At 47.7% G+C, this 144,179-nt stretch overlaps 2 long non-coding RNA genes and 1 pseudogene across 2 annotated transcripts; 1 reads left to right on the top strand and 2 right to left on the bottom strand.

Annotated features, from left to right (window-relative positions):
* Positions 1-7,392: 7,392 nt before the first annotated feature.
* LOC134913188 (5S ribosomal RNA) lies at positions 7,393-7,511 on the bottom strand (annotated as a pseudogene).
* A 21,579-nt stretch (positions 7,512-29,090) lies between these two features.
* LOC134911889 (uncharacterized) lies at positions 29,091-108,760 on the top strand. The gene is made up of 2 exons (XR_010176937.1): positions 29,091-29,297; positions 108,219-108,760. It is a non-coding gene; the product is annotated as an uncharacterized LOC134911889 (long non-coding RNA).
* On the bottom strand, positions 107,198-108,584 carry LOC134911888 (uncharacterized). The gene is made up of 3 exons (XR_010176935.1): positions 108,504-108,584; positions 108,216-108,428; positions 107,198-107,599 (listed from the first exon to the last, which is right to left on the bottom strand). It is a non-coding gene; the product is annotated as an uncharacterized LOC134911888 (long non-coding RNA).
* Positions 108,761-144,179: the final 35,419 nt, after the last annotated feature.

Genomic DNA, 144,179 nt, shown 5'->3' with positions numbered 1-144,179 from the left:
CGTGGCAGCACAGGGCAGGAGACCCTAACAGTAACATCTAAACATTACCATCATATTTGGAAAAAATATGTTTCTTGGTGTGAATCCAAGAAATTTCCTGCGGTGGAGTTTCAACTTGGACGTTTGCTCCTTTTCCTGCAAGCAGGTGTGGGTATGGGCCTGAGATTGGGCTCCATCAAGGTCCAGATCTCTGCTTTGTCCATCTTCTTCCAAAAAAACAATTGGCTGTCCTCCCTGAGGTTCAGACCTTTTTGAAAGGGGTTCTGCACATCCAGCCTCCCTTTGTGACGCCAACGGCTCCCTGGGATCTGGACGTTGTGCTGCAGTTCCTGCAATCTGCTTGGTTTGAGCCTCTGCTGGAGGCTGACATCAAGTTTCTCACGTGGAAGGTGGTCACTTTGTTGGCCTTAGCTTCTGCTCGACACGTGTCGGAATTGGGGGCTTTATCTTGTAAAAGTCACTATCTGATCTTTCATGAAGATAGGGCGGAACTTAGGACTCATCCACAATTCCTGTCTAAGGTTGTATCGGCTTTCCATATCAACCAGCCTATTGTGGTGCCAGTGGCTACTGACTCCTCAATTGCTTCAAAGGCCTTGGATGTTGTGAGGGCTTTGAAGATTTATGTGAAGAGGACAGCTCGTCATTGAAAGACTGACTCCCTGTTTGTCCTCTATGATCCCAAGAAATTGGGTGTCCTGCTTCTAAGCAGCCGATTTCACATTGGATCAGGTTCACCATCCAGCATGCATATTCTACGGCAGGATTGCCGTGTCTAAAATCTGTAAAGGCCCATTCTACTCGTAAAGTGGGCTCTTCCTGGGTGGCTGCCCGGGGTGTCTCGGCTGTACAACTTTGCCGAGCTGCTACTTGGTCTGGATTGAACACGTTTGCCAAGTTTTACAAGTTCGATACTTTGGCCTCTGATGACCTCAAGTTTGGTCAAGCAGTCTTGCAGGAGCCTCCGTGCTCTCCCTCCCGTACTGGGAGCTTTGGTGCATCCCCATGGTACTAATATGTACCCCAGCATCCTCTAGGACGTAAGAGAAAATAGGATTTTAATTACCTACCGGTAAATCCTTTTCTCGTAGTCCATAGAGGATGCTGGGCACCCGCCCAGCGCTTCGTTTTCCTGCATTGGTTTTTATAGTTCAGTACTGCCTGGTTCCTAGGCAAGTTCTGCGTTATTTACTGTTTCAGTACTGTTTCAGCTGTTGCTGAGTTGTAGCGGCAAGTTGGCCGGATTTGCCTGTTGTGTGAGCTGGTATGAATCTCGCCACTATCTGTGTACTTCCTTCTCGAAGTATGTCGTCTCCTCGGGCACAGTTTCTAGACTGAGTCTGGTAGGAGGGGCATACAGGTAGGAGCCAGCCCACACTATTAAACTCCTATATTCTCATACGTCCTAGAGGATGCTGGAGTTCCATTTAGTACCATGGGGTATAGACGGGTCCCTTGGGAGCCATGGGAACATTAAGTCCTTCTATGCCCCTCCTACCAGACTCAGTTTAGAAAATGTGCCTGGAGGAGCCGGTCACAGCTAGGGAAGCTCTTAGGAGTTTTTCCAGTTTTATTATTTTTCTGAGTTAAGTACGGGCAGACTGCTGGCAACAGCCTCCTTGCTTCGTGGGACTTAGGGGGGGAGTAGGAACCAACTCTAGAAGTTAATGGTTCTCTATCTCCGCTGACAGGACACTGAGCTCCTGAGGGTGCTGATCACAAACCCACGAGGCGACCGCTCACTTCCGCAGCACGGCCACCACCCCTTAACAGAGCCAGAAGAAAGAAGAGTGGTGAGTACAGCGCCGGCGTCCCAGGAAGCGGGTCGCAAGCCGGAATGGTGGCACAAGGGTGGGAGCACTGCTCTGACAGGCTGCGCTCCGGAAGGCTCAGCGGCACACTGTGTACGGCGCTGTGAGAGGCGTCCTGGGCCAGCGCAATCACCCTACACTGGTCACATAAGGCTAACAGGGGCTAATCCCGCTGTTAGCTGCAAATTACCTCAGGCCAGTATAAACAACTAAGTGCGGGAAGACACGCCATTACAGGGGGCGGGACTTCTCCTCAGAGCGGATCCAGCACTCACCAGCGCCATTTTCTCCCTGCAGATCATCAGAAGGAGACGCTGACAGGGAGCGCTGCCCTCCACATAACTCCAGCATACTTCTGCGGTACCAGGGTGTTCTAGACAGGGGGGGAGAGTGTATTTGACTACTGATTACCCTATTAAGGTTACTCAGTCAGCATCGGGCTTTTACTGTATTAACTGCCTACTGGGGCGCTGTATGGCTGGCTCCTTATACTATGTGACTCTCTGAAGTTACTCTGGGGGAAACTGTGTCTTACATTTTCATGTGTGTGTGTGTGTGTGTGTGTGTGTGTGTGTGTGTGTGTGTGTGTGTCTGTGTGTGTCTGTATATCTCACATTACCATGTCTAGGGACTCTGTGGCTTGTGCTGCAGAGTGTGTATCTACTCCTGAAGAGTCTATTCCATGTACTCAGGACTGCCGTGTACCTTCTCAGCCTTCTGAGTCTGAACCCCCATGGGTGGATTCTATAAGGGGAATGATATCAAAGATTTCATCGAGGATGCCATATAATGAGAAAGAAACGCAGGTTTTGAGGAATTCTCTTGAGGTATTGAAGTGTTCAACTCCGACTACCTCAACTGGGACCCCTACTACATATCGGAAAAAGCGTGATCTTGCCCAGATAATGCAAGCTGACACGGATACCGACTCTGATACAGGGGGCAGTGATGGGGATATGCAGGGGGGTGATACATCCCTTGCTAAGGGGGTGCAATTAATGACTGTGGCCATTAGGGGCATTTTACACATTACTGAGTAAGTACCTGAGCAGGTGGAGGAGGCTTACTTACAGACAATAAGAAATCCTCCCTTACCTTCCCTGCTTCTAAGGAGTTAAACTCCTTGTTTGAAAAATCCCGGGAGAACCCAGAGAAAAAATTCCAGATCCCAAAGACGGTTCTTATTGCTTTTCCTTTCCCCGAAGAGGACAGGAAAAAGTGGGAAAACCCACTGATAGTAGACACTTCTGTATCTCGGTTGTCTAAAAAGGTGGTTTTACTTGTCCCTGGTTGAACCGCGTTAAAAGAACCGGCTGACCGCAAGATTGAGACTACGCTGAAATCACTATACACCGCTACAGGCATAGCTTTAAGGCCCACTATTGCTTGTGCATGGATTTCTAAAGCCATAGTAAGGTGGTCAGGCACATTACTAGAGGAATTAGATACTATGGATAGGAGTGACATTGATTTGTTTTTACATCACATACAGGATTCTGCAGGTTTCACGGTGGAGGCCATGAAAGACCTTGGCCTGCTTAATGCAAGAGTTTCTTCCATGGCTGTCTCGGCACGCAGAGGACTCTGGCTGCGCCAATGGTCTGTGGATGCAGAATCCAAGAAAAGTGTGGAGAACCTACCCTTCACAGGTCAGCCTCTGTTTGGGGACGCATTGGATGCATGGATCTCTCTCCACGGCGACTGAGGGTAAGTCAACTTTCCTTCCCTCAGCCACACCACCGACTAGGAAATCTTATCCTACGTCTACAATGCAGTCCTTTCGGACCGCAAAACTTAAAAAGTCCAAACCCCCTTCCACTTTTTTTAGAGGAGGTAGGGGAGAAATCCAGAAAACCTGCACCAGCAGCTTCCCAAGAACAGAAACCAGGTTCTGCTTCCTCCAAGTCTTCAGCATGACAGTGGAACTCCCAGCCTGGTGATCGGGCAGGTGGGAGCGAGACTAAAAGATTTCAGTCACATCTGGGCGTCATCTTGCCTAGACCCCTGGGTAAAATATATTGTTGCCCTGGGGTGCAGTCTGGAGTTTCAGGAGCTTCCACCTCACCGATTCTTCAAATCAGGCTTACCAGCTTTGCTGCCAGAAAGTGCTATCCTACAGGAAGCCATTCAACAATTGGTTCAAACAAATGTTATTGTTCCAGTTCCACCTCACCAAATACACAAGGGTTATTACTCAAACCTGTTTGTGGTACCGAAACCGGACGGTTTGGCAAGGCCGATATTAAACCTAAACTCATTGAACCCATACTTGAGAGAATTCAAATTAAAGATGGAGTTTCTGAGAGCGGTGATCTCAGGTCTGGAAGAGGGGGAATTCCTAGTATCCCTGGATATCAAAGATGCGTACCTTCACATTCCGATCTGGCTGCCTCAGCAGGCTTATCTCAGATTTGCGCTGCTGGACTGTCACTATCGGTTCCAGGCACTGCCATTTGGCCACTCCTCCGCAGTTACAATTATAAACACACGCAGACGCACAATGCCAGATCTATTTAAAGATCTAACCACGTCTGCGTGTGGATATTAATTCAGGCGCAAGTGCAATATATTTAAATAAAAATTATTTTGCTTACATACAATGTCTAGTATACTTTACTGGTCACCAAAATATCATAAGAAATCATAAAAAAAAAGATGCAGCTCCCACTTAGTAGTCTGAAGTAATACCGAGTTCTGAACACAGATCACATATATAAGAGAGCGCATAAAAGTTTTAAACAATTTTATTATACCTTAAAAGACTATAAAATGTCTATTTTAACAAATACATGCATAATATCACCACAGAGTGGAGAAAAGGGTAAAGGAGTGCGCTTTAAACTAGCAGCAAATGTGTCAATATTCTGTCTTGGAGGGTACTCTCAACCTCCACCACATAGAAAATGAAAAAAGAAATGACAGAAGTGGACCAAAATGCGCTAAGAGGGTGTGATAAAAATAAAACTGTATACGTTCACCACTTTTTTTTTCTCCTCCACGTTTGCGTATGTGGATATATTCCTCATGTGCATGTAAGGAAAGTGAAGAGAAAAATATGCCATATGGTGAAGCACAGTTTAATACATTTTAAAAGATATCACAATTCCAACATCAACAATTTAAAAGTGCAAATAATGACAAATGAGTGGGGGATCCTTCGGAGGCTGCAAAATGAACAATTACCGGCTGGATGTAAGACTACTCACCAAGAACAATTCTGACAGCGCACGAGTCCATTGGATTGCCCGGGTTCAGCAGACCACACGTGTAGATGGCTCTCCTGTCGGTTCTCAGTCAGATCAGCCGCTTCCGTCTCCCCACACGTCGACCAACGCGTTTCAACCCGCCAAATCGGGTCTTTTTCAAGGCGCGTGTCCTTTTGTTCATTTTGCAGCCTACGAAGGATCCCCCGCTCATTTGTCATTATTTGCACTTGCACTTTTAAATTGTTGATGTTGGAATTGTGATATCTTTTAAAACGTATTAAACTGTGCTTCACCATATGGCATATTTTTCTCTTCAATTTCCTTACATGCACATGAGGAATATATCCACATACGCAAACGTGGAGGAGATAAAAAAAAAAGTGGTGAACGTATACAGTTTTATTTTTATCACACCCTCTTAGCGCATTTTGGTCCACTTCTGTTGTTTCTTTTTTCATTTTCACATGCATAATATCACTAAAGAGCCATTGAAACAATGTAATATGGTACTTACTAAAATACTGCTACAAAAAAGAGTATAATTTCATGCATAAACGTGTCAGTCCACAATATTGTATTTAACAGCTGCCACTTATCCAATTTAGCTTCAAGATTTCTTTTGTTTCCACTTGTGTGGCTAGAATAGAACCTAATGTCCCGCACCAATATATTCTAAACTCTTTATCCACACACAGCTGGTATTTAGTAGACCACTTGAATTTTATGGACTGTATCTTAAGTTCAGATAGAAATATTAGATACTGCAGCAATATTCTCCCTTTATCCGATTTTATTGGACAGACTGTGGACCCATTGTTGCAGACCTTTTACATTAGCAGACTTAAGTTGACGTGCAGAGAAATGTTCTCTCATCCACTGGCACATATGATGTAGCGTGTCTATCAAAAACGAAAAGTGATGTCAATTAGAGAACTGTGTCTCACCTCGCCACGGCCCGGGTAGTGTTATCCTCGCTGGTAGAGATCAGCCCGTAGCCGTGGCGGCCTGCCGCTGGATTTTCTCTGCTGCAGCCGTCCGATTTTCTCCTCACTGGGGCTGATGCAGACAGAGCGTAGTGTGGCATCCAGCTACAGCGGCGTGCTACTGAACTTCCCCTGCTGGAGCCGTCCGGCCTCTCCTTGCTGGAACCTGTGTATCCAAGGCGTGATGTACGGATGTAGTACAGCACCCAGCTATGGCGGCGTGCCGCTGGATTTCACCTACTGGAGCCATCCAACTTCTCCTCTCCGGAGCCCAAGCAGGCAGGACCTGGGCCTTACAGTGCATAACAGTGATGCTAAGTCACCAAGCCTGCGGCAATAGGGTCTGTCCCACAGTCCGATAATTGTTTCAAAGCACAATAGCAGGGTGCCCTTAACGCGTTTCTCCGCTGTAGTATTTTAATGGTTTTATCAGAAGGTAACCACCTGTGTTATGCACGCTTCTATTTAAGCAGAGTCTCCTCCAATCAATTGCTCTTATTCATGATAAGAGACAGGTGTGCTGCAGGTGTATATGCGTATATATTCTTTGTGGCTGGCTAAGTATACTCTCTATCAATGCATTACAGGGACCATGTCCCACATAATCATAATATATATTAAAATACCATATAATAAACATCATCACTAAATAAAAAAAAATATATAAACTGTATTTACAATTTTTAATCATGGCAACACGCGAGAGATGAAAGGTTATCACAATTATACCAATGTACGAGATAAGTGGATTCAAAAATAATGTTTATTGACGAAGCTGCTACAGTGCAGTGAAACGCGTGTAGGGCACAGCGTGTCCACGTGTGTCTATTTGATAATGTTATAACAGGAATGTACAATATTGCATTATTTAAGGGTTGTTTTGCAGAGAAGCAAAAGAAAGACTTTATTATGTCTCTCTGGGGCACACTTTATTTAAATTGACTGATTAGTAAAGTTATGAAACTTATAGAATGTATATGCAACAATAAAACTTAACTTTTAATATACTCTACAAACGAAAAAGATAATATAAAAATGTTGCTGTGTAAATCAGTATAATTGGTTAAAACAAGTATTAAATAACATGTATTAGGTAACGATATGGTGATATGTCACTCACTTGATTTGAAGTGGGTGGCAGAAAGTTTGTCTGTACAGCCACTGGATTTTAAGAGAGTATTAATATTAGACGTTTGTCAAGAGCGAAAGTATGAAAATTCTTGTTATCTCTATCAACTTATGATTTGATATACACCTGTGTATTCATAAGAGAGATTCAAGAAAACCGGCTTTTGTGAATCCGGACTCCTATTATAGTATTCAGCTGAGGTAAGTATTCTGCATAGTTTACTTGCAATGGAATTTGCTGATCGGCGGAAGGTATGTTCCTTAATACTACAGTACCCAGTATTCCCAGAGGGTCACCCTTTCTGGTACTGACCGGGCCCAATGCTGCTTTGCTTCCAAGATCAGACGAGATCGGGCAGGTCCAGCATGGTATGACTGTAGAGCAGAGGTTCTCAAACTCAATCCTCAAGGGCTCACACAGTGCATGTTTTGCAGGTCTCCTCACAGAATCACAAGTGAAATAATTAGCTCCACCTGTGGACCTTTTACAATGTGTCAGTGAGTAATTAATACACCTGTGCACCTGCTGAGTTACCTGCAAAACATGCACCGTGTGAGCCCTTGAGGACCGAGTTTGAGAACCTCTGCTGTAGAGAATAAAGTGGATACCTCTCAGCATGGGGGATAGCTACTACTTAAGCAAGTTGAGGCACGGAGGTACAGAGAAAGGTGTTATAAATAGGCAATTATTGCCCCAAGAAAAAAGTAGCAAATTATACTTACCGATAATTTCATTTCTTCAAGATACTCCATGGCAGCCATTACTCTGGGATTTATCCCTACTCCTAGATTTTAGACAGGAAGTTTTTTCTATTTTAGGCTCCGCCCCTTCTAGGAATATAGGTCCGTCCGCCTCTGGCTTCCCCAGTCTTTTGAGTGTCTCCTTGACGGAGCCTGAGAAAAAACAAAGATATACTGAGGTGGGAAAACTAGGCTGCCATGGAGTATCTTGAAGAAATGAAATTATCGGTAAGTATAATTTGCTACTTTCTTCTACACTACTCCATGGCAGCCATTACTCTGGGATATACCAAAGCATCCTAGTAGCGAGGGAAATAAACCACACAGAACCCAAATGATGCTTAAAGTAAATCTTTATGCAGTTGCTTCCTTCAGTACTGCTTCTCCAAAGTGACCACCAGAGACATCCAAGCCATAGTGTCTGGTGAATGTATGGATGGACGACCACGTCGCTGCTGCACATATCTCTTTAATTGACACCTGTGCTTTCCTTGCCCAGGATGTAGCCACAGCCCTCGTAGAGTGTGCCTTAATGTGGTCTGGAACTGGTCGGCCATTTTCTTGATAGGTGAATGCAATCAATTCCGTGATCCACCTAGAAATCGTGTTTTTAGAAGGTGATTCACCTTTTTTGACTCCAGAGTGTAGAACAAACAAATTCTTAACTTTCCGGAAGTCTTTCACTCTCTCCAAGTATATAGAGACTGCCCGCAAAACATCCAGCATATGCAGTCTTTCTTCGTAATCATCCGTTGGGTACGGAAAGAAAGATGGTAGAATGATTTCTTGACTCATATGGAAGTTTGATACTGCTTTTGGTAGAAATTCAGGATTATTCCTTAATATTATTCTGTCTGGAAGAATATTCAGGTAGGGCTCCTCAGCCCAGAGAGCCTGTAGATCTTCAACCCTTCTCGCTGAAGTTATTGCCGTGAGGAAAACTACCTTCCAGGTAAGCATTTTCAAAGAGATTTCCCGCAGAGGTTCGAAAGGTGAATCCATCAGCGTGTTCAGAACAAGGTTCAGATCCCAGGTTGGCATAACTGATCTAACTCTAGGACGTTCCCTCTTGATGGCTTGACAGAATCTCTGTACCAGGTTATCCTCCGACAACTTCCTATCCAGCAATATACTTAAGGCTGATATTTGTACCTTGATGGTTGATACCGCCAAACCCATCTGAAAACCTTCGCTTAAGAACTGCAGTACCTGAGGAACTTCAACCTTAGAGATTTCGGCATCATCTCCCAACCAATCTCCAAATTTTTTCCACACTCTATAGTAGGATTTTGAAGAGGTGCTCTTCCTTGCTTTCATAAGTAAGGTGACAACCTGTTCTGAAAGGCCTTTAGTTCCCAGGATTGACCTTTCAACTTCCCCGCCGTCAAATGAAGACTCTGTGGGTTTGGGTGAAAGACTGGTCCTTGACGTAGTAGCTCTGGTTCTACTGGTAAGATCCATGGACCCTGTATTGCCATTCTGAGTACCGTGGGAAACCACACTCTGTTTGGCCAGTGAGGTAGAATTATTATTACTACCGCCTTCTCCTCTCTGATTTTCCGTAGAACTCGAGGTATCATTGGTAGTGGAGGGAACACATAACTGAGACTGAAGTTCCACCTCTGGGAGAGAGCATCTGTCCCGTTGGAATTTGGAGACTGGTACCTTGAAAAGAAATGTTCCACTTTTGTATTCTAGGATGTGGCCATCAGGTCTATCTGAGGGTACCCAAACCTCTGTGCTATTAAGTGGAACACTTGAGGATTCAGCTCCCATTCTCCTGGTAATACCTCGTGTCTGCTCAGGTAATCCGCCACTAAATTGGATTCTCCTGGAACATGAAGGGCTGTTATGGACTTTAGATTTTGTACTGCCCAATCCAAAATCTTCGCTACTTCCACCCATAGATCTCGACTTCTGGTGCCTCCTTGTCGGTTTAAATATGCCACGACTGTGACATTGTCCGAGAACACTCTCAGATGAGACTGCACCAGCAACATCTGAAAACAACATATCAAATTCCACACTGCCCTCATTTCTCGTTTGTTGGAAGACATGAGTTTTTCTTGGGTGGACCATGACCCCTGGCATGTGTGACTTAACAGATGACCTCCCCAACCTGTGGCATTTGCATCTGTTGTTAAGACAGCGTACTTGGGTTGTGCTAAGGACACTGACCTCTGCCTTAAACTCTGGTCCATCCACCAATCCAGGGACTTCTTTGCTCCTTGAGTGAGGATTATCTTGTGGTCTAGGTCTCTGCCTATACGGACCACTCTGATTATGTCCCACTGGAACGTTCTCATTTTCCACCTGGCCCAGGGTACTACATCTATCGTAGAAGACAACATCCCCACAAGACGCAGGCCCAGACGGAGTGAAATGCTGTCCTCTACCTGAACCAGGGATGAAAGATCTTGAATCTTTTTGCATCGGTCTTCTGATAATGCTACCGTGTACTTTTTCGAATCTATCCAAACACCTAGGAACTGCAGACCTTGTGTTGGATCTAGCTTGCTCTTCTTCCAATTCACTAGCCAACCATGAGCTTGAAGAATCTGAAGAGTCTTCTGTACAGTTGTTATTAGAGTCGCTTTCGTACTCGCACAGATCAGCAAGTCGTCCAGGTACGGCCGTAATGCTATGCCCATCACTCTCATATGTGCCACTAGAGCTAGAAGCACTTTCGTGAAGACTCTCGGTGAGGAAGACAGGCCGAACGGCAGGCAGGTAAATTGAAGGTGTTTTCCAAGGACGTAAAACCTTAGAAACCTCTGGTCGTCCCTGTGAATTGGCACATGAAAGTAGGCGTCCTTCAGATCTATAGAGGCCATAAAGTCTTCCTGCTTTATCCCTAATAATATGGTCTTCAATGTTTCCATGTGAAACCTTTTCTTTATAAGAAATTTGTTTAAACTTCTTAAATCCAGAATGGCCCTGAATTCCCCTGATGGTTTCTGAATCAGGAACATCCTGGAATAAAAACCTCTTCTCTCCTCTGCCATCGGCACCTTTACAACCGCCTGTGTTTTGATGAGGTTTTCTATAATATCCTGAAAGGCTATTATCTGTTCTTTTGACGTTAAACTTTTTGACTTCACAAAATTCCGCCCTATCGGCTTCTTATGCGATAACCCTGGGAGATTACTTTTAATACCCAGGCTTCTTGAGTTGACTCCTGCCACTGATCCGCAAATTTCATTAATCTGCCTCCTACTGGCGCAGCACTCTGGGGCATCATATAGTCAGAATTTCCTATTTCCTCTTCTGCCAGACTGACGAAAGGACTGCCTGGTAGTTGTTGGAGTGTATCTACCATACTGCCTACCTGGCCTGTATGACCTGGCCTCTTTAAACTGCTGTTTAGGTGAAGAAGCCCTAAACCTTGTTTTCCTATCAAACGGCAGCTTTGCGGATTTACCGCCTGACATTACATTGATTATGGACTCCAGCTTACTTCCAAAGAGGCGAGATCCTTCATAAGGAAGAGCTACCAATCTATTTTTAGAGTGGACGTCTGCTGTCCAGGTACGCAGCCACAATGACCTTCTAGCCGCAACACCTGCCGCTAATGATTTTGCTGCATATTCTACTACCTCAAGAGAGGCCTCACACAGATACTCCACCGCCTTCATTATCACAGCCAGGTCTTTCTGCAGGTGATGTCTGGATACCTGATCCTCCAAATCATTATGCAGGTTGTTCCCCCATAGTCTCAGGGTTCTGGTTGTTGACGCCATCGCTACCCCAGCCTTCAGCGTCACTGCTGATGCTTTGTGGACTTTTTTCAAGGAACTCTCAACCTTCTTGTCCATCGCATCCTTAAGCACCGCACCGTCTTCTAACAGGATGGTGGTTTTGGAAACAACTTCTGCCACAGCAGCATCCACTTTAGGCAATTCACACCATTTAATGAATTCTACATCCTGTACCGGAAACATACGCTCCAACCTCTTCATATAATTGAGACGCTTGTCCGCAGTCTGCCACTGCACTGACATAATCTCCTTCAACACTTTATGCACCGGAAAACATCGGCTTTTCTTAATCCTATCTTCAAATAAAGGATCCTGAGCATCATCCTCCTGTGCTTCATCCTTAATATTTAAAGCTCTATACATATGCTTTAGTAAGCTATCCACTATATCCAAATTAAATGACCTATCTGGCTCCTGAGCCTCCTCAGACTCTGCCGGAGACGGACTATCAGCATAATCCAATACAACGAGACTATCTGAATCCTCAGCAGCATCTAGACTGGTCTGCGACCTGGATCTTTTAGCCCCCTGAAGCTCCTTTAATTCATCCTTTGTTACGAATGACTTTTTCATCCATTCCATCAGATCCTGAATCTGCTTAGATTGGCCCTGGGATGCTTCACAATCATCGCATAACTTGCTATGTTTATCTCTTGAAAAACTTTTCCTACATCCAGAACAAGCCAAATGATGCTTCTTTTTACATGTTCTTTTCCTAGGAACATCAGACACACTGCAACCAAAGCAAATGATATACTAAGCACCCTAACTACATAACATAATAAGTGCCCTAAATGAGACTGCTTACCATTCCTGGGCACATGTAGGCGTGGAGGGAGACATCTCTTTATCCATGCTGATAAAGTCTTCAGTAATCCTTTTCCAATTATTATATATTCCCTTATATCTGGGAACAGTATCCTCTGCACCCCTCTCACTCTCAGCGGTGGACCGCGCCATTTTTATCCCTCTGACTCTCAGCCTTCGGGCGGCGCATGCGCAGACCGATACACGGCAACTTCCGGTATTCGGCCGCACACTTCCGCCCGCCGCGTCCAGCGCTGCCCTCCAGGCTCAGCGCGACTTCCGCCCTCCAGTCTCCGGCGTCTTGGCGGTCGCTAGCGGCAACGGGAGCGGGGGCACTCACAGTAATCCAGCCAGCTGGTCGTCCCTGCACTTCAGTTCAGTATATTCCGTCTCCTCCAAGCAGGTACCATAAAACAAGCAGTGACTTCCCATATTTGTACTGCCACAGGCAGCAATTATTATGGTTTTCCTTCAGCTTTATACTGCCACAGGCAGTAATTACAATGCTGCCCATTGATCCTGGGTGCCAAACCCCTTCCAGCCGCGGCTCACAGAGGCGCATTAGGCCGGGAAAATCCTGGTAAGCCTCATATTTGAAATAAAATAACAAACGACTACACTGTCACTATCTAAGGAGACAGGAAAAAAGGCGGACGGACCTATATTCCCAGAAGGGGCGGATCCTAAAATAGAAAAAACTTCCTGTCTAAAATCTAGGAGTAGGGATAAATCCCAGAGTAATGGCTGCCATGGAGTAGTGTAGAAGAAACACAGTTTTCAGGGGAACCAAAATATTGGTGGGTAAAAAAGAAAGCCTCAAAGGAATGGACATATTGGCCCTCATTCCGAGTTGTTCGCTCGCAAGGCGAATGTAGCAGAGTTACACACGCTAAGCCGCCGCCTACTGGGAGTGAATCTTAGCTTCTTAAAATTGCGACCGACGTACGCGCAATATTGCGATTACAAACGAGTTAGCAGTTTCAGAGTAGCTCCAGACTTACTCTGCCTGTGCGATCATTTCAGTGCTTGTCGTTCCTGGTTGACGTCACAAACACACCCAGCGTTCGCCCAGGCACTCCCACCGTTTCCCCGGCCACTCCTGCGTTTTTTCCGGAAACGGTAGCGTTTTCAGCCACACGCCCCTGAAACGCCGTGTATCCGCCCAGTAACACCCATTTCCTGTCAATCACATTACGATCGCCGGAGCGAAGAAAAAGCCGTGAGTAAAAATACTTTCTTCATAGTAAAGTTACTTGGCGCAGTCGCAGTGCGAACATTGCGCATGCGTACTAAGCGGATTTTCACTGCGATGCGATGAAAAATACCGAGCGAACAACTCGGAATGAGGGCCATTATTTTCTCTCCCATGGGAATAGGGCCGTTTCTAGATATTTTCGCTCCCAGTGCGAGATTTCAAAATGCGCCCCCCCCCATATAGACATAAAGAGAAAAAGCATGCGCGCGCCTTCGGTGCGCGCGCTCCCGACAAAGGTGTGTGGCCTGATTAAAATGGGCGTGGTCTCGTTAAAGTGGGCGTGGCATCATCTGATATCATCACACCCACCACAGGGGAAAAATAAAAATAAAAAAGTCCCCTTTTTACACATTACAGCAGGCAAGTGTCCCCATTTTACACAGTGCGGCAGGCAGGTGCCCCCATTTTACACAGTACGGTAGGCAGATATCCCCATTTTACACAGTACGCAGGCAGGTATCCCCATTTTACAAAAAAAGTGCAGCAGGCAGGTATCCCCATTTTACACAGTGCGGCAGGCAGGTATCCCCATTTTACACAGTACGGTAGGCAGATATCCCCATTTTACACAGTACGCAGGCAGGTATCCCCATTTTACAAAAAAAGTGCAGCAGGCAGGTATCCTTATTTTACACAGTGCGGCAGGCAGGTGCCCCCATTTTACACAGTGCGGCAGGCAGATATCCCCATTTTACACAGTGCGGCAGGCAGATATCCCCATTTTACCCAGTGCGGCAGGCAGATATCCCCATTTTACACAGTGTGGCAGGCAGATATCCCCATTTTACACAGCGGGCAGGCACGTGCCCCCATTTTACACAGTACGCAGGCAGGTATCCCCATTTTACACAGTGCGGCAGGCAGATATCCCCATTTTACACAGTGCGGCAGGCAGGTATTCCCATTTTACAGAGTGCGGAAGGCAGGTATTCCCATTTTACAGAGTGCGGAAGGCAGATATCCCCATTTTACACAGTGCGGCAGGCAGATATCCCCATTTTACACAGTGGGGCAAGCAGGTGTCCCCATTTTACACAGCGCGACAGGCAGGTGTCCCCATTTTACACAGCGCGGCAGGCAGGTATCCCCATTTTACACAGTACGGTAGGCAGATACTGTATCCCCATTTTACACAGTACGCGGGCAGGTATCCCCATTTTACACAGTGCGGCAGGCAGGTGCCCCCATTTTACACAGTGCGGAAGGCAGATATCCCCCTTTTACACAGTGCGGCAGGCAGATATCCCCATTTTACACAGTGCGGCAGGCAGATATCCCCATTTTACACAGCGCGGCAGACACGTGACCCCATTTTACACAGTACGCAGGCAGGTATCCCCATTTTACACAGTGCGGCAGGCAGATATCTCCATTTTACACAGTGCGGCAGGCAGGTATCCCCATTTTACACAGTGCGGCAGGCAGGTATTCCCATTTTACACAGTGCGGCAGGCAGGTATCCCCATTTTACACAGTACGGTAGGCAGATATCCCCATTTTACAAAGTGCAACAGGCAGGTATCCCCATTTTACACAGCGCGGCAGGCAGGTGTCCCCATTTTACACAGTGCGGCAGGCAGGTGTCCCCATTTTACACAGTGCGGCAGGCAGGTAACCCCATTTTACACAGCGCAGCAGGCACGTGCCTCCATTTTACACAGTGCTGCAGGCAGGTATCCCCATTTTACCCAGCGCAGCAGGCACGTGCCCCCATTTTACACAGTGCGGCAGGCAGGTATCCCCATTTTACACAGCGCAGCAGGCAGATATCCCCATTTTACACAGTACACAGGCAGGTATCCCCATTTTACACAGTACGGCAGGCAGGTATCCCCATTTTACACAGTGCGGCAGGCAGGTATTCCCATTTTACACAGTACGGTAGGCAGATATCCCCATTTTACAAAGTGCGACAGGCAGGTATCCCCATTTTACACAGTACACAGGCAGGTATCCCCATTTTACACAGTGCGGCAGGCAGGTATCCCCATTTTACAAAGTGCGGCAGGCAGGTATCCCCATTTTACACAGTGCGGCAGGCAGGTATTCCCATTTTACACAGTGCGGCAGGCAGGTATCCCCATTTTACACAGTGCGGCAGGCAGGTATCCCCATTTTACACAGTACACAGGCAGGTATCCCCATTTTACACAGTGCGGCAGGCAGGTATCCCCATTTTACACAGTGCGGCAGGCAGGTATCCCCATTTTACACAGTGCGGCAGGCAGGTATCCCCATTTTACACAGTGCGGCAGGCAGGTATTCCCATTTTATACAGTGCGGCAGGCAGGTATCCCCATTTTACACAGTACGGTAGGCAGATATCCCCATTTTACAAAGTGCGACAGGCAGGTATCCCCATTTTACACAGTACACAGGCAGGTATCCCCATTTTACACAGTGCGGCAGGCAGGTATCCCCATTTTACAGTGCAGCAGGCAGGTGCCCCCATTTTACACAGTGCGGAAGGCAGGTATCCCCATTTTACACAGTACGCAGACAGGTATCCCCATTTTACACAGTACGCAGGCAGGTGTCCCCATTTTACACAGTGCGGCAGGCAGGTGCCCCCATTTTACATAGTGCGGCAGGCAGATATCCCCATTTTACACAGTATGCAGGCAGGTGTCCCTATTTTACACAGTACAGCAGGCAGGTATCCCCATTTTACACAGTACAGCAGGCAGATATCCCCATTTTACACAGTGCGGCAGGCAGATATCCCCATTTTACACAGTACCCAGGCAGGTGCCCCCATTTTACACAGTGCGGCAGGCAGGTATCCCCATTTTACACAGTACAGCAGGCAGGTGCCCCCATTTTACACAGTACAGCAGGCAGGTGCCCCCATTTTACACAGTGCGGCAGGCAGGGTTCCCCATTTTACACAGTACAGCAGGCAGGTATCCCCATTTTACACAGTGCGGCAGGCAGATATCCCCATTTTACAAAGTGCGGCAGGCAGGAATCCCCATTTTACACAGTACAGAAGGCAGGTATCCCCATTTTACACAGCGCGGCAGGCAGATATCCCCATTTTACACAGTGCGGCAGGCAGGTATCCCCATTTTACACAGTACGGTAGGCAGATATCCCCATTTTACACAGTATGCAGGCAGGTGCCCCCATTTTACACAGCGCGGCAGGCAGGTATCCCCATAGGCAGGTGTCCCCATTTTACAAAGTGCGGCAGGCAGGTTTCCCCCATAGGCAGGTGTCCCCATTTTACACAGTGTGGCAGGCAGGTTTCAAGTGGGGGGAAGGAAGGGGGAGGGAGAGAGAGAAAATACTTACGTCTTCCCGCTCTTCGGTCCCACCGACTCTCGTCCCTCGCGCCGGCGGCCGCCTCCTACTTCCATGCATTCTCCTTATCGCCTCTCCCCGAGCGCTCCTGCTCGGGGTTGGAGCTTCGCGGAATGACGCGAAACTCCGCCCACGAGCAGGAGCACTCGGGGAGAGGCGATAACGAGTAACAAAGTGCCGCGGCGGGCACCCCGTGCGGTTGCACGGCTCGCCCGCCGCTAGAAACGGCACTGCATGGGAAATCCCCCACACAAGAATTGTGGTAAAAACACATACAAGATTTACCACGAACAAATTGTGGTGAAACAATTATGAGAGTGGTATGTCCTAATTTATGAGGTATGAATGTAGCAGAAATATGTTGAATCATACATAAAGATTGACATAGATTCCAGCACAAAGGCTGCCTGAGCAGCTATCAGTCTTATTACAGAAAGATACAATTGTATTTAAATAATGGCCACAATAATGAGTTGCTGAATATATTGTGAGAATACTGATTCATATAGCAACATGACAATACACTTAGAATACACCACATGGGCTGCAAAGGCAGCTGTCTGTCTATTGCTGAAAGATACAGTTAAGACAGAGGGTGGAACGGGCAGAAAGCCGGGACGTCGACCCCGAAAAGAGGGGTTGGGACGACAAGGATTGTTCCAAGGAAAAAAACCCTTGGAGGAAAAGGGAATCGGAGACTGCTGGACGTCGGGGAGGGGAGGTGTGCCCGCGAGGACCCCGCGAGTTGGTGTGTTGGGAATGTGAGGAGCCTGGACATTTCGCTCGGGATTGCCCGGGCCGCCGCCCCGGAAGGGAGGGACGTAGGAGACCTTTAAACTAAGGTCCCTCGCGGTAGCGGGACAATCCGCGGGGGAAGACGGCGCGCGAGTAGATGTCGTCAACTGATCCGACTTGTTCGGTGAGTGTCCCACGGTAGTGGCAAAGTTAGGAGGGAGGGATCAACGTTGCCTTTTGGATACCGGGTCGCAAGTGTCCACCATGTCCGAGAAACGGTTTAGGGAAGACTATGCCCATCTCACGACCACCAGTGTCGGGAATTGGGTGATACTGGTGGCTGCAAACAACCTCCCCATTCCCGTAAAAGGGGTCGTGTGGATCGAAGTGGAGGTGTATGGACAATCCCTTGGAAAAAAAGGGTTCGTAGTAGTGAGCGGCGAGGAGTTTCACCATGGGCCGGTGATTCTGGGGAACATCCTGCGGAGTCTGGATCAAGTACTCGTACACGATAAGGGCCCCCAATACTGGAAGTATTTGGGTGTGCAGAAGCCGGTGCAACAAGCTTTCCAGAGGGTCGTCCAGCGGAAAGAGGAGACCGCCTCCGTGGAAGCCTTGCGGCCCCTAGGCCTGATCAAGACGCGGCATAACCAAAAGGTGAAGATCCCAGCAAGACAGGAGGTGGTCCTAGAAGTACCCGTCCGTGCACAGCAGCGGCTGGATGGAAGGGAGGTTGTGATAGAACCTTGTTGGTTCAGACAAGTGGAGGCCGGTTTGCTGTTGGCCAGAACCGTAGCGGTCGTACGGGATGGTACCGTACCCCTACGGGTGTGCAACCTGGGGAACTCGCCAATTAAGATCCCGGCCAGGTCGGTGCTAGCCCATCTAGAGGCTATCCCTGAGGGTGGTATCGAGCCAGGCCCTAGGGTTACCTTAAAGCCGGATGCATGCGAGCCTTGGACGTTGGCCGTCGCCCTCGAGGAGAAACAAGAACCCACCGCGGAGTGGAACGGGGACGTGATTCTGAAACAGATGGATGTATCACTGGAGGGCTGTAGTACGGCAGAGGTAGGCGGGGTAAGGCAAATGCTGTGGGCATGACAGAAGTCGTTCTCCCGCAGCGAGGAAGACTTTGGCCACACGACCGAGATAGAACATGAGATCAACACCGGTGACAGTCTACCTGCTCGGGAGCGCTATCGGCAGATTCCCCCGAAGCTGTACCAGGAGGTCAAGACCATGATCCAACAAATGCTGGCCAACGGCGTCATCAAGGAAAGTAAGAGCCCATGGGCTGCCCCCATTGTGCTGGTAAAGAAGAAAGACGGGACTACAGGAGCTTTAACAGCTGCACCGTCCGGGACGCTTATCCATTGCCCCGCATTGAGGAGTCACTGGCGGCTCTGGGGAAATCGCGCTTCTTTTCCACGCTGGATGTGGCCAGTGGGTACTGGCAGGTGCCCGTGGTGGAGAAAGACCAGGCAAAGACGGCATTCATTACGCCCATGGGGCTTTTTGATTTCTGTCGAATGCCCTTCGGGCTCTCCACTGCATCGGCCACATTCCAGCGCCTTATGGAGCGCTGTCTCGGGGACTTGAACTTTGAAGCAATCCTCATCTATTTGGACGACATTATAGTGTTTGCCCCCACCCTGGAGGAACACTTGCATAGGTTGGAACAAGTGCTTCAATGACTGGAACAATACGGCCTCAAATTAAAACCCAGGAAGTGCCACCTCTTGAAGTCCAGCTTGGAATACCTGGGCCATGTGGTCTCAGAGGAAGGGGTGCGGCCCACCCCCGACAAAATTGCCGCAGTCCAAGAATGGAGGACCCCGGGCAACGTGACGGAGTTGAGGGCATTTCTTGGATTGGTGGGCTACTATCGGCGGTTTATTCGAGACTTTGCCAAGATCGCAGGCCCCCTACATGGACTGTTGCGAGGTGTTGCCACGGATGTGCGGAATCGGGCAGTGGCGTGGGACCAAGCGCAGGAGGTTGCCTTCACGGGTCTGAAACAAGCCCTCACCCAGGCCCCCGTACTGGCTTATGCTGACTTTGACAAGCCATTCATATTGTACACAGACGGGAGCCACCAAGGGGCTGTACTCTCCCAGCTGCAGGAAGGCCAGGAACGAGTTATTGCTTATGGGAGTCGGAGTCTCCGGGAGTCGGAGCGGAATCCCGACAACTACAGCTCGTTCAAGCTAGAATTGCTGGCAGTCGTCTGGGCGGTCACCGAGAAGTTTGCGGAGTACCTGATCGCCGCCGACTTCGAAGTGGTCACGGATAACAACCCCCTGTCGCACCTGCATACAGCTAAGTTGGGCGCTCTGGAGCAGCGTTGGGTGGCACGCTTGGCCAAGTTCTCCTTTAAAATTCGATATCGCCCGGGTAAGGCGAATACGAATGCGGATGCCTTATCCCGCTATCCGGTGGGGCTACCTACGGGGCCCACGGATGAAGAGAGGGAGGGTCAGGAGATCCCTGACCTTATTAGAATGATTCCCAGCTCACCCGGGCCCAAGGTGACGTGCGGGATTCTGCTGCAGAAGACCTTGCCGGACTGGGCCATAGCACAAGGGCAGGATCAAGAGGTGCAGTGTGTGCGTGGGTGGAAGGAGCGGGAGCACTGGCCGTCCTCGGCGGAGAGGCTGCAGCTTAGCCCGTGGGGCAAAAAGCTGGTACATCAGTGGGAACGATTGACTGTACGAGGAGGGGTATTGTGCCGCCAGGCATATCTCGAGCACGAGCTCCGGAAGGTGTGGCAGGTTGTTCTCCCCAGAGATTTAGCCCGTGGTCTGGTGACTGAAGCACACGAAGAAGGCGCCCATTTTGGGACAGAAAAGACCCTGCAATGGATCAGTCGGCAGTATTTCTTCCCAGGTTTGCAGGCCCTGGTGGAGGGTGTGTGTCAGACCTGTAGGAGGTGTGCTGTTACCAAAAGTGGCGAACAACGGGCACCAGTGCAGACCATCAGGACCACCAGACCCCTTGAGCTCCTCTAGGTGGACTATGTCTTGATAGGAGAATCTGTGCGTGGGTACCAGTACGCTATCGTGATGACCGACCACTTTACCAAATTTACAGTGGTTGTCCCTACCATGGATCAGACTGCCGACACGGCGGCTAAGGCTATTGTCGAGCATTTTATCCGAAGGTACGGCTGCCCGGAGCGCGTCCATTACGATCAGGGTGCGTGCTTCCAAGGTCGGGTGATGGAACGGCTGTGTCGCACCTATGGCATGAACAAATCAAGGACCACCCCGTACCACCCACAGGGAAATGGAGCCTGCGAGCGATTCAACAGGACGCTGCTACAAATGCTGAGGGTCCTGGAGGCTGACAAGAAGCGGCGTTGGCCCGACTTTGTCCCGGAATTGGTGTGGGTATATAACAACAGAGTGCACCGGACCACGGGGTTCTCGCCGTATTTTCTGTTGTTTGGCCGACCGGAGAAGGACCTGCAGGATCTCGACCTGTCCCTACCAGTGGAGGAGGAGCAGTGGACGCACAGTGGATGGATTGAGGAGCAGAAACGCCGCCTGACGTTCGCCCGGGAAGTGGCGGCGGGGAACATTGGATCCAACTTACACCCTAGTCCCGGGAGGTCGTTAGGAGGACCATTCGCGGAGGGGCAAAGAGTGTTAGTCCAAGAGAAACGTCCTGGGAACAAGTTGAGCGAGCGATGGGAGGTGATGCCATACATTGTGCAGCGGCGAGTGTCTCCTGACAACCCCGTTTATGAAGTAAAGGCGGAAGACAGGAGTGGACGTGCCCGCACTTTGCATAGGAACATGCTGCGTCCTTGCCTCTTTGAGGATCTGCTCCCCATTGAAACAGTTCCAGAGGCTACCCCTGAATTGGAGGAGGATGATTGGTGGGATCCGCCGCCCGAAGGGGCACTGGACCCCCGCCATCGGGAGAGTCAGCCACGGCCCACATCTTTGTAGGGACTACAAAGGAAACGGGAGGGGGAAATGTGAGAGGACAGCGGGTTGGGGGGACGGGGGAGGTCGCTTACCTCCGTTCCCCCCGGGCGGACAGCGGCGCACAAGCGGCATTGCGGCGGGTCTCCGGCGTGGAGGGGCTTGCATCCGGTGGGATTCAAGCCCCTCCAATCACGGCGCGGCGAGGCAAGGATGGCGCCGGGCGGGAGCCAATCAGGGCTTGCGCCTGGTCAGCCAATGGGAGCATGCCGCGACGAGCCAATTAACAGACACAGCGGAGCGGGAGCAGTCAGTCGGCGCCGGACCCGGAGCAGTGAAGAGCTCCCGAAGAAAAGAAGAAGAAGCGGCGGTCGAGGGGAAGAAGTGGCGGCGGCGGCCGAGAAGCAGAAGAGGCGCCAGAGGAAGCCGGAAGAGGCCCCCGTGGAGAGTGACAGGCGACGCCCAAGGAGAAGACGTCGAGATGGCAGGAGGTCCGGTGGAGAGTGCCGCGGTGTGTGGGAAGCAAAAGAGCTAACGAAGCTTCCCACTGCGGCCTTTCCCTACGGTCTGGTAAGCGGCCTCGAGCCGAGTCTCCTACCCTCCCTAGACCACCGGGTGTTCGGGCATTAGGCCCGTGGGCACAGTCAGGCCCTCTCGGCCTGTGGGCATATAGTCGGGCCCACCCGGCCCGTGGGCACCAGTGAGTCGCCGTGTCTGGGCCCGGGGCCACGCGCAGTCGAGGATCCACTCGGCCCATGGCCTGTAGGCCCAGACCCGACCTCTCACCCACCTGGGGGTTCGGGCGTTAGGTCCGAGCCACCCTCAGCCACACCATAGGCGGGCACTAGGCCCGAGGAACAGAAACAGGCTTTAGGCCTGGGGTATAGCTAGGGGGCGCTAGGCCCTAGTATACTTTGGGCAGTAGGTACATATAAGGTGACCCTGGGCACAAGGCCAGGTCATCCAGCGGGCACTGACTCAGGTGGGCACTAGGCCTGAGGCTGCAATCGGGCTCTAGGCCCGTGTCACGGCCAGGAGAAGGCCCGGGGGCGAATCAAGGTCCTTAGGCAGGGAGAGACGATCCTAGTTCAGGCGGAGCTCCGTCCTTTGGGTACTCCAGTGGGTGAGCTGTGTGACAGCTCGCGCGGGGTCCATTGCAGGCTGGGCACGGGGGGTCGGCTGGCCTTGCGTCCTGTATACGCCTTTGGGGTGGGGAGGGGCCGCGGAGAGACTGTCTCAACCGGGGCGAGGTAGTGGAACCTGCATCGGACCGGATGGTGAAGGTAATCCTCATTCGTATTATATTCACACTGTGACCTGTAGTTGCTTGACCTGTTGACGGAGATTAGGTGAAGTAGCCAACCATGTTGAACCGTTTGTAGTTTATAGTAGTTAGGCTCAGTTCTGTTGTAGCCCTTGTTTAGTTGTAGGGAGGCTGCTGTCATTCTCTCCCCAGGAGCGGAAGTTCTCGTCAAGCAAGCTGTTGAGTATTCTCTGTGAGTGTGTGTCCTTGTCCGTGTTGAGTGCCGGTCGCGAGACCCCGCTAGGCCTAGCGGGCTCGCTCCCACCTTGGTGCGCAAGTGCCAAATAGGTGACGATTTGGGTGGCTGAGGCCCACGGGCCGATGATGACATTCACCTAACCGGTGAACGTCGCGGCCACTCAGGTGTGCCACTTATTCCCTTACGAGGAAGGAGTGGGCACACAGTGAGAATATTCCTTGTCTCCTCTAGCCGCCGGCTTCCAGACTGACCCCCGGGCAGAGGCCCCGAAGAAAAGTTATTCGTAGCCTTGGCGGAGCGGGACGGAGGGTGCGGCGCAATCTGAGGTAAGCAGTGGTACGCTTTTACGGTCGCAGGTATTACACCATCTGGGTACCCTTACACAAAAACCCCCACCCAATATTGCATTATGTCAGCTGTCTGCCCCCATTGATAGGGACAATAAGCGGAGGTGTGATAGATATTGCTGAGGGAACACCAAGTGATACATCTCCTATATAATAGCCCTGTGATTCTGTGCCTGGCCCTCTAACGCTGGGCGGATTCACAGGCACAGATCTGAGTGGCTGGATGCAGGCCAGGAACAGTCCCCTACCTCGGTCCCCCCATCCCCACCCCGTCTCCACCTAGTCCCCTCTTTCCCTCCTCCCTGTACACTCACTGCACCCTGGTGACACAGCAGTCGGTGAGTCTTGCGGCTGCCGCACACTCCGGCGGAGAATGCCGTGGATGACCTCTGCCTGTCCCACCCGCTGCACCCACAGCCTTCACAACATCCGCCCCCACCTGCGGCACACGCCTCCCTCCTCCCCGCGGCACCCCCACTCACGGCACTCCCGCCCCCTCCCCCATCCATAGCACCCACATCTGCGGCACCCCCCACCCACGGTACTCCAGCCCCTCCCACAGCAGACGCCCCTCCCCTACCTGCGGCACTCCCGCCCCCTCCCCCATCTGTTGAACCCACACATGCAGCACCCACCACCCCTCCCCCACCTGCAGCACTCCAGCCCCCTCCCCCACCTATTGCACCCACATCTGTAGCACCCCCCACCCCTCCCCCACCTGCAGTACTCCCACCCCTCCCCTACCCCGGCATATGCCCCTCCTCCACCCGCAGCACTCCTGCCCCCTTCCCCACCCGTTGCACCCACACCTGCAGTACTAACCGTCCCTCCCCCACCCGCAGCACTCCCGCCCCTCCCAAACCCACTGCACACACCCCTCCCCCACCCACAACACCCCCCCCCCCCCTCCCCCACCTTCAGCACCCCCCGCACCCTCCCCTACCCGCGGCACTCCCGCCCCCTCCCCCACCTGCGGCACCCACCACATCTGTCCCCCACCCGTAGCACCCACAAACCGTGGCGCACCCCACCACTCCCCCACCTGCGACACCCCTGCCCCTCCCCCACCCCCATACCCACCTCTCCCCTGCACCCTGCACCCCACCTGCAGCACCCACAGTATCCACCACATACACTGCCCACCCATAGCACCCACACCCGCAGCACCCCCCACCCCTCCCTCACCCATGGAACTCCCGCCCCTCCCCCACCCACAGCACCCACCACATCCATTCCCCACCCTGCCACACACTCCTCCCCTACCCGCTGCACTCCCACCCCCTCCCCCACCCATATCACCCACAACCCGCAAAACCCCCACCCCTCCCCCCACCTGCAGCACCCCCGCACCTACCCCACCTCCATATCCACCTCTCCCCCCTACACCCCACCCGCTCTGCCCCACCCCCACCCGCGGCACCCCTGCACCTCCCCCCTCCCATACCCACTCCCCCCCACCTTCCACCCCACCCACACCTCCCCCACCCACGGCACCCACAGCACCCACCACATCTGCACCCCACTCGCGGCACACACCCCTCCCCCGCCCGCTGCACTCCCTCTCCCACCCGCAGCACCAACAGCATCCACCACATCCACCCCCCACCCGCGGCACATGCCCACCCTCCCACCCACAGCATCCACCACATCCCCCTCCCACGCGCTGCACTCCCGGCTCCTGCCCCACCTGTAGCACCCACACCCGCAGCACCCCTGCCCACTCCCCTGCCCGCAGCGCATCCAGACCCCCACCACACCCCCACAGCCGCTCCCCCAACCACGGCACCTCCGGCCCCCTCCCCCACACCAATCATCTATAGACACCTTCCCCCATTCGTGGACCTACCACACCTCCTCCACCCGCAGCATCTCTGGACCACCTCCCACAGCACCTCCCGACCCCATCCACGGCTCCCCTGCAGCCACCTCTCCTCCACCCACAGCACTTCTAGCACCTAACACCCAACCTCACGTCCGTGCAACCCCACCTCCCCAAATACCCCCGCACTACATTGCCCCACCCCCACGCACACCACCTCCAGACCCCCTCCTTCATCCACAGCCCCCCACACCCACCCCTCCCCCACCAACAGCATCTACACTCCCCTTCCCTTGTGGCCATTGTGTGTATAAGCACCACTGCTACCTGTGGCCTTTGTGTGTAAGTGGTGCTGCTACCTGTGGCCATTGTGTGTATAAGCGGCTCAGCTACCTGTGGCCACTGTGTGTATAAGCGCCTCTGTTACCTATGGGAATTGTGTGTAGAAGTGGCACTGCTAACGGGGGCCATTGTGTGTATAAGCACCACTGCTGCCTGTGGTCATTGTGTGTATAAACTGATTTGCTACCTGTGGGCACTTTGTGTATAAACGTCTCTGCTACCTGTGGGCACTGTATGTATAAGCGGCTCTGCTACCTGTGGGCACTGTGTGTATAAGCGGCTCTGCTACCTGTGGGCGCTGTGTGTATAAGTGGCTCTGCTACCTGTGTGGATACGTGGCTCCGTTACCTGTGGCCATTGTGTGTATAAGCGGCTCAGCTACCTGTGTCCATTGTGTGTATACGCGGCTCTGATACCTGTGACGACTGTGTGTGTAAGCTGCGCTGCATACACTAGCAGTATATACTACACTATGTTATTCATTGTGCCCTGCGACCTCTCTTTACGCCCTCACAAAGGGCTATGCCCCCTTGACAATCGCACGCCCTTCCCCCTTGCAATATTTACCCACTAGCATAAACTTTTTTGCAGGTAATACTCCATATAATAACAATTATAGCACAGCTGAAGCCTGTGCAGGGGTTAACGGGTCGTAGCCTCTTGCAACGGTATTTTCTGTCTAACACCTTCTCTCTCTTTATCCTTTCCCTATCACCCTGCCTTTCCCTATCCTTTACCGATCGCACAGCTTTTCTGTACATTCCCTTTCTCCCCTTTTATGCCTCTCTATTTTTTCTCAACCAGACCCCATTTCTGTATGCCCTCTATACTGCCCTGTGTTTCTGATTCTGTTATCTACCGGCCTGCGTATGTCCAAAGGTGTGCAGGGGTTAACGGGGCGTAGTTTTATATAACAATCTTCCAAAGGTGCATGTCTACAGTATGTGCTGAGAACTGTCAGCACTCACTGAGAGAGACTACAGTGAATCTTATAAATATGCATGTATTAGAGTTTGGACATAAAAACTGAGACCCATTGTCAGTCATTCTAGACACTAACTAAAATGCTGTTGGTATAATATTGTCCTCATATTGGGGGTAATTCCAAGTTGATTGCAGCAGGATTTTTGATAGCAATTGGGCAAAACCATGTGCACTGCAGGGGAGGCAGATGTAACATGTGCAGAGAAAGTTAGATTTGGGTGGGTTATTTTGTTTCTGTGCAGGGTAAATACTGGCTGCTTTATTTTTACACTGCAAATTAGATTGCAGATTGAACACAGTCCACCCAAATCTAACTCTCTCTGCACATGTTATATCTGCCTCCCCTGCAGTGCACATGGTTTTGCCCAATTGCTTACAAAAATCCTGCTGCGATCAATTTGGAATTACCCCCATAGTATGGACATACTGCGATATTTCTAGTTCACTAAGTGGCTGTAGCAGCATTAATTATACTGCCACATATCAGTTGTTTCTGGGAAGTGAGTAATGGAGAGGCATGTTCTGACAGGATACTAAATTGAACACACTGTGGGGGTCATTCCGAGTTGTTCGCTCGCTAGCAGATTTTAGCAGCATTGCACACCCTAGGCCACTGCCCTTTGGGAGTTTATCTTAGCTTAGCAGAATTGCGAATAGAAAATTCTTAGCAGTTTCTGAGTAGCTCGAGATTTACTCCTACACTGCGATCAGCTCAGCCCGTTTTGTTCCTGGTTTGACGTCACAAACATGCCCTGCGTTCAGCCAGCCACTCCCCCGTTTCTCCAGACACTCCCGCGTTTTATCCTGGCACACCTGTGTTTTTCCGCACACTCCCAGAAAACGGCCAGTTTCCGCCTAGAAACACCCACTTCCTGTCAATCGCACTCCGATCACTTCAACAATGAAAATTCTTTGTTCGGACGTGAGTAAATCTACTAAGTTTTGAGCTAAAATACTTAGCGCATGCACATTTTTGCCTTAATCGCTCCATTGCGAAAATCGGCAACGAGCAAACAACTCGGAATGACCCCCAGCAACAATTAAACTGGCAACATTTATGAGCCAGCAAACAGCTGAGTGTTTCCAATAGATTATTGTAACAATTATCAGTGAAACAGTACATTCAAGCATACCTGCCATAAAACAACAGCATAATATTAGTGTTTGGGATACCCTGAATCTACAAGCATAGATGTTGATATCCCACCGCCACAACACTATCAGTAGGGAATATAATATGCAAATAGGTTGTTTGACTTGATGGGTCATATTATTACAATATTTATGGCAGACCTGAAGCCACATATGAATGACTGACAACTAGACGGGCACCGATCTAACTGATGTGTACTGATTATTTACAGACACACATTTATTTTGGCTGTATCCCCCTTTGGATTTCTAAGAAGGTGACATAGACTCCTGCTGAATCAGAAATTTCCTATATATCCCTCCCTTTTTATTAAATTAAGACCTGTAAGGATCATTATACATGTAAAAAGTATGATTACCACATCTATGTTAACAATACAATTACACTGTAAAATAATAAGGATTACTCCTTTAACGGTGTGATTAGCTAGTCTGGCATGGTCTAACATATGGAGGCACAGATTTCTGTTGAGATTTGGTTTGAAACCATATAGGCCCTCATTCCGAGTCGTTCGCTCGGTAAATTTCTTCGCATCGCAGCGTTTTTCTGCTTAGTACGCATGCGCAATGTCCGCACTGCGACTGCGCCAAGTAATTTTGCTATGAAGATAGGATTTTTGCTCACGGCTTTTTCATCGCTCCGGAGATCGTAGTGTGATTGACAGGAAATGGGTGTTACTGGGCGGAAACACAGCGTTTTATGGGCGTGTGGATAAAAACGCTACCGTTTCCGGAAAAAACGCAGGAGTGGCTGGAGAAACGGGGGAGTGTCTGGGCGAACGCTGGGTGTGTTTGTGACGTCAAACCAGGAACGACAAGCACTGAACTGATCGCAGATGCCGAGTAAGTCTGAAGCTACTCTGAAACTGCTAAGTAGTTTGTAATCGCAATATTGCATTGGTCGCAATTTTAAGATGCTAAGATTCACTCCCAGTAGGCGGCGGCTTAGCGTGTGCAACTCTGCTAAAATCGCCTTGCGAGCGAAAAACTCGGAATGAGGGCCATAGATAGGAACCAAGCCGTACTCATAGATAGTCTGCTCTCTGGTAAAATTGTAGTTGCTATACTCCTAATGGGAGCAATACCACCTATATTTCTGCTGCGGGGTACACTGGGCTCCACAAGTCTGGACAATGAGGGTATAGAGTAGGATCTTGATCCGAGGCACCAACAGACTCAAAGCTTTGACTGTTCCCAGAATGCCTAGCGCTGCCTACTCTATAACTCCGCCTCCCAGCACAGGAGCTCAGTTTGTCAGTTGGTGCGGCAGTAAGCAGGCACAGGGCCGGTGCTAGGTTTCTAGGTGCTCTAGGCAAAGTTTCACTCTATTGCCCCTGCTTACCCAAGTCCATGTTCTGTAGTTATACGCAGTGCCGTTTCTAGCGGTGGGCGAGCCGTGCAGGAGCGCTCGGGGAGAGGGAGGAGAGGTGATAAGGAAGGAGGAGGCGGCCGGCGTGAGGGACGTGAGTTGGCGGTACCCGAAGAGCGGGAAGTTGTAAGTATTCTCTCCCTCTCCCCCTTCCTTCCCCCCCACTTGAAACCTGCCTGCCGCACTGTGTAAAATGGGGATACCTGCCTGCCGCACTTTGTAAAATGGGGACACCTGCCTATGGGGATACCTGCCTGCCGCACTGTGTAAAATAAGAATTTACTTACCGATAATTCTATTTCTCGTAGTCCGTAGTGGATGCTGGGACTTCCGTAAAGACCATGGGGAATAGCGGCTCCGCAGGAGACTGGGCACAAAAGTAAAAGCTTTAGACTAGCTGGTGTGCACTGGCTCCTCCCCCTATGACCCTCCTCCAAGCCTCAGCTAGGATACTGTGCCCGGACGAGCGTACACAATAAGGAAGGATTTTGAATCCCGGGTAAGACTCATACCAGCCACACCAATCACACCGTACAACCTGTGATCTGAACCCAGTTAACAGTATGATAAACGTAGGAGCCTCTGAAAAGATGGCTCACAACAATAAACAACCCGATTTTTTTTGTAACAATAACTATATACAAGTATTGCAGACAATCCGCACTTGGGATGGGCGCCCAGCATCCACTACGGACTACGAGAAATAGAATTATCGGTAAGTAAATTCTTATTTTCTCTGACGTCCTAGTGGATGCTGGGACTTCCGTAAGGACCATGGGGATTATACCAAAGCTCCCAAACGGGCGGGAGAGTGCGGATGACTCTGCAGCACCGAATGAGAGAACTCCAGGTCCTCCTCAGCCAGGGTATCGAATTTGTAAAATTTTGCAAACGTGTTTGCCCCTGACCAAGTAGCTGCTTGGCAAAGTTGGAAAGCCGAGACCCCTCGGGCAGCCGCCCAAGATGAGCCCACTTTCCTTGTGGAATGGGCTTTAACAGATTTCGGCTGTGGCAGTCCTGCCACAGAATGTGCAAGCTGAATTGTACTACAAATCCAACGAGCAATAGTCTGCTTAGAAGCAGGAGCACCCAGCTTGTTGAGTGCATACAGGATAAACAGCGAGTCAGATTTTCTGACTCCAGCCGTCCTGGAAACATATATTTTCAGGGCCCTGACTACGTCCAGTAACTTGGAGTCCTCCAAGTCCCTAGTAGCCGCAGGTACCACAATAGGTTGGTTCATGTGAAACGCTGAAACCACCTTAGGGAGAAATTGAGGACGAGTCCTCAATTCTGCCCTGTCTGAATGAAAAATTAGGTAAGGGCTTTTATAGGATAAAGCCGCCAATTCTGAGACACGCCTGGCTGAAGCCAGGGCTAACAGCATTACCACTTTCCATGTGAGATATTTCAAGTCCACAGTGGTGAGTGGCTCAAACCAATGTGATTTTAGGAACCCTAAAACTACATTGAGATCCCAAGGTGCCACTGGTGGCACAAAAGGAGGCTGTATATGCAGTACCCCCTTGACAAACGTCTGAACTTCAGGCACTGAAGCCAGTTCTTTCTGGAAGAAGATCGACAGGGCCGAAATTTGAACCTTAATGTATCCTAATTTTAGGCCCATAGACAGTCCTGCTTGCAGGAAATGTAGGAAACGACCCTCTGTGGGGGCCTTCTTGGCCTCACACCACGCAACATATTTCCGCCAAATGCGGTGATAATGTTTTGCGGTTACATCCTTCCTGGCTTTGATCAGGGTAGAGATGACTTCATCTGGAATGCCTTTTTCCATCAGGATCCGGCGTTCAACCGCCATGCCGTCAAACGCAGCCGCGGTAAGTCTTGGAACAAACAAGGTCCCTGCTGGAGCAGGTCCTTTCTTAGAGGTAGAGGCCACGGATCCTCCGTGAGCATCTCTTGCAGTTCCGGGTACCAAGTTCTTCTTGGCCAATCCGGAGCCACGAGTATAGTTCTTACTCCTCTCTTTCTTATGATTCTCAGTACTTTGGGTATGAGAGGCAGAGGAGGGAACACATACACCGACTGGTACACCCACGGTGTTACCAGAGCGTCCACCGCTATTGCCTGAGGGTCCCTTGCCTTGCACAATATCTGTCCAGTTTTTTGTTGAGACGGGACGCCATCATGTCCACCTTTGGTTTTTCCCAACGGTTTACAATCAGTTGGAAGACTTCTGGGTGAAGTCCCCACTCCCCCGGGTGGAGGTCGTGTCTGCTGAGGAAGTCTGCTTCCCAGTTGTCTACTCCCGGAATGAACACTGCTGACAGTGCTACCACATGATTTTCCGCCCAGCGGAGAATCCTTGCAGCTTCTGCCATTGCCCTCCTGCTTCTTGTGCCGCCCTGTCTGTTGACGTGGGCGACTGCCGTAATGTTGTCCGATTGGATCAATAACGACTGACCCTGAAGCAGAGGCCTTGCTTGACTTAGGGCATTGTAAATGGCCCTTAGTTCCAGGATATTTATGTGAAGAAACGTTTCCATGCTTGACCACAAGCCCTGGAAATTTCTTCCCTGTGTGACTGCTCCCCAGCCTCTCAGGCTGGCATCCGTGGTCACCAGCATCCAATCCTGAATGCCGAATCTGCGGCCCTCTAGAAGATGAGCACTCTGTAACCACCACAGGAGAGACACCCTTGTCCTTGGAGATAGGGTAATCCGCTGATGCATCTGAAGATGCGATCCAGACCATTTGTCCAGCAGATCCCACTGAAACGTTCTTGCATGGAATCTTCCGAATGGAATCGCTTCGTAAGAAGCCACCATTTTTCCCAAGACTCCTGGTTTTAGGAGGTTCCTGACTCCTGGTTTTAGGAGGTTCCAGACTAGCTTGGATAACTCCCTGGCCTTCTCCTCCGGGAGAAACACCTTTTTCTGGACTGTGTCCAGAATCATCCCCAGGAACAGTAGACGTGTTGTTGGAATCAGCTGTGATTTTGGGATATTTAGAATCCACCCGTGCTGACGTAGCACTACCTGAGACAGTGCTACTCCGAACTCTAACTGTTCCCTGGACCTTGCCCTTATCAGGAGATCGTCCAAGTAAGGGATAATTAAGACGCCTTTTCTTCGAAGAAGAATCATCATTTCGGCCATTACCTTGGTAAAGACCCGGGGTGCCGTGGACAATCCAAACGGCAGCGTCTGAAACTGATAATGACAGTTTTGTACCACAAACCTGAGGTACCCTTGGTGAGAAGGGAAGATTGGGACATGGAGATAAGCATCTTTGATGTCCAGAGATACCATATAGTCCCCTTCTTCCAGGTTCATTATCACTGCTCTGAGTGATTCCATCTTGAATTTGAACCTTTTTATGTAAGTGTTCAAGGATTTTAGATTTAAAATTGGTCTCACCGAGCCGTCCGGCTTCGGTACCACAAACAGCGCGGAATAATACCCCTTTCCCTGTTGAAGGAGGGGTACCTTGATTATCACCTGCTGGGAATACAGCTTGTGAATAGCTTCCAATACTGCCTCCCTGTCGGAGGGAGACGTTGGTAGAGCAGACTTCAGGAATCTTCGAGGGGGAGATGTCTCAAATTCCAATTTGTACCCCTGTGATACTACCTGCAGGATCCAGGGGTCCACTTGCGAGTGAGCCCACTGCGCGTTGAAATTTTTGAGACGGGCCCCCACCGTGCCTGAGTCCGCTTGTAAAGCCCCAGCGTCATGCTGAAGACTTGGCAGAAGCGGGGGAGGGCTTCTGCTCCTGGGAAGAGGCTGCCTGGTGCAGCCTTTTCCCTCTTCCTCTGCCCCTGGGCAGAAATGAGTGGCCTTTTGCCCGCTTGTTCTTATAGGAACGAAAGGACTGAGTTTGAAAAGACGGTGTCTTTTTCTGCTGAGAGGTGACCTGAGGTAAAAAGGTGGACTTTCCAGCCGTTGCCGTGGCCACCAGGTCTGATAGACCGACCCCAAATAACTCCTCCCCTTTATACGGCAATACTTCCATATGTCGTTTGGAATCTGCATCACCTGACCACTGTCGCGTCCATAACGCCCTTCTGGCAGAAATGGACATCGCACTCACTCTTGATGCCAGGGTGCAAATATCCCTCTGTGCATCACGCATATATAGTAATGCATCCTTTAAATGCTCTATAGTTAATAATATACTGTCCCTATCCAGGGTATCAATATTTTCAGTCAGGGAATCCGACCAAGCCACTCCAGCGCTGCACATCCAGGCTGAGGCGATTGCTGGTCGCAGTATAACACCAGTATGTGTGTATATACCTTTTAGGATATTTTCCAACCTTCTATCAGCTGGTTCCTTGAGGGCGGCCGTATCAGGAGACGGTAACGCCACTTGTTTTGATAAGCGTGTGAGCGCCTTATCTACCCTAGGGGGTGTTTCCCAACGTGCCCTAACCTCTGGCGGGAAAGGGTATAGTGCCAATAATTTGTTAGAAATCAGCAGTTTTTTATCGGGGGAAACCCACGCTTTATCACACACCTCATTTAATTAATCTGATTCAGGAAAAACTACGGGTAGTTTTTTCACACCCCACATAATACCCTTTTTTGTGGTACTTGTAGTGTCAGAAATGTTCAATGCCTCCTTCGTTGCCGTGATCATGTAACGTGTGGCCCTACTGGACATTACGTTTGTCTCCTCACCGTCGACACTGGATTCAGTATCCGTGTCTGGGTCTGTGTCGACCATCTGAGGTAACGGGCGTTTTAGCGCCCCTGACGGTGTCTGAGACGCCTGAACAGGCACTAACTGATTTGCCGGCTGTCTCATGTCGTCAACAGTTTTTTGCAAAGTGCTGACATTGTCACGTAATTCTTTAAATACAACCATCCAGTCAGGTGTCGACTCCCTAGGGGGTGACATCACTAACACAGGCAATTGCTCTGCTTCCACATCATTTTCCTCCTCATACATGTCGACACAATCGTACCGACACCCAGCACACACACAGGGAATGCTCTGATAGAGGACAGGACCCCACTAGCCCTTTGGGGAGACAGAGGGAGAGTTTGCCAGCACACACCAGAGCGCTATATATATATAGGGATAACCTTATATAAGTGTCACTCCCTTATTATAGCTGCTGTATTATATATTAGCTGCCAATAGTGCCCCCCCTCTCTTGTTTTACCCTGTTTCTGTAGTGTAGTCTGCAGGGGAGAGTCAGGGAGCCGTCTTTCCAGCGGAGCTGTGAAAGAAAATGGCGCTTGTGTGCTGAGGAGATAGGCTCCGCCCCCTTCTCGGCTGCCAATTCTCCCGCTTTTTTCTGGAAAACTGGCAGGGGTTAAATGCATCCATATAGCCCAGGAGCTATATGTGATGCATTTCTTTAGCCACATAAGGTTTTTATCATGTTTTATTGCGTCTCAGGGCGCTCCCCCCCAGCGCCCTGCACCCTCAGTGACCGGAGTGTGAAGTGTGCTGAGAGCAATGACGCAGCGCTGCAGTGCTGTGCGCTACCTTATCTGAAGACAGGAACGTTTTCTGCCGCTGCTTTCTCCGGACCTCTTCGCTCTTCTGGCTCTGTAAGGGGGCCGGCGGCGCGGCTCCGGGACCCATCCAGGCTGAACCTGTGATCGTCCCTTTTTATAGAGCAATGGGGGGGGGGGCGCATTTTGAAATCTCGCACTGGGAGCCAAATTGTCTAGAAACGGCCCTGGTTATACGTCCCAAAATCCCCCAAACACACCAACAGTAAACAGTATTTCCCACACTCCTTCTGCACAACTATGGATGGTGACACACTTTACACAAAGAGATGGACTACCAGCAGTATTACACACAATGGTGCCAGCACACCGTCACTGATTAATCACAAAGAATAATAGTAGTACTGCACAGGTGCTGTCTCTATGTTGAACCTTTGGAGTCAAATATATGGTCTTATAGTTTAACCACTGATGGCGTAATTCACGGTGAGAGTAAAGGTGGGTACACACTTTGCGATAAATTAAACTATATCGCTAATTTTAGCCCATCCTGAGCGACGTTGTTTACTTTATCGCCCAGTGTGTAAGCTGCCGCCAACGAGCGATGCACGGCACCGTGGGTCATCAATGACCCTCAGTGTCAGCTGTGCATGCAGCTCAATATGGACTCACCGTCCAAAACTGCATGCTCTGGCCGACCGCAGCATGACATCACTGTGCGATATCATTAGTAATATCTTACAGTGGGGGAGATTCAATTGTTTGAAAAGTCAGTTGGGAGTCTGTTTTTTCCTATTTAATATACAGGAAAAAAACAAACACCCAAGCAACTTTTCAAACATTTGAATTCCCCCAGTGTGTATTGCCCACAGTCGAGCGGCCCGGCCCGGGAGGGGAAAAACCAGGCGATGTCGCCCACTGAGCACATCACCTAGTGCGTACCCACCTTTATGTACAAGCTATTAAATAATCAGCACTGCCTAAATAAGCTGTAAATTGGATTTACTATAGTAAGCCCATCAATGGAATATACACTTCAAGTCATACTTACCTACATTGTATTTCTCCTCTCCGGGAGCAGCCTGGAGAGGAGACTCTACGGGTGTCTTCTGGAGGCGGGGCCGGACTGTGACATCACTAAGCCCCGCCCCTGCAGCGGGAAATGCCGCAATTCACGGGTCTGCGGGAAGGGGGCGTGGCTAAAATTACGCGATTTGCATCATTTTAACCCCTTCTCCACCCGACGGACCCGCGAATGCGGGAGGTTATCTCTCCATCCTGCTCGCATCACTAGGGTGCGAGCAGGATGCGTGAGACCTGCCCACTCTTCCGAGGGTGCGGGAGGCTACCCCAAAAAAACGGGAGCCTCCCACAGCTTCCGGGAGAGTAGGTAAGTATGCTTCAAGTTATATAGTTAGAGATAACTGGCCTGATTTTGAGTCATATGCATCTCTTTCCATTGATGCACACAGGGCTGTCATCAGAAATTGTGGGGCCTGGGACTGACAAAATAGGCAAGACACCCACCCACCTTCCTGTAAATATGTAACATTCAATTTTGCAGCAAATAGCTTATAAATTTATAGCTTAAGGGGTCAAGCGCACAACATTCCGCATGTCAGTGACTTGCACGCACATCAGCTACGACATTTTATGTGTAACAGCAGTCAGTTACATATGTGCTTTTCACACACAATGGAGGTCATTCCGAGTTGTTCGCTCGCAAGGCGATTTTAGCAGAGTTGCTCACGCTAAGCCGCCGCCTACTGGGAGTGAATCTTAGCATCTTAAAATTGCGAACGAAGTATTCGCAATATTGCGATTACAAACTTCTTAGCAGTTTCAGAGTAGCTCCAGACTTACTCGGCATCTGCGATCAGTTCAGTGCTTGTCGTTCCTGGTTTGACGTCACAAACACACCCAGCGTTCGCCCAGACACTCCCCCGTTTCTCCAGCCACTCCTGCGTTTTTTCCGTAAACGGTAGCGTTTTTTCCCACACGCCCATAAAACGCTGTGTTTCCGCCCAGAAACACCCATTTCCTGTCAATCACACTACGATCGCCGGAGCGAAGAAAAAGCCGTGAGTAAAAATCCTAACTTCATAGCAAATTTACTTGGCGCAGTCGCAGTGCGGACATTGCGCATGCGCACTAAGCAGAAAAACGCTGCGATGCGATGAAATTTACCGAGCGAACAGCTCGGAATGAGGGCCCATATTAAGACTACAGGATAGAAAACACTGATAAAGTAGAGTCAAACCAACAATTATTGACATGGTGGAAGAATGGGACACAAAAAAGAGAAAAGAACAATCAGAAGAAAGAGCACAAAAAACCCCAGAGACATACTAAAACAGAACAGGGACAAAGGAGGAGACCAAGAGATAAAGACACAAAGGAAAGACGGGGCAAAGACAGATGGGGAGGGAGGTGGAGAGAGAGATGGGAATAGAGATGAGGGCAAGAGGGCTAGAGAGACAGAAAAAGAGGGGGAGGGAGCGAGAGAGAGAGAGAGAGAAAGAGACAGCATAAGAGTGGGGACAGACGGGTATAAAGGGGGATATAGAGATGGGCCCTCATTCCGAGTTTTAATTTTTATTTTAATGGGTTTAATGAGCCCTACACACTTGTCAGCACACCGCCGAGCTGCCCGACGGCCAAAGTGACCGGCGGGCGACCAGGCGGCGGGGGTGGGGTGATGAAGGGAGTGAAGTTTCTTCACTCCCCCATCACCTGGCTCCATAGCGGTGCATGCTAATATGGACGAGATTGTCCATATTGGCCTGCATGCATAAGCGACGGGGCACCAACGATGAACAAGCACGGGGCCGCGCATCGTTCATCGTTGGTGCTTACACACTGAATGATATGAACGAGTTCTCATTCATTAATGAATGAGAACGCTCATATCTTTAGTGTTATCTTCCAGTGTGTAGGACCCATAAGTTTGTCTGCTGTTATTCAAATAAATTGGACCTTTTTCTTTTTTTAAATAGCAACATTTATCTGTAAAATCCCAGTGTCATAATGAAGCAATATGTTTATCTTCATCCACTATTAAACTTAAATAATCTTTATTGCAAAAGGGTGATACAGCGCCACTTGTGGGGTATAGTCTCAGTACTAGCTTGATTTATATGTTGTAATAAAAAGATATATGATGTAATAAAAAGGTATAAAATACACAACCACCTTGTTAGAGGTGTCAGCCACCCCTTAAGGGTGCAACACTAGTATGGTGCTGCCAGAGAAAAGATATAGTGGAGGGATAAGGGTACCGGCGACCAATGTTGTGTAAATATGCAAATAATTAATGTTAAAAGCTTAAGATTTATGAGCCAAAAAATATAAAATCGAACAAACAGTTTTAATAGCATATATAGATAAAATACATAAAAGGTCATATAATATCCGAATCAGGTAAAAAGGTAGCAAGGTAAAAGACTTAGCTTTAAAATAGGCAAGGGGGTCACTGCAGGGAACCCAACGCGTTTCGTCACATCAGACTTCTTCAAAGGGTCAGAAGAAGTCTGATGTGACAAAACGCGTTGGGTTCCCTGCAGTGACCCCCTTGCCTATTTTAAAGCTAAGTCTTTTACCTTGCTACCTTTTTACTTAAATAATCTTTAACCTGAAAACTCCACGAAAAACATTACTCTCGATAAGCTACACTATATGCTGTATCATGCAAAAGAGGAGATGGCTCATCACCACGTTCAGCAGGCAGATGGGAAAGGGTGCACATGGAAGATGTGCAGATATGAACAGACCCAGGGAGATGCTGCAGCTACTCAGCTTAGCCCATTCAGAGGGCCAATGCACAGGGACGGTTGTTTTAAAAAATTCCTTCCCAAGCATCTCTCCACTATTGTTGTGTAGCTGTCACAACTGAGGGCCTGAGCTGACGGGAGGCAGCCTCAGTTGTAGGGGCTGAGATGTACCGGAACCTGGGAGGTTGTATCAGACCCCTGGACATGTAAGTATCATGAAGAGAAACCGCCCGAAGGCGTGACCACGACAACTTGAGTGAAAGTCAATGATATTTATTTATGACAGACTCCATGCATAACAGTAGCAGTAAAAAGAAACATAAAAATCAGCAGAGAAATAATAATACAGTTCCTGGGTACTACAGGGTGGCAGGGGCCACAGAGCTCTGGTGGTATGAGACAGTTCTTATTATCTGCAAGTTGGAAAGTCCTTACCAGGCTCAACTGTAGCAATGAGGAAAGCCCAGGGTCGTACCAGCTGGTGTTCCAGGGAAAGCTGGACTGCTGTAGGTAGAATGCTGCTGTGGGTACTGGTTAGAACCAGACAGGTGTTGGCACGGAGTGGATACTGGCTGGAACCAGTCAAATAATAAATAAAGCTTGAGAGCGATGCAATATAGATGAAATGTAGAATTTGAGAGCGGAGAAATAATAATACCGGTGGAGAGAGGTAAACTGCAGAAAGGACACCGGCCCTTTAAGAGAAGCTGTACACTGCTGGAAGCAGGTGATTGTTGTAGCTGGAAACAGGTGAGTCCAGTATGGATCGGAGAGTCAGGCTACACCGCAGATGGAATGCTGGTGCGGGTCTCTATCAGCAGAAGTCTGAAGACAGGAGCTGGAACCTGGAAGACATTCACAGAAGAGAGACAAACTGGAACTAGGTTTGACAACCAAAGCACTGACGTCTTCCTTGCTCAGGCACAGCTTACTTATACCTGCAGCAAGGAAGGGGTTGGCTAGGCAATTATGCAAAACAACAATACAGACAGCAGATTGGTGGAAATGATCAGATGACAAAATCCAAGATGGCTGCGCCCATGCAGACACTTGGAGGGAAGTTTGGTTTGTAATCCATATGGTCTGGGAAACAGTAATGGCGGCGCCGGCCACCGGAGACAGGAGACGCCAGGCTGATAGATGCACATTTAACCACGCGGGCACAGCGGAGGCCGCGGCTGATGAAAAGACCACTCTGCATGTGGAAACTCAGGAACAGCGGAATCCGGTCCTGGAACGCTGAGCCCGCCTTAGGAGGCATCTGATGGGTAAGAAATGGTGTCCAGATACCCGGATCGTGACAGTACCCCCCCTTTTAGGAGTGGCCCCAGGACACTTCTTAAGTTTACCTGGCCATCTGGAATGGAATTTCTGGATGAAGACTTGTGCCAACTTGGAAGTGGGGAATCCATGACAGAATCCATTGAGGGATGAGACCACGGACGATGAGGAACAGACAAGGAAACCAGTTGCCTAGTGGGTAACTGGAGGGATACTTTGTGCTGGGCACATTTCGGGCAGGAGGCCACAAATTCAGCAATGTCCTTCTTTAGGGTCGGCCACCAATTTGACCTGGAGACGAATTTTAAGGTCTTGCGTATGCCCGCGTGTCCGGCAAAGCGAGAGGAATGTGCCCAATGCAAGAGCTTCCTCCTGAAAGCCGGCTTCACAAAATCTTTCCCTGGCGGGGGCATAGAGTCCATACTCACTGCGGAGAACGCCACTGGATCAACATTACAATGCTTGACAGTAGACTCAGACTCATTTTCTTGCTCCCTAGAGCGGGAAAGGGCATCAGCCTTGTGATTCGGGGACCCTGGACAAAACTGTAGTTTGGAGTCTTGGCACGGATGAGACGGGACATCAGAAGACTTGTAGGAGGATATGCGAACTGGAAGCTCTTTTTGGAGACAGGTCTCTGAGCAGGAAGGACCCCATGCCAGGATACGGGTCGACTTCCAATCAACTTGAGGATTATGCAAACGTAGCCATGGAAGGCCTAGGACCACAGGATGGGTGGCCCTGGGGATAACCTGGAAAGAAATCAACTCTGTATGCTGGTCCCCTACCTTCAGACGGATAGGTAGGGTCTTGGAGGTAATCACCGCCTCAGGAATCCTACTGCCGTCCACGGCAGTTAGAGATATCGGTGATGACAGTCTCTCAGTGGGTAGAGACCACTGCTTAACGAACCTCTCTGTAATAAAGTTTCCGGCTGCTCCAGAATCCAACAAGGCAGTGAGATTCTTAGTACGCTGAGCCACCTGCAGAGAAACGGAGAGATTGCAGTTACTTGGAAATGGAGAGAAATTCGTCACTCCTAGCTGACCTTCTCCTTGGTTAGCTAGGACTTGAGGTTGTCCCGGACGCTTGGGACAGGACTTGACAACGTGAGAAGATTCGGCACAATACAAACAGAGACGCTCAGCGAGACGTCTACTACGCTCTGCCTGAGATAATCGAGAGCGACCTATCTGCATAGGTTCCTCCCGAGACGGAGATGGCTGACGAGGAATGGAAACTGTAGGAATCCTGGGAAATGTGGATCTTCCACGTTCAACAGCCCTTTCACGGAACCGTAAATCGACCTTAGTGCAGAGGGAAATGAGCTCGTATAAAGTTAAAGGCAAGTCTCTAGCAGCGAGCTCATCTTTGATACGCTCGGATAGCCCTCCCCAGAAGGCTGCATAAAGAGCGTCATCATTCCAGGAGACTTCAGATGCCAAGGTCTGGAATTGCACCAAATACTGACCGACAGTTCGCGTCCCCTGACGCAGTCGAAGGATCTCTGAGGAAGCTGATGTCACTCGACCTGGCTCATCGAAAATTCGTCTGAACGTTGCCACGAAGTCAGCATAGGATGACAACAGGACTTCAGACCTTTCCCATATAGGTGAGGCCCAGTCTAGAGCGGCACCAGTGAGTAGAGAAATAAGGTATGCCACCTTAATGCGGTCAGTAGGGAAACTGCTGGGTTGTAATTCAAATTGGATCTCGCACTGGTTTAGGAAACCCCTGCAGGCTTTAGGGGATCCATCATATTTAGCAGGAGTCGGCAAGTGAAGATAGGGAACAGGAACAGGTACGGTGGGTGGGGACACCACCGGAGGCGCTGGAGTCGGCACACAGGACGCCCCTGATCCACGGAGGGCCGCTTGAATTTCATCCAGCCGGGAGGAGAGGTCCTGGAGACAGCGAACAACATGGTCCTGAGCAGCCTCCTGACGTTCAAGGCGGGTTGCCAATTCTTGTATCAGCCTAAGCGCTTGAGTCAGGTCTCCGGCTGGATCCATTTGGTCAGTGCTTACTGTCACAACTGAGGGCCTGAGCTGACGGGAGGCAGCCTCAGTTGTAGGGGCTGAGATGTACCGGAACCTGGGAGGTTGTATCAGACCCCTGGACATGTAAGTATCATGAAGAGAAACCGCCCGAAGGCGTGACCACGACAACTTGAGTGAAAGTCAATGATATTTATTTATGACAGACTCCATGCATAACAGTAGCAGTAAAAAGAAACATAAAAATCAGCAGAGAAATAATAATACAGTTCCTGGGTACTACAGGGTGGCAGGGGCCACAGAGCTCTGGTGGTATGAGACAGTTCTTATTATCTGCAAGTTGGAAAGTCCTTACCAGGCTCAACTGTAGCAATGAGGAAAGCCCAGGGTCGTACCAGCTGGTGTTCCAGGGAAAGCTGGACTGCTGTAGGTAGAATGCTGCTGTGGGTACTGGTTAGAACCAGACAGGTGTTGGCACGGAGTGGATACTGGCTGGAACCAGTCAAATAATAAATAAAGCTTGAGAGCGATGCAATATAGATGAAATGTAGAATTTGAGAGCGGAGAAATAATAATACCGGTGGAGAGAGGTAAACTGCAGAAAGGACACCGGCCCTTTAAGAGAAGCTGTACACTGCTGGAAGCAGGTGATTGTTGTAGCTGGAAACAGGTGAGTCCAGTATGGATCGGAGAGTCAGGCTACACCGCAGATGGAATGCTGGTGCGGGTCTCTATCAGCAGAAGTCTGAAGACAGGAGCTGGAACCTGGAAGACATTCACAGAAGAGAGACAAACTGGAACTAGGTTTGACAACCAAAGCACTGACGTCTTCCTTGCTCAGGCACAGCTTACTTATACCTGCAGCAAGGAAGGGGTTGGCTAGGCAATTATGCAAAACAACAATACAGACAGCAGATTGGTGGAAATGATCAGATGACAAAATCCAAGATGGCTGCGCCCATGCAGACACTTGGAGGGAAGTTTGGTTTGTAATCCATATGGTCTGGGAAACAGTAATGGCGGCGCCGGCCACCGGAGACAGGAGACGCCAGGCTGATAGATGCACATTTAACCACGCGGGCACAGCGGAGGCCGCGGCTGATGAAAAGACCACTCTGCATGTGGAAACTCAGGAACAGCGGAATCCGGTCCTGGAACGCTGAGCCCGCCTTAGGAGGCATCTGATGGGTAAGAAATGGTGTCCAGATACCCGGATCGTGACAGTAGCCTGGTGCAGCAGGTATAGGTGCTAGGAGCCACAGGCGGACCCCCTTCTCTGTCGGGGCCTGGGACTGCAGTCCCGGAAGACCCCCCTTGGTGGCAACCTTGGATTCACATAGCGCATAGCACGGTTTACCATACAGAGCATGCACAGAAGAGAAGATCAATCACATGCGGATCCACCAGTAAGCACTTCAAAGTAATGGAGTAGCTAACCACCAGTGTGGACAACTTTGACGTGTTTTGCCCATTACAGAGGGCTTTATCAAAGAGAAAGTGATCCAAGGGTGCTCCTATCTCCTTTTATAAGGGCAAAGATATTCAATTACCATCAATTAATTAATTATTTAACGTGTGTAAATGGTATGTGTTCAGGATCCCGGCAGCTGTAATACCGACACCTGAATCCAAAAGCCGACAGTCAAGATCCCGAAGGTAAGTATGAACTGCTGGGTTAGCTTTAGGCTGCGGGACGGGGGGTTAGGTATAGGCACACTCCGGCTGGGTTAGGATGCGGGGTGGGGGAGGTTAGGGTTAGGCTGCAGAGAGGGGGGGGGGGGGGGGTTAGGGTTAGGCACTAACGGGGGGAGTGTTAGGGTTAGGTTTTGGGAAGGGGGGGTATGGTTTAGGCACCACCGCAAGGAGGTTAAGCACCAATAGGGGAGGTTAGGGTTAGGCTGCGGACAGGGGTGGTTAGGGTTAGGCTGCGGACAGGGGTGGTTAGGGTTAGGCTGCGGACAGGGGTGGTACCCTGTGCACCCTTGTCGGCATTTCCGCAATCGGGATGCCGGCGTCAATATACTGACCACCGGCATCCCGACCGCCAGCTTTTCATACTAATCCCATGTAAACACGTATAGCCAGTATTAAGTGTACTCAATATTAGTAAGTTATATCAAATAGTATAATATATAGCAATCCGTGTCTTGAAAAAAATAGTAAACATTTGGGACATTATAAAAAAATATAAGTACATTCCCTTCATGCACTACAACGGTCAGACGCATCCCTCATGCACTACAACGGTCAGACGCATCCCTCATGCACTACAACGGTCAGACGCATCCCTCATGCACTACAACGGTCAGACGCATCCCTCATGCACTACAACGGTCAGACGCATCCCTCATGCACTACAATGCCCAGATGCATCCCCTCATGCACTACAACGCCCAGACGCATCCCCTCATGCACTACAATGCCCAGACGCATCCCCTCATGCACTACAACGCCCAGGTGCATACCCTCATGCACTACAACACCCAGGCGCATCCCCTCATGCACTACACCACCCTGGTGCATCCCCTCATGCACTACAACGTCCAGGTGCATACCCTCATGCACTACAACACCCTGGCGCATCCCCTCATGCACTACAACACCCAGACGCATACCCTTATGCACTACAACACCCAGGCGCATCCCCTCATGCACTACACCACCCTGGTGCATCCCCTCATGCACTACAACGTCCAGGTGCATACCCTCATGCACTACAACACCCTGGCGCATCCCCTCATGCACTACAACACCCAGACGCATACCCTTATGCACTACAACACCCTGGCGCATCCCCTCATGCACTACAACACCCAGACACATCCCCTCATACACTACAACACCCAGACACATCCCCTCACGCACTACAACAGACAGACACATCCCCCCTACCATACGCTATAACACCCAGGTACATCCCCTCACGCACTACATTATTCAGACACACCCCACCATACACTACAACACCCAGACACATCCCCTCATGCACTACAACAGACAGACACTTCCCCCCTACCATATGGTATAACACCCAGGCACATCCCCTCACGCACTACATTATTCAGACACACCCCACAACCCACCATACACTACAACACCCAGACACATCCCCTCATGCACTACAACACCCAGGCACATACCCTCATGCACTACAACAGACAGACACATCCCCCCTACCATACGCTATAACACCCAGGTACATCCCCTCACGCACTACATTATTCAGACACACCCCACACCCCACCATACACTACAACATCCAGACACATCCCCTCATGCACTACAACAGACAGACACTTCCCCCATACCATACGGTATAACACCCAGGCACATCCCCTCACGCACTACATTATTCAGACACACCCCACACCCCACCATACACTACAACACCCAGGCACATCCCCTCATGCACTACAACAGACAGACACTTCCCCCCTACCATACGGTATAACACCCAGGAACATCCCCTCACGCACTACATTATTCAGACACACCCCACACCCCACCATACACTACAACACCCAGACACATCCCCTCATGCACTACAACAGACAGACACTTCCCCCCTACCATACGGTATAACACCCAGGAACATCCCCTCACGCACTACATTATTCAGACACCCCCCACCATACACTACAACACCCAGACACATCCCCTCACGCACTACAACAGACAGACACATCCCCCCTACCATACGGTATAACACCCAGGCACATCCCCTCACGCACTACAATATTCAGACACACCCCACACCCCACCATACACTACAACACCCAGACACATCCCCTCAGGCACTACAACACCCAGGCACCCTCCAGATACACTACAAACCCTCCCCTTCATACAATACAACACACACACACAGCCCTCATACACTACAAACCCCCCCTACATACACTACAGCGCGCACACACACACACACACACACCTAGGCCCTCATTCCTAGTTGATCGGTCGCAAGGCGATTTTAGCAGAGTTACACACGCTAAGCCGCCGCCTACTGGGAGTGTATCTTAGCTTCTTAAAATTGCGACCGATGTATTCGCAATATTGCGATTACACACCTCTTAGCAGTTTCAGAGTAGCTTCAGACTTACTCTGCCTGTGCGATCAGTTCAGTGCTTGTCGTTCCTGGTTTGACGTCACAAACACACCCAGCGTTCGCCCAGACACTCCCCCGTTTCTCCGGCCACTCCTGCGTTTTTTCAGGAAACGGTAGCGTTTTTACCCACACGCCCATAAAACGGCCAGTTTCCGCCCAGTAACACCCATTTCCTGTCAATCACACTACGATCGCCGGAGCGATGAAAAAGCCGTGAGTAAAAATACTATCTTCATAGCAAAGTTACTTGGCGCAGTCGCAGTGCGAAAATTGCGCATGCGCACTAAGCGGAATTTCACTGCGATGCGATGAAAAATACCGAGCGAACAACTCGGAATGAGGGCCCTAATACACTACAACACCCAGGCCAACCCCTACACAACTCACCAGTTGCTGCTGCACATGGACCAGGCATTCTCTTGCTGCACTGCAGTCTGGAGCTCTATGCAATACGTGCACACACTGCTCCCACCTCCTCCAGAGCAGATCGCAGGTCCCGCCTTGTGTGTGAGAGATCTGGGGCTGAGGGGAGGAAGAGCAGATAGAGGAGCTGGGACGGGGCATACACCCATGTGCACACGCCCCTCAGCTGCCTGCTGTCTGTGACTGATACTAACGCTGTAGCCGATATCACAGCAGATGTCAGCACTCACTGCGATAACCCAAGCACCTGACCACCAGTGTGGGGTTATGGATCATAGTGGGGTCGGGCATAGGGGCGGCTGTGGCTGATAGGACCCACAGCTGCCGATGTCAGGTCAAAGTAGGAAAACTTTACTTTTTTTGTGGAAATGATTATGTGCCGCCCTCTGGTGGCCGGCGCTCTAGGCAGCTGCCTAATGGTAGCGCCGGCCCTGCTACTTCTGCCCCCTCAGTCCCACGAAGCAGGGAGTCTGTTGCCAGCAGTTCTCCCTGAAAATAAAAAACCTAACATAAGTCTTTTTCAGAGAAACTCAGTAGAGCTCCTCAGAGTGCATCCAGTCTGCCTGGGCACATTTCTAAAACTGAGGTCTGGAGGCGGGGCATAGAGGGAGGACCCAAGTCACACAAATTGAAAAGTCTTAAGAGTGCCCATGGCTCCTGCAGAACCGTCTATACCCCATGGTCATGAAGTGGACCCCAGCATCCTCTAGGACATATGAGTAATATATATTATGATTATGGGGACATGGTCCTTGTAATGCATTGATAGAGAGTATACTTAGCCAGCCACAAAGAATATATACGCATATACACCTGCAGCACACCTGTCTCTTATCATGAATAAGAGCAATTGATTGGAGGAGACTCTGCTTAAATAGAAGCGTGCATAAAACAGGTGGTTACCTTCTGATGAAACCGTTAAAATACTACAGCGGAGAAACGCGTTAAGGGCACCCTGCTATTGTGCTTTGAAACAATTATCGGACTGTGGGACAGACCCTATTGCCGCAGGCTTGGTGAATTAGCATCACTGTTATGCACTGTAAGGCCCAGGTCCTGCCTGCTTGGGCTCCGGAGAGGAGAAGTTGGATGGCTCCAGTAGGTGAAATCCAGCGGCACGCCGCCATAGCTGGGTGCTGTACTACATTCGTACATCACGCCTTGGATACACAGGTTCCGGCAAGGAGAGGCCGGACGGCTCCAGCAGGGGAAGTTCAGTAGCACGCCGCTGTAGCTGGATGCCACACTACGCTCTGTCTGCATCAGCCCCAGTGAGGAGAAAATCGGACGGCTGCAGCAGAGAAAGTCCAGCGGCAAGCCGCCACGGCTACGGGCTGATCTCTACCAGCGAGGATAACACTACCCGGGCCGTGGCGAGATGCGACACAGTTCTCTAATTTACATCACTTTTCATTTTTGATAGACACGCTACATCATATGTGCCAGTGGATGAGAGAAAATTTCTCTGCACGTCAACTTAAGTCTGCTAATGTAAAAGGTCTGCAACAATGGGTCCACAGTCTGTCCAATAAAATCGGATAAAGGGAGAATATTGCTGCAGTATCTAATATTTCTATCTGAACTTAAGATACAGTCCATAAAATTCAAGTGGTCTACTAAATACCAGCTGTGTGTGGATAAAGAGTTTAGAATATATTGGTGCGGGACATTAGGTTCTATTCTAGCCACACAAGTGGAAACAAAAGAAATCTTGAAGCTAAATTGGATAAGTGGCAGCTGTTAATAGATACAATATTGTGGACTGACGTTTATGCATGAAATTATACTCTTTTTTGTAGCAGTATTTTAGTAAGTACCATATTACATTGTTTCAATGGCTGTTTAGTGATATTATGCATGTGAAAATGAAAAAAGAAACGACAGAAGTGGACCAAAATGCGCTAAGAGGGTGTGATAAAAATAAAACTGTATACGTTCACCACTTTTTTTTAATCTCCTCCACGTTTGCGTATGTGGATATATTCCTCATGTGCATGTAAGGAAATTGAATAGAAAAATATGCCATATGGTGAAGCACCGTTTAATACGTTTTAAAAGATATCACAATTCCAACATCAACAATTTAAAAGTGCAAATAATGACAAATGAGTGGGGGATCCTTCGTAGGCTGCAAAATGAACAAAAGGACACGCACCTTGAAAAAGACCCGATTTGGCGGGTTGAAACGCGTTGGTGGACGTGTGGGGAGACGGAAGCGGCTGATCTGACTGAGAACCGACAGGAGAGCCATCTACACGTGTGGTCTGCTGAACCCGGGCAATCCAATGGACTCGTGCGCTGTCAGAATTGTTCTTGGTGAATAGTCTTACATCCAGCCGGTAATTGTTCATTTTGCAGCCTCCGAAGGATCCCCCACTCATTTGTCATTATTTGCACTTTTAAATTGTTGATGTTGGAATTGTGATATCTTTTAAAATTTATTAAACTGTGCTTCACCATATGGCATATTTTTCTCTTCACTTTCCTTACATGCACATGAGGAATATATCCACATACGCAAACGTGGAGGAGAAAAAAAAAGTGGTGAACGTATACAGTTTTATTTTTATCACACCCTCTTAGCGCATTTTGGTCCACTTCTGTCATTTCTTTTTTCATTTTAAAGTCTTTTACGGTATAATAAAATTGTTTAAATCTTTTATGCGCTCTCTTATACATGTGATCTGTGTTCAGAACTCGGTATTACTTCAGACTACTAAGTGAGAGCTGCATCTAGTTTTTTATGATTTCTTATGATATTTTGGTGACCAGTAAAGTATACTAGACATTGTATGTAAGCAAAATAATTTTTATTTAAATATATTGCACTTGGCCTGAAATAATATCTACACGCAGATGTGGTTAAGGCCCATACACATTAGACGATGTCGCTCTGTGAGCGACATCGTCTAACGTTTCCCCCTCCCGGGCCGGCCGGTCGGCGGCCGCCTGAATGTACTGAGCGATATGACAGCTCATATCGCTCAGTGACGTCACGCCCCCGCCAGCCCTGCATGAAGGTCGTGGACGACCGTCCACATCCTTCATGCATGCCCTGCCGACAGCGACGATCGTTGCCGACCCGCGGGGCCGCGCATCGTCCGTCGCTGGCGGCATACACACTTACGATTAAATGAGCGACGTCGCTCATGGAGGGGGAAAATGAGCGACGTCGCTCATTTAATCGGCAAGTGTGTATGGACCTTTAGACCTTTAAATAGATCTGGCATTGTGCGTCTGCGTGTGTTTATAATTGTAACTGCGGAGGAGTGGCCAAATGGCAGTGCCTGGAACCGATAGTGACAGTCCAGCAGCGCAAATCTGAGATAAGCCTGCTGAGGCAGCCAGATCGGAATGTGAAGGTACGCATCTTTGATATCCAGGGATACTAGGAATTCCCCCTCTTCCAGACCTGAGATCACCGCTCTCAGAGACTCCATCTTTTAATTTGAATTATCTCAAGTATGGGTTCAATGATTTTAGGTTTAATATCGGCCTTACCAAACCGTCCGCTCGGTACCACAAACAGGTTTGAGTAATAACCCTTGTGTATTTGGTGAGGTGGAACTGGAACAATAACATTTGTTTGAACCAATTTTTGAATGGCTTCCTGTAGGATAGCACTTTCTGGCAGCAAAGCTGGTAAGCCTGATTTGAAGAATCGGTGAGGTGGAAGCTCCTGAAACTCCAGACTGTACCCCAGGGCAACAATATATTTTACCCAGGGGTCTAGGCAAGATGACGCCCAGATGTGGATGAAATCTTTTAGTCTCGCTCCCACCTGCCCGATCACCAGGCTGGGAGGTCCACTGTCATGCTGAAGACTTGGAGGCAGCAGAACCTGGTTTCTGTTCTTGGGAAGCTGCTTGTGCAGGTTTTCTGGATTTCCCCCGACCTCCTCTAAAAACAGTGGAAGGGGGTTTGGACTTTTTAAGTTTTGCGGTCCGAAAGGACTGCATTGTAGACGTAGGATAAGATTTACTAGTCGGTGGTGTGGCTGAGGGAAGGAAAGTTGACTTACCCTCAGTCGCCGTGGAGAGAGATCCATGCATCCAATGAGTCCTCTGCGTGCCGAGACAGCCATGGAAGAAACTCTTGCATTAAGCAGGCCAAGGTCTTTCATGGCCTCCACGTGAAACCTGCAGAATCCTGTATGTGATGTAAAAACAAATCAATGTCACTCCTATCCATAGTATCTAATTCCTCTAGTAATGTGCCTGACCACCTTACTATGGCTTTAGAAATCCATGCACAAGCAATAGTGGGCCTTAAAGCTATGCCTGTAGCGGTGTATAGTGATTTCAGCGTAGTCTCAATCTTGCGGTCAGCCGGTTCTTTTAACGCGGTTCAACCAGGGACAAGTAAAACCACGGCCCTCATTCCGAGTTGTTCGCTCGGTAAATTTCATTGCATCGCAGCGATTTTCCGCTTAGTGCGCATGCGCAATGTCCGCACTGCGACTGCGCCAAGTAAATTTGCTATGAAGTTAGTATTTTTACTCACGGCTTTTTCATCGCTCAGGCGATCGTAGTGTGATTGACAGGAAATGGGTGTTTCTGGGCGGAAACAGGCCGTTTTATGGGCGTGTGGGAAAAAACGCTACCGTTTCCGGAAAAAACGCAGGAGTGGCTGGAGAAACGGAGGAGTGTCTGGGCGAACGCTGGGTGTGTTTGTGACGTCAAACCAGGAACGACAAGCACTGAACTGATCGCAGATGCCGAGTAAGTCTGAAGCTACTCTGAAACTGCTAAGAGGTGTGTAATCGCAATATTGCAAATCTTTCGTTCGCAATTTTAAGATGCTAAGATTCACTCCCAGTAGGCGGCGGCTTAGCGTGAGCAACTCTGCTAAAATCGCCTTGCGAGCGAACAACTCGGAATGACCTCCCACCTTTTTAGACAACCGAGATACAGAAGCGTGTACTATCGGTGGGTTTTCCCACTTTTTCCTGTCCTCTTCGGGGAAAGGAAGAGCAATGAGAACCGTCTTTGGGATCTGGAATTTTTTCTCTGGGTTCTCCCGGGATTTTTCAAACAAGGAGTTTAACTCCTTAGAAGCAGGGAAGGTAAGGGAGGATTTCTTATTGTCTGTAAAGTAAGCCTCCTCCACCTGCTCAGGTACTTTCTCAGTAATGTGTAAAATGTCCCTAATGGCCTCAGTCATTACTTGCACCCCCTTAGCAAGGGATGCATCACCCCCCTGCATATCGCCATCACTGCCCCCTGTATCAGAGTCGGTATCCGTGTCAGCTTGCATTATCTGGGCAAGATCACGCTTTTTCGGATACGTAGTAGGGGTCCCAGTTGAGGTAGTGGGAGTTGAAGACTTCAATACCCCAAGAGAATTCCTCAAAACCTGCGTTTCTTTCTCATTATATGACATCCTAGATGAAATCTGTGATATCATTCCCCTTATAGAATCCCCCCATGGTGGTTCAGACTCAGAAGGCTGAGAAGGTACACGGCAGTCCTGAGTACATGGAATAGACTCTTCAGGAGTATATACACACCTAGCAGCACAAGCCACAGAGTTCCTAGACATGGTAATGTGAGATATACAGACACACACAGACACACACACACACACACACACACACACACACACACACACACACACTCACACACAGGAAAATGTAAGACACAGTTTCCCCCAGAGTACCTTCAGAGAGTAACATAGTATAAGGAGACAGCCACACAACGCCCCAGTAGGCAGTTAATACAGTAAAAGCGCGGTGCTGACTGAGTAACCTTAATAGGGTAATCAGTAGTCAAATACACTCTCCCCCCCTGTCTATAACACCCTGGTACCGCAGAAGTATGCTGGAGTTATGTGGAGGGCAGCGCTCCCTGTCAGCGTCTCCTTCTGATGATCTGCAGGGAGAAAATGGCGCTGGTGAGTGCAGGATCCGCTCTGAGGAGAAGTCCCGCCCCCTGTAATGGCGCGTCTTCCCGCACTTAGTTGTTTATACTGGCCTGAGGTAATTTGCAGCTAACAGCGGGATTAGCCCCTGTTAGCCTTATGTGACCAGTGTAGGGTGATTGCGATGGCCCAGGACGCCCCTCAGAGCACCGTACACAGGGTGCCACTGAGCCTTCCGGAGCACAGCCTGTCAGAGCAGCGCTCCCACCCTTGTGCCGCCATTCCCGCTGGCGACCCGCTTCCCGGGCCGCCGGTGCTGTACTCACCACTCTTCTTTCTTCTGGCTCTGTTAGGGGGTGGTGGCCGTGTTGCGGAAGTGAGCGGTCGCCTCGTGGGTTTGTGATCAGCACCCTCAGGAGCTCAGTGTCCTGTCAGCAGAGAGAGAGTACCATTAACTTCTAGAGTTGGTTCCTACTCCCCCGCCCCTAAGTCCCACGAAGCAAGGAGGCTGTTGCCAGCAGTCTGCCTGTACCTAACTAACTCAGAAAAATAATAAAACTGGAAAAACTTCTAAGAGCTCCCCTAACTGTGACCGGCTCCTCCAGGCACATTTTCTAAACTGAGTCTGGTAGGAGGGGCATAGAAGGACTTAATGTTCCCATGGCTCCCAAGGGACCCGTCTATACCCCATGGTACTAAATGGAACTCCAGCATCCTCTAGGACGTATGAGAAAATAGGATTTTAATTACCTACCGGTAAATCCATTTCTCGTAGTCCGTAGAGGATGCTGGGGTCCATATTAGTACCATGGGGTATAGATGGGTCCATCAGAAGCCATTGGCACTTTAAGAGTTTAATAGTGTGGGCTGGCTCCACCCTGTATGCCCCTCCTACCAGACTCAGTATAGAAACTGTGCCCGAGGAGACGACATACTTCGAGAAGGAAGTACACAGATAGTGGCGAGATTCATACCAGCTCACACAACAGGCAAATCCGGCCAACATGCCGCTACAACTCAGCAACAGCTGAAACAGTACTGACGCAGTAAATAACGCAGAACTTACCTAGGAACCAGGCAGTACTAAACTATAATAACCAATGCAGGAAAACGAAGCGCTGGGAGGGTGCCCAGCATCCTCTATGGACTACGAGAAAAGGATTTACCGGTAGGTAATTAAAATCCTATTTTCTCTTACGTCCTAGAGGATGCTGGGGTACATATTAGTACCATGGGGATGCACCAAAGCTCCCCGTACGGGAGGGAGAGCGCGGAGGCTCCTGCAAGACTGCTTGACCAAACTTGAGGTCATCAGAGGCCAAAGTATCGAACTTGTAAAACTTGGCAAACGTGTTCAATCCAGACCAAGTAGCAGCTCGGCAAAGTTGTACAGCCGAGACACCCCGGGCAGCCACCCAGGAAGAGCCCACTTTACGAGTAGAATGGGCCTTTACAGATTTTGGACACGGCAATCCTGCCGTAGAATATGCATGCTGGATGGTGAACCTGATCCAGCGTGAAATCGGCTGCTTAGAAGCAGGACACCCAATTTCTTGGGATCATAGAGGACAAACAGGGAGTCAGTCTTTCGATGACGAGCTGTCCTCTTCACATAAATCTTCAAAGCCCTCACAACATCCAAGGCCTTTGAAGCAATTGAGGAGTCAGTAGCCACTGGCACCACAATAGGCTGGTTGATATGGAAAGCCGATACAACCTTAGGCAGGAATTGTGGACGAGTCCTAAATTCCGCCCTATCTTCATGGAAGATCAGATAGTGACTCTTATAAAGCCCCCAATTCCGACACGCATCGAGCAGAAGCTAAGGCCAACAAAGTGACCGCCTTCCACGTGAGAAACTTGATGTCAGCCTCCAGCAGTGGCTCAAACCAAGAAGATTGCAGGAACTGCAGCACAATGTCCAGATCCCAGGGAGCCGTTGGCGCCACAAAGGAAGGCTGGATGTGCAGAACCCCTTTCAATAAGGTCTGAACCTCAGGGAGGACAGCCAATTGTTTTTGGAAGAAGATGGATAAAGCAGAGATCTGGACCTTGATGGAGCCCAATCTCAGGCCTATACCCACACCTGCTTGCAGGAAAAGGAGCAAACGTCCAAGTTGAAACTCCACCGCAGGAAATTTCTTGGATTCACACCAAGAAACATATTTTTTCAAAATACGATGGTAATGTTTAGACGTTACCCCCTTCCTAGCCTGTATCAGAGTAGGAATAACCTCACTCGGGATACCTTTCCGAGCTAAGATCTGGCGTTCAACCGCCATGTCGTCAAACGTAGTCGTGGTAAGTCTTGAAAAGCGAACGGCCCCTGCAGTAGCAGATCCTCCCGAAGAGGTAAGGGCCTTGGATCCTCTAACAGAATATCCAGCAGATACGCGTACAAAGCCCTCCTTGGCCAGGCCGGCGCAAAGAGGATTGCCAGAACCTTTGTTCTTCTCACCAGCTAAAGAACCTTTGGTATCAGAGGAAGTGGAGGGAACACATACACTGACTTGAACACCCACGGTGTTATCAGTGCGTCCACCGCCACTGCCTGTGGGTCTCTTGACCTGGAACAGTACATCCCCAGCTTCTTGTTGAGATGGGAGGCATCATGTCTATGTGAGGAACCCCCCACCAACCGGTTACCTCCTCGAACACCTCCGGGTGGTGGCCCCACTCTGCCGGATGGAGATCGTGGCGCTGAGGAAGTCTGCTTCCCAGTTGTCTATTGCCGGAATGAAGATTGCTGACATCGCCAACGTGTGTCTTTCTGCCCAGAGGAGGATTCTTGACACCTCTGACATGGCAGCCCTGCTCTTTGTTCCGCCTTGTCGGTTTATGTAGGCCACCGTGGTCACGTTATCCGACTGCACCTGTACAGCCCGATCCTGTAGAAGGTGTGCTGCTTGCTGAAGGGATTCTTGATTCGACCACTTTCTCTGAAAGGTTTCCCCGAGAGCGACTGCTCCCCAACCTCTTAGACTTGCATCTGTGGTTAAAAGGATCCTTCCTGAATTCCGAACCTTTGGCCTTCCAGAAGGTGCGGAAGTTGTAGCCACCAGAGGAGTGAAATCCTGGCTTTCGGAGACAGGCATATCCTCTTGTGCATGTGTAGGTGAGAGCCCGACCACTGGTCCAATAGGTCCAGCTGAAAAGGTTGAGCATGAAACCTGCTGTACTGCAGCGCCTCATAGGCGGCAACCATCTTCCCCAGAAGGCGGATGCATTGATGAACCGATACCCGGGTAGGCTTTAAGACATCCCTGACCATTGTTTGAATCACCAATGCTTTTTCCACCGGGAAAAAAAACCTCTGCACTTCCGTGTCGAGGATCATTCCCAGGAAAGACAGCCTCCTTGTTGGCTCCAGATGAGACTTTGGAAGGTTCAGGATCCAACCGTGCTTCCTGAGCAGCTGTGTCGTGAGCGCGATGGATCGCAACAACCTCTCCCTGGACAACGCCTTGATCAGGAGATCGTCCAGATATGGAATTATGTTCACCCCCTGCTTGCGGAGGAGAACCATCATCTCCGCCATCACCTTAGTGCTGTGGAGAGGCCAAACGGCACCGCCTGGAACTGATAGTGATCGTCCAACAGTGCAAACCTGAGATATGCCTGATGCGGCGACCATATGGGAATGTGGACGTAAGCATCCTTAATGTCCAGCGACACCAGGAACTCCCCTCCGTCAGTCCTGAGATGACAGCTCTCAGAGATTCCATCTTGAATTTGAACTCCCTGAGATAAGGGTTCAAAGACTTTAAGTTTAGAATAGGCCGTACCGAACCATCCGGTTTTGGTACTACAAAAAGGTTCCCATAATAACCCTTGTTCCACTGTTGAAGTGGAGCTGGAACAATGACCTCTGACACCAGCAATTTTCTGTTGGCCTCCAGAAGAATTGTTCTGTCCGCCAGCAGAGCTGGCAAGCCTGACTTGAAGAAACGGTGAGGTCGGGGATCTTGAAACTCCAGTCTGTATCCCCTGGACACTATATCCAGGACCCAGGGGTCCAGGCCAGACGACACCCAGATATGGCTGAACTGCCGGAGTCTTGCCCCCACCTGACCTTCCTCCATGCCTAGCTGTCCACCGTCATGCGGAGGACTTAGGGGTATCAGAAGCGGGCTTCTGGGCTTGGGAACCTGAGGGAGCAGGTTTCTTTCCTATGGCACAATCACCTCTAAAGAAGGTGTTCGAAGGCTTGTTATCTCTAGACCTCCCTGGGCCGAAAGGACTGTGACATGGCTGGCTTCGAAGCCGGTGCAGCTGAGGGGAGAAAAGTAGACTTACCCGCGGTAGCCGTGGCAATTCACGAATCCAGCGCCTCCCCAAAGAGAGCCTGACTTGTATAGGGTAGGCCCTCTACACTCTTCCTGGATTCCGCGTCCGCAGACCATTGGCGCAGCCAGAGACCCCTGCGAGCCGAGACGGACATGGAGGAGATCCCCGCAGCCATGGAACCCAGGTCCTTCATGGAATCTACCAGGAACACTGCAGAATCCTGAATATGGCGTAAAAATAAATCAACGCACCTTTATCCAGCGCAGACGATTCCTCCTGCAGAGCGATTGACCATCTGGCAATAGCTTTTGCAATCCAAGCACAGGCTATAGTAGGCCGTAATATAGCCCGGGAAGCTGTGTAAATAGGATTTTGATAACCTACCGGTAAATCCTTTTCTCCTCGTCCATAGAGGATGCTGGGTATGACATCAAGACCATGGGGTATAGACTGGATCCGCAGGAGACATGGGCACTCTAAAGACTTTTCATTGGGTGTGAACTGGCTCCTCCCTCTATGCCCCTTCTCCAGACTTCAGTTGTAGGAACTATGCCCACAGAGACTTACATTTCAAAGAAAGGAATTACTTAACTAGTGGTGAGATATCTACCAACTCACACCCTCAACCATGCAGCACACATGGCATTCAACATAACACATGCCAACAGGCATGAACTAATTGCAGCAACATGCTGAAACCAAGATAACACAACTTGTGTAACTGTAATAACTAAACTGCAGGTAAAGTACGCACTGGGACGGGCGCCCAGCATCCTCTACGGACTAGGAGAAAAGGATTTACTGGTAGGTTATCAAAATCCTGTTTTCTCATACGTCCTAGAGGATGCTGGGGACGATATCAAGACCATGGGGTCTATACCAAAGCTCCAGTACGGGCGGGAGAGTGCGGATGACCCTGCAGCACCGATTGACCAAACTTTAGGTCCTCATCGGCCAAGGTGTCAAACTTATAAAATTTAGCAAATGTGTTTGACCCTGACCAAGTAGCTGCTCGGCAACGTTGTAAAGCCGAGACGCCCTGGGCAGCTGCCCAGGATGAGCCCACTTTCCTAGTAGAATGGGCCTTCACCGACTTCGGTACCGGTAAGCCTGCCGTAGAATGAGCGTGCTGAATTGTCCCTCTGATCCAGCGCGCAATAGTCTGCTTAGAAGCAGGACACCCAATCTTGTTGGGAGCATACATGACAAACAGAGCCTCTGTTTTGCTTAACCAAGCTGCTTTTGCGACATAACTCTTCAAAGCTCTAACCACATCTAGAGACTGTGACTCAGTGAAAGTGTCCGTAGCAACTGGCACCACAATAGGTTGGTTTATGTGGAAGGACGAAACCACCTTTGGAAGAAATTGTTGACGAGTTCTTAACTCTGCCCTATCTCCATGGAAGATCAGGTAAGGGCTCTTGTGAGACAAGACCCCCAACTCATACACCCGCCTTGTGGATGCCAAGGCCAAAAGCATCACCACTTTCCAAGTGAGAAACTTCAATTCTATCTACTGAAGAGGTTCAAACCAATCTGATTGAAGGAACTGCAACACCACATTAAGGTCCCTTGGTGCCACTGGATGTGCATAACCCCTTTCACGAACGTCTGAACTTCTGGAAAGGAGGCCAATTGTCTTTGAAAGAAAACTGATAAGGCCGAAATCTGGACCTTGATTGACCTCAATCTAAGGCCCGCATCCATACCAGCCTGCAGAAAAATGGAGAAAACGTCCCAATTCAAACTCTTCCTTAGGAGCCTTCTTGGATTCACACCAAGACACATATTTTCTCCAAATATGGTGGTAATGTTTAGACGTTACTCCTTTCCTGGCCTAAATAAGAGTGGGGATGACTTCCTTAGGAATACCCTTTCGGGCTAGGATCCGACGCTCAACAGCCATGCCATCAAACGTAGCCGCGGTAAGTCTTGATACACACACGGCCCCTGCTGTAGTAGGTCCTCTCGAGGAGGAAGAGGCCGAGGATCTTCTATGAGCAACTCCTGAAGATCTGGATACCAAGCCCTTCTTGGCCAATCTGGGGCAATGAATATTGGTCAAACTCTTGTTCTTCTTATTATTTTGAGAACTTTTGGAATCAGTGGAAGTGGAGGGAAAACATATACCAACCGAAACACCCACTGGGTCACCAGTGCATACACTCTATTGCTTGAGAGTCTCTCGACCTGAAACAATATCTCAGAAGCTGTTAGGTTCCTGGTGCTCAGAACAAGGAAGATGTTATGAAGTGAGTCCAGAGCACAAGGATGTAATGCTGGGAAAGGGGAATGGAAAGGGAACAGCCCCTGGCGCCCTATCTCCGTTGTCTCGCCCGTGCTGTCAGCACACTCTTGCGAGACTATGGTTGCTTGAGCCCATGGCAGCCGCGTTTGAAGGGCGGATTACGTCTGCCCGACTTCGATGCCCCCTCAGCTCTTAATGAGAGACAAAGAGTGTACCGAGACAGGGTGATAACAAGGGGCCCTCTAACTGAAACAACCAAAGTGTCACAACTGAGGGCCTGAGCTGACGGAAGGCAGCCTCAGTTGTAGGGGCTGAGATGTACCGGAACCTGGGAGGTTGTATCAGACCCCTGGACATGTAAGTAACATGAATAGAAACCGCCCGAAGGCGTGACCACGACAACTTGAGTAAAAAGTCAATGATATTTATTTATGACAAACTCCATGCATCACAGTAGCAGTAAAAAGAAACATAAAAATCAGCAGAGAAATAATAATACAGTTCGTGGGTACTACAGGGTGGCAGGGGCCACAGAGCTCTGGTGGTATGAGACAGTTCTTATTATCTGCAAGTTGGAAAGTCCTTACCAGGCTCAACTGTAGCAATGAGGAAAGCCCAGGGTCGTACCAGCTGGTGTTCCAGGGAAAGCTGGACTGCTGTAGATAAAATGCTGCTGTGGGTACTGGTTAGAACCAGACAGGTGTTGGCACGGAGTGGATACTGGCTGGAACCAGTTAAATAATAAATAAAGCTTGAGAGCGATGCAATATAGATGAAATGTAGAATTTGAGAGCGGAGAAATAATAATACCGGTGAAGAGTGGTAAACTGCAGAAAGGACACCGGCCCTTTAAGAGAAGCTGTACACTGCTGGAAGCTGAGCTGGAAGCAGGTGATGTTGTAGCTGGAAACAGGTGAGTCCAGAATGGATCGGAGAGTCAGGCTACACCGCAGATGGAATGCTGGTGCGGGTCTCTATAGCAGAAGTCTGGAGACAGGAGCTGGAACCTGGAAGACATTCACAGGAGAGAGACAAACTGGAACTAGGTTTGACAACCAAAGCACTGACGCCTTCCTTGCTCAGGCACAACCTATTTATACCTGCAGCAAGGAAGGCATTGGCTAGGCAATTATGCAAATTAATAATACAGACAGTGAATATGATCAGATGACAGAATCCAAGATGGCTGCACCCATGCAGACACTTGGAGGGAAGTTTGGTTTGTAATCCATGTGGTCTGGAAAACAGTAATGGCGGCGCCTGCCACCGGAGACAGGAGACGCCAGGCTGACAGGTGCACATCCAACCACGCGGACACAGCGGAGGCCGCGGCTGACGTAATCGCCACTCTGAATGCAGAAGCTCAGGAACGGCGGCGGAGGCCGCGGGAGACGCCATGCCAGATGTATAAGGCGTTACTGTGACAGCGTCCAGAGAGACAGGAGAGGATGCAGGAATATGCACATCAGGATAACAGATGGGATCCGGTCCTGGAGCGCTGAGCCAGCCTTAGGAGGCATCTGATGGGTAAGAAATGGCGTCCAGATACCCGGATCGTGACACAAAGCCAGGGGCTACTAACTAGCCTAAAACTAAATGTATGTGCGGCTTGCCGCCAAAGGAAAAGAACAACAAAGGAAATGCTGACCACACACCGACACAATACTTTTGTGTACCGGCGGTGACAGCATAAGCAGAACCCTCTGCAAAACACCAGTGACAGGAATAACAGAATACAGCGGCCTAGGCCGACGGACGCGGCAGAGCCGCTACTCACGGAACCGGTACGAATACTGGCAAACGGACAGTAACCTCCAATGCTGCCGACACAGACTCTCAGAACTGGAGGACAGGCAGAATCCCAAACGACAGACCGGAGGACACCAAGAAGCCAGAAACTTGACCAGGCACAGGCAAAGCCACTGGACTTCAGGACAGGAACGCCTAACGGCAGTCCACGGGATCAGACACAGGAATCGACACAGGGACTGACACAGGAATTCAGGAACTGGCAGGAGCAAGCTCAGAACTCAAGCAGACTGGAAACTTAGAAATATCACCAGCATCTGCGAACTGCACTGAGCCAGCATATAACAGAGACCTAATTAATAATTTCATGCAGCTGCCCTGTTGCATGACTCCAAACTGACAAGATGCAATTAGCAGCCAGGTGAGGCTGAACACATGGGAACAAGCTGCAATTACACAGACTCACCAGCGGCAGCAACCAAGAGTATTCTAAAACAGAGCAACGGGAAATCCTGGCCTGCAAGACAACTTATAAACATAAAATACATAACTGACATGCAAAACAGGAATGAGCCACAGCCGTGGCTCATAACAGAAGCTTCTTGTCTAGATGAGATGCCTTCATGATTACTTGAGGAACTCCCCAAAGACTTGTCACCTCTGTGAAGACTTCTTGGTGGAGGCCCCACTCTCCTGGATGGAGATCGTGTCTGCTGAGGAAGTCTGCTTCCCAGTTGTCTACTCCCGAAATTAATATTGCCGACAGAGCTTGTAGATGTTTTTCTGCCCTGCGGAGGATTTTTGTCGCCTCTGCCATTGCCGCTCTGCTTTTCGTTCCGCCCTGCCTGTTTATGTATGTGACTGCTGTTAAATTGTCCGCCTGGATCTGCACAGGACGGTCTTGAAGAAGATGTACCGCTTGTTGAAGACCGTTGTAAATGGCACTCAATTCCAGAACTTTTATGTGAAGGCAGGCTTCCTGACTTGACTATTTTCCTTGGAAGCTTTCCCCCTGTGTGATAGCTCCCCAGCCTCGGAGACTTGCATCCACGGTTATTAGGACCCAGTCGTGAATCCCAAACCTGCGTACCTCTAGTAGGTGAGAACTGTGTAGCCACCACAAGAGCGAAATCCTGGCTTTGGGGGACAGGATTATTTTCCGGTGCTTGTGTAGCTGGGATCCGGACCACTTGTCCAACAGGTCCCACTGGAATACTCTGGCATGAAATCGGCCAAACTGTATGGCCTCGTAGGCCGCTACCATTTTACCCAACAACCGAATGCATTGATGGATCGACACCCTTGTTGGTTTCAATATTTGTTTGACCATTTTCTGGATTTCCAGAGCCTTTTCCACTGGAACAAATATTCTCCATACTTCTGTGTCCAGAATCATCCCTAAAAAGGACAATCTTTTCGTCGGTTCCAACTGCGACTTTGGAAAATTCATGATCCATCCATGTTGTTGGAGTATTGACAGGGAGTGTGCGATGTTCTGCACCAACTGTTCCCTGGATCTTGCTTTTATCAGGAGATCGTCCAGATAAGGAATTATATTGACTCCTTTTTAACGAAGGAGGACCATCATCTCCACCATCACCTTGTTGAAAATCCTCAGTGCCGTGGAGAGTCCGAACGGCAACGTCTGGAACTGGTAATGGCAATCCTGTATAGCGAATCTCAGATAAGCTTGGTGAGGAGGATAAATGGGAACATGCAAGTAAGCATCCTTTATGTCTACTGACACAATGAAGTCCCCCTCCTCCAGACTGGAAATTACTACCCTAAGGGATTCCATCTTGAACTTGAACCTTTTCAGGTAGAGATTCAGATTTTTCAGGTTTAAACTCGGACTGACGGAGCCGTCCGGCTTCGGAGCTACGAAGAGGCTTAAATAAAAACCTTCTCCTTGCTGTTGCAAGGGCACCAGGACAATGACCTGATCCTGACATAATTTTTGAATTGCCGTTGTTACTGCCTCTCTTCCCGGAAGAGAAGCTGGCAAGGTTGATTTAAAAAATCGGCATGGGGGGACGTCTTGAAACTCTAGTTTGTACCCATGGGACCCTATTTGTAAGACCCACTGGTCCAGGCCAGATTGAATCCAGATTTGGCTGTAAAGTTTCAGACGTGCTCCCACTCGAGCGGTCTCCCGCAAGGAGCCCCAGCGTTATGCTGCAGATTTGGCAGAAGCAGGGGTGGACGGGAGACGCTGCGGATTTCTTTCCTTTTCCCCTTCCCCTACCTGCAAAAAAAAAGGGGGAACCTTTGACCTTTTTGTATTTGTTGGGCCGAAAGGACTGCATGTGAGAGTGATGTGTCTTTTTCGCCGGTGTAGGAGTATAAGGCAAGAATGTCGACTTACCTGTGGTAGCCGCCGAGACTAACGCATCCAGCCCATCACCAAACAAGGCCTCACCTTTATACAGGAGAGCCTCCATATTTCTTTTGGAATCTGCATCAGCATTCCACTGGCGAATCCACAACGTCTTCCGAGCCGAAACTGCCATGGTAGCGGTTCTTGATCCCAAGAGACCAATATATTTCATGGTTTCTAGTACGTACGCAGCAGCGTCTTTGATATGACCTAACGTTAGGAGTATCTTGTCTCCATCTATTGTGTCAATGTCTAATGACAAGTTTTCTGACCACTTTTCAATAGCACTACTCACCAACGCACAGACAATGGTAGGCCTGAGTAATGTCCCATTGGCCACATCAATAGATCACCTCACTCACATGCGGTCTGTCGGCTCCTTAAGTGAAGCCATTCCAGGCGCAGGGAGAAACACCTTTTCTCTTTTATGACAAGGCCCTGTCTGAAAGGCGGGGTGACTCCCACCTTTTTTGGAAAAAGGTAAGCTGCCTCATATCCTTTCGGGAATCAGAAATTTATTTTCAGGTTAAATCAGATTACTTCTTTACTAAAGTAAACCCTCTCCTTGTGGTAAAAGAGGGGGCTTCGTAACTTCTAACACCTCCTATATAGCTAAAACATGTTTTAAATGCTTTTTTGCTAACTTAGGACCTATTCCCCTGGAATCACTAGTGTCGACACAGGAATCAGAGCCCATGTCGGTATGAGTTTGAACTACTTGTGCAAATTTGTATGTGACCCTGAAAGGTCTCTGTGGATGAAAGGCAGAACTATTAAAAATCACATCTTCAACAGCTTATTTTCATTTTCTGTATGAGATTGAGTCCAACCTCTTACTGACATGATTCACACTATCATGTAACCTTTCACCCAGTCAGGCTCTTGGTGTCCTATTACACCTCTGTGTCCCTAACATGTCTCCACAGAGTTCCCTGCCACAGACATGTCACACACGTGCACAACCACACCACAGACACTCCGGGATTTATAGGGGACAGACCCACAGTAAAATCTGACAGAGGGACACAGATAGGATTTTGCCAGTTCACAACCCAGCGCCAGTAACACAATGTCTGTGAACACAAAATGCCCACTGACATTCAGCGCTTTTATAATGTTAATCACACAATTATATATCACCAAATTCACTGTGCCCCCCCCCCCCCCCCTGTTTTTCACCCTGATACTTGTTCAGTGGTGGAGGTGAACCAGCGTTGTCTCTGCAGCCTGAGGAGAGAGAGAAAATGGCACTGAGTAGTGTGCTGGCTGACTGAGGAGGAAGCTCCACTCTTCAATGGTGTGTTTCTCCTCAGCATTTATGAGGTAATTTTTTTATCTTGGCGGGGGTAGGACTGTGCCTCAGCAACTTATGCCCCTTATTTATGCCAGTTTCCTAAGATTCATGCTGCCCAGGGCGTCCCCCCCCCCCCCCGCCCTGCACCCTGCAGTGCCTGTGTGTGTGGGCAGCAATGGCACTCTGCGATCCCGCCAGCCGCGCCGCACCTCAGCCGTCACTTACTTGATAGAAGATCATTCTTCTTATACTCACCTGTCTTCTGGCTCTGTGAGGGGGGTGACGGCGTGCTATGGGAGTGAGCATCTAGGCACAGCTAGCTTTCAGTTCCCTTTAGGAGCTAATGGTGTCCTGTCAGCCAGAAGCAGAGCCATGAAACTCTTTAAGAAGTTGGTTCCTACTTCTGCCCCCTCAGTCCCACGAAGCAGGGAGTCTGTTGCCAGCAGTTCTCTCTGAAAATAAAAAACCTAACATAAGTCTTTTCAGAGAAACTCAGTAGAGCTCCTCAGAGTGCATCCAGTCTGCCTGGGCACATTTCTAAAACTGAGGTCTAGAGGAGGGGCATAGAGGGAGGAGCCAGTTCACACACAATGAAAAGTCTTTAGAGTGCCCATGTCTCCTGCGGATACCGTCTATACCCCATGGCCTTGATGTCGTCCCCAGCATCCTCTTGGACGTATGAGAAAATGGATTTTAGCGTAGCATCCACCTTGCGATCTGCCGAGTCCTTCAACGCAGTAGATCCCGGGACTGGCAACACCACCTGTTTAGACAGCCTGGAGACAGAGGCGTCGACTATCGTCGGGGACTCCCATCTCTTTCTATCTTCCTCTGGGAAGGGAAAAGAAACCAAGACCCTCTTAGGTATCTGAGATTTCTTATTATTATCTGTAAAGAAGGCCTCCTCCACCTGTTCAGGAGCTGTGTCAGAAATATGTAAAATATATCTCACAGCTTCAATCATTAACTGCACCCCCCTAGCAAGTGATGCTGTCCCCCTCGACACATCCAAGTCACCATCTGCAGTGTCAGAGTCGGTGTCCTTGTCATCCTGCGTAAGCAACGCAAGTGCACGTTTCTGAGAATGTACCGCAGTGGACCTTGAAGAAGCAGTATCAGACCATACCACCATAGAGGATTGTAGGACCTGAGTGGCATGCTCAGTCCTAGCAATCCTGTCAGAAATCTGTGAAATAGTCCCCCTCAGAGAGACTAACCATTCTGGCTCTCTAGCCGGGATCTACGCTACAACAGTGCAATCCTGATTACATGGTATGGAGTCTTCCTGGGAAGACAAATCCTCTGCAGCATATGAAACAGTGTCCCTAGACATGTTGTCACACACACCAAACACCCCACAAACACACAGGGTGTTTATTAGACAGAGTTCCCCCCCAAGAATGGCAGAAAGACACAGAGATTGGAGCCAACCCACATATTATAGATATAGGGAGACCCCAACCCGCGCTGTCATACCTCCCAACTTTGCTTCTTTGGCAAGCGGGACACTCGCGCGGCTAAGCCGCGGGCGCTCTCGGAAAAGGGGGCGTGGCCTATGAAAAGGGGGCGTGGTTTCGCAGGAGGACCCGCGATCGCGAGCCACGCCTCCGTTTTCGTCACTGAGGAAGCATGCCCAGCGCTCTGTGAGCCGCTGGCATGCTTACTGGGTCCGCTCTGAGAAGCTCCTCCCCTTCAATGGCGCTGACTTCCCGCTCTTGAAGATTATACTGGCCTGAGGAATTTTGTGCTGGCTGAGATCCACGGACCCCGACAGGCTGGAAATGGTCAGTTTAGGGTACCTGGCTGACTCAGGGCGCACCTCACAGCATTGCACCGTAGTACCGCTGAGCCGTCCGGGAGTGCGGTTAATACCGCGCTCCCACCCTTAAGCCGCCCTCTTCACACTGACCCCCCGCTTGTAAGGGGGGGCAGTGACTAACTCGCCACACTTCAGCTCATTAAGGGGGTGGCGGCTGGCTGCCGAGGTGAGCGTTCCCCTGTGGCAGGGCGCGATCTCTCCCCTCTGGAGCTCAATGTCCAGCTAGCGGAGGCAGTGGCTCATGACCCCGCAGTGTGGACACTGCTCCCCCCCCCCCCCCTCAGTCCCTCGATGCAGGGAGGCTGTTGCCAGCAGCCTCTCTGATAAAAAACAAACTATAAAAAAACTTTTCTAAAGAAGCCCTGTAGAGCTCCCCTAGCTGTGACCGGCTCCTCCGGGCACATTTTCTAAACTGAGTCTGGTAGGAGGGGCATATAGGGAGGAGCCAGCCCACACTATTAAACACTTAAAGTGCCAATGGCTCTTGCTGGACCCGTCTATACCCCATGGTACTAATATGGACCCCAGCATCCTCTAGGACGTAAGAGAAATTAGATTAAACCATGTGATTCTATTGAGAGAATGTAAAATAGTGCTAGACACTCCGATACGGTGGTGCACCCCCTAATGGACAGAAACCTGTCAGCAGGTGCATAAATCAGTAACAGCAGCCTATCAGCGGGTGCATAAGTCAGTAACAGCAGCAGCCTGTCAGTGGGTACATATGTCAGTAACAGCAGCCTATCAGCGGATGCATAAGTCAGTAATAGCAGCAGCCTGTCAGTCGGTGCATATGTCAGTAACTGCAGCCTGTCAGTGGGTACATATGTCAGTAACAGCAGCCTGTCAGTGGGTGCATATGTCAATAGCAGCAGCCTGTCAGTGGGTACATATGTCAGTAATAGCAGCCTGTCAGTGGGTACATATGTCAGTAACAGCAGTGTGTCAGTAGGTACATATGTAACAGCAGTGTGTCAGTGGGTACATATGTCAGTAACAGCAGTGTGTCAGTGGGTACATATGTCAGTAACAGCAGTGTGTCAGTGGGTACATCTGTCAGTAACAGCAGTGTGTCAGTAGGTACATATGTAACAGCAGTGTGTCAGTGGGTACATATGTCAGTAGCAGCAGCCTGTCAGTAGGTACATATGTCAGTAACAACAGTGTATCAGTAGGTACATGTAACAGCAGTGTGTCAGTGGGTACATATGTCAGTAACAGCAGTGTATCAGTAGGTACATATGTAACAGCAGTGTGTCAGTGGGTACATATGTCAGTAACAGCAGTGTGTCAGTGGGTACATCTGTCAGTAAAAGCAGTGTGTCAGTAGGTACATATGTAACAGCAGTGTGTCAGCGGGTACATATGTCAGTAACAGCAGCGGGTCAGTAGGTACATATGTAATAGCAGTGTATCAGTGGGTACATATGTCAGTAACATCAGCTTGTCAGTGGGTGCATATGTCAGTAACAGCAGTGTGTCAGTAGGTACATATGTAACAGCAGTGTGTCAGTGGGTACATATGTCAGTAACAGCAGTGTATCAGTAGGTACATATGTAATAGCAGTGTGTCAGTGGGTACATATGTCAGTAACAGCAGTGTGTCAGTGGGTACATCTGTCAGTAACAGCAGTGTGTCAGTGGGTACATCTGTCAGTAACAGCAGTGTGTCAGTAGGTACATATGTAACAGCAGTGTGTCAGTGGGTACATATGTCAGTAGCAGCAGCCTGTCAGTAGGTACATATGTCAGTAACAACAGTGTATCAGTAGGTACATGAAACAGCAGTGTGTCAGTGGGTACATATGTCAGTAACAGCAGTGTATCAGTAGGTACATATGTAACAGCAGTGTGTCAGTGGGTACATATGTCAGTAACAGCAGTGTGTCAGTGGGTACATCTGTCAGTAACAGCAGTGTGTCAGTAGGTACATGTAACAGCAGTGTGTCAGTGGGTACATATGTCAGTAACAGCAGTGTATCAGTAGGTACATATGTAACAGCAGTGTGTCAGCGGGTACATATGTCAGTAACAGCAGCGTGTCAGTAGGTACATATGTAATAGCAGTGTATCAGTGGGTACATATGTCAGTAACATCAGCTTGTCAGTGGGTGCATATGTCAGTAACAGCAGTGTGTCAGTGGGTACATATGTCAGTTACAGCAGTGTGTCAGTGGGTACATATGTCAGTAACAGCATTGTGTCAGTAGGTACATATGTAACAGCAGTGTGTCAGTGGGTACATATGTCAGTAACATCAACCTGTCAGTGGGTGCATATGTCAGTAACAGCAGTGTGTCAGTGGGTACATATGTCAGTAATAACAGCAGCAGCCTGTCAGTGGGTACATATGTCAGTAACAGCAGCCTATCAGCGGGTGCATAAGTCAGTAACAGCAGCAGCCTGTCAGTCGGTGCATATGTCAGTAACAGCAGCCTGTCAGTGGGTACATATGTCAGTAACAGCAGCCTGTCAGTGGGTGCATATGTCAATAGCAGCAGCCTGTCAGTGGGTGCATATGTCAGTAATAGCAGCCTGTCAGTGGGTGTATATGTCAGTAACAGCAGCGAGTCAGTGGGTACATATGTCAGTAACAGCCGCCTGTCAGTGGGTGCATATGTCAGTAACAACAGCCTGTCAGTGGGTACATATGTCAGTGTCAGCAGTCTATCAGTGGGTACATATGTCAGTAACAGCAGCCTGTCAGTGGGTGCATATGTCAATAGCAGCAGCCTGTCAGTGGGTGCATATGTCAGTAATAGCAGCCTGTCAGTGGGTACATATGTCAGTAACAGCAGCAGCCTGTCAGTGGGTACATATGTCAGTAACAGCAGCCTATCAGCGGGTGCATAAGTCAGTAACAGCAGCAGCCTGTCAGTCGGTGCATATGTCAGTAACAGCAGCCTGTCAGTGGGTACATATGTCAGTAACAGCAGCCTGTCAGTGGGTGCATATGTCAATAGCAGCAGCCTGTCAGTGGGTGCATATGTCAGTAATAGCAGCCTGTCAGTGGGTGTATATGTCAGTAACAGCAGCGTGTCAGTGGGTACATATGTCAGTAACAGATGCCTGTCAGTGGGTGCATATGTCAGTAACAACAGCCTGTCAGTGGGTACATATGTCAGTGTCAGCAGTCTATCAGTGGGTACATATTTGAGTAATAGCAGCCTGTCAGTGGGTACATATGTCAGTAACAGCAGCGTGTCAGTGGGTACATATGTCAGTAACAGCAGCAGCCTGTCAGTCGGTGCATATGTAAGAAACAGCAGCCCGTCAGTGGGTACATATGTCAGTAACAGCAGCCTGTCAGAGGGTGCATATGTCAATAGCAGCAGCCTGTCAGTGGGTGCATATGTCAGTAATAGCAGCCTGTCAGTGGGTGTATATGTCAGTAACAGTAGCGTGTCAATGGGTACATATGTCAGTAACAGCAGCCTGTCAGTGGGTGCATATGTCAGTAACAGCAGCCTGTCAGTGGGTACATACGTCAGTAACAGCGGCCTGTCAGTGGGTACATATGTCAGTAACAGCAGCGTGTCAGTGGGTACACATGTCAGTAACAGCAGCCTGTCAGTGGGTACATATGTCAGTAATAGCAGTGTGTCAGTGGGTGCATATGTCAGTAACAGCAGCGTGTCAGTGGGTATATATGTCAGTAACAGCAGCCTGTCAGTGGGTGCATATGTCAATAGCAGCAGCCTGTCAGTGGGTACATATGTCAGTAACAGCAGCCTGTCAGTGGGTGCATATGTCAATAGCAGCAGCCTGTTAGTGGGTACATATGTCAGTAACAGCAGTGTGTCAGTAGGTACATATGTAACAGCAGTGTGTCAGTGGGTACATATGTCAGTAACAGCAGTGTATCAGTAGGTACATATGTAACAGCGGTGTGTCAGTGGGTACATATGTCAGTAACAGCAGTGTGTCAGTGGGTACATCTGTCAGTAACAGCAGTGTGTCAGTGGGTACATCTGTCAGTAACAGCAGTGTGTCAGTAGGTACATATGTAACAGCAGTGTGTCAGTGGGTACATATGTCAGTAGCAGCAGCCTGTCAGTAGGTACATATGTCTGTAACAACAGTGTATCAGTAGGTACATATGTAACAGCAGTGTGTCAGTGGGTACATATGTCAGTAACAGCAGTGTATCAGTAGGTACATATGTAACAGCAGTGTGTCAGTGGGTACATATGTCAGTAACAGCAGTGTGTCAGTGGGTACATCTGTCAGTAACAGCAGTGTGTCAGTAGGTACATATGTAACAGCCGTGTGTCAGCGGGTACATATGTCAGTAACAGCAGCGTGTCAGTAGGTACATATGTAACAGCAGTGTATCAGTGGGTACATATGTCAGTAACATCAGCTTGTCAGTGGGTGCATATGTCAGTAACAGCAGTGTGTCAGTGGGTACATATGTCAGTAACAGCAGTGTGTCAGTAGGTACATATGTCAGTAACAGCAGTGTGTCAGTGGGTACATATGTCAGTAACAGCAGCATGTCAGTGGGTACATATGTAACAGCAGTGGGTACATATGTCAGTAACAGCAGTGTATCAGTAGGTACATATGTAACAGCAGTGTGTCAGTGGGTACATCTGTCAGTAACAGCAGTGTGTCAGTGGGTACATCTGTCAGTAACAGCAGTGTGTCAGTGGGTACATCTGTCAGTAACAGCAGTGTGTCAGTAGGTACATATGTAACAGCAGTGTGTCAGTAGGTACATATGTTACAGCAGTGTGTCATTGGGTACATATGTCAGTAGCAGCAGCCTGTCAGTAGGTACATATGTAACAGCAGTGTGTCAGTAGGTACATATGTTACAGCAGTCTGTCAGTGGGTACATATGTCAGTAACAGCAGCAGCCTGTCAGTGGGTAGAAATGTCAGTAACAGCAGCCTATCAGCGGGTGCATAAGTCAGTAACAGCAGCAGCAGCCTGTCAGTCGGTGCATATGTCAGTAACAGCAGCCTGTCAGTGGGTACATATGTCAGTAACAGCAGCGTGTCAATGGGTACATATGTCAGTAACAGTCGCCTGTCAGTGGGTGCATATGTCAGTAACAACAGCCTGTCAGTGGGTACATATGTCAATGTCAGCAGCCTGTCAGTGGGTACATATGTGAGTAACAGCAGCCTGTCAGTGGGTACATATGTCAGTAACAGCAGTGTGTCAGTGGGTACATCTGTCAGTAACAGCAGTGTGTCAGTAGGTACATATGTAACAGCAGTGTGTCAGCGGGTACATATGTCAGTAACAGCAGCGTGTCAGTAGGTACATATGTAATAGCAGTGTATCAGTGGGTACATATGTCAGTAACATCAGCTTGTCAGTGGGTGCATATGTCAGTAACAGCAGTGTGTCAGTAGGTACATATGTAACAGCAGTGTGTCAGTGGGTACATATGTCAGTAACAGCAGTGTATCAGTAGGTACATATGTAACAGCAGTGTGTCAGTGGGTACATATGTCAGTAACAGCAGTGTGTCAGTGGGTACATCTGTCAGTAACAGCAGTGTGTCAGTGGGTACATCTGTCAGTAACAGCAGTGTGTCAGTAGGTACATATGTAACAGCAGTGTGTCAGTGGGTACATATGTCAGTAGCAGCAGCCTGTCAGTAGGTACATATGTCAGTAACAACAGTGTATCAGTAGGTACATGAAACAGCAGTGTGTCAGTGGGTACATATGTCAGTAACAGCAGTGTATCAGTAGGTACATATGTAACAGCAGTGTGTCAGTGGGTACATATGTCAGTAACAGCAGTGTGTCAGTGGGTACATCTGTCAGTAACAGCAGTGTGTCAGTAGGTACATGTAACAGCAGTGTGTCAGTGGGTACATATGTCAGTAACAGCAGTGTATCAGTAGGTACATATGTAACAGCAGTGTGTCAGCGGGTACATATGTCAGTAACAGCAGCGTGTCAGTAGGTACATATGTAATAGCAGTGTATCAGTGGGTACATATGTCAGTAACATCAGCTTGTCAGTGGGTGCATATGTCAGTAACAGCAGTGTGTCAGTGGGTACATATGTCAGTTACAGCAGTGTGTCAGTGGGTACATATGTCAGTAACAGCATTGTGTCAGTAGGTACATATGTAACAGCAGTGTGTCAGTGGGTACATATGTCAGTAACATCAACCTGTCAGTGGGTGCATATGTCAGTAACAGCAGTGTGTCAGTGGGTACATATGTCAGTAACAGCAGCAGCCTGTCAGTGGGTACATATGTCAGTAACAGCAGCCTATCAGCGGGTGCATATGTCAGTAATAGCAGCCTGTCAGTGGGTGTATATGTCAGTAACAGCAGCGTGTCAGTGGGTACATATGTCAGTAACAGCCGCCTGTCAGTGGGTGCATATGTCAGTAACAACAGCCTGTCAGTGGGTACATATGTCAGTGTCAGCAGTCTATCAGTGGGTACATATTTGAGTAATAGTCAGTGGGTACATATGTCAGTAACAGCAGTAGCCTGTCAGTCGGTGCATAAGAAACAGCAGCCCGTCAGTGGGTACATATGTCAGTAACAGCAGCCTGTCAGAGGGTGCATATGTCAATAGCAGCAGCCTGTCAGTGGGTGCATATGTCAGTAATAGCAGCCTGTCAGTGGGTGTATATGTCAGTAACAGTAGCGTGTCAATGGGTACATATGTCAGTAACAGCAGCCTGTCAGTGGGTGCATATGTCAGTAACAGCAGCCTGTCAGTGGGTATATACGTCAGTAACAGCGGCCTGTCAGTGGGTACATATGTCAGTAACAGCAGCATGTCAGTGGGTACACATGTCAGTAACAGCAGCCTGTCAGTGGGTACATATGTCAGTAATAGCAGTGTGTCAGTGGGTGCATATGTCAGTAACAGCAGCGTGTCAGTGGGTATATATGTCAGTAACAGCAGCCTGTCAGTGGGTGCATATGTCAATAGCAGCAGCCTGTCAGTGGGTACATATGTCAGTAACAGCAGCCTGTCAGTGGGTGCATATGTCAATAGCAGCAGCCTGTTAGTGGGTACATATGTCAGTAACAGCAGTGTGTCAGTAGGTACATATGTAACAGCAGTGTGTCAGTGGGTACATATGTCAGTAACAGCAGTGTATCAGTAGGTACATATGTAACAGCGGTGTGTCAGTGGGTACATATGTCAGTAACAGCAGTGTGTCAGTGGGTACATCTGTCAGTAACAGCAGTGTGTCAGTGGGTACATCTGTCAGTAACAGCAGTGTGTCAGTAGGTACATATGTAACAGCAGTGTGTCAGTGGGTACATATGTCAGTAGCAGCAGCCTGTCAGTAGGTACATATGTCTGTAACAACAGTGTATCAGTAGGTACATATGTAACAGCAGTGTGTCAGTGGGTACATATGTCAGTAACAGCAGTGTATCAGTAGGTACATATGTAACAGCAGTGTGTCAGTGGGTAAATATGTCAGTAACAGCAGTGTGTCAGTGGGTACATCTGTCAGTAACAGCAGTGTGTCAGTAGGTACATATGTAACAGCCGTGTGTCAGCGGGTACATATGTCAGTAACAGCAGCGTGTCAGTAGGTACATATGTAACAGCAGTGTATCAGTGGGTACATATGTCAGTAACATCAGCTTGTCAGTGGGTGCATATGTCAGTAACAGCAGTGTGTCAGTGGGTACATATGTCAGTAACAGCAGTGTGTCAGTAGGTACATATGTCAGTAACAGCAGTGTGTCAGTGGGTACATATGTCAGTAACAGCAGCATGTCAGTGGGTACATATGTAACAGCAGTGGGTACATATGTCAGTAACAGCAGTGTATCAGTAGGTACATATGTAACAGCAGTGTGTCAGTGGGTACATCTGTCAGTAACAGCAGTGTGTCAGTGGGTACATCTGTCAGTAACAGCAGTGTGTCAGTGGGTACATCTGTCAGTAACAGCAGTGTGTCAGTAGGTACATATGTAACAGCAGTGTGTCAGTAGGTACATATGTTACAGCAGTGTGTCATTGGGTACATATGTCAGTAGCAGCAGCCTGTCAGTAGGTACATATGTAACAGCAGTGTGTCAGTAGGTACATATGTTACAGCAGTCTGTCAGTGGGTACATATGTCAGTAACAGCAGCAGCCTGTCAGTGGGTAGAAATGTCAGTAACAGCAGCCTATCAGCGGGTGCATAAGTCAGTAACAGCAGCAGCAGCCTGTCAGTCGGTGCATATGTCAGTAACAGCAGCCTGTCAGTGGGTACATATGTCAGTAACAGCAGCGTGTCAATGGGTACATATGTCAGTAACAGTCGCCTGTCAGTGGGTGCATATGTCAGTAACAACAGCCTGTCAGTGGGTACATATGTCAATGTCAGCAGCCTGTCAGTGGGTACATATGTGAGTAACAGCAGCCTGTCAGTGGGTACATATGTCAGTAACAGCAGCTTGTCAATGGGTACATATGTCAGTAACAGCAGCGTGTCAGTGGGTACATATGTCAGTAACAGCAGCAGCCTGTCAGTCGGTGCATATGTCAGTAACAGCAGCCTGTCAGTGGGTACATATGTCAGTAACAGCAGCCTGTCAGTGGGTGCATATGTCAGTAATAGCAGCCTGTCAGTGGGTGTATATGTCAGTAACAGTAGCCTGTCAGTGGGTGCATATGTCAGTAACAGCAGCCTGTCAGTGGGTGTATATGTCAGTAACAGCAGCGTGTCAATGGGTACATATGTCAGTAACAGCCACCTGTCAGTGGGTGCATATGTCAGTAACAACAGCCTGTCAGTGGGTACATATGTCAATGTCAGCAGCCTGTCAGTGGGTACATATGTGAGTAACAGCAGCCTGTCAGTGGGTACATATGTCAGTAACAGCAGCTTGTCAATGGGTACATATGTCAGTAACAGCAGCGTGTCAGTGGGTACATATGTCAGTAACAGCAGCAGCCTGTCAGTCGGTGCATATGTCAGTAACAGCAGCCTGTCAGTGGGTACATATGTCAGTAACAGCAGCCTGTCAGTGGGTGCATATGTCAGTAATAGCAGCCTGTCAGTGGGTGTATATGTCAGTAACAGTAGCCTGTCAGTGGGTGCATATGTCAGTAACAGCAGCCTGTCAGTGTGTACATGTGTCAGTAACAGCAGCCTGTCAGTGGGTGCAAATGTCAGTAACAACAGCCTGTCAGTGGGTACATATGTCAGTGTCAGCAGCCTGTCAGTGGGTACATATGTCAGTAACAGCAGCCTGTCAGTGGGTACATATGTCAGTAACAGCAGCGTGTCAGTGGGTACATATGTCAGTAACAGCAGCGTGTCAGTGGGTACATATGTCAGTAACAGCAGCAGCCTGTTAGTCGGTGCATATGTCAGTAACAGCAGCCTGTCAGTTGGTACATATGTCAGTAACAGAATCCTGTCAGTGGGTGCATATGTCAATAGCAGCAGCCTGTCTGTGGGTACATATGTCAGTAACAGCAGCCTGTCAGTGCAGTGGCGGAACAAGCAAGCGGTGGGCCCAGGTGCAACAAAATGCTTTGGGCCCCCCATCCCATCCAAGTATACCCCATGGGCAGTGCGCGCCGTAGGCGCGCGCGCAAAAATACATAGTGGCGTGGCTTCGTGGGGAAGGGGTGTGTCCACAAAATAATACCAATTCATAAAACGGTGCACAGTAGTCTCCATTCTTCAAATTACGCCGCACAGTAGCACCACTACACCAGGTAGAGACCCTTTTACTCCTTACAGCGAACAGATTCCCCTTTTTACACATAACGGCAGACAGCGTGCACTTTTTACACATAACGGCAGACAGCGTGCCCTCGTTACACATAGCGGCAGACAGCATACACTTTTTACACAATGGCAGACAGCGTGCCCTCGTTACACATAGCGGCAGACAGCGTGCCCTCGTTACACATAGCGGCAGACAGCGTGCACTTTTTACACATTACGGCAGGCAGCGTCCCCATTTTACACATTACGGCAGACAGCGTCCCCATTTTACACATTACGGCAGACACCATACACTTTTACACATAACGGCAGATAGCGTGCCCTTTTTACACATTACGGCAGGCAGATTCTACCTTTTTACACATAGCGGCAGGCAGATTCCCCATTTTTATACATAGCGGCAGGCAGATTCCCCATTTTTATACATAGCGGCAGGCAGATTCCCCATTTTTACATTGCGGCATGCAGATTCCCCATTTTTATACATAGCGGCAGGCAGTCCCCCCTTTTTACACATTGCGGCAGGCAGTCCCAACAAATAAAAAAAGAAATTACCTGCTTGTTGCCAGGGGTTTCATGCACTTGGTTCCATGCACGGTGCCAGGATGTTATGCTCGTTGCCAGGGGTCTCATGCACTGGGTGTCATGCTCGTTGCTAGTGGGTAGTGCTTGTTGCTAGGGCCGTGCTCCCAGTGCCACATATGCTCCCAGTGCCAGATATTCCCCCACAGTGCCAGGTATATGCACCCAGTGCCAGATATTCTCCCACAGTGCCAGATATTCCCCCCCAGTGCCAGGTATATGCCCCCAGTGCCAGGTACATGCCCCCCCAGTGCCAGTTATATGCCCCCAGTGCCAGGTATATGCCCCCAGTGCCAGATATTCCCCCCCCAGTGCCTGCTTCCCCCCCCGTGCCAGGTATATGCCCCCAGTGCCGGGTATATGCCCCCCCCAGTGCCAGATATTCTCCCACAGTGCCAGATATTCCCCCCCAGTGCCAGGTATATGCCCCCAGTGCCAGGTACATGCCCCCCCAGTGCCAGTTATATGCTCCCAGTGCCAGGTATATGCCCTCCCAGTGCCAGATATTCTCCCACAGTGCCAGATATTCCCCCCCAGTGCCAGGTATATGCCCCCAGTGCCAGGTACATGCCCTCAGTGCCGGGTATATGCCCCCCCAGTGCAAGGTATATGTCCCCAGTGCCAGATCTGTCCCCCCAGTGCCAGGTATATGTCCCCAGTGCCAGATCTGTCCCCCCAGTGCCAGGTATATGCCCCCAGTGCCAGATTTTCCCCCCCCAGTGTCTACTCCCCCCCCAGTGCCAGGTATATGCCCCCAGTGCCGGGTATATGCCCCCCCAGTGCCAGATATTCTCCCACAGTGCCAAATATTCCCCCCCAGTGCCAGGTAAATGCCCCCAGTGCCAGATATTCCCCCCCAGTGCCAGGTATATGCCCCCCCAGTGCCAGATATTCTCCCACAGTGCCAGATATTCCCCCCCAGTGCCAGGTATATGCCCCCAGTGCCAGGTATATGCCCCCAGTGCCAGGTACATGCCCCCCCCAGTGCCAGTTATATGCTCCCAGTGCCAGGTATATGCCCCCCCAGTGCCAGGTATATGCCCCCCCAGTGCCAGATATTCTCCCACAGTGCCAGATATTCCCCCCCAGTGCCAGGTATATGCCCCCAGTGCCAGGTACATGCCCTCAGTGCCGGGTATATGCCCCCCCAGTGCAAGGTATATGTCCCCAGTGCCAGGTATATGTCCCCAGTGCCAGATCTGTCCCCCCAGTGCCAGGTATATGTCCCCAGTGCCAGATCTGTCCCCCCAGTGCCAGGTATATGCCGCAGTGCCTGCTCCCCCGGCCCCCCCTCCCCCCCCTATGTGTTGGAGGGACACGAGCGCATTGCGCGTCTCTCCTGTGTCCCTCCTGGCTCTCCCCCGCTGGTCTAATGAAGGAAGTGCCGTTCGTGAGCCAATCAGAGCTCACGAACGGCACATGCTTCCTTAGAGCGGCCGGGGGAGAGCCAGGAGGGACACAGGAGAGACGCGCGATGCGCTCGTGTCCCTCCAACACATAGGGGGGGGGGGGGCCGGGGGAGCAGGGGAGCAGCAAGGAGGGAGAGGAGAACGCAGATTGACATGCGGACTCTCGTCCGCATGTCAATCTGTTCTAAATGCCGGCCGGCGGCTGTGGGCCCCTGAGTGCGGCGGGGCCCCAGTGCAATGCACTGCCTGCCCCGCCAGTAGTTCCGCCCCTGTGTCAGTGGGTGCATATGTCAATAGCAGCAGCCTGTCAGTGGGTACATATGTCAGTAACAGCAGTGTATCAGTAGGTACATATGTAACAGCAGTGTGTCAGTGGGTACATATGTCAGTAACAGCAGTGTATCAGTAGGTATATATGTAACAGCAGTGTGTCAGTGGGTACATATGTAGTGTTCACTCTAGGAATTTTTTAGGGCAGGGTGCTGATCACGGGGAGGGCACATTTTTCATTCGGGAGGGCACATTTTTCATTCGGGAGGGCACTTTTTTCATTCGAGAGGGCACGATTATGTCCATACTGTAATGCTTAGACAGGTGTCTTAACTAAAAATGAGTACAAAGACTCATGGTTTTTTGTTTGTGCATCCATTTTATTTAATGTTTACCTTTTACATGCGGACAAGGATTTGAAAGTGTATTTTTTTCACATTTTTCATGATTAACTATCCACACGAACTATAAGTTATAGTTCGCGTGGATAGTTAATCTTGAAAAATGTGAAAAAAATAAAAAATGTGAAAAGCACAGGAAGAATATACAAACTCCACACAATAGGACCAATAGTCCAACAGAGTGCAGTGGGTCATGCAATGGTAGCTTTTTCAAATATATATTTATTTGATTTTGTCCCCTAAATCTCTTCAACATACAACATGAACTTATAAAATATAAAACCACTTGTGACAGTCTACTCACACCTTAAATGTGGCTGCACAGATTTGTTATATAAAAAGCAAGGTATTTCAGCTATATAAGAAGACTATATATATATATACCTCTGTGATGTAAGTACTCAGTACATCAGTGTTCCCTCACACCCCGGTCTGTATGTACCCTTCCCTCACACCCCGGTCTGTATGTACCCTCCCCTCACACCCCGGTCTGTATGTACCCTTCCCTCACACCCCGGTCTGTATGTACCCTCCCCTCACACCCCGGTCTGTATGTAACACCCCCCCTCACACAAGGTCTATGTATCCCCCAGACCCTGGTCTTTGGGGGATACATAGACCTTGTGTGAGGGGGGGGGGGGGGGGGTTACATACAGACCAGGGTGTGAAGGGAGGGTACATACAGACCGGGGTGTGAGGGAAGGGTACATACAGACCGGGGTGTGAGGGGAGGATACATACAGACCGGGGTGTGAGGGAAGGGTACATACAGACCGGGGTGTGAGGGAACACTGATGTACTGAGTACTTACATCACAGAGGGGGAGCGCTGATCACCCAGCCCCACTTGCGGAGCGGTATTAAAGATGGCGGCCGGGTGATCCTCCCTGACATCTCCTTTTAAACATTCATCCACACAGGTGGGCTGGGTTTGCCTCGGCGGGAGAGGCAAACCCAGCCCTCCTGTCTCACAAGACCCTGAGCAGACCTATAGGTCTGCTCGAAGAGGACGCTGACAGCTAATGACAGGGCGGGACAAGGCGGACGGGGAGGGGCGGGTCGCGGAGGTCTCCGTCTCAACACATGCACGGAGACAGTGATAATAATGCAGTGCAGTGTATTAGTGTGTTTGGCGGCGTGGCGGGGTCCAGCGGGCAGCAAAGTGCGGGGCGGGAGGGCGCAAACAAACGGGCAGGGCGGGATTCAGGGGTCTAAAAAAGGGGCAGGGCGCAGCGCCCTGTGAGAGACACCTTGAGTGAACACTACATATGTCAGTAACAGCAGTGTGTCAGTGGGTACATCTGTTAGTAACAGCAGTGTGTCAGTGGGTACATATGTAACAGCAGTGTGTCAGTAGGTACATATGTCAGTAGCAGCAGTGTGTCAGTGGGTACATATGTAACAGCAGTGTGTCAGTAGGTACATATGTCAGTAGCAGCAGCCAGTCAGTAGGTACATATGTCAGTAACAACAGTGTATCAGTAGGTACATATGTAACAGCAGTGTGTCAGTGGGTACATATGTCAGTAACAGCAATGTACCAGTGTATCAGTAGGTACATATGTAACAGCAGTGTGTCAGTGGGTACATATGTCAGTAACAGCAGTGTGTCAGTGGGTACATCTGTCAGTAACAGCAGTGTGTCAGTAGGTACATATGTAACAGCAGTGTGTCAGTGGGTACATATGTCAGTAACATCAGCCTGTCAGTGGGTGCATATGTCAGTAACAGCAGTGTGTCAGTGGGTACATATGTCAGTAACAGCAGTGTGTCAGTAGGTACATATGTCAGTAACAGCAGTGTGTCAGTAGGTACATATGTAACAGCAGTGTGTCAGTGGGTACATATGTCAGTAACATCAGCCTGTCAGTGGGTGCATATGTCAGTAACAGCAGCTTGTCAGTGGGTACATATGTCAGTAACAGCAGTGTGTCAGTGGGTACATATGTCAGTAACAGCAGCCTGTCAATGGGTACATATGTCAGTAACAGCAGTGTGTCAGTGGGTACATATGTCAGTAACATCAGTGTGTCAGTGGGTACATATGTCAGTAACAGCAGCGTGTCAGTGGGTACATATGTCAGTAACAGCAGCGTGTCAGTGGGTACATATGTCAGTAACAGCAGCGTGTCAGTGGGTACATATGTCAGTAACAGCAGTGTGTCAGTGGGTGCATATGTCAGTAACAGCAGTGTGTCAGTGGGTACATATGTCAGTAACAGCAGTGTGTCAGTAGGTACATATGTCAGTAACAGCAGTGTGTCAGTAGGTACATATGTAACAGCAGTGTGTCAGTGGGTACATATGTCAGTAACATCAGCCTGTCAGTGGGTGCATATGTCAGTAACAGCAGCTTGTCAGTGGGTACATATGTCAGTAACAGCAGTGTGTCAACGGGTACATATGTCAGTAACATCAGTGTGTCAGTGGGTACATATGTCAGTAACAGCAGCATGTCAATGGGTACATATGTCAGTAACAGCCACCTGTCAGTGGGTGCATATGTCAGTAACAACAGCCTGTCAGTGGGTACATATGTCAATGTCAGCAGCCTGTCAGTGGGTACATATGTGAGTAACAGCAGCATGTCAGTGGGTACATATGTCAGTAACAGCAGCTTGTCAATGGGTACATATGTCAGTAACAGCAGCCTGTCAGTGAGTGCAAATGTCAGTAACAACAGCCTGTCAGTGGGTACATATGTCAGTGTCAGCAGCATGTAGTGGGTACATATGTCAGTAACAGCAGCCTGTCAGTGGGTACATATGTCAGTAACAGCAGCGTGTCAGTGGGTACATATGTCAGTAACAGCAGCGTGTCAGTGGGTACATATGTCAGTAACAGCAGCAGCCTGTCAGTCGGTGCATATGTCAGTAACAGCAGCCTGTCAGTTGGTACATATGTCAGTAACAGCAGCCTGTCAGTGGGTACATATGTCAGTAACAGCAGTGTGTCAGTGGGTACATAAGTCAGTAACAGCAGCATGTCAGTGGGTACATATGTCAGTAACAGCAGCGTGTCAGTGGGTACATATGTCAGTAACAGCAGCCTGTCAGTGGGTACATATGTCAGTAACAGCAGCCTGTCAGTGGGTACATATGTCAGTAACAGCAGTGTGTCAGTGGGTACATAAGTCAGTAACAGCAGCATGTCAGTGGGTACATATGTCAGTAACAGCAGTGTGTCAGTGGGTACATATGTCAGTAACAGCAGCGTGTCAGTGGGTACATATGTCAGTAACAGCAGCGTGTCAGTGGGTACATATGTCAGTAACAGCAGCGTGTCAGTGGGTACATATGTCAGTAACAGCAGTGTCAGTGGGTACATATGTCAGTAACAGCAGTGTGTCAGTGGGTACATATGTCAGTAACAGCAGCCTGTCAGTGGGTAAATATGTCAGTAACAGCAGTGTGTCAGTGGGTACACATGTCAGTAACAGCAGCGTGTCAGTGGGTACATATGTCAGTAGCAGCAGTGTGTCAGTGGGTACATATGTCAGTAACAGCAGTGTGTCAGTGGGTACATATGTCAGTAACAGCAGCGTGTCAGTGGGTACATATGTCAGTAACAGCAGCGTGTCAGTGGGTACATATGTCAGTAGCAGCAGTGTGTCAGTGGGTACATATGTCAGTAACAGCAGTGTGTCAGTGGGTACATATGTCAGTAACAGCAGCGTGTCAGTGGGTACATATGTCAGTAACAGCAGTGTGTCAGTGGGTACATATGTCAGTAACAGCAGTGTGTCAGTGGGTACATATGTCAGTAACAGCAGCGTGTCAGTGGGTACATATGTCAGTAACAGCAGTGTGTCAGTGTGTGCATATGTCAGTAACAGCAGCGTGTCAGTGGGTACATACGTCAGTAACAGCAGCGTGTCAGTGGGTACATATGTCAGTAACAGCAGCGTGTCAGTGGGTACATACGTCAGTAACAGCAGTGTGTCAGTGGGTACATATGTCAGTAACAGCAGTGTGTCAGTGGGTACATATGTCAGTAACAGCAGCGTGTCAGTGGGTGCATATGTCAGTAACAGCAGTGTGTCAGTGGGTACATATGTCAGTAACAGCAGTGTGTCAGTAGGTACATATGTCAGTAACAGCAGTGTGTCAGTAGGTACATATGTAACAGCAGTGTGTCAGTGGGTACATATGTCAGTAACATCAGCCTGTCAGTGGGTGCATATGTCAGTAACAGCAGCTTGTCAGTGGGTACATATGTCAGTAACAGCAGTGTGTCAATGGGTACATATGTCAGTAACATCAGTGTGTCAGTGGGTACATATGTCAGTAACAGCAGCGTGTCAATGGGTACATATGTCAGTAACAGCCACCTGTCAGTGGGTGCATATGTCAGTAACAACAGCCTGTCAGTGGGTACATATGTCAATGTCAGCAGCCTGTCAGTGGGTACATATGTGAGTAACAGCAGCCTGTCAGTGGGTACATATGTCAGTAACAGCAGCTTGTCAATGGGTACATATGTCAGTAACAGCAGCCTGTCAGTGAGTGCAAATGTCAGTAACAACAGCCTGTCAGTGGGTACATATGTCAGTGTCAGCAGCCTGTAGTGGGTACATATGTCAGTAACAGCAGCCTGTCAGTGGGTACATATGTCAGTAACAGCAGCGTGTCAGTTGGTACATATGTCAGTAACAGCAGCGTGTCAGTGGGTACATATGTCAGTAACAGCAGCAGCCTGTCAGTCGGTGCATATGTCAGTAACAGCAGCCTGTCAGTTGGTACATATGTCAGTAACAGCAGCCTGTCAGTGGGTGCATATGTCAATAGCAGCAGCCTTTCTGTGGGTACATATGTCAGTAACAGCAGCCTGTCAATGGGTACATATGTCAGTAACAGCAGTGTGTCAGTGGGTACATATGTCAATAACAGCAGCCTGTCAGTGGGTACATATGTCAGTAACAGCAGCCTGTCAGTGGGTACATATGTCAGTAACAGCAGCGTGTCAGTGGGTACATAAGTCAGTAACAGCAGCATGTCAGTGGGTACATATGTCAGTAACAGCAGTGTGTCAGTGGGTACATATGTCAGTAACAGCAGCGTGTCAGTGGGTACATATGTCAGTAACAGCAGCGTGTCAGTGGGTACATATGTCAGTAACAGCAGCGTGTCAGTGGGTACATATGTCAGTAACAGCAGTGTCAGTGGGTACATATGTCAGTAACAGCAGTGTGTCAGTGGGTACATATGTCAGTAACAGCAGCCTGTCAGTGGGTAAATATGTCAGTAACAGCAGTGTGTCAGTGGGTACACATGTCAGTAACAGCAGCGTGTCAGTGGGTACATATGTCAGTAGCAGCAGTGTGTCAGTGGGTACATATGTCAGTAACAGCAGCGTGTCAGTGGGTACATATGTCAGTAACAGCAGCGTGTCAGTGGGTACATATGTCAGTAACAGCAGCGTGTCAGTGGGTACATATGTCAGTAGCAGCAGTGTGTCAGTGGGTACATATGTCAGTAACAGCAGTGTGTCAGTGGGTACATATGTCAGTAACAGCAGCGTGTCAGTGGGTACATATGTCAGTAGCAGCAGTGTGTCAGTGGGTACATATGTCAGTAACAGCAGTGTGTCAGTGGGTACATATGTCAGTAACAGCAGCGTGTCAGTGGGTACATATGTCAGTAACAGCAGTGTGTCAGTGGGTACATATGTCAGTAACAGCAGTGTGTCAGTGGGTACATATGTCAGTAACAGCAGCGTGTCAGTGGGTACATATGTCAGTAACAGCAGTGTGTCAGTGGGTGCATATGTCAGTAACAGCAGTGTGTCAGTGGGTACATACGTCAGTAAAAGCAGCGTGTCAGTGGGTGCATACGTCAGTAACAGCAGTGTGTCAGTGGGTACATATGCCAGTAACAGCAGTGTGTCAGTGGGTGCATACGTCAGTAACAGCAGTGTGTCAGTGGGTACATATACCAGTAACAGCAGTGTGTCAGTGGGTACATACGTCAGTAACAGCAGTGTGTCAGTGGGTACATATGTCAGTAACAGCAGTGTGTCAGTGGGTACATATGTCAGTAACAGCAGCCTGTCAGTGGGTACATATGTCAGTAACAGCAGTTGTCAGTGGGTATATATGTCAGTAACAGCAGTGTGTCAGTGGGTACATATGTCAGTAACAGCAGTATGTCAGGAAGCTCCCCCAGCCATGTTTTCCATGTAATGAGCATTATGTGCCATTTACACTGGAGCTGTGATGCTTATGATCATGTAAAGATAACTGCACCAGGCCAGACATATTTCCCTGTGGGATCTCCCTGTCCCCCCTATGACTGTCAGGGTATTTGCAGCACACTGATAGGATTTGGGGCATCTGAGGATAACACAGCAGCGTCTCATGTCACACTATGGAGGGGAGGATACTGACACGTGACTGAGCATTAATCACAGCCATATATCGTCCCCACAGGCTGTCACTCACAGCTACAGCGATACCCAGTCACCAATCCGATGGCGGGGGCGTGGCATTCGCTGGCAGCAGCTGCTTGGGTCTCGTTCATTGCCGCGGTGTCTCTGACAGTGATCGCCGGCAACCAACGAGATTGAGCGGGGCGTGGCAACACTCGCAGCCTCCACTTGTCTTATTCCTCTTCCGCCCTTCGCGTTCCACTTTGGTGGCCGCGACGTCACATCCCCCGGAACCGGAAGTAACTTCAGCTAGAAATAACGCGATTGAAGATGGAATCGCTGATGCGTCCGCAATATCCCTGTGTGCACTGCAATGTAATAACCCGTTCGCTCTGGCTGCTGGACCAGCACGTCCTTTCGAAGAAGCACAGGAAAACCCTGAATCGTGTTTTCCCTGCAGAGGTCCCACTCCTGCCCAGTTTACAGTACTTCCTGGACACCTATCTGAAGGATGAGCCTCTGATTGGCCTGGAGTACATTACAGAGGAGCAGGGGGACATCCGCAAGTACATGTGTCGTCTCTGCGCCGTGCATGCCACCAGATCTGATATCATCTTCCATATATGCTCCATATATCACAAGAAGAACTATCTGCTCCGCCACCATCCCGAAGAAGCCGCTACCGTGGTGAAGTTTGCGGGTGAGCGCATCTTCTTCAAAGTGCTGCATGTGACTTTGGCTGAGATTCTCCGTAAGCACGGGAAACAGAGAATCCAAGAAGGGCCAGTCGGCCCGATCTTCACGCAGAGATGGAATAAGAGGAAAAGGCGCAATGCGCAGCCCCGCTTCTCCAATGAAGGCGAAACAGAAGCCACCGACTCGTGGAAGATTATGCAATCAAAGGAAGCTGCGCGTTCACAGTTAAATAATATTCTGGATACCAGTCAGCAATTTAGACAGAACGACGAGTTTTACCATTATCTCGGGAAGGTAGAGATAGAAAGCTACTCGGACGCCAATTTTGTTCATGAAATCGTTAAGAACTGCATAAACAAGGTGATAAGCTTCCAGAGAACGCAATCTAGTAAACAGGCGGAAGAGAAGCGGGGATCGCCGTCCAGCAGTCATCCGACACCGACATATACAGACGTGGCTGATGGAGACTGCGTCAGTCAGCGGGCAGTACCTCCAGGGAGATTGCTTCCTTCTGGGTCACAGTGTAAGGACGCCTCCAGTCTGGTATCAGAAGCGGATGATGAAAGTTATGCCACAGAGATCTGCTTCAACGGTCCGGAAAAGATGGAGGCGTTCGACCCCGCAGCACATTTGAGAGAAATGCGGCAAAAAATACTGCATCTACAGGGATTGATGGCCCAAAAGCTATGAAATATCTTATTTAAATACCCATGATGCTTGAAAATTATAAAAACAAATAAATGTATTATTTCAGAATGTGGGTTTATTGATTAACTTTTCCCCTAAATGTTTTCCAGTTTGTGAGATTCAAGAGTTTGGCTTTTGGGCGCCTTAACTGCTTTATGCGGCTAATCCTATCCTGCATTTTGGGCACATCATTCGCAATAGTGATAGGCACCCATAATAATTCTCCTGCTCACTATAGACGGGATCTGCTGCAGAGCAAAACAATGAAATTATATTTCTCTGACGTCCTAGTGGATGCTGGGGACTCTGTAAGGACCATGGGGAATAGACGGGCTCCGCAGGAGACTGGGCACTCTAAAGAAAGATTTAGGACTACCTGGTGTGCACTGGCTCCTCCCCCTATGACCCTCCTCCAAGCCTCAGTTAGATTTCTGTGCCCGGCTGAGCTGGATGCACACTAGGGGCTCTCCTGAGCTCCTAGGAAGAAAGTATATGTTAGGTTTTTTATTTTCCTTGAGACCTGCTGGCAACAGGCTCACTGCACCGAGGGACTAAGGGGAGAAGAAGCGAACCTACCTAAGTGGTGGTAGCTTGGGCTTCTTAGGCTACTGGACACCATTAGCTCCAGAGGGATCGCACACAGGACCCGACCTCGTCGTCCGTTCCCGGAGCCGCGCCGCCGTCCCCCTTACAGAGCCAGAAGCAAGAAGGTCCGGAAAATCGGCGGCTGAAGACTTCTGTCTTCTCCAAGGTAGCGCACAGCACTGCAGCTGTGCACCATTGCTCCTCATGCACACCACACACTGCGGTCACTGATGGGTGCAGGGCGCTGGGGGGGAGGCGCCCTGAGCAGCAATATTAACACCTTGGCTGGCGAACTGACACCATATATAGCCCCAGGGGCTATATAGGTGTTTATTAACCCCTGCCAGAACTTTTACAATAGCAGGAGAAAGCCCGACGAAAAAGTGGCGGAGCCATCTCCCTCAGCACACTGGCGTCATTTTCCCTCACAGCTCCGCTGGAAGGATCGCTCCCTGACTCTCCCCTGCAGTCCTGCACTATAGAAAAGGGGAAAAAAGAGAGGGGTGACACAAATTAGGCGCAGTATAAATATATTATGCAGCTATAAGGGGAAAACACGTTTTATAGGTGATATCCCTGTGATATATAGCGCTCTGGTGTGTGCTAGCATACTCTCCCTCTGTCTCCCCAAAGGGCTTTGTGGGGTCCTGTCCTCTGTAAGAGCATTCCCTGTGTGTCTGCTGTGTGTCGGTACTGCTGTGTCGACATGTATGAGGAAGAAAATGATGTGGAAGCGGAGCAAATGCCTATGAATGTGATGTCACCCCCTGCGGGGTCGACACCTGTGTGGTTGGACTTATGGAAGGAATTGCGTGAAATTGTCAACTCCTTACACAAAAGGTTTGACGACATAGGACAGCCGGCTACACAGCGTCTCAAATGTCATCAGGGGCTTTAAAACGCCCGCTACCTCAGGTGACAGATACAGACGTCGACACGGATACCGACTCCAGTGTCGACGACGATGAGACTAGTGTACCCTCCAATAGGTCCACCCGTTACATGATTGAGGCAATGAAAAATGTTTTACACATTTCTGATAATACCCCAGGTACCACAAAAAAGGGTATTATGTTTGGTGAGAAAAAACTACCTGTAGTTTTTCCTGCATCTGAGGAATTAAATGAGGTGTGTGAGGAAGCGTGGACTTCCCCCGATAAGAAATTGATCATTTCAAAACGGTTATTGGCAGCGTTCCCTTTCCCGCCAGAGGATAGGTCACATTGGGAAACACCCCCTAGGGTAGATAAGGCGCTGACACGCTTATCAAAGAAGGTGGCACTACCGTCTCTGGATACGGCCACCCTGATAGGAAGCAGGAAGCTACCCTAAAAGCTATTTACACACACACGGGCATTATATTGCGACCAGCGATTGCATCAGCTTGGATGTGCAGTGCTGCAGCTGCGTGGTAAGATTCCCTGTCGGATAATATTGATACCATGGATAGGGACAATATTTTGCTGACGATTGAGCATATGAAAGATGCAGTCTTATACATGCGTGATGCACAGAGGGATATTTGCCGGCTGGCATCAAGAATAAGCGCTGTGTCCATTGCCGCCAGAAGGGGGTTATGGACTCGGCAATGGTCTGGCGATGCCGACTCAAAACGGCACATGGAAGTTTTGCCCTATAAGGGGGTGGAACTGTTTGGGGATGGTCTTTCGGACCTCGTGTCCACAGCTACTGCTGGGAAATCAACCTTTTTGCCACAGGCTGCCCCACAGCAAAAGAAAGCACCGTATTATCGGGTACAGTCCTTTCGGCCCCAGAAAAGCAAGAGGGCTAGAGGCTCATCCTTTCTGCCGAGAGGCAAAGGTAGAGGAAAAAAGCTGCAACACACAGCTAGTTCCCAAGAGCAGAAGTCCTCCCCTGCGTCCGGTAAGTCCACAGCATGACGCTGGGGCTGCTCAGACGGACCCGGGTACGGTGGGGGCCCGTCTCAGGAATTTCAGCGCTCAGTGGGATCTCTCACAAGTGGATCCCTGGGTCTTTCAAGTAATATCTCGGGTACAGGCTGGAATTCGAGACGTCTCCCCCCCCCCCCCCCCCACCGTTTCCTAAAATCTGCCTTACCTGCAACTCCCTCTGCCAGGGAGGCGGTGTTGGTGGCTATTCAAAAACTGTATTCACAGCAAGTGATTGTCAAGGTACCCCTCCTTCAGCAAGGAAAGGGTTACTATTCCACAATGTTTGTGGTACCGAAACCGGACGGTTCGGTGAGACCCATCTTAAATCTAAAATCCTTGAACACTTATATCAAAAGGTTCAAGTTCAAGATGGAATCGCTCTGGCGGTTATTGCGAGCCTGGACGAGGGGGATTACATGGTCTTCCTGGACATCAAGGATGCGTACCTACATGTCCCCATTTACCCTCCTCACCAGGAGTACCTCATATTTGTGGTACAGGACTGTCACTATCAGTTCCAGACGCTGCCGTTTGGGTTGTCCACGGCACCGAGGGTCTTTACCAAGGTAATGGCCGAAATGATGATACTCCTTTGCAAGAAGGGAGTTTTAATTATCCCGTACTTGGACGATCTCCTGATAAAGGCGAGGTCCAAGGAACAGTTGGTAGTGGGGGTAGCGCTTTCTCGGGAAGTGCTACAACAGCACGGCTGGATTCTCAATATTCCAAAATCACAGCTGGTCCCGACGACACGTCTTCTGTTCCTGGGAATGATTCTGGACACGGACCAGAAAAGAGTGTTTCTTCCAGTGGAAAAAGCCGAGGAGTTGTCATCTCTAGTCAGAGACATCCTCAAACCAGGACAGGTGTCTGTACATCAATGCACACGAGTCCTGGGAAAAATGGTAGCTTCGTACGAGGCAATTCCATTCGGAAGGTTCCACGCAAGGACTTTCCAGTGGGACCTGTTGGACAAATGGTCCGGGTCCCATCTCCAGATGCAACAGCGGATAACCCTGTCGGCAAGAATCAGGGTGTCGCTGCTGTGGTGGCTGCAGAGGGCTCATCTACTAGAGGGCCGCAGATTCGGAATACAGGACTGGGTCCTGGTGACCACGGATGCCAGCCTTCGGGGCTGGGGTGCAGTCACACAGGGAAGAAATTTCCAAGGACTGTGGTAAAATCAGGAGATTTCGCTTCACATAAATATTCTGGAGCTAAGGGCCATTTACAATGCCCTAAGCCAAGCAAGACACCTGCTTCAGAACCGGACGGTGCTGATCCAATCAGACAACATCACGGCGGTCGCCCATGTAAACAGACAGGGCGGCACAAGAAGCAGGAGGGCAGTGGCAGAAGCCACAAGGATTCTCCGATGGGCAGAGAATCATGTGTTAGCACTGACAGCAGTATTCATTCCGGGAGTGGACAACTGGGAAGCAAACTTCCTCAGCAGGCACGACCTCCACCCGGGAGAATGGGGACTTCATCAAGAAGTCTTCCAGATGCTGGTAAACCGTTGGGAAAAACCACAGGTGGACATGATGGCGTCCCGCCTCAACAAAAAGCTAAAAAGATATTGCGCCAGGTCAAGGCACCCTCAGGCGATCGCTTTATGGTTTATGTATTTCCTCCTCTGCCTCTCATACCCAAAGTACTGAGAATAATAAGAAGGCGAGGAGTGAGAACTATGGGTAGGTAGGAAAGGGTTAAAGCGCTAAAATGGTCAAATATGAGAGCAAATGGTCACATGAAAATGCACATTTATTGAGATAAAATGAACTTAAAATCGATTAAAAATTGGTAACACTGTAGAAAATAAGTACTAAATGCTGGAGGGCACAGTGAAGTGTCCAATCGTTATGTCTCTCCCAGTCCTGATAAGAATGCATAGACAATTCACACCTGTTCCAATAAAGCAGTCCCTTAATAGATATGCTCAAGGTATCCCGTTAATGTTCCATCAGGTATTATAGTTACCACCAGCGATTGTCCAAGGTGTTAAGCGGATAGGCATCCGCAGCGGCTTGTCCCTTGTTAAGCTGTGGGTGATGGAGGATCTTCAGAACGGGTCCACAAAATGAGCCAGTAGTAGGGACCTGGTCCAGGTGGAGAGTCTTCAGGAAAGGATTATAGATGGTAGATACACACAGCACCAATCGCCAACGCGTTTCGTTGCGGTCACGCAACTTTTTCAAGGTAATAGAGGTGCTGCTATCCAGGGTTTTTATACCCTTTGCAAAATGGTTGCTCATTTGCATATGTGATTGACAGTGACCAAATACTCTCATTATGTGACCAAAATGACAGACAAACAATTTAAATTGTTGAATAAATAACACATAATAAATGATGGATAGAATACACTTTGTTTCTTGTATAGCTATAGTTTAATCAATTATAAGGAATCAAATCACGTATCTTCCATAATTCAGAAGGGAAAGAGGGATAATAAGAAAACCCGGAGTAAAGTGCAGAAGGATCTCCCATTAATCCTATATAAAAGGGGCTCGAAGACCTATCCATATATTACATACAGTCAATCAGCATAAATAAGGGCAGGTGGATTTCAGCACTTACTAAGGAACTGACACCTGTGAGTTTAAATCCACGTCATTAGTCTGCGGCCGGGAGTCCGAGTGGCGAGGACACGTGGGCGTCCCCACTGTGCGCGTCACTGGGCTTCACGTGTGGTATGGGGGTCGCGCCCGAATGACGCGACCGTCGAGATTTACTTACATCAAGAGTGGAAGCGGCAGGGATTGGTCCGCTATCCGGCCGTCGCTATGGTGACAAGTGGGCGTGGGAGTTGCCATAGTGGCAGATAACACAATGCACGTCACCTAGTATAGGGGTCGCGTCCAAGTGACGCGACCATCGGGTTTTGCTTACATCTGAGGGGTGGGAGCGGCAAGAATTGGTCCGCTCTCCGGCCGTTGCTAAGGTGACGAGTGGGCGTGAAGGTTGCCATGGTGGCGGACAACGCAGCGCGCGTCACCTGGTAACACACACCGCACTGTCTACCACCACAGCAAAGGAGGAGCATTAAAAAACATGTATATATAATTAATATTTGAATATATAGTAAAGTGCTTAATTGTGAATGTGATGAGTCCATTGAATAAATAAGGCAGTAGAGAAGGGGGGAACCTAAAAAACATTTCTTAATGAGGAATAATATCTACAAAAATAATAATGATAAATGCTAATAATGAACATATAAGAACAAATTTATCCTAATGATAAGACACTTGAAAAATCACATATGTCTAAGTAAAATACATATATACTGAATATAAAAAAGAAATAGTGACACATACAGAAAGTGATAATAATAATAATACTTGTTTTGATAAACAATTAGGAATATTCGATTAGACAAAAAGTTTATTTCTCGTAAGCTGTTGGGTATGGATATAGCACCATACTGAAGTGTTTAACTAAAAGAACAGGGGAGCTGAGGGGATCATAGAACTGGATTCAGTTCTACCTGTTCGTTAAGGCCAGAGGGGTGTATCGTATTGAGCCTAAACATCCAATAGAGCTCTTGTTTGCATAATAATTTATACCGATCCCCACCCCTCTTGGTTTTCACAATGTGTTCAATAGCTACTACTCCTAGGAGGCTGGGATCGCTGTTGTGACAGTCTCTAAAATGTCTAGAGACACTGTGTGTCTGGGATTTGTTTATAATGTTCCGACGGTGTTCCATAAATCGGACTTTGATACTTCTCGTCGTCCGTCCCACATATCTTTTATTACAAGCACATGTCAGCAGGTATATGACATAATTGGTGTCACAGTTCATAAAATTACTAAGATGGAAATCTTCACTTCCCTCAATAGAGATCGATGTTATTTTCTTAGGGATATGTTTACAGGTGGTGCACCTGTTTGCACCACAGCGGTGGAAGCCAGGGGGACGTACTGGTATCCAAGATTCTCGTATTCCTCCTTCTGTATCTATTGGGGGAACTGTTTTGAGATAACTGGGTGCCAGGATATTTTTGAGGGAACGTCCCTTTTTAAAGATGAACTTGGGTCTGTGTGGCAAGGTTCCTCTTAGTAATGTGTCCTGGTTTAACATCCCAAAATTCCTACATATGATTCTCTTAATCGACATACTCTCACTGTTGTAGGTTGAGATGAAAGCCAAATTTTCTTGCTGAGTATTATACGTGTGATCACTGTCCTGTTCTATTGAAGGTTGAATCTTACTGATTTTGGGTCTAAGAAGAGTGTCTCTATCTATATGTAGGACTTCTTGCATGATTTTCTTTAATGATGGATATGGATAACCCCTTGATTGAAACGCTTCCGTCATAGAGTTTGCTTGTTCTAGATATTTGCTATCTTCCGTGCAGTTACGCCTTAAGCGTAAAAACTGCCCCCGGGGGATGTTTTTCTTCCAAGGGGGGTAATGGGCACTCTGGTAGTGCAGATAGGCATTAGTTGCCACTTCTTTAGTGTAATTGGAGGTATGTATTTTGCCGTCCCTGGCTTCTAATGTTAGATCCAAAAAATTAATAGTGTCTATCCGCTTAACACCTTGGACAATCGCTGGTGGTAACTATAATACCTGATGGAACATTAACGGGATACCTTGAGCATATCTATTAAGGGACTGCTTTATTGGAACAGGTGTGAATTGTCTATGCATTCTTATCAGGACTGGGAGAGACATAACGATTGGACACTTCACTGTGCCCTCCAGCATTTAGTACTTATTTTCTACAGTGTTACCAATTTTTAATCGATTTTAAGTTCATTTTATCTCAATAAATGTGCATTTTCATGTGACCATTTGCTCTCATATTTGACCATTTTAGCGCTTTAACCCTTTCCTACCTACCCATGTTTTTGGGGGTCTGACCAACCCCATTTGTTTCAGCTGCTGTGGTGCACCTCCCTCATCAGCGCCTGGAGAAAATTCACCTTAGGGTGTTTTTTCCATACCTGAGGAGTGAGAACTATTCTTGTGGCTCCGGATTGGCCAAGAAGAGCTTGGTACCCAGAACTTCAAGAGATGCTTGCAGAGAACCCTTGGCCTCTGCCGCTCAGACAAGACCTGCTGCAGCAGGGACCCTGTCTGTTCCAAGACTTACCGCGGCCGGTTGAACGCCGGATCCTAAAGGAAAAAGGCATTCCGGAGGAACTCATCCCTACCCTGATCAAAGCCAGGAAGGATGTCACCGCAAAACATTATCACCGCATTTGGCGAAAATATGTTGCTTGGTGTGAGGCCAAGAAGGCCCCAACGGAGGATATTCAACTGGGTCGATTCCTGCATTTCCTGCAAGCAGGTGTGACATTGGGCCTCAAATTGGGGTCCATTAAGGTCCAGATCTCGGCCCTGTCGATTTTCTTCCAGAAAGAACTGGCTTCACGGCCTGAAGTTCAGACTTTTGTCATGGGAGTTCTGCATATTCAGCCTCCTTTTGTGCCCCCAGTGGCACCTTGGGATCTCAATCTGGTTTTGGAGTTCCTGAAATCACATTGGTTTGAGCCACTTAAGACTGTGGATTTAAAATATCTCACGTGGAAAGTGGTTATGTTGTTGGCTCTGGCTTCGGCCAGACGTGTGTCAGAATTGGCGGCTTTGTCCTGTAAAAGCCCCTATCTGATTTTCCATATGGATAGGTCGTCCTCAGTTTCTCCCGAAGGTGGTATCAGCTTTTCACTTGAACCAATATTGTGGTGCCTGCGGCTACTAGGGACTTGGAGGATTCCAAGTTTCTGGACTTAGTCAGGGCCCTGAAAATTTATGTTTCCAGGACGGCTGGAGTCAGGAAAACGGACTCGCTGTTTATTCTATATGCACCCAACAAGCTGGGTGCACCTGCTTCTAAGCAGACTATCGCGCGCTGGATTTGTAGCACTATTCAGCTGGCTCATTCTGCGGTGGGACTACCGCAGCCTAAATCTGTAAAAGCCCATTCCACAAGGAAGGTGGGCTCATCTTGGGCGGCTGCCCGAGGGGTCTCGGCTTTACAACTTTGCCGAACTGCTACTTGGTCAGGGGCAAACACGTTTGCTTTATTTTATAAATTTGATACCCTGGCTGAGGAGGACCTGGAGTTCTTTCATTCGGTGCTGCAGAGTCATCCGCACTCACCGGTAATTCTATTTCTCGTAGTCCGTAGTGGATGCTGGGCGCCCATCCCAAGTGCGGATTGTCTGCAATACTTGTAAATAGTTATTGTTACACAAATCGGGTTGTTGTTGCGAGCCATCTGTTCAGAGGATCCATTGTTATCATACTGTTAACCGGGGTTCCTATCACGAGTTATATGGTGTGATTGGTGTGGCTGGTATGAGTCTTACCCGGGATTCAAAATCCTTCCGTATTGGGGTATATTTACTAAGCTCCCGATTTTGACCGTGATGGCGTTTTTTGTTCTAAGTGGCATCTCGGTCATTTACTAAACAGTAATCACGGCAGTGATGAGGCCATTCGTATTTTTTTTCTTGTCCAAGTGAAAAATTACGAATGAATACACCATCGGTCAAATTACGCCTGTTTAGATGTGAATCTCGGTCATTTACTAACCATTCGTAATTGTATTTGCTGCCGCGAAAATGGTTTCGCGGCCGCGAAAAATTACGATTCGCATTTTTTTCCTAAAAAAAAACGCGCCAGCCTTTGAAAACCGCGTTTACATGTGAACTGAATTATCCATTACTCACACCTGTTTTTTTGGCCCTATAAAAGTGATTCAGGCACATTCTGAACTTCTCTCACTCTGAAATGGCGGCTGTGGTGTGTGGCAATGGATTTTTGTTGGCTGTGGGATACGTTAGACTGCTCCATGAGAATTCCAGGAATCAGGACCAGGTAAGTGAACATGGCCAACAGGTTGTCCAGGTACCGCGGAGGCTGCGCCAGCCTCGTTTTTTTAGAGGTCGTTTAAACCTAAATGCATTGTCCGATGATAGGGTCATACAGATGTTCCGCCTAAATAGAAACAACATTTTTCACCTGTATGACCTTGTCAAACTGGGCATAGACCCTGAGACAGCACGCTCTCGCTCTGTCTCAGGCCTACACAAACTCCTGGCTGTGTTACACTTAATGGCTACTGGGAGCTTCCAGGCTGTGGCAGGCGACGTCATTGGGATCTCACAGCCCACCTTTTCAAAATCTTTGATGCAGGTGAGTCTAAAAATACATATGCGGTTATGGCTAAGTGTTGCTTGTGTAAGTTGAAACACCACAGTATTGTAGAGAATACCTAACATGACACTCACCTTAGCTTATTTAATGTCCACTCAGGTTTTGGATGTGTTGGAGCCACACATTAAAGCCTCAATCTGCTTCCCTACTGAGGAGTCGGAGTGGAGTGCTGTCAGGGTAGCTTTCTATGAGCTTGCTGGCATGCCCAATGTGCTGGGGGCCATAGATTGCACACACGTTCAGCTGAGATCACCTAAGGGCCGCCAGTATATATATACTAATAGGCATATGGATCAATCAACTAATGTCCAGGTGGTCTGTGATGCAAACTTAAAAATTATGAGTGTTGTTGCAGGTTACCCTGGTGCCTGCCATGACTCCTTCATCCTCAGTCAGTCATCGCTCTTCGATAAATTTGAGGAGGGACAAATGCCTGATGGCTGGCTGTTGGGTATGTTGAAAATGTTATGTGTGTATGTCTTTTAACCACAGCCTAGATTTTGGAGGAGGTGAGAGAATAATCTAACATATGTCCTAATGTTGACTATATATGTTTTTCAGGTGATGGGGGTTACGGCTGCTACTCTTGGCTCCTTACTCCATTGTCCGTACCTGATTCTCCTGCTGAACACAGTTATAATCATGCACATAAGGCTACGCGGAATGTGATAGAAAGATGTTTTGGGGTGCTGAAGTCACGTTTTCGGTGTCTTGATAAATCTGGTGGCCTTTTGTTGTATAGTCCCTCAAAGGTGACTCGAATTGTGTTCTGCTGCTGTTTTCTCCATAATCTGTGTTTAAGTCAACATCTGGCACATGGTGAGGGAGAAAGCAGTCAGCAAGCAGAGGAGTTAGATACATCTGGTGACAGTGTGAGTACAATTGTAGGGAGGCAGGTACGTCAAGAAGTGATCCTGCGATATTTTACAGGTGACAATTCTAAATACTTTTGTCGTATAAACAACCCTTTATGAAGTCTAAGAACACTGTACGCTGTTTGCTTAAGAAGTACCGTAAGGGTACGCTATTTGCGTAACGATCGCTCCGCCGTAGGCGAGACGCTCAAGCTCACGTTCGCTCACGGCCCAGTGATCACAGGACACGTTATTGGTTATGACTAGAGTAATGATTCGCTATGGCGTAGCATACGCTCGAGACCACGAGGAGGTCACCAGCGGCGCAGACGCTCACAACGCTATACCTTAATGTTTAAACCTTATACCAATGAAATACACAGAATAACTTAATGTGAATACAGGGTGTAAGTGCAACCTTGTGTAACCTGACTAACTACAAAGCTGCTTGAGCGTCACCGACGCTCAAGTGAACACTTAACACTATAGAAAATACACAGATACTGGTTTAGGTTCCAAAGCCTATTAACTGTATTATATCTAATATTTGAAAAAGGGGATAACAGTACAAATGATACACTACAATATAACAGAGACTTCCTAACCACAGAACTAAACAATAAATACAAAAAGACAATACTACACTGACCTAAATGCAATACAATACAATACTATCTAATACAATACAATACTAGCCTAGTCTAGGGGAGATATGAGAGAACAGAACAGAGAGAGAGAGAGAGAGATGAGAGAAATTGGCTCACAGAAAGACAATGATTACGGAGAGAAACTTACGCACAAAGGGTATGATCGCCTGCGCCTCGATATCCAGCTCCCGGCTATCAGCAGATAACCGTTGATGAGAGAGTGAGAGCTGGATGTGGTCGGCCTGCCTATTTATGCCCCACACACAATGCAATCTCATGGTCCTACAATCCCATTGTCCATTGGCCGAAGGAATTCGGCCCTGCATCATAACAAAAGGTCATAGGGTGATTCATACAGGTGGGCTGTGACGATTTCCAACAGCTCAGGTGGGTGGGAAACTGGGTTTCCCGCCGCATACCTGAGTATGTGTAAATAATAGTAATGGACATAAACTTCTTATGTCCATAACTATTCGCACGAGCGATTAATACGCTCCAAACCAACACCGGAATATTACTAATTAAATACTCTTCCGATGGGTACCAAACACTGCTGTATGATTCCTGTCAGACCCTTCGTACAATACAAAGAGGGATTCCTTTAACCAGGGACCTTCTATTTTAACCAAACTTTCAGAATCTATCAAGGGGACCATGATCTACAAACTACATTAATTGTGAACATTTGTAACGAATGAGTCGCACGCTACGACTACATAAACTCTACCGTAAATACGCATACCGCGCCTGCGAGTGCACGCTATCGCGGGTATGCGCCTTCACGGGAGAGCGTACGCATGCGCAGCGCGGACCAGTGTGCGGTGCAAATATGGCAACGTGCATAGAGACATTTTTCTGACTTTGACAGTCCACCCTTTGGCAGTCAATAATAACTGCCACCTTCTAAAATATTTAAGGAGAAAAATGTAAGTCAGGGGTTAATTGATTTCCATGGTTGGGTAGGGGAGAAGAGTGGAGTAGGTGTGAAGAGGGTATGACCTAGTGAGAAAGTAGAAGCATGTGTGTATGAGTCCATGTTTGGAGGGTCATGTATCATCGTGCCGTACGTGTGGTAAATCTAGCTTCGAGGTATTGCGAAGTATACATTTGAATTCCTTCTTATCCTGTGGTACAGGTCTGTGGATGGGCTGTCAAACTCTACCGAGCTCATTTCGGCTGTGGTTGTAACAAAATGGGGATGCACATTTTAGTTGATGATACATGAATGGGGGAGGTATGTGGTTGCTGCTATCTGTGCCTGTATTCCCTATCGTCTATGTGTGTCGTTACCTGTGGGTTGTAGAGATGAAGATAAAGAACACTTACGAAAAATGCAATGATATTCTATGTCAGGGAAATGTACATCTGTTGTTGAAGTTGTGTTCGGTATCTGTTGAGAGTCGTCTTCTTTGCGCTGTATTGCTCCTTGGGCATGAGCAAATAGCTTTGTCTGAGCCATCAGATTTACAAAAATGTTGGGCTAGCGTGAGTTTAAAAATACTAGGGAAACTGGGGATCCATGGCAAAGTTCATCAAGTGTCCATATTTAAAGTTGTCAAATCTTCTTCTTTGGTGCTTGTCTGTTGTCTGTATAGCGTCTCGTCAACTTCCTCGTCCAAGGGGGTCTTTGTATCTTGGAGAAAAGCAGAAAAACAGGTGAAAGAAACGGACCGTATAATCGCATTTTCATCACATTCTGGTTTCTATCATTGGGTCATAAATCAAATCCAGGTTAATTACGGTTTCCTCACTCCTCAAGCTCATCACTTTTGTACTTTGTTTGCACCTCATTAAAGCCTGCCCGCATCTAAATATCAATCCAATCGATATAACGACACCCAAGATACATAGTAGAAACTTTCCAACATCCATTATGACTCCTTGAGCCCAGTCTCCTAAACCGGAGAACCAATTTCGCGGGTTCAACCATGACACCCAACCAGTCAGCTCATTACCTACAGCAGCAAGGGTGAGATTGTGTTTTCGACGAAATTCCCACTTCAATTGGAGAATATCGTCCATCTTTTGGTCTATGACCTCTACCGGGTCCTCGGTGCTATTTGTGATATACGTGCAACACTTTATGCCGTACTGTGTTGCCAATGTAACACAATATCCGCCTGTTACTGCTGTAAGATAATTAAGAACCATCCTATGCTGAACTAGTTCTGTTTTGTAGGCTTGAAGTTCTCTTCCAGTGTATCTAAACGTGTCATCATACATTTCAGTGATATTATCTAACAAATTGGCGAGTGCGGAAATGTATCTATAATTCATCACACCTCGAGCGGTACGAGTGAAATCTAACGCTACCAGAACCTGAATCCCGGTGGATTCATGGATAAGATCAGAGGCCGGATGCTCTAACCTTTCTGACAGTTGTCTTTTAACTCGGTGCTCGTAATGAGTGTGAGTATAAGGAGCTTGGGCACCACGGTGTATGTCCTTCATTTTGTCATGTGTAACAGTCATCACTTCAGGCAATACTTTTCCAATATAACACAATCCTTCAGAGTTTGGGGCAAGCCACTTGTACGCCTTTCTCCCGCATATGAAATATGCGTCATCGGGGAGAACATAAGGGACGGAGAAGGACATGACCATGTTACAAACCTTCCAGGTGAAATCTCCTGACCCTAATTCTTCCATCTGCTTAATGCACGTATCAGTTTGTACGATATGTGCACAGTATCCTGGTGATACCTCTCCAACTCTAGTAATCCTATTTCCTAAGGTATATCGATACCGAAAAGATTTTCCTCTACTGGCTATATGGCGTACGAGCTCTGTATCTGTAGGCATTCTATCTGCTCTGTGTGAAAAGGTCATGGTAAGGTTGCTCCATGACACTTCCCAATTTCCCGGTTTTCTGGGATTGGAGATGTTGAAACATAAGAGGGACCTATCCACATGGTATTGGTGGAGCTTCAAACTAGGAGGGCTGGAGATGTTAAACCTCCGATCCACCGGTCTCCCACCACTTAGCTCAAGTACCTCCCCTAACGTTAAAGGAAATGGTACTAGCCCTGATTTGCTGTGACCCTGAGGTACTTGAGAGCATACCCAACAATCTGTTTGGTTTAACACGTTACCCACTAAGGAGTGATAGTCACTCAATGGATGCCGGTCCATATGGATATTAAAACTAGATTGGCATTTCTTTATGCATCCATCTTCAACCAGATTATCACAGAGCCTACAGATACAATTTTCTTCAGCTAACAATCCATCACAATTTCTTCTATCGGATCGTTTTCTGATACTCGCCTTTGCTTGTTGGTTTGGTTGATCTTGGAAAACTACGCCTCCATCATCATAATCGGAACCCATTCCAGAACCTCTTTCGACCTCTATGGTACTCTCGCCGGAACAGACTGCTCTGGTCAACATCATGGTTAACATCAAAATCCGGATCACAGTCTCTTGGGGCAAGTCCATCTTTGAGGAGGAAATAGAGAAGAATGAGAAGGGGGAAAAAGAAATTTTAAGGGAGAGGGGCTGGGAAGTGGAGAAAAACAATAAAAGGGAGAAGGGAGTCGACAACTGCTTTCGGTCTTCAAGGCTCAGGTGCTGCCTCAGTCCTCCTGGAACAGACACTCTAGTGATACAACCTCTACCGTCTGTTCCTTATCACGGGACTTCTCTGGATCAGCAACCTTTTTGCAGTGGGATGAATGGACCCAAGTCTCTCTCTCAGCAACCTTCAATGCTGTGGTGCTAGTCAATAAGACCTGGTATGGTCCTTCCCATCTATCAATAAGACAACCTGAGCGTAGAAAATTTCGTATCATTACATAATTCCCAGGTTCAATGTCATGACAATTACTATCTGGTAAATCAGGAATCACCAACTTCAGATTATCATTTTGATTCCTCAACTGTTTACTCATGTTAATTAAGTATTTTACAGTTACTTCATTGTTACATTTCAAATCATCCTGAGGGTTAATCATGACATGCGGTTGTCGACCAAACAAGATTTCAAAAGGAGACAGATTAAGGGGGGACCTGGGAGTGGTTCTGATGCTATACAAAACAATGGGTAAAGCTTCTGGCCACGTCAATCCTGTCTCTGTCATTACTTTACTCAATTTATTTTTAATAGTGCTGTTCACTCTTTTTAACAGGGAAGATGGGACTATTTGCTGTGCTGGACGTTCTTACTAGAATGCCCTGTTGTAGCAAGCGCTCTATTACTGGGAAAACTCCTAACTCCACCTCTGGCTTCAGAGGATACTGTGGGATTTTTGGAGCTATCCTACCATCTTTTACTTGTACAACTACTGGAGCTACGTTTGCCATTAATCCAGTGTCCTGTCCATCTTTTGTCCAAAGTGACTCTGGTATCTGAGATGTCATCTCTTCTACTTGGGATGGATTCCTATTTGTCATAATGGAATGTGACATTAATTTTGATGGGGAGTCTAACATGTCTCGTACTTCCTGAGCGTGATTCTCAGGGATGTCCAAGAATACACCTTCAGGAGTACAATAAATGACGCAACCCATTTTACATAGTAAGTCTCTTCCCAGGAGATTAGTTGGTGCCGATGCAGCCAGCAAAAAGGAATGCTTGGTATGCAAAGGCCCTATTGTAATCTCGGCTGGTTTGCTAACAGGGTAGTGCTGGACTACTCCTGTTACTCCCATGGCTGGAATTGTCCTACCAGTGGTTCTCATGCCCACTGTCGAATTTATCACTGACTTGGCCGCCCCTGTGTCTACAAGAAAGTTTAAAGTTTTACCAGCTACATTGATTGCAATTTCTGGTTCGCTTCCAAGACTAGCAATCAACTTAACTGGGTGCAGATTACAGGTATGGCCACACCCCTATTGGGTATGCTGACCTCCCTGAATCCCGTTGGCAGCAACTACTTGTGAGGGGGTTAGCTGGGAACTACCAGAGGCATGCCAATCTCTGTTCGGGGGATATCTTTTTGTTTCCCCTGTATGTGGCTCAAAACTCCGCCTCTGTGGACCCTGCTCCCAATGTCGTGTGTTGTGTTGTTGTCTAGGGGGTTGAAAAGATCTTTGTACATTCTTTGTTCTACATTCTCGTGCAAAGTGTCCCGGTCTGTTACAAGAAAAACATGTTATTACACTTGCCTTACCCACAGGATTCGGTGGTACATACGCAGGCTGCCTTGTGGTCAGCGCCTGTATACTTACGGACATCAACTTATCACTTTGCGATTCCCTGTGCCTAGTGATGTTTCTGTCGTGATCAATAGCAGCCTCTCTCAATGTGGACACTGACAGACCTCGCCAACATGGCTGCGTGGTCTGTACCCTAGCTTTTAATGTTTCTTTCAAACCATCCATCAGTACAGATACTGCTACTTCTCGATGGTTTGGGTTGGTCTTAATGTCTTCTATACCAGTGTACTTTGCCATTTCTAATAGTGCCCGGTGAAAATATTCTGTTGCCGTTTCGGACTCCTTTTGCTTAATGGAAAATATTTTATTCCATTTAACAACGGCTGGGAAATACTCCTTTAGCTGTAAATTTATCCTTTTTACATTATCCTTGTTGTACACGTCTGTAAGCGGTACATCTTTATCCAATGCACAGTCAGCTAAAAATTGAGTTGCGTCAACATTGGAAGGTAAACAAGCTCTTAGCAGTATCTGCCAATCCTTGTTGTTGGGTTCTACAGTGTTACCTAGATCCCTGATGTATTTTTGGCTAGCAACTAAGTCCTTTCTGGGGTCAGGAAATTCGGACACTATTGTTCTTAATTCCATTCTGGAAAATGGAGTGTACATGGCAATGTTCCTTATGGGAGTGGCTCCAGACACATCTGTTTTTCCATTGGGAACTGCTATTACCCTTACAGGAGCAATTCTAACAGCCTCTTCCTGTGTAGATTCTACTGCTTGTTGTGGTACAATTGTTTCAGTGTAGTGCATGGTGCCGTACTTACCCGTTGACACGACCTCACCTATCCCTCCGCTAGGGGCTTTCACTAATCTCGTGGGTGTCGCTGTGCCTACTGTGGTCTCTGCTATGGTGGCTGCAAGAGAGAGAGCTGAAATTGTTGCTGAATCGTCTTCTTGATCACACTCCTGAGGAAGGTTCAAAACAGGGTACATCTTGCACGGGTTAATACTTGCATGAGTTATTTGGTTAACATCATTAACATTTACAGGGTTACTAAGAGTTTGTGTTTTACAACCCAGTGCGTTTCTCTCCGCAATCAACTTCTCTCCTGCAATGTATGGTGGAGGAGGAGCTGTGGCTATCAGCTTCCTGACTGCCCCAGATCCTGCCGCCAGAGCCAAACCTCTCTGTATCTCACCTTCCTGGTGCCATAACTGTAAATAATCATGATGTTGAATTCGTCTCTTTGCTGATTTTACGAGACATATCCTCCTCCTTAAATTTTGCAACACTTCTGGACTAAAGCTACCTATTCTTGGGAATTTGTCCCTGTCTTGTACAGTCATTCTCTCCCATTCATCACATAAAGATTCGGTGTGACTTCCATATTTTTCACACATTACATATCGTGCCGACCCAACTGGTCGGTTCACAGAATCAACCTGAACCAAGGTTGATCGCCCCCTACCTGAGCAACTGGCCCCCATAGTCTGCAGGTGTTGCTTAGTCCTCCTTGGATCTCTGTATCAAGGTTTTCAGCAAGCCTTTACAGACAACCAAATTACTCCACAGTAGGCCGGCGGTGGCGGTTTACCGAGTACCCCACTCACTCGCCCACCTCGACCAATACGACCTGATCACACCGACGTGGTGCTGGCGTACTCGATACAGGGCCCCTATGGAACCTTCAGTTTACTGGAACATATGAGGGTTACCCGCAGGACACTTACTCTTTCCAGTAAAGGTGGGGTTGTTAGATAGTTCCTGAGTGACCAGCGAACTTCCCTTTAAAAATAAAAAATTACACAAATCACGTCAGAATGTACAAATAGCGTTTGTGACCACTTTACTCTAATGGTATTAGGTCAGATTACTAACTACTGCACACAATTACGTGCGGTCCAATCGTTCAGTACACAAGCACTACTTGTTATGTACTGAAAGATCAATGGAATCGATGTTTCCGGACGCGATTCCTTCAGCAAGAGCTTGTATGGCCTATATGGGTTCTGCACCAACACCCCAGGCGTTGTGCCACTGGACTTTTATAGCGGACCTTTTACCTTACGACCTCCTGGTCTTGTTACCTTATGACCTCCTGGTCTTGTTACCTTATGGTCCGCTATACTCTAATGCTCAAATATTATTTAACCAGGGATGCCTCCCTAGCCACCGTATATGTCACTTACACGTATGTCCCTTGACGAGTACCCGGCTTTCCTTTTGGTTCCACCTTAAAGTTGTATAAACTTATGTATACAAAACCACACTCACTCAACACATGTACACTTTGTTTCTATATCTATTTCTGCGCAGAAATTGTCTTCAGTCCAACAGTGTTACCAATTAGGAGCAGGATCTGTTAAACTAAATTTCAGATTTTTTTCCAAAAAATAGATTTGCGTTATTTACCGCTTCGCGTTATCTACCGCTGTGCGTTACTTATCGCCTTTGCGCTAATTCTCGCTTTGCGCTAATTCACCTTTTTCGTGACTTGAGCTACGTGAGCGTAACCAGACGCTACGTTGCGTAATGTACGCTGCGTGCGTCTGCCTTTTGGATTGCGTACGCTAGTCTTTGTTAGCGACACGTGTACGCAATGCAAAGATCCACCGTAACACAATATATACTTTTATCAATGTAAATGATCCCTGATCATCTACCGCAATCCACACTGACTGCCTTGTCTCCTAGACAAATCGTGTGTTGTTCTATACTTTAACTATTACCTTTACTATGAAATAACAGCAAATCTCTTTTTAGCACTTTCTATCAACTATAAAAATTGGCAAACAGGAATAGTGATATACGAAATTGAAAAAGAAATGCAGATAAATGTATGCGTGCGTGTATACGCAAGACAGAAGAGAAATAAAACAGTTTTTAAAAGACACAAGCGTTTTGTTCTTACTTCCGGTTCCCGGATTCCTTCAGCACTCTTTATCTAAGCGAAGCAGACGCTTATCCCGTCAGCACTGGGAGACAACCTCCCACCCTTTGCTGGGGGATAATGTCTGCTGATCTACCTAGTGCGGATATGAGAAGGATAGGACGAGTCCCCAATTGACAATTCTAAATACTTTTGTCGTATAAACAACCCTTTATGAAGTCTAAGAACACTGTACGCTGTTTGCTTAAGAAGTACCGTAAGGGTACGCTATTTGCGTAACGATCGCTCCGCCGTAAGCGAGACGCTCAAGCGTCACGTTCGCTCACGGCCCAGTGATCACAGGACACGTTATTGGTTATGACTAGAGTAATGATTCGCTATGGCGTAGCATACGCTCGAGACCACGAGGAGGTCACCAGCGGCGCAGACGCTCACAACGCTATACCTTAATGTTTAAACCTTATACCAATGAAATACACAGAATAACTTAATGTGAATACAGGGTGTAAGTGCAACCTTGTGTAACCTGACTAACTACAAAGCTGCTTGAGCGTCACCGACGCTCAAGTGAACACTTAACACTATAGAAAATACACAGATACTGGTTTAGGTTCCAAAGCCTATTAACTGTATTATATCTAATATTTGAAAAAGGGGATAACAGTACAAATGATACACTACAATATAACAGAGACTTCCTAACCACAGAACTAAACAATAAATACAAAAAGACAATACTACACTGACCTAAATGCAATACAATACAATACTATCTAATACAATACAATACTAGCCTAGTCTAGGGGAGATATGAGAGAACAGAACAGAGAGAGAGAGAGATGAGAGAAATTGGCTCACAGAAAGACAATGATTACGGAGAGAAACTTACGCACAAAGGGTATGATCGCCTGCGCCTCGATATCCAGCTCCCGGCTATCAGCAGATAACCGTTGATGAGAGAGTGAGAGCTGGATGTGGTCGGCCTGCCTATTTATGCCCCACACACAATGCAATCTCATGGTCCTACAATCCCATTGTCCATTGGCCGAAGGAATTCGGCCCTGCATCATAACAAAAGGTCATAGGGTGATTCATACAGGTGGGCTGTGACGATTTCCAACAGCTCAGGTGGGTGGGAAACTGGGTTTCCCGCTGCATACCTGAGTATGTGTAAATAATAGTAATGGACATAAACTTCTTATGTCCATAACTATTCGCACGAGCGATTAATACGCTCCAAACCAACACCGGAATATTACTAATTAAATACTCTTCCGATGGGTACCAAACACTGCTGTATGATTCCTGTCAGACCCTTCGTACAATACAAAGAGGGATTCCTTTAACCAGGGACCTTCTATTTTAACCAAACTTTCAGAATCTATCAAGGGGACCATGATCTACAAACTACATTAATTGTGAACATTTGTAACGAATGAGTCGCACGCTACGACTACATAAACTCTACCGTAAATACGCATACCGCGCCTGCGAGTGCACGCTATCGCGGGTATGCGCCTTCACGGGAGAGCGTACGCATGCGCAGCGCGGACCAGTGTGCGGTGCAAATATGGCAACGTGCATAGAGACATTTTTCTGACTTTGACACAGGTAAGTTTTATTATGCTGTAATTATCCTTCACTAAACACTTTGCTCTACTTTCTATTGTGTGTTCTGTTACTTACTGTTTGTTGTTTATAGTGGTGTGTCCATTGTGCTTAGTTGATGCTAACAAAACATTTACAGTCATTACCCTTGAAAAACATAACTACATACATACAGACCAGCTTCTTAAATTTTGGAGACGGACACAGGAATGTGTTTTTTTAACAAATTCTTTTATTTATTTGCACAAAAAGTTTTATGTTATTTTTTTCTTTTGTGTGTGCTGGGTGCTGGCTCACTGGCACGTGCTCTTGATGAACGCCGGACAGGGGAGGTTACTGGCGTTTGAACAGGGGTCGTGGTTCCCGAGCTGGAGGTAACTTGCTGAGCACCCATCATAGCAATATTGCTGCTCAGATTATTTAAACTGGCAATCAGCTGAGTGTTTGTAGCAGTGTGGCTGGCTACAATCCTGGATAAGGCCTCATTCACCACTTGATTGTGTTGAATTATCTGAACTAGTGCCTGCTGATGTCGCTGTTGTTCATCTATAATGCGGGATAAATTAGCATTCATTTGGCTGTTTTCTGCCCTAATTTGCTCCATAGAGGTAGCCATTCTCCCTACTTGTACTATTAGTCTGCCCGAGTTGCGACTAATACGCGGTAGATGATGGGGCAGACTGGCAAGGTGTTGTGTATGTTGGGTCAGGGTGGCATTGCTTTGGGCCTGTTGGCTTGTCCAACTTGCCCAAAAATCGTCCGGAATTTGGCTTGGGGGCGGAGCTTGTGCCAGTTGTGGACTGCTGGATGGTTGGGGTATATCCTGCAACTGGATTGGCATGCTTGGATCCACAGCTGTTAATTGCAGTGTGAAGGATGGCTGTTGTTCTGGTCCCTGCTGGTCCTCGGCGGACATCAAGTTGTGCTCTGTATGGGGTAGGCAACATGCAATGTTGTAATTTTTCGAATTTGTCAAGGCTAATGCAACACATTATTACATTCCTAAAACTACATTTTTGCATTAGTAGCTCTTGTTTTTTGCAACTTAAAAAATTGTTAACATTTTTTGATTAAAAAAACAACACAGGCGCAAACATTGGCAAATTAGCATATTCCTCACCTAACTAACTTCCCTCCACAACATTACACTGTTAGATTCCCTCCCCTCACCACGATATAGACTACTTACCTGTATAGTCCAGAGGAGCTGAGCAAGTAAGCCATCTACATACTGGACAGGGGCGATGTGTGAACACTGTAATAGGTTTATTTTTTTGACCCAAAATTTATTTGTCTTCATATTTTTGAAAAATTTGAACGTGTGTGTGCTTAATGTATACTCAAATCTGTTCTTTTCATACAAATAGGTTGTCTAGACCATCCACTAAGACCTTATCTATTTTTAATAAAGCACCTTGAGCAATTGAAGACGTTACATCACATTGCTTGTTGAGGAAAACATGTAAACTCCAAACCAACTAACAACATCTTAAGTGTACTGTGTATATTATTGCTTATGTGTTTAATTTATGTTTTTACTCACCAGATAACTGAGGTGATCTGGGCTCATCACTCTGCGAACTCGCCAATAGTGCCAGTGGTGGCTGGGGTGACACTGCCGATAGTCTTCGCCTGGGTGGGGATGATGGAGGTGCAGAATCAGAGCCAAGACGCCGTGTCTTAGTTGGCCTCCTGGGTAAGTGTCCCAAGCCCTGTGATGGGCGCCTTACAGGAGGTCGGCTTCCAGAAGCAGAACCTAGGTGCAAAATTTAGCATTATTATTTTGTACTTCTATGTGTTTTCAGAATATGTGACTACAGTGAAGACTTACCTGCAATACCACCATCATCCTGACTGGTCTGAGGCCTGTCTGGGCGGCTGGTCTGTGTGACTGTGGAAAAAGTGACCCCAACATTATTACCATGTTTTTTGTCAAATGAACCAGTGAAAACCATTAATGTACTGTAAGCATCTATTTGGTTTGGTTTCCATAAAAAAAATAAGCTTAAGAGCTTCTATATTCATGATTTTTAGTTGAATATCAAAATGTACTTGATGTGGCACACAATAAAGTTTATACCTAAAAGATTTTGGACTCAGATATTGCAGAGATTCAGTACTTGGCAATTTTAAAATAATTTAATGTTTTAAAAATTGCCCCGCTTTTAAGTTTTTACTTAAAACAAATACATTTTGAGGATTTAAAACAAACACACATGTTCAAGCATTATCGCAAAAAATTGCACCAAAAAAAAAAAAAAAACATTTAAAAAAAATGCACATGTTTTTGTTATAAAAAAAAAAAAAAAAAAAAAAAACCAAGGAGCAAAAAAACACATTCAAAAAACAAACACACCTTAAGGGAGCATAGGCATGCAATCTGTTTTTTGCCAAAAAAAACATCCTTAAAACTTTAAAAATTACATTAAAGAAATTGAACACACATTTTAAGAACAATAATACAAAACAAACTTACCATCCTGCGTGGGTCGGTCCGAATCCCGGACATGAGTAGCAGACACCACCTCGCCAGGAATCAATGCCCGCACAGGCTCCTCCCAGTCCCGATAGCTTACACGTAAAGGTGGCCCACCTCCGGTTCTACGTGCAGATTTGGACTCTTTGGCCATCTTGGCCTTGACACGCCGCTTAATATCGTAAAATCGCTTGCGGCACATGTCCTCTGTCCGCCTCACCACACCCTCACTATTTACAGCAAGTATAACTTGCCCCCACAGGGCAGACTTCCTGCGGGAGGACACCCTGGCAGCATCCTGACCAAACAATTGGCGATGGTGCTTCATCAGCTCACGTACCAACGCCATGTTTTCAGCATAGCTGAACTTTATATTCCTGCCAGTCTTGGTAGTGGTGCGTGGCTGCGGAGCCACAACACCATCACTATCACTGGAAAATCCAGCAACAGGCACCCCCTCCTCCTCCTCCTCACTAACCTCCTCCCTCTCACTACCCCCCTCCACCTCACTACCAGCCTCCACCTCACTACCAGCCTCCACCTCACTACCAGCCTCCACCTCACTACCAGCCTCCACCTCACTAACCTCCGCCACCACACTGACCTCTGAGTCGGACATGACAAACAACATAAAACACTGAAAAATGAAAACACAAAACACACTCCTCCACTACTCCTACTACACACCACACAGCCAACACACGCTCACTCACTCACAAACAATGACAAAAGACTGAAATAATAAAACAAGGACAAAAAAGTTTACAAACTGGGAAAAAACAATACTACAAAGTTCACAAGACTCCTAACACACACAGTACAGCACTCAACAATCACCAAACTCCTCTCCAAATCCACCAAAAACTCCACCAAACTCACCAACTCCAAATACACCTTCCTCTCTCCTCTCCACTAGCTAAACCCACGAGGTGCGGAGTGTTTGGGGCGTTTTTATAGTAACATGCACAGACACTCCTCCTTTACGAATACAACCAATCACGGCCGCGTGACGTAAACGAAACTTAGAAGTCAAAACGCGGCAGCAAATTCCAAATCACTGCCGTAACAGACTTGTGACGCAGTCGTAAAAAAAAAAACCCCAACGCGGCCGCGAAATAGCAAACGCGGCCGCAATCAACAGCAGAAAAGCACGAATGACATCGACATCGGAAGATTGAAAAAATACGAATACGAACGCTTAGTAAATGAGTCGTAATCAATTCAAAAAGTTGCAAGTTTACACTGTCGATGTCAGTCGCGATTGAACTTGAACATGATTCTGAAATATACGAATCTTAGTAAATAAACCCCATTGTGTCAGCTCTTCCGGGCACAGTGTCCTAACTGAGGCTTGGAGGAGGGTCATAGGGGGAGGAGCCAGTGCACACCAGGTAGTCCTAAATCTTTCTTTAGAGTGCCCAGTCTCTTGCGGAGCCCGTCTATTCCCCATGGTCCTTACGGAGTCCCCAGCATCCACTACGGACTACGAGAAATAGATTTACCGGTGAGTAAATTCTTATTTTTCCCCTAGATTGGAGACTGGATGATCACATTTGAGGGCAGATTTAACTATTAGTGGAACCTGCCGAGGCGCCTTTTGTGGTGAAAGGCTGATTCAGTGTGTGTGTGTGTGTATGTATATATATATATATATATATATATAAAATTGAAGAGTATATGCGCTGATCCACCAAATCACAGTCTTTGTCAAAGTTAATTAAATGCTCCTGAAGAAATCGCCTTTGAATAAGCAAGTCCTCTGCAGCCTCCTCAAGATGTGAGCCGTACCACGGGCTCAATGGTTACCATGCAAAAGACAAATGAGGGGCGCGGAGTGTAAGTATAAAATTTGAACAGTTACTTTAATTGTAGTACATAGATACATACATCTCAGTTTTGATAAAACGGCACAGTCAGTCCCCCTCGGTGTCTCCGGATCACATCCGATAAGGAGACCTCCCGCCGGCGCTTCACCGCTCTCCGGTTAATGCGTTTTAGAATCAGGACAGCATGCAGGACGTTAGCACGTCAATTCAGTCGTTATCACGCCAACGCGTTTCAACCATCAAGGTCTTCGTCAGGGGGTGTGGCTATTGATGGTCTAATCCCGTATTTATACACACAATGTTAATTAACCAATTGATCACACATCAGGTGAAATGGTAAAACAATTTACACTAAAAAGTTTTAAAACGTTCCAACACATCCACAGTACATCATTACAAAATATTGCACTAGTTATATATCGATACATTGAAAGTAATAATAAAACAATTTCTTATAATTTATATTCAAAATACAATAAAAAATATTTTCAGCCGTTAATTAGGCACAGGTGGCATATATTATAATGGGAAACAACAACCCCTTCATACAGGGGAAAGAAAAATGCATTTATAAATTTATTAAAAAACACACATATATATATATATATATATATATATATAAAAAAATATATAGAAATATACATAAATTACTAACAGTAACACGAATCATAAAACTTGATAATTATGTTCCTGAAAGAGAGAAAAATAGATCTAAAGGGAGACATAAATGGACATAAGTCAAACTTCAATATAAATATACATGCATTGCTTAAACCACCATATATGGAATATATTTTATATACCGATATCAAAAATATTGCAAAGAATTAATATAGAGGCGGATCACTAGTAAGCAGGGCAAAGGATCCAATGGATCGACAACAATGCCCTCCAAAGTGAACCAACTCCACACCATTCTAATGCAAAAAAGGTATGATATCATATGTTTCATTTAGTCCATCCGGACTCAGTGTTTTTAGTGTATGGATCCAGTATGTCTCTCTTTTACTCAGTTTCTTTAAAATATCACCACCTCTAGGATCTGGAATAATATGTTCAATGGCTTTAAAACTGAAGTTGTTACGCAATAATCCTCCATTGCAGGAAACAAAATGTTTGGGAACCGAATGGTTAATCAATTTATTAGTTATACTCCTCATATGTTCTAGTACTCTTATTTTAAGCTGGCGTTTAGTTTTTCCAACATATCTAGCCCCACACTGACACTCCAGCAAGTATATAACAAACGTGGTTTGACAATTTATTAACCCCTTAATATCCCAATATTTAGTCCGATCAATATTCCATACTTTTTTCCTCTCTTTACTAACAAACGGGCAGACTTTACAGTGATTACATGGAAAACATCCATTAGTATTTTTCAACCATAGTTCATCTTTAATAACAGGAAGATTACTTGGAGCTAAAATATTTTTGAGGGTTTTTGCTCGTTTATAAATCACTTGTGGTTTATTGGGAAGTACTCCTTTAAGGACTGGGTCAAGTTCTAAAACACTCCAATGTTTGGAAAGGATTTCTTTTATTTGTCTATTTTGAATATTGAAACCAGTAACAAATGGAATAAATGGTCTGTCACTTTTATTCCTCTCCTTATATATTAATAAATCGCTCCTCACTAATTTATCTGCTTTTTCTTTACATTTATTAATTACTTTAAGGGGATATTTTTTCTCCTTGAAACGCTCCACATATAATTCTGCTTGTTTTTCATACATTACCGTATCCGTACAATTTCTTTTTACCCGCAAAAATTGGGAATAGGGGATATTGGAAACCCAATTTTTTAGGTGGCAGCTGTTAAAATGGATATAATTATTACTGCAACGAAAATACATAAATGTCTCAAAAAACCACCAGGACGTCCTATAATAGCTGGTATAGATTCGGCAACAGCAAAATTGTCTCAGTATGTTGATATTTTCATTAAGAAATATGTACCTACCTTGAAGTCATTTGTTAAGGATTCTACACATATACTAGATATCTTGAGTAAACTGGAGTGGGATCCAGGGTATAGCTGGTGTACAGTTGATGTGGAATCACTGTACACCAGCATACCACATAAAGAAGGTGTAGATGCTATTGAATATTTTTTAAGAGGTGATAATGAAATGGGAGAGACTATGAGAGAATTCATCTTATCTTGTATTGAATATGTTTTAAAAAATAATTATTTTTTATTTGAGGGTCAATTCTACAACCAACAAAGAGGCTGTGCGATGGGTACGCCGTATGCGCCGAGCTTCGCCAACTTGTACTTGGGCAAGTGGGAATCTGAAGTCATTTATAAAGACAACCCGTTTTTGGAAAATATTGTTCAATATAATAGGTTCATAGATGACATATTAATCGTTTGGAAGGGTACTCAAGACGATTTTAATTCCTTCATGAAATTTATAAATGTCAACCAACATAATCTTAAATTCACCTCCAATTTTCAAAGTCAAAAAATTGAGTATTTAGATTTGGTGTTGGATACCAGTGAATGGACTCCAGGGAAAAATATTAATACTTACACATACATTAAGAAGGTGGACAGTAATAATTATATCCATTTTAACAGCTGCCACCTAAAAAATTGGGTTTCTAATATCCCCTATTCCCAATTTTTGCGGGTAAAAAGAAATTGTACGGATACGGTAATGTATGAAAAACAAGCAGAATTATATGTGGAGCGTTTCAAGGAGAAAAAATATCCCCTTAAAGTAATTAATAAATGTAAAGAAAAAGCAGATAAATTAGTGAGGAGCGATTTATTAATATATAAGGAGAGGAATAAAAGTGACAGACCATTTATTCCATTTGTTACTGGTTTCAATATTCAAAATAGACAAATAAAAAATCCTTTCCATACATTGGAGTGTTTTAGAACTTGACCCAGTCCTTAAAGGAGTACTTCCCAATAAACCACAAGTGATTTATAAACGAGCAAAAACCCTCAAAAATATTTTAGCTCCAAGTAATCTTCCTGTTATTAAAGATGAACTATGGTTGAAAAATACTAATGGATGTTTTCCATGTAATCACTGTAAAGTCTGCCCGTTTGTTAGTAAAGAGAGGAAAAAAGTATGGAATATTGATCGGACTAAATATTGGGATATTAAGGGGTTAATAAATTGTCAAACCACGTTTGTTATATACTTGCTGGAGTGTCAGTGTGGGGCTAGATATGTTGGAAAAACTAAACGCCAGCTTAAAATAAGAGTACTAGAACATATGAGGAGTATAACTAATAAATTGATTAACCATTCGGTTCCCAAACATTTTGTTTCCTGCAATGGAGGATTATTGCGTAACAACTTCAGTTTTAAAGCCATTGAACATATTATTCCAGATCCTAGAGGTGGTGATATTTTAAAGAAACTGAGTAAAAGAGAGACATACTGGATCCATACACTAAAAACACTGAGTCCGGATGGACTAAATGAAACATATGATATCATACCTTTTTTGCATTAGATTGGTGTGGAGTTGGTTCACTTTGGAGGGCATTGTTGTCGATCCATTGGATCCTTTGCCCTGCTTACTAGTGATCCGCCTCTATATTAATTCTTTGCAATATTTTTGATATCGGTATATAAAATATATTCCATATATGGTGGTTTAAGCAATGCATGTATATTTATATTGAAGTTTGACTTATGTCCATTTATGTCTCCCTTTAGATCTATTTTTCTCTCTTTCAGGAACATAATTATCAAGTTTTATGATTCGTGTTACTGTTAGTAATTTATGTATATTTCTATATTTTTTTATATATATATATATGTGTTTTTTAATAAATTTATAAATGCATTTTTCTTTCCCCTGTATGAAGGGGTTGTTGTTTCCCATTATAATATATGCCACCTGTGCCTAATTAACGGCTGAAAATATTTTTTATTGTATTTTGAATATAAATTATAAGAAATTGTTTTATTATTACTTTCAATGTATCGATATATAACTAGTGCAATATTTTGTAATGATGTACTGTGGATGTGTTGGAACGTTTTAAAACTTTTTAGTGTAAATTGTTTTACCATTTCACCTGATGTGTGATCAATTGGTTAATTAACATTGTGTGTATAAATACGGGATTAGACCATCAATAGCCACACCCCCTGACGAAGACCTTGATGGTTGAAACGCGTTGGTGTGATAACGACTGAATTGACGTGCTAACGTCCTGCATGCTGTCCTGATTCTAAAACGCATTAACCGGAGAGCGGTGAGCGGTGAAGCGCCGGCGGGAGGTCTCCTTATCGGATGTGATCCGGAGACACCGAGGGGGACTGACTGTGCCGTTTTATCAAAACTGAGATGTATGTATCTATGTACTACAATTAAAGTAACTGTTCAAATTTTATACTTACACTCCGCGCCCCTCATTTGTCTTTTGCATATATATATATATATATATATATATATATATATATATATATATACTGCTCAAAAAAATAAAGGGAACACTAAAATAACACGTCCTAGATCTGAATGAATGAAATATTCTTATTAAATACTTTGTTCTTTACATAGTTGAATGTGCTGACAACAAAATCACACAAAAATTATCAATGGAAATCAAATTTATTAACCCATGGAGGTCTGGATTTGGAGTTAATAAATTTAGCCAATATGGTTAATATATAGCCAATATATGTGTGTTTGTGCTCTTAGTGTCTGTGTGATGAGCTACTAGATGTTAATATGTAAAAATCTTTTAATAGAGTTAATGTCCAAAATTCATGGACTCTCCTCTATTCGGGTAGCTGCTGTTTCTCTTACGTCCTAGAGGATGCTGGGGACTCTGTAAGGACCATGGGGATAGACGGGCTCCGCAGGAGACATGGGCACTTTAAGAAAGAACTTTAGGCATGGGTGTACACTGGCTCCTCCCTCTATGCCCCTCCTCCAGACCTCAGTTTATAATGGTGCCCAGAGGAGACTGGGTGCATTACAGGGAGCGCTCCTGAGTTTTCCTGAAAAGAAAGTATTTGTTGGGTTTTTATTTTCAGGGAGCCTGCTGGCAACAGACTCCCTGCAGCGAGGGACTGAGGGGAGAGAAACAGACCTACTTTAATGTCAGGGTCTGTTTCTTAGGCTACTGGACACCATTAGCTCCAGAGGAAGTCGGAACACAGTTCTCACCATGGGGTTCATCCCAGAGCCGCGCCGCCGTCCTCACAGAGTCGGAAGATAAAAGCCGGGTTAGTATGAGAAGAAAGAAGACTTCAAAGGTGGCAGAAGACTTCAGATATTCACTGAGGTAACGCACAGCGGTAGCGCTGTGCGCCATTGCTCCCACAAAGCACACACACAGCAGTCACTGTAAGGGCGCAGGGGCCGCCCTGGGCAGCAATAAGGACCTCCAAATCTGGCAATAAGTATATATACAGGCTGGGCCTGAGGGGGCGGAGCTTGTTCCTCAGCACTCACCAGCGCCATTTTCTCCACAGCACGCCGCTGAGAGGAAGCTCCACGGACTCTCCCCTGCTTACCACAGTGAAGGAGGATTTTAAAGAAGGAGGGGGGCACATATTTTGGCACAAATACATAAACACAGCGCTATCCGGGTAAACATACTATGTTTCCTGGGTTATTGGCGCTGGGTGTGTGCTGGCATACAATCTCTCTGTCTCTCCAAAGGGCCTTGTGGGGGAACTGTCTTCAGATAAGAGGATTCCCTGAGTGTGTGGTGTGTCGACATGTCTGAGATAGAAGGCTTTCTTAGTGAGGAGGTGGAGCAAATAAAGGTGGCGTCTCCGTCGGCAACACCGACACGACTTGGATATGTGGAATGTTTTAAGTAGTAGTGTAAATTTATTACACAAAAGGTGGACAAAGCTGAGTCCAGGAATTATGCAGAGAGTCAGGCCCTGCCTGCCTCTATGTCTTAGGGACCCTCGGGGTCTCAAAAGCGCCCACTATCCCAAATGGTAGACACTGATGCCGATACGGATTCTAACTCTAGTGTCGACTACGGTGATGCAAAAGTGCAGCCAAATATTGTCTAAAAGTATTCAATATATAATTATTACAATAAAGGATGTTTTGCATATCACAGAGGAACCCCCTGTCCCTGACACGAGGGTACACATGTATAAGGGAAAGAAACCTGAGGTAACCTTTACCCCTTTTCATGACCTGAACGAGTTATTTGAAAAAGCTTGGGAATCTCCAGACAAGAAACTGCAGATTGGCAAAAGGATTCTTATAGCGTATCTGTCACAACTGAGGGCCTGAGCTGACGGGAGGCAGCCTCAGTTGTAGGGGCTGAGATGTAACGGAACCTGGGAGGTTGTATCAGACCCCTAGACATGTAAGTAACATATAGAATAACTGCCCGAAGGCGTGACCACGACAACCAGGATAAAAGTCAATGATGTTTATTATGACAAACTCCGTAACACAGCAGCAGTAAAAGGAAACATAAAAGTCAACAGAGGATAAATACAATTCCTGGGTACTACAGGGTGGCAAGGGCCACAGGCACTGGTAGTGTGAGACAGTTCTTATAAGCTTCTAGCTGGAAAGTCCTTACCAGGCCTGACTGTAGCAATGGAGAGAACCCAGGATCGTACCAGCCGGTGTTCCAGGAAAGGCTGGGCTGCTGAAGATAAAACGGCTGCTGTGGATACTGGCTGGAACCAGACTGTTGTTGATACGGAGTGGATACTGGCTGGGACCAGTTAAATAATAAACGAACTTGAGAGCGATTAAATAATAATGAAGTTTGGAGTTTGAGAGCGGTGAAATAATAATACCGGTGGAGAGTGGTAAACTGCAGAAAAGGACACCGGCCCTTTAAGAGAAGCTGTACACTACTGGAAGCTGGGCTGGAAGCAGGTGATTGTTTGAGAGCGGTGAAATAATAATACCGGTGGAGAGTGGTAAACCGCAGAAAGGACACCGGCCCTTTAAGAGAAGCTGTACACTGCTGGAAGCTGGGCTGGAAGCAGGTGATTGTTGTAGCTGGAAACAGGTGAGTCCAGAATGGATCAGAGAGTCAGGCTACACCGCAGATGGAATGCTGGTGCGGGTCTCTTATAGCAAAAGTCTGGAGACAGGAGCTGGAACCTGGAAGACAACCACAGGAGAGAGACAAACTGGAACTAGGTTAGACAACCACTCTGACATTCTGCATGTGGAAACTCAGGAACAGCGGGATCCGGTCCTGGAACGCTGAGCCAGCCTTAGGAGGCATCTGAAGGGTAAGTAATGGCGTCCAGATACCCGGATCGTGACAGCACCCCCCCCTTTAGGAGTGGCCCCAGGACACTTCTTAGGCTTTAAAGGAAACTTTGCGTGGAAATTTCGGACCAAGGCAGGAGCATGGACGTCTGAGGCATTGGTCCAAGAGCGTTCTTCAGGACCATAGCCCTTCCAGTCAATGAGGTATTGTAACTGACCGTAACGGAAACGTGAGTCCAAAATCTTGGCCACCTCGTACTCGACTCCCCGTTGAGTCTGAACTTTGGGAGCTGGAGGAAGTGCGGAATGAAACTGATTCAGGATCAGCGGTTTCAACAAAGAAACATGAAATGTCCTGGGTATTTTCAAGAAGGATGGTAACTGTAACCTGTAGGCAACAGGATTGATGACTTGTTCAATCTTGAAGGGTCCGATGTAGCGAGGTGCAAATTTCATGCTGGGAACTCTCAACCTCAAATTCTTCGTGGACAACCACACACGATCACCCACCTTGAGAGCAGGAACCGCTCTACGCTTCCTATCGGCAAACTTCTTATACCTGAATGAGGCTTTAAGCAGGGCTGCGCGGACGTTCCTCCAGTTATTTGAAAACTGACGCAAGGTGACATCCACTGCTGGAACAGAAGTTGCGGGAAGCGGTTGGAATTCTGGGACTTTAGGGTGGAATCCATAATTAATGAAGAATGGTGTAGAAGAAGATGAGGAATGGTATTGATTGTTGTGGCTGAACTCGGCCCAAGGAAGGAGTTGAACCCAGTCATCTTGAGAGGAAGACACATATATACGGAGGAAGGCCTCCAAGTCCTGATTCACCCTCTCGGTTTGACCATTGGTCTGAGGATGGTAAGCCGTGGAAAACTTTAACTTGACTTGGAGGGCTTGACACAAACTTCGCCAAAATTTGGCTACAAATTGTACTCCACGATCCGAGATGATCTCTTCAGGAAGACCGTGAAGTCGGAAGATCTCTTGTATAAACACTTGAGCCAACTTGGAAGCTGACGGAAGACCGGTGAGAGGAATGAAATGTGCCATCTTGGTGAACCGGTCAACTACCACCCAGATGGTATTAAACTTGTTGCAGATAGGTAGATCGGAAACAAAGTCCATCGACAAATGGGTCCATGGTCGACGGGGAACAGATAATGAAACCAGTTGCCCCGCAGGCGACTGGCGGGAGACTTTGTGTTGGGCACACTTTGGGCAGGAGGCAATAAATTCCATAACGTCCTTCTTCAGAGTTGGCCACCAGTAGGACCTAGAAATAAATTCAAGGGTTTTCTGAATGCCTGTATGTCCAGCAAAACGGGAAGCATGGGCCCAATGCATGAGCTTCTTCCTTAGAACTGGCTTAACAAAACTTTTCCCTGGTGGAGGCGTAGAGTCCATCCCTACCGTGGAGAATGCCAACGGATTAATAATAGGATGCTTGTCTGCAGACTCGGACTCATTTTCTTGCTCCCATGAGCGGGAAAGGGCATCGGCCTTACGATTCTGAGAACCCGGACAGAACTGGAGTTTAAAGTCAAACCTAGAGAAGAAAAGTGCCCATCTGGCCTGACGAGGATTCAGACATTGTGCGCCTTTGAGATATAAAAGATTTTTGTGGTCGGTGAGTATGGTGATTGAGTGGGAAGCTCCCTCCAACAGGTATCTCCACTCCTCCAGAGCGAGCTTGATGGCTAGCAACTCCTGATCGCCAATGGCATAGTTGCGCTCAGCTGGAGAGAACTTCCGGGAGAAGAAACTGCAAGGATGTAGATGTCCATCTTTGGCCCTCTGGGATAACACTGCTCCTACTCCAACGGAGGAGGCGTCTACCTCTAAGATAAAAGGAGAGTCGGTGTCAGGCTGTTTCAGAACTGGTGCAGAGATGAACCGTTTCTTCAGAAGGTGAAAGGCCTGTGTAGCTTCCTCGGACCACTTGGACGGATTAGCACCTTTCTTGGTTAATGCAGTGATAGGCGCCACAATGGGGGAAAAGTCTCGTATAAATTTTCTATAATAATTGGCGAACCCTAAGAGCCTCTGGACCCCTTTGAGGCTTAAGGGTATAGGCCAATTCTGGATTGCTTGGAGTTTCTCAGGATCCATCTCTAGTCCGGAACCGGACACAATGTAACCTAGAAACGGAATGGTTTTAACTTCAAACACACACTTCTCCAATTTACAATAGAGGTGATTGACACGGAGACGGGAAAGAACCTCTTTTACCCAGAAACGATGATCTTCGAGATTATTAGCAAAGATGAGGATGTCGTCTAGATAAACCACGACATGGCGGTACAAGATGTCCCTGAAGATCTCATTCACGAAGTGCTGGAAGACTGCTGGAGCATTGCTCAATCCGAAGGGCATGACGAGGTACTCATAATGTCCGTCACGGGTGTTAAAGGCGGTCTTCCACTCGTCACCCTCACGGATTCGGATGAGATTGTAGGCACCCCTCAAGTCCAGCTTTGTGAAAATGGTTGCACCACTAACTCTATCAAAGAGCTCGGTAATCAGGGGTAAAGGGTATCGGTTCTTGACGGTAATGTCGTTCAGACCTCTGTAGTCGATGCACGGACGCAGACCACCGTCTTTCTTCTTAACGAAGAAGAAGCCTGCGCCGGCTGGAGAAGAAGATGGTCGGATGAAACCCTTCGCCAGGTTCTCTTTGATGTACTCTTCCATGGAGTGTGTCTCGGGCAGAGACAACGGATAAGTTCGGCCTCGCGGTGGAACCTTCCCTGGAATGAGGTCGATTGGGCAGTCCCATTCTCTATGAGGAGGAAGGATATCAGCAGAGGCTTTACTGAACACATCCGTGAAGTCTTGATATGGAGGAGGCGGAACATCAGTTGACCTGGGGAAGGAAGAACAAACAGGAAGAACTTTGGCTAAACAAGTCTCAGCACAGGAGGGACCCCATGCCAGTATTTGCGTAGTCGTCCAGTCAATTGATGGGTTGTGGAGACGGAACCATGGACGGCCTAAAACCACTGGATGTGTGGCTCTTGGAATCACTAAAAAAGAAATATACTCAGAATGAAGAACTCCCACTCTCAGACGAACTGGAAGAGTCCTTAAGGAAATGACTGCGTCAAAAATCTTGCTGCCATCCACGGCAGTCAATGAGACGGACGAGGACAGTCTCTCGGTGGGTAGGGACCACCGTTTAACATAAGCTCGGTTATGAAATTCCCAGCTGCTCCGGAATCAAGGAGGGCAATGACGTTCCTGTAACGTTGAGCAATTTGGAGCGACACTGGGAGGTTACAGTCATGAGGAGATGGAGAGGAGATCATTACTCCTAGCCGGCCCTCTCCTTGGCGAGCTAGGATCTGGAGTTTCCCGGACGTTTGGGACAGGCATTGATAGTGTGCGACGGAGCTGCACAGTAGAGACAGAGAGACTCAGAGAGACGTCTTCGGCGCTCAGCGGGAGATAGACGGGAACGACTAATTTGCATAGGCTCATCCTTGGATGGAGATGGTTGACGAGGAGGAGGAGCAGAAGATTTAGGAGTAGATGATCTTCCTCGCTCGGTTGCTCTCTCTGAAACGTAGATCAACCTTCGTGCAAAGAGAAATTAGCTCATCCAACTTAGAGGGCAAGTCTCTGGTAGCTAACTCATCCTTGATGCGTTCTGATAAGCCATGCCAGAATGCAGCATACAGGGCCTCGTCATTCCATGCCAGTTCGGATGCCAGGATTTTAAACTGTATAAAATACTGTCCCACAGTACGTGTTCCCTGGCGTAAACGAAGAATCTCAGATGAAGCAGATGTTATCCGGCCTGGCTCATCGAAGATGCGCCTGAATGTAGCTACAAAGTCAGTATAGGAGGATAGCAGGGGATCAGACTTCTCCCATAAAGGTGATGCCCAGTCAAGGGCTGAGCCACTGAGAAGGGAGATGACATAGGCAATTTTGGTACGGTCACTGAAGAAATTGCCAGGTAGAAGCTCAAAGTGGATTTCACATTGATTGAGAAATCCCCTGCAGAACCTTGGAGATCCATCAAATTTTGCTGGCGTTGGAAGATGAAGATGTGGACTGGAAATGGGTAAGGTGGGTGGGGTTACAGCTGGTGTCACTGTAGTGGACGCACCGGACGTGCCAGGTCCACGGAGGGTCGTTTGAATCCCATCCAGCCGTGTAGAGAGATCCTGGAGACAGCGGATGATGTGGCCCTGTGCAGCCTCCTGATGTTCAAGTCGGGCTGCTAGTTCTTGCATCGGCCTGGCCGCTTGATCCTGGTCTCCGGCTGGATTCATTGGTCAGTGCTTACTGTCACAACTGAGGGCCTGAGCTGACGGGAGGCAGCCTCAGTTGTAGGGGCTGAGATGTAACGGAACCTGGGAGGTTGTATCAGACCCCTGGACATGTAAGTAACATGTAGAATAACTGCCCGAAGGCGTGACCACGACAACCAGGATAAAAGTCAATGATGTTTATTATGACAAACTCCGTAACACAGCAGCAGTAAAAGGAAACATAAAAGTCAACAGAGGATAAATACAATTCCTGGGTACTACAGGGTGGCAAGGGCCACAGGCACTGGTAGTGTGAGACAGTTCTTATAATCTTCTAGTTGGAAAGTCCTTACCAGGCCTGACTGTAGCAATGGAGAGAACCCAGGATCGTACCAGCCGGTGTTCCAGGAAAGGCTGGGCTGCTGAAGATAAAACGGCTGCTGTGGATACTGGCTGGAACCAGACTGTTGTTGATACGGAGTGGATACTGGCTGGGACCAGTTAAATAATAAACGAACTTGAGAGCGATGAAATAATAAGGAAGTTTGAAGTTTGAGAGCGGTGAAATAATAATACCGGTGGAGAGTGGTAAACTGCAGAAAAGGACACCGGCCCTTTAAGAGAAGCTGTACACTGCTGGAAGCTGGGCTGGAAGCAGGTGATTGTTTGAGAGCGGTGAAATAATAATACCGGTGGAGAGTGGTAAACTGCAGAAAGGACACCGGCCCTTTAAGAGAAGCTGTACACTGCTGGAAGCTGGGCTGGAAGCAGGTGATTGTTGTAGCTGGAAACAGGTGAGTCCAGAATGGATCGGAGAGTCAGGCTACACCGCAGATGGAATGCTGGTGCGGGTCTCTTATAGCAGAAGTCTGGAGACAGGAGCTGGAACCTGGAAGACAACCACAGGAGAGAGACAAACTGGAACTAGGTTAGACAACCACTCTGACATTCTGCATGTGGAAACTCAGGAACAGCGGGATCCGGTCCTGGAACGCTGAGCCAGCCTTAGGAGGCATCTGAAGGGTAAGTAATGGCGTCCAGATACCCGGATCGTGACAGTATCCTTTCCCGGTCGAGGACAGGATACGGTGGGAATCCTTCCCAAGGGTAGACAAGACGTTGACACGCTTATCCAAAAAGGTACCTTATTCGGACCGGCGATAGCACCGGTTTGGGTTTGTAGCGCTGTAATATCGTGGACGGATACCTTATCGACAGAATACCTTAGATAAAGATACCCTTTTATTAACCCTGGGTCATATTAAGATGCTGTCCTATATATGAGGGATGCTCAAAGAGATTCTAGAGTCAACGCTATGTCCATTTCTGCTAGACGAGTCCTATGGACACGGCAATGGACAGGTGATGCTGACTCAAAGAAGCATATGGAGGTTTTACCTTACAGGGGTGATGAATTGTTTGGGGACGATCTCTCGGACCTGGTCTCCACAGCTACGGCAAGTGTATACATTTTTTGCCTTATATTCGCTCACAGCCTAAGAAAGCGCCACATTATCAAATGCAGTCCTTTCGGTCACAGAGTAACAAGGAAGCACGGGGATCGTCCTTTCTTGCCAGATGTAAGGGCAAAGGGATAAAGCTGCCAACCACAGCTAGTTTCCAGGAGCAGAAGTCCTCCCCGGCCTCTACAAAGTTCATAGCATGACGCTGGGGCTCCGCTGAGGGAGTCCGCCCCACTGGGGGCACGTCTTCGACTTTACAGCCACATCTGGGTTCGCACACAGGTGGATCCCTGGGCAATAGAAATTGTCTCCCAAGGTTACAAGCTGGAATTCTAAGAGGTACCCCCTCGCCGGTTTTTCAAATCGGCCCTACCTGCTTCTCCCCCAGGGAGGGAGATACGGACGCAGGACGGCGCTTACAGAGAAGTCCCGTCATGGCCTCCGCAGGTAGTGCAGGTACTGAGCGGTAGGCAGCTCTCACTGCCACCGCTCACTTACTTACTTTTTCTGTCCCTTGCAGGCGGTCAGCTCACGCTGCCGCCCATTATGGGGGGACTGTATGTTTCTATACTTTAATGGCTATGTGTCTGTGTATATACAAAACGTTCCCCTGCTGCCTGCCACTAGTAAAACCCCTTGCTGCCACTATAATTCTCCACTTGCAGAGGGAGCCAGCGAGCGAACCCCGGCACTGCGCAGGCCGCTCTACGCTTCCTGGGTCACCCGGCGCCGCTGGCTGCTTGCAGGGGTAGCTAGCGAGCAGTTTCCGCCACTACCGCAGGAACGCTCGCCGCTCTCCGGCGTCCGCGTAGCCTTCCTCCTCCCTACCCCGGTACGGCTCTGGTGGGCTGAGCGGCTGAGCTGACCGCGGACAGCTGCTGCCGCGGCCCGCTCACCAATCTCCAACGTGCAGTCCTTCAACGGCCGCGGTAAGACTTGCACTCCCCGTCTCCCGTCTGCTGAACAACGTGGGGGGAGCAGTGTGGGGGAAGTCGGCAGCCAGAATATAGGCTGCATCTGCAAATAATACTCTTCTGCAGGAGAGAGAGGGGGGGGAGGAAGCCCGCAGAGAGGCCCCAATAATTAAGCTGCGTTTAGGCAGCAAAATCATCAGGATTTTAAGCCTGTGGCCAATATCAGAGTCTCTGTTACATATACAATATAACTGTTGTATATATATATATATATATATATATATATATATATATAAAAATTTATTTCTCTAATGTCCTAGTGGATGCTGGGGACTCCGTAAGGACCATGGGGAATAGACGGGCTCCGCAGGAGACTGGGCACTCTAAGAAAGATTTAGTACTACTGGTGTGCACTGGCTCCTCCCTCTATGCCCCTCCTCCAGACCTCAGTTAGAATCTGTGCCCGGCCAGAGCTGGGTGCATTTAGTGGGCTCTCCTGAGCTTGCTAATAAGAAATTATTTTAGTTGGGTTTTTTAATTTCAGAGAGCTTCAGCTGGCTACAGACTCTCTGATACGAGGGACTGAGGGGAGAGAAGCAAACCTACTAACTGCGGCTAGATTGCGCTTCTTAGGCTACTGGACACCATTAGCTCCAGAGGGTTCGAACACAGGATCTTAACCTTGGTCGTCTGTTCCCGGAGCCGCGCCGCCGTCCCCCTCGCAGAGCCAGAAGACAGAAGCCGGCAGAAGCAAGAAGACATCGAAATCGGCGACAGAAGACTCCTGTCTTCACATGAGGAAGCGCACAGCACTGCAGCTGTGCGCCATTGCTCCCACACTAACCCACACACTCCGGTCACTGTAGGGTGCAGGGCACAAGGGGGGGCGCCCTGGGCAGCAATTAAGTACCTCCTGGCAAAAGCAGCATATATACAGTTGGACACTGTTATATGCATGAGCTCCCGCCATTAATTTTACACAAAATTGCGGGAGAAGCCCACCGCTGAGGGGGCGGGGCCTTCTTCCTCAGCACTCACCAGCGCCATTTTCTCTCCATAGCTCCGCTGAGAGGAAGCTCCCCAGGTTCTCCTCTGCACGATAGAGAGGGTGAAAAAGAGAGGGGGGGGGGGGGGCACATAAATTTGGCGTAAAAATAATATAACAGCAGCTACTGGATTAACACTAAGTTACTGTGTGATTCCTGGGTCATATAGCGCTGGGGTGTGTGCTGGCATACTCTCTCTCTGTCTCTCCAAAGGGCCTTGTGGGGGAACGGTCTTCAAATAGAGCATCCCCTGTGTGTGTGGTGTGTCGGTGCGTGTGTGTCGACATGTCTGAGGTAAAAGGCTCCCCTAAGGAGGAGATAGAGCAAATATGTGTGTGAGAAGGTGTCTCCGTCGACAACGCAGACACCTGTTTGAATATGTGTAAGTGCTGAGGTGAATTTATTGCACAAAAGATTAGAGAACAGACAGGAAATCTACCCATGTCTGTCCCTATGGCACAGAGACCTTCAGAGTCTCACAATGCTCACTATCCAAAATAATAAACACTGATATCGACACAGAGTTTGACTCCAGTGTCGACTACGATAATGTAAAGTTACAGCCAAGATGGCTGAAAGGTATTCAATATATGATTATTGTAATAAAAGATGATTTGCATATCACTGATGACTCATTTGTCCCTGACACAAGGGTACACATGTTAAGGGAAAGAAAGCTGAGATAAATTTCCCTCCTCTCATGAGGAAAAAGAGCGGGAATCTCCTGACAAGAGACTGCAGCTTCCCACAAAAAATTCTCAGGCTGTATCCTTTCCCCACTAGGGCCAGGATGTGTTGGGAATCTTCCCCTAGGGTGTCCTGTTTGCACAGAAGGTAGCACTAACTAGTGATAATGCAGATAGCGTGCACGTTCTAGTATACTACTCAGACCAGCGATTGTGTCGGCATGGGTTTAAAGCGCTGTGGCAGCGTGGACAGGTACCTTATCAGCAGAGATTGAGACCCTAGTATGCATATAGATATATATATATGTATATATAGATATATATATATATATATATATTATAGATGCTGTCTTAAGTGATATATATATATATATATATATATATATATAACATGCCCAAAGAGACATGAGTATACTGGGTCCTAGAGTCAAAGCTATGTTGATTTCTGCTTGACGTGTCCTGTAGAATATGCAATGGACAGATGATGCCGACTTAAAGGCTGAGGATTGTGTGGAGAAGGGTTCTCGGACCTGGTCTACACAGCTATAGCTGGTAATTCTGATATTTTGCCTTATATTCCTGCACAGCCCAGGAAAGCACAACATTATCAAATGCAGCCTTTCGAATAAAGAAACAAGAAAGTCCGAGGTGCGTCCTTTCTTGCCAGAGGCGGGGGCAGAGGAAAGAAGCTGCACAACACAGCTAGTTCCCAGGAACAGAAGTCCTCCCCGGCCTCTACAAAAATCCACTGCATGTCGCTGGGGCTCCACAGGCGGAGCTAGGCCCAGTGGGGGCACGCCTTCGTCAGTTCAGCCACAAGTGGGTTCACTCCCTGTTAGATCCCTGGGCAATAGATATTGTGTCTCAGGGATACAAGCTGGACTTTGAGAAGATGCCCCCTCACCGACGGCCCTGCCGGCTTCCCCCCACGAGAGGGAAAACAGTGTTAACTGCAATTCATAAATTGTATCTTCAACAGGTGGTGGTCAAGGTTCCCCTCCTTCAACAAGGAGGGGGTTATTATTCGACCATGTTGTAGTCCCAAAACCAGACGGTTCGTCGGACCCATATTGAATTTAAAATCCCTGAACATATACCTGAAAGGGTTCAAGTTCAAGATGGAATCGCTAAGAGCGGTTATTGCAAGCCTGAAAGGGGGAGATGTTATGGTGACTCGGGACATAAATGATGCATACCTTCATGTCCCCATTTATCCACCTCATCAGGTGTACCTCAGAATTGCGGTACGGGATGGTCATTACCAATTTCAGACGTTGCCGTTTGGTCTCTCCACGGCCTTGAGAATATTCACCAAGGTAATGGCGGAAATGATGGTGCTCCTGCGGAAGCAAGGTGTCACTATTATCACGTACTTGGACAATCTCCTCATAAAAGCGAGCAGTTGCTGAACAGCGTATCACTTTCTCTGGAAGTGAAACGGCAACACGGCTGGATTCTATATATTCCAAAGTCGCAGTTGGTTCTTACAGCTCATCTGCCTCTCCTAGGCATGATCCTAGACACAGGCCAGAAAAGGGTTTATCTCCCGATAGAGAAAGCTTGTGACACTGGTCAGGAATCTATTAAAACCAAAACAGGTGTCAGTGCATCACTGCACTCGAGTCCTGGGAAGGAGGGTGGCATCATTCGAGGCCATTCCCTTCGGCAGGTTCCATAGGAGGACCTTCCAATGGGACTTACTGGACAAGTGGTCCGGATTACATCTTCGGATGCATCGGTTAATCACCCTATCCCCCAGAGCCAGGGTGTCTCTCCTGTGGTGGCTGCAGAGTGCTCACCTTCTCTAAGGTCGCAGATTCGGCATTCAGGACTGGGTCCTGGTGACCACGGATGCAAGCCTCCAAGGGTGGGGGGCAGTCACACAGGGAAGAAATTTCCAAGGCTATGGTCAAGGCAGGAGACTTGCCTTCACATCAATATCCTGGAAGTAAGGGCCATATACAACGCCCTAAGTCAAGCGGAGACCCTGCTTCGCGACCAACCGGTTCTGATCCAGTCAGACCGCAGTGGCTCATGTAAACCGCCAAGGCGGCACAGGGAGCAGGGTGGCGATGGTAGAAGCCACCAGAATTCTTCGCTGGGCGGAGAATCACGTAAGCACACTGTCAGCAGTGTTCATCCTGGGAGTGGAAAACTGGGAAGCAGACTTCCTCAGCAGGCACGACCTCCATCCTGGAGAGTGGGGACTTCATCAGGAAGTCTTCACGCAGATTGCAAATCGATGGGAACTGCCACAGGTGGACATGATGGCGTCCCGCCTCAACAAAAAGCTAAAAAGGTATTGCGCCAGGTCAAGGGACCCTCAGGCGATAGCTGTGGACGCACTAGTAACTAGAGATGAGCGCCGGAAATTTTTCGGGTTTTGTGTTTTGGTTTTGGGTTCGGTTCCGCGGCCGTGTTTTGGGTTCGACCGCGTTTTGGCAAAACCTCACCGAATTTTTTTTGTCGGATTCGGGTGTGTTTTGGATTCGGGTGTTTTTTTCAAAAAACCCTAAAAAACAGCTTAAATCATAGAATTTGGGGGTAATTTTGATCCCAAAGTATTATTAACCTCAAAAAACATAATTTACACTCATTTTCAGCCTATTCTGAACACATCACACCTCACAATATTATTTTTAGTCCTAAAATTTGCACCGAGGTCGCTGTGTGAGTAAGATAAGCGACCCTAGTGGCCGACACAAACACCGGGCCCATCTAGGAGTGGCACTGCAGTGTCACGCAGGATGTCCCTTCCAAAAAACCCTCCCCAAACAGCACATGACGCAAAGAAAAAAAGAGGCGCAATGAGGTAGCTGTGTGAGTAAGATTAGCGACCCTAGTGGCCGACACAAACACCGGGCCCATCTAGGAGTGGCACTGCAGTGTCACGCAGGATGTCCCTTCCAAAAAACCCTCCCCAAACAGCACATGACGCAAAGAAAAAAAGAGGCGCAATGAGGTAGCTGACTGTGTGAGAAAGATAAGCGACCCTAGTGGCCGACACAAACACCGGGCCCATCTAGGAGTGGCACTGCAGTGTCACGCAGGATGTCCCTTCCAAAAAACCCTCCCCAAACAGCACATGACGCAAAGAAAAAAAGAGGCGCAATGAGGTAGCTGTGTGAGAAAGATAAGCGACCCTAGTGGCTGACACAAACACCGGGCCCATCTAGGAGTGGCACTGCAGTGTCACGCAGGATGTCCCTTCCAAAAAACCCTCCCCAAACAGCACATGACGCAAAGAAAAATAAAAGAAAAAAGAGGTGCAAGATGGAATTGTCCTTGGGCCCTTCCCACCCACCCTTATGTTGTATAAACAAAACAGGACATGCACACTTTAACCAACCCATCATTTCAGTGACAGGGTCTGCCACACGACTGTGACTGAAATGACGGGTTGGTTTGGACCCCCACCAAAAAAGAAGCAATTAATCTCTCCTTGCACAAACTGGCTCTACAGAGGCAAGATGTCCACCTCATCATCATCCTCCGATATATCACCGTGTACATCCCCCTCCTCACAGATTATCAATTCGTCCCCACTGGAATCCACCATGTCAGCTCCCTGTGTACTTTGTGGAGGCAATTGCTGCTGGTCAATGTCTCCGCGGAGGAATTGATTATAATTCATTTTAATGAACATCATCTTCTCCACATTTTCTGGATGTAACCTCGTACGCCGATTGCTGACAAGGTGAGCGGCGGCACTAAACACTCTTTCGGAGTACACACTTGTGGGAGGGCAACTTAGGTAGAATAAAGCCAGTTTGTGCAAGGGCCTCCAAATTGCCTCTTTTTCCTGCCAGTATAAGTACGGACTGTGTGACGTGCCTACTTGGATGCGGTCACTCATATAATCCTCCACCATTCTATCAATGGTGATAGAATCATATGCAGTGACAGTAGACGACATGTCCGTAATGGTTGTCAGGTCCTTCAGTCCGGACCAGATGTCAGCATCAGCAGTCGCTCCAGACTGCCCTGCATCACCGCCAGCGGGTGGGCTCGGAATTCTGAGCCTTTTCCTCGCACCCCCAGTTGCGGGAGAATGTGAAGGAGGAGATGTTGACAGGTCGCGTTCCGCTTGACTTGACAATTTTCTCACCAGCAGGTCTTTGAAACCCAGCAGACTTGTGTGCGCCGGAAAGAGAGATCCAAGGTAGGTTTTAAATCTAGGATCGAGCACGGTGGCCAAAATGTAGTGCTCTGATTTCAACAGATTGACCACCCGTGAATCCTTGTTAAGCGAATTAAGGGCTCCATCCACAAGTCCCACATGCCTAGCGGAATCGCTCTGTCTTAGCTCCTCCTTCAATGTCTCCAGCTTCTTCTGCAAAAGCCTGATGAGGGGAATGACCTGACTCAGGCTGGCAGTGTCTGAACTGACTTCACGTGTGGCAAGTTCAAAAGGTTGCAGAACCTTGCACAACGTTGAAATCATTCTCCACTGCGCTTGAGACAGGTGCATTCCACCTCCTATATCGTGGTCAGTTGTATAGGCTTGAATGGCCTTTTGCTGCTCCTCCAACCTCTGAAGCATATAGAGGGTTGAATTCCACCTCGTTACCACCTCCTGCTTCAGATGATGGCAGGGCAGGTTCAGGCGTTTTTGGTGGTGCTCCAGTCTTCTGTACGTGCTGCCTGTACGCCGAAAGTGTCCCGCAATTTTTCTGGCCACCGACAGCATCTCTTGCACGCCCCTGTCGTTTTTTAAAAAATTCTGCACCACCAAATTCAAGGTATGTGCAAAACATGGGACGTGCTGGAATTTGCCCAGATGTAATGCACGCACAATATTGCTGGCGTTGTCCGATGCCACAAATCCACAGGAGAGTCCAATTGGGGTAAGCCATTCCGCGATGATCTTCCTCAGTTGCCGTAAGAGGTTTTCAGCTGTGTGCGTATTCTGGAAACCGGTGATACAAAGCGTAGCCTGCCTAGGAACGAGTTGGCGTTTGCAAGATGCTGCTACTGGTGCCGCCGCTGCTGTTCTTGCGGCGGGAGTCCATACATCTACCCAGTGGGCTGTCACAGTCATATAGTCCTGACCCTGCCCTGCTCCACTTGTCCACATGTCCGTGGTTAAGTGGACATTGGGTACAGCTGCATTTTTTAGGACACTGGTGACTCTTTTTCTGAGGTCTGTGTACATTTTCGGTATCGCAACCCTAGAGAAATGGAACCTAGATGGTATTTGGTACCGGGGACACAGTACCTCCAACAAGTCTCTAGTTGGCTCTGCAGTAATGATGGATACCGGAACCACGTTTCTCACCACCCAGGATGTCAAGGCCTCAGTTATCCGCTTTGCAGTAGGATGACTGCTGTGATATTTAATCTTCCTCGCAAATGACTGTTGGACAGTCAATTGCTTGGTGGAAGTAGTAAAAGTGGTCTTACGACTTCCTCTCTGGGATGACCATCGACTCCCAGCAGCAACAACAGCAGCGCCAGCAGCAGTAGGCGTTACACGCAAGGATGCATCGGAGGAATCCCAGGCAGGAGAGGACTCGTCAGACTTGCCAGTGACATGGCCTGCAGGACTATTGGCATTCCTGGGGAAGGAGGAAATTGACACTGAGGGAGTTGGTGGGGTGGTTTGCGTGAGCTTGGTTACAAGAGGAAGGGATTTACTGGTCAGTGGAGTGCTTCCGCTGTCACCCAAAGTTTTTGAACTTGTCACTGACTTATTATGAATGCGCTGCAGGTGACGTATAAGGGAGGATGTTCCGAGGTGGTTAACGTCCTTACCCCTACTTATTACAGCTTGACAAAGGGAACACACGGCTTGACACCTGTTGTCCGCATTTCTGGTGAAATACCTCCACACCGAAGAGCTGATTTTTTTGGTATTTTCACCTGGCATGTCAACGGCCATATTCGTCCCACGGACAACAGGTGTCTCCCCGGGTGCCTGACTTAAACAAACCACCTCACCATCAGAATCCTCCTTGTCAATTTCCTCCCCAGCGCCAGCAACACCCATATCCTCCTCATCCTGGTGGACTTCAACACTGACATCTTCAATCTCACTATCAGGAACTGGACTGCGGGTGCTCCTTCCAGCACTTGCAGGGGGCGTGCAAATGGTGGAAGGCGCATGCTCTTCACATCCAGTGTTGGGAAGGTCAGGCATCGCAACCGACACAATTGGACTCTCCTTGTGGATTTGGGATTTCGAAGAACGCACAGTTCTTTGCTGTGCTTTTGCCAGCTTGAGTCGTTTCATTTTTCTAGCGAGAGGCTGAGTGCTTCCATCCTCATGTGAAGCTGAACCACTAGCCATGAACATAGGCCAGGGCCTCAGCCGTTCCTTGCCACTCCGTGTGGTAAATGGCATATTGGCAAGTTTACGCTTCTCCTCCGACAATTTTAGTTTAGGTTTTGGAGTCCTTTTTTTTCTGATATTTGGTGTTTTGGATTTGACATGCTCTGTACTATGACATTGGGCATCGGCCTTGGCAGACGACGTTGCTGGCATTTCATCGTCTCGGCCATGACTAGTGGCAGCAGCTTCAGCACGAGGTGGAAGTGGATCTTGATCTTTCCCTAATTTTGGAACCTCAACTTTTTTGTTCTCCATATTTTATAGGCAGAACTAAAAGGCACCTCAGGTAAACAATGGAGATGGATGGATTGGATACTAGTATACAATTATGGACGGACTGCCACGGTTAGGTGGTATAAAAAAACCACGGTTAGGTGGTATATATTATAATAATAATACAATTATGGATGGACGGACTGCCTGCCGACTGCCGACACAGAGGTAGCCACAGCCGTGAACTACCGCACTGTACACTGGTTGATAAAGAGATAGTAGTATACTCGTAACAACTAGTATGACACTATGACGACGGTATAAAGAAAGAAAAAAAAATACCACAGTTAGGTGGTATATATTATAATAATAATACAATTATGGATGGACGGACTGCCTGCCGACTGCCGACACAGAGGTAGCCACAGCCGTGAACTACCGCACTGTACACTGGTTGATAAAGAGATAGTAGTATACTCGTAACAACTAGTATGACACTATGACGACGGTATAAAGAATGAAAAAAAAACCACGGTTAGGTGGTATATATTATAATAATAATACAATTATGGATGGACGGACTGCCTGCCGACTGCCGACACAGAGGTAGCCACAGCCGTGAACTACCGCACTGTACACTGGTTGATAAAGAGATAGTAGTATACTCGTAACAACTAGTATGACACTATGACGACGGTATAAAGAAAGAAAAAAAAATACCACGGTTAGGTGGTATATATTATAATAATAATACAATTATGGATGGACGGACTGCCTGCCGACTGCCGACACAGAGGTAGCCACAGCCGTGAACTACCGCACTGTACACTGGTTGATAAAGAGATAGTAGTATACTCGTAACAACTAGTATGACACTATGACGACGGTATAAAGAAAGAAAAAAAAATACCACGGTTAGGTGGTATATATTATAATAATAATACAATTATGGATGGACGGACTGCCTGCCGACTGCCGACACAGAGGAAGCCACAGCCGTGAACTACCGCACTGTACACTGGTTGATAAAGAGATAGTAGTATACTCGTAACAACTAGTATGACACTATGACGACGGTATAAAGAATGAAAAAAAAACCACGGTTAGGTGGTATATATTATAATAATAATACAATTATGGATGGACGGACTGCCTGCCGACTGCCGACACAGAGGTAGCCACAGCCGTGAACTACCGCACTGTACACTGGTTGATAAAGAGATAGTAGTATACTCGTAACAACTAGTATGACACTATGACGGTATAAAGAATGAAAAAAAAACCACGGTTAGGTGGTATATATTATAATAATAATACAATTATGGATGGACGGACTGCCTGCCGACTGCCGACACAGAGGTAGCCACAGCCGTGAACTACCGCACTGTACACTGGTTGATAAAGAGATAGTAGTATACTCGTAACAACTAGTATGACACTATGACGACGGTATAAAGAAAGAAAAAAAAATACCACGGTTAGGTGGTATATATTATAATTAAAATACAATTATGGATGGACGGACTGCCTGCCGACTGCCGACACAGAGGTAGCCACAGCCGTGAACTACCGCACTGTACACTGGTTGATAAAGAGATAGTAGTATACTCGTAACAACTAGTATGACACTATGACGACGGTATAAAGAATGAAAAAAAAACCACGGTTAGGTGGTATATATTATAATAATAATACAATTATGGATGGACGGACTGCCTGCCGACTGCCGACACAGAGGTAGCCACAGCCGTGAACTACCGCACTGTACACTGGTTGATAAAGAGATAGTAGTATACTCGTAACAACTAGTATGACACTATGACGACGGTATAAAGAAAGAAAAAAAAATACCACAGTTAGGTGGTATATATTATAATAATAATACAATTATGGATGGACGGACTGCCTGCCGACTGCCGACACAGAGGTAGCCACAGCCGTGAACTACCGCACTGTACACTGGTTGATAAAGAGATAGTAGTATACTCGTAACAACTAGTATGACACTATGACGACGGTATAAAGAATGAAAAAAAAACCACGGTTAGGTGGTATATATTATAATAATAATACAATTATGGATGGACGGACTGCCTGCCGACTGCCGACACAGAGGTAGCCACAGCCGTGAACTACCGCACTGTACACTGGTTGATAAAGAGATAGTAGTATACTCGTAACAACTAGTATGACACTATGACGACGGTATAAAGAAAGAAAAAAAAATACCACAGTTAGGTGGTATATATTATAATAATAATACAATTATGGATGGACGGACTGCCTGCCGACTGCCGACACAGAGGTAGCCACAGCCGTGAACTACCGCACTGTACACTGGTTGATAAAGAGATAGTAGTATACTCGTAACAACTAGTATGACACTATGACGACGGTATAAAGAAAGAAAAAAAAATACCACAGTTAGGTGGTATATATTATAATAATAATACAATTATGGATGGACGGACTGCCTGCCGACTGCCGACACAGAGGTAGCCACAGCCGTGAACTACCGCACTGTACACTGGTTGATAAAGAGATAGTAGTATACTCGTAACAACTAGTATGACACTATGACGACGGTATAAAGAAAGAAAAAAAAATACCACAGTTAGGTGGTATATATTATAATAATAATACAATTATGGATGGACGGACTGCCTGCCGACTGCCGACACAGAGGTAGCCACAGCCGTGAACTACCGCACTGTACACTGGTTGATAAAGAGATAGTAGTATACTCGTAACAACTAGTATGACACTATGACGACGGTATAAAGAATGAAAAAAAAAACCACGGTTAGGTGGTATATATTATAATAATAATACAATTATGGATGGACGGACTGCCTGCCGACTGCCGACACAGAGGTAGCCACAGCCGTGAACTACCGCACTGTACACTGGTTGATAAAGAGATAGTAGTATACTCGTAACAACTAGTATGACACTATGACGACGGTATAAAGAAAGAAAAAAAAATACCACAGTTAGGTGGTATATATTATAATAATAATACAATTATGGATGGACGGACTGCCTGCCGACTGCCGACACAGAGGTAGCCACAGCCGTGAACTACCGCACTGTACACTGGTTGATAAAGAGATAGTAGTATACTCGTAACAACTAGTATGACACTATGACGACGGTATAAAGAATGAAAAAAAAACCACGGTTAGGTGGTATATATTATAATAATAATACAATTATGGATGGACGGACTGCCTGCCGACTGCCGACACAGAGGTAGCCACAGCCGTGAACTACCGCACTGTACACTGGTTGATAAAGAGATAGTAGTATACTCGTAACAACTAGTATGACACTATGACGACGGTATAAAGAATGAAAAAAAAACCACGGTTAGGTGGTATATATTATAATAATAATACAATTATGGATGGACGGACTGCCTGCCGACTGCCGACACAGAGGTAGCCACAGCCGTGAACTACCGCACTGTACACTGGTTGATAAAGAGATAGTAGTATACTCGTAACAACTAGTATGACACTATGACGACGGTATAAAGAATGAAAAAAAAACCACGGTTAGGTGGTATATATTATAATAATAATACAATTATGGATGGACGGACTGCCTGCCGACTGCCGACACAGAGGTAGCCACAGCCGTGAACTACCGCACTGTACACTGGTTGATAAAGAGATAGTAGTATACTCGTAACAACTAGTATGACACTATGACGGTATAAAGAATGAAAAAAAAACCACGGTTAGGTGGTATATATTATAATAATAATACAATTATGGATGGACGGACTGCCTGCCGACTGCCGACACAGAGGTAGCCACAGCCGTGAACTACCGCACTGTACACTGGTTGATAAAGAGATAGTAGTATACTCGTAACAACTAGTATGACACTATGACGACGGAATAAAGAAAGAAAAAAAAATACCACGGTTAGGTGGTATATATTGTAATACAATTATGGATGGACGGACTGCCTGCCGAGTTCCGACTGCCGACACAGAGGTAGCCACAGCCGTGAACTACCGCACTGTACTGTGTCTGCTGCTAATATAGACTGGTTGATAAAGAGATAGTATACAATACATACAACAATATACTACTATACTGGTGGTCAGGCACTGGTCACCACTAGTCACACTGGCAGTGGCACTCCTGCAGCAAAAGTGTGCACTGTTTAATTTTAAATTAATATAATATTATGTACTCCTGGGGGCTCCTGCTATAACAACCTGCAGTGCTCCCCAGTCTCCCCCACAATTATTATAAGCTTTGCCTTTTATACATTGATGTGCAGCACACTGGGCTGAGCTGAGTGCACACAGACTGAGTCACACTGTGTGACTGGCTGCTGCTGTGTATCGTTTTTTTTCAGGCAGAGAACGGATATAGCAGAGAACGGACGGATATATTATATTAAAATAAATAAAAGTTAACTAACAACAACTGCACTGGTCACTGTGGTAAACTCTGTCTGACTCTGCACAATCTCTCTCTCTCTTCTAATCTAATTTCTAATGGAGAGGACGCCAGCCACGTCCTCTCCCTATCAATCTCAATGCACGTGTGAAAATGGCGGCGACGCGCGGCTCCTTATATAGAATCCGAGTCTCGCGAGAATCCGACAGCGTCATGATGACGTTCGGGCGCGCTCGGGTTAACCGAGCAAGGCGGGAAGATCCGAGTCGCTCGGACCCGTGAAAAAAAACATGAAGTTCTGGCGGGTTCGGATTCAGAGAAACCGAACCCGCTCATCTCTACTAGTAACACCGTGGGTGTTCCAGTCGGTCTATGAGTTTCCTCCTCTTCCTCTCATACCAAAGATGCTGAGAATTGTAAGAAAAAGAGGAGTGAGAACAATACTCAGAGTTCCGGATTGGCCAAGAAGGACTTGGTACCCGGAACTGCAAGAAATGCTCACAGAGGACCCATGGCCTTTGTCTCTCAGACAGGACCTGTTGCAACAGGGGCCCTGCCTGTTTCAAGACTTACCGCGGCTGCGTTTGACGGCATTGCGGTTGAACGCCGGATCCTAGCGGAAAAAGGCATTCCGGATGCAGTTATTCCTACGCTGATAAAGGCTAGAAAGGACGTGACAGCAAAGCATTATCACCGTATATGGCGTAAATATGTTGCTTGGTGTGAGGCCAGGAAGGACCCTACAGAGGAATTCCAGCTGGGTCGATTTCTGCACTTCCTACAGTCAGGAGTGACTATGGGCCTAAAATTAGGGTCCATAAAGGTCCAGATTTCGGCCCTATCCATTTTCTTTCAAAAAGAACTGGCTTCACTGCCTGAGGTTCAGACGTTTGTTAAGGGAGTGCTGCATATTCAGCCCCCTTTTGTGCCACTGGAGGCACCTTGGGATCTTAACGTGGTGTTGGGTTTCCTGAAATCCCACTGGTTTGAGCCACTTAAGACTGTGGAGCTAAAATGTCTCACGTGGAAAGTGGTCATGCTGTTGGCCTTAGCTTCGGCTAGGCGTGTGTCAGAATTGGCGGCTTTGTCATGTAAAAGCCCCTATCTGGTTTTCCATATGGATAGGAAAAAAAAAAAAAACTGTGTTCCCTAATGCACACCGAGTGAATAATATTACTATATAATAATAGTCAGATAATACGGAGATCTTAGTTGCGTATATCTGCAGATATAGGGTTAAGCCCCCAGGCCGATCGACACAGGGGCCACTGCACCCCACACCCACCCCATAAATAATTACATATATATATCTGGGTTAAATTCCCAGTGACTCTAGTAGTGCCGTAGGGGAAGCCAGGGGTATCCCCAGGTAAGCTGGCTCTCAGATGCTGTAGGTGCCATTACCATGTGGCCTTACACTGGGAATTTAACCCAGATATATATATGTAATTATTTATGGGGTGGGTGTGGGGTGCAGTGGCCCCTGTGTCGGTATGGGTGGGCTGCTGCAGGTCGGCACACCCTAACACTTTATTAACACTTATTATTTTTCCTATCACTTTGTATATATTATTTTAATCACAACACTTACATAGCACTTCTGTGCTTCTTATTAACCCCTATTAATTTTCACCTGTGTGCTGACCTGGGGTGGCTGACCTGTGCCGGCATTGTGGGGTCCTGCACCCCAGGCCCATACCTAGTATTAGGGACCCCCAGTGACGGAGAAGCCTTGTCGATCGGCCTGGGGGCTTAACCCTATATCTGCAGATATACGCAACTAAGATCTCCGTATTATCTGACTATTATTATATAGTAATATTATTCACTCGGTGTGCATTAGGGAACACAGTTTTTTTCCTACACAGAATTACCCCTCCCCTTTTAGCACCTGAGTGACATTACAATCTGATTGAGCAGCTTCCCACCTTGTGTATTGTATATAGAGAGGCACAAATGGGTCAGCATTAGGAGGGATTGCTGACTCTAGTAGTGCCGTAGGGGAAGCCAGGGGTATCCCCAGGTAAGCTGGCTCTCAGATGCTGTAGGTGCCATTACCATGTGGCCTTACACTGGGAATTTAACCCAGATATATATATGTAATTATTTATGGGGTGGGTGTGGGGTGCAGTGGCCCCTGTGTCGGTATGGGTGGGCTGCTGCAGGTCGGCACACCCTAACACTTTATTAACACTTATTATTTTTCCTATCACTTTGTATATATTATTTTAATCACAACACTTACATAGCACTTCTGTGCTTCTTATTAACCCCTATTAATTTTCACCTGTGTGCTGACCTGGGGTGGCTGACCTGTGCCGGCATTGTGGGGTCCTGCACCCCAGGCCCATACCTAGTATTAGGGACCCCCAGTGACGGAGAAGCCTTGTCGATCGGCCTGGGGGCTTAACCCTATATCTGCAGATATACGCAACTAAGATCTCCGTATTATCTGACTATTATTATATAGTAATATTATTCACTCGGTGTGCATTAGGGAACACAGTTTTTTTCCTACACAGAATTACCCCTCCCCTTTTAGCACCTGAGTGACATTACAATCTGATTGAGCAGCTTCCCACCTTGTGTATTGTATATAGAGAGGCACAAATGGGTCAGCATTAGGAGGGATTGCTGACTCTAGTAGTGCCGTAGGGGAAGCCAGGGGTATCCCCAGGTAAGCTGGCTCTCAGATGCTGTAGGTGCCATTACCATGTGGCCTTACACTGGGAATTTAACCCAGATATATATATGTAATTATTTATGGGGTGGGTGTGGGGTGCAGTGGCCCCTGTGTCGGTATGGGTGGGCTGCTGCAGGTCGGCACACCCTAACACTTTATTAACACTTATTATTTTTCCTATCACTTTGTATATATTATTTTAATCACAACACTTACATAGCACTTCTGTGCTTCTTATTAACCCCTATTAATTTTCACCTGTGTGCTGACCTGGGGTGGCTGACCTGTGCCGGCATTGTGGGGTCCTGCACCCCAGGCCCATACCTAGTATTAGGGACCCCCAGTGACGGAGAAGCCTTGTCGATCGGCCTGGGGGCCTAACCCTATATCTGCAGATATACGCAACTAAGATCTCCGTATTATCTGACTATTATTATATAGTAATATTATTCACTCGGTGTGCATTAGGGAACACAGTTTTTTTCCTACACAGAATTACCCCTCCCCTTTTAGCACCTGAGTGACATTACAATCTGATTGAGCAGCTTCCCACCTTGTGTATTTTCCATATGGATAGGGCAGAATTGCGGACTCGTCCGCAATTTCTGCCAAAGGTGGTGTCATCTTTTCATTTGAACCAACCTATTGTGGTGCCTGCGGCTACTCGTGACTTGGAAGACTCCAAGTTGCTGGACGTAGTATGGGCTTTGAAGAAGTATGTCACTAGAACGGCTGGAGTCAGGAAGACTGACCCGCTGTTTATCCTGTATGCATCCAACAAGCTGGGTGCTCCTGCTTCAAAACAAACTATTGCTCGCTGGATCTGTAACACAATTCAGCAGGCTTATTCTGCGGCTGGATTGCCACATCCAAAATCAGTGAAATCCCATTCCACAAGGAAGGTGGGCTCTTCTTGGGCGGCTGCCCAAGGGGTCTCGGCATTACAGCTTTGCCGAGCTGCTACTTGGTCGGGTTCAAACACTTTTGCAAAATTCTACAAGTTTGATACCCTGGCTGAGGAGGACCTTGTGTTTGCCCATTCGGTGCTGCAGAGTCATCCGCACTCTCCCGCCCGTTTGGGAGCTTTGGTATAATCCCCATGGTCCTTACGGAGTCCCCAGCATCCACTAGGACGTTAGAGAAAATAAGATTTTACTCACCGGTAAATCTATTTCTCGTAGTCCGTAGTGGATGCTGGGCACCCAACCCAAGTGCGGACTTTCTGCAATACGTGTATATAGTTATTGCTTAATAAAGGGTTATGTTATGTAGGCATCCATTGGTTGATGCTCTGTTGTTTGTTCATACTGTTAACTGGGTATGTTATCACAAGTTATACGGTGTGATTGGTGTGGCTGGTATGAGTCTTACCCTGGGTTCCAAAATCCTTTCCTTGTAATGTCCGCTCTTCCGGGCACAGTTTCCTTAACTGAGGTCTGGAGGAGGGGCATAGAGGGAGGAGCCAGTGCACACCAGTAGTACTAAATCTTTCTTAGAGTGCCCAGTCTCCTGCGGAGCCCGTCTATTCCCGGTATCCGGACTCCAGGACGACAGCACAAAGGTCGACACACTTTAGGTTGACGCCAATTGGTCGACACACCTTAGGTCGACATGGACAAAAGGTCGACATGGTCAGAAGGTCGACAGGAACAAGGTCGACATGGAAAAACGTCGACATGAGTTTTTCACGATTTTTTTCTTTTTTTGAACCTTTTCATACTTAACGATCCACTTGGACTACGATTGGAACAGTAAAGTGTGCCGAGCGAAGCGGTAGCGGAGCGAAGGCACCATGCCCGAAGCATGGCGAGCGGATGCGTAGCACTAATTCGGGTTCCCGGTCACTCTACGAAGAAAACGACACGCAAAAAACATAAAAAACTCATGTCGACCTTTTTCCATGTCGACCTTGTTCCTGTCGACCTTTTGACCATGTCGACCTAAGGTGTGTCTACCAATTGGAGTCGACCTAAAGTGTGTCGACCTTTGTGCTGTCGACCCTGAGTCCCAGACCCATATTCCCCATGGTCCTTACGGAGTCCCCAGCATCCACTACGGACTACGAGAAATAGATTTACTGGTGAGTAAAATCTTATTATTTATATATATGTGTATGTATGTGTGTATATGTGTTTGTGTGTTTACACACTGATGGTATACAGATAGGTGTGTCTGTGTATATACATATGCATGTATTAATATATATCTATATCTATATGTTTATATATATATATATATATATCTATCAGGGACGTGCAGTCAGGGGAGGCAGGGGAGGCAGTGCCTCCCCTATCATTAATGAGTAAAATAATACAAAGAAGATACTTATGACACATAAGTATCTTCTTTATTATTTTACCTATCATTAAACTGTTCCTAATCAGTTTGGGAGGCACCGATCGTGGTGCCTCCCGTAGTGATTAGGAAAAGTATGCCGAGCGGGGGGCGGGCGCAGGCGGGCCCTAGCAATGGGCTGGAAAAGCCCATTGAAATAACATGGGAAAGCGGCACCATTAGTGGTGCCGCTTTCCTACAGGGACATGCTTTCAACCTATGAAAGCACGTCCCTGTGAGTGAGGCCACAGTGATTGGTCAGCGGATCCGTCACTGGATCCGCTGTCAATCACTGTATGGGGCGGCATCGGTACCTGCGGGGGTGCGGGCGGCGGAGGTGCGGGATGCGGCGGGCCGGGCGGCGGAGGTGCTGGCGGCGGAGAGGCGGGCGGCGGTAGCGGCGGCGAGACACGCTTTCAGGCTCCTTGTGCAGAGTTTGGCAGCGGAAGCGGTACCCATTTCAAAAATGGCGTCTCAGCGTCATTTTTGAAATTCAAGATGGCCGCCGCGAGCCAATCATGGCTCGCCGCGTCATCGCCCCGCCCCCTCCCGCTGACTTATATAAGTCAGCGCGAGGCAGCGGCTGTCAGTCCACCTGTCTTGTGGTAAGTTCTGTGGATCTTATGGTAACACTTTATCACCAATGCATTCGATGTTATGGTATCAACTGATTGTTATCAGTTCCGTTATGTGTCAACTTTAGGGTTGACCATTATATTATAATGTTATAGGTTCATATAATGTTATATGTAATTCTCTATGGTTCATCCTTCTATCACTCCTGTTCGGCCCAGTAAAAATACTGAAGGCTCTGTGGGAATATGGAAGGGATGGCCAGTTACTAATTTAAATATTTAAATATGTGCCATTTCTGGCTACGCCCAGTCCATATCCCCAAGAGTACTCCAGTGCCCACTATGGATTCAAAGAAAAGGATTTACCTGGTAAGTACCAAAATCCTATTTTCTTGGTGTTAGGCCAGGAATGCTCCTGGGGAAGAATTCCATCTGGGCCGTTTCCTTCACTTCCTACAAACAGGAGTGAATTGAGGCCTATTATTAGGCTCCATCAAGGTCCAGATTTCGGCCCTATCCATTTTCTTTCAGAAAGAATTGGCTTCTCTCCCACAAGTACAGACTTTTGGGAAGGGAGTGCTGCACATTCAGCCTTCTTTTATACCTCCGGTGGCGCCTTGGGACCTTAACTTCCTTAAGTCGCACTGGTTTGAACCACTTTAGATAGTGGAATTGAAATATCTCACATGAAAGGTGTTCATGTTGTTAGCCTTGGCTTCGGCTAGGCGAGTGTAGGAATTGGCGGCTTTATCTCATAAAAGCCCCTATCTGGTTTTCCATATGGACAGAGCGGATTGCGGACCCGTCCTCAATTCTTGTCTGGGGTGGTTTCGTCGTTTTATATGAACCAACCTATTGTGGTGCCTGTGGCTACACGTGGCTTGGAGGATTCCGGGTCCCTTCATGTGGACAGGGTTTTAAAATTTTACGTAGCCAGAACGGCTAGAGTTAGAAAAACAGAATCGCTGTTTTGTTTTGTATGCGGCCAACAAGGTTGGCGCCCCTGCTTCAAGACAGACTATTGCTAGCTGGATCTGTAACACGATTCAGCAGGCTCATTCAACGGCTGGACTGCCGTTACCAAAT

The sequence above is a fragment of the Pseudophryne corroboree genome, chromosome 4 (genome assembly GCF_028390025.1).
Source record: "Pseudophryne corroboree isolate aPseCor3 chromosome 4, aPseCor3.hap2, whole genome shotgun sequence".
Classification (NCBI taxonomy): Eukaryota; Metazoa; Chordata; class Amphibia; order Anura; family Myobatrachidae; genus Pseudophryne; species Pseudophryne corroboree.
The sequence above is the reverse complement of the archived record's forward strand: the minus strand, read 5'-3'. Positions and strand labels throughout refer to the sequence as shown.